The 144,179-nt window shown below is 43.1% G+C and overlaps 4 protein-coding genes across 5 annotated transcripts; 1 reads left to right on the top strand and 3 right to left on the bottom strand.

The window, feature by feature from the left end:
* Positions 1–27,602: 27,602 nt before the first annotated feature.
* LOC311147836 (methylenetetrahydrofolate reductase (NADPH)-like) lies at positions 27,603–50,302 on the bottom strand. Of its 2 annotated transcripts, none has more exons than XM_084184641.1 (12): positions 50,186–50,302; positions 49,684–49,938; positions 49,339–49,577; positions 37,991–38,101; positions 31,277–31,470; positions 30,593–30,843; positions 30,133–30,267; positions 29,720–29,900; positions 29,359–29,541; positions 28,839–28,940; positions 28,624–28,743; positions 27,603–28,135 (listed from the first exon to the last, which is right to left on the bottom strand). In XM_084184641.1, exons 2-12 carry the CDS (start codon positions 49,932–49,934, stop codon positions 27,872–27,874), a joined length of 2,031 nt encoding a protein of 676 aa, XP_084040767.1. In that variant the 5' UTR covers positions 49,935–49,938; positions 50,186–50,302; the 3' UTR covers positions 27,603–27,871. The 2 variants fall into 2 exon arrangements, with proteins under 2 accessions (XP_084040767.1, XP_084040768.1); XM_084184642.1 differs by having other exon boundaries at positions 27,787–28,135; positions 49,684–49,935; positions 50,186–50,242.
* Positions 50,303–53,130: 2,828 nt separating this feature from the next.
* Positions 53,131–114,771, top strand: LOC311147506 (H(+)/Cl(-) exchange transporter 6-like). The gene is made up of 22 exons (XM_084184257.1): positions 53,131–53,210; positions 54,104–54,163; positions 54,516–54,581; positions 54,796–54,861; positions 55,075–55,141; positions 55,433–55,539; positions 55,957–56,083; positions 56,326–56,452; positions 56,543–56,675; positions 60,679–60,792; positions 70,667–70,833; positions 71,121–71,241; positions 72,213–72,345; positions 74,137–74,290; positions 76,786–76,942; positions 77,043–77,149; positions 77,539–77,725; positions 80,384–80,547; positions 104,961–105,117; positions 105,655–105,762; positions 112,928–113,053; positions 113,589–114,771. The coding sequence occupies exons 1-22, from the start codon at positions 53,136–53,138 to the stop codon at positions 113,667–113,669; spliced, it is 2,604 nt and encodes an 867-aa protein (XP_084040383.1). The 5' UTR covers positions 53,131–53,135; the 3' UTR covers positions 113,670–114,771.
* A 9,899-nt stretch (positions 114,772–124,670) lies between these two features.
* On the bottom strand, positions 124,671–128,320 carry LOC311147636 (brain natriuretic peptide-like; the record flags this gene model as incomplete). The annotated part of the gene is made up of 4 exons (XM_084184367.1): positions 124,671–124,856; positions 127,564–127,603; positions 127,777–128,075; positions 128,204–128,320. The coding sequence occupies 4 exons, from the start codon at positions 128,318–128,320 to the stop codon at positions 124,671–124,673; spliced, it is 642 nt and encodes a 213-aa protein (XP_084040493.1).
* A 7,283-nt stretch (positions 128,321–135,603) lies between these two features.
* On the bottom strand, positions 135,604–136,188 carry LOC311147420 (C-type natriuretic peptide 3-like; the record flags this gene model as incomplete). The annotated part of the gene is made up of 2 exons (XM_084184122.1): positions 135,604–135,900; positions 136,099–136,188. 2 exons carry the CDS (start codon positions 136,186–136,188, stop codon positions 135,604–135,606), a joined length of 387 nt encoding a protein of 128 aa, XP_084040248.1.
* Positions 136,189–144,179: the final 7,991 nt, after the last annotated feature.

Here is a 144,179-nt window from a genome sequence, read left to right as displayed (position 1 = left end):
TTAATGGAGGTTTTGTAGCAGTGGCTTCTTCCTTGCTGAGTGGCCTTTCAGGTTATGTCAATATCGGACTCGTTTTACTGTGGATACAGATACTTTTGTACTTGTTTCCTCCAGCATCTTCACAAGGTCCTTTGCTGTTGTTCTGGGATTGATTTGCACTTTTCGCACCAAAGTACGTTCATCTCTAGGAGACAGAACGTGTCTCCTTCCTGAGCAGTATGACGGCTGCGTGGTCCCATGGTGTTTAAACTTGCGTAATATTGTTTGTACAGATGAACGTGGTACCTTCAGGCGTTTGGAAATTGCTCCCAAGGATGAACCAGACTTGTGGAGGTTTACAATTATTTTCTGAGGTCTTGGCTGATTTCTTTTGATTTTCCCATGATGTCAAGCAAAGAAGCACTGAGTTTGAAGGTCGGCCTTGAAATACATCCACAGGTACACTTCCAATTGACTCAAATTATGTCAATTAGCCTATCAGAAGCTTCTAAAGCCATGACATCATTTTCTGGAATTTTCCAAGCTGTTTTTAAGGCACAGTCAACTTAGTGTATGTAAACTTCTGACCAACTGGAATTGTGATACAGTGAATTATAAGTGAAATAATCTGTCTGTAAACAATTGTTGGAAAAATTACTTGTGTCATGCACAAAGTAGATGTCCTAACCGACTTGTAAAAATGATAGTTTGTTAACAAGACATTTGTGGAGTGGTTGAAAAACGAGTTTTAATGACTCCAACCTAAGTGTATGTAAACTTCCGACTTCAACTGTATGTCTAAATTATTTTCGGAAGCTACCCGGAACATATCCCAGTCTGCGTGATCAAAACAATCTTGAAGCGTGGATTCCGATTGGTCAGACCAGCGTTGAATAGTCCTTAGCACGGGTACTTCCTGTTTGAGTTTCTGCCTATAGGAAGGGAGAAGCAAAATGGAGTCGTGTTTAGATTTGCCGAAAGGAGGGCGGGGGAGGGCCCATTTGAAGGGCTCATTTGAATAGCAATGGTCGAGGATTTTAGCAGCGCGAGTACAACAGTCCATAGGGCGGCGCACAATTGGCCCAGCGTCGACCGGGTTTGGCCGGTGTAGGCCGTCATTGTAAATAAGAACCGACTTGCCTAGTTAAATAAAGGTAAAATAAAATTAAAATAAAATAAATAGAACTTCGGCAGCTTAGTCCTCAAATTTGCTTTGTTAAAATCCCCGGCTACAATAAATGCAACCTCAGGATATGTGGTTTCCAGTTTGCATAAGGTCCAGTGAAGTTCTTTGAGGGCCGTCGTGGTATCGGCTTGAGTGGGGATATACAAGGCCGTGACTATAACCTAAGAAAATTCTCTTGGGAGATAATACGGTCGGCATTTGATTATGAGATATTCTAGGTCGGGTGAACAGAAGGACTCGAGTTCCTCTATGTTACTACAATTACACCACAAGTCGTTAATAAAGCCTAAACATTTCTGACACTATCAGAACTTTGTCAGAGCTTACGACCGCACGTAGCGGTACTTAATCGGCAGACCTAGACCCTGTCACATTGAACGAGCCTGTCACGGTTTCGGCCGAGGCTGCCTCTCTCCCTTGTTCGGGCAGGCTTCGGCGTTCGTCGTCTCCGGAATTCTAGCTGCCACCGATTTATGTTTTCATGTTCGTTTGCTTTTGTCTGTTTGTGTCACACCTGTTTCTGTTTTACGTGATTAGTATCCTATAAGTTTCTCGTTGTGTTTGTCTTGTGTTGTGTGTGATTGTTTTCGTCAGTGTTGTGTTTGCTCGGTTGAGCATATTTCTCTCCACTGCGCTGGAGCTCGTTTGCACTTGTTTCGTGCACTACATATTTTGTCGCACCTGTTTGTGCGCATTTTGCCTACACGCCTTGGGCGTAGTTTAGCTGTTGGGCTTTGTTGCCCTGTTGCCTGTGTTTGGGTCGGAATACAGCTTTTGGAACCTACCGTCTGCGTCCTGCATCTGATTTCCTACACCACACCTACACACGCCCTGACAGAATCACACACCACCCATGGAATCAGCAGGAGCAGAAGCAGCCCAGACAAGACTGGAAGCCCAGGTTCGGGATCAGCAGGAGCAACTCCTGCAGATGGGGAACGCCCTGCAGGAGGTTATTTCCACACTCCGAGGCTGGGGTTCGCCTCCACCACCGCCCGCCCAGCCAGCACCATCGGCCAGCCCGCCCGTTCCAGCACCGGAACATCGAGGAGTCCGTCTATCTCTCCCGAGGGCTTACGACGGGACAGCGGCTGGGTGTCAGGGGTTCTTGCTCCAGGTCGAGCTGTACCTGGCCACAGTCCATCCGGCACCTTCAGGGCATGAGAGCGTGTCCGCCCTAATCTCCTGCCTGGCCGGTAAAGCGTTGGAGTGGGCCAACGCGGAGTGGAGGAAGATCGACGCCACGACCATTACCTACACCGAGTTCTCCCGCCGCTTTAGGGCGGTGTTCGACCATCCCCCGGAGGGGAAAGCGGCGGGGGAGCGTCTGGTCTTCCTTAGGCAGGGGAGGAGGAGTGCCCAGGAATTCGCACTCGAATTCCGTACTCTAGCGGCAGATGCAGGGTGGAATGATCGGGCCCTCATCGATCTCTACCGATGTAGCCTCAGAGAGGACGTCCGTCGGGAGCTGGCCTGTCGGGACGCCAGTCTCACTTTCGACCAGCTGGTCGACATGTCAATTAGGTTGGATAACCTATTGGCTACCCGCGGACGTCCTGAGGGGGGTCCGTCCATTCCATCCTCCAGCGCACCCGAGCCGTGTCCTATGGAGCTCGGGGGCGCTGGCGCTAGAGGTAGGAGGAGTCGGCAGAGTAGGGGGTCCATCCACTGCACCAACTGTGGTCGGGGAGGACACACCGCGGCTAGGTGCTGGGGATGGCCTCCTCGGGGAGATGACGACAGGTCCCGCACTGGGGATTCCCTCCAGGTGAGTAGGCGCCCCACTCACCCAGAGCTCACTGTTGCCCATTTTTGTATGCCTGTGTGTTTTCCGCAGGTGGCACCTCATTCCCAGTGTAAGGCGCTGGTAGATTCAGGCGCGGCTGGGAATTTCATTGATAAGAAGTTTTGTTTAGAGTTAGGGTTTCCCCTTCTCCCTGTGGAAGTTCCTTTTCCCGTTCACGCCCTAGATAGTCGTCCGTTGGGTACGGGCTTAATCAGGGAGGTCACGGCGCCACTTAGGATGTGTGCGCAGGGGAGTCATCAGGAGATAATACAACTGTTTCTGATTGACTCTCCTGCGTATCCGGTGGTGCTGGGCATGCCCTGGTTAAGTACCCATAACCCCGTTATTTCGTGGCAGGAGAGGGCTCTGAAGGAGTGGTCTGCTCAGTGTGTGGGTAGATGTTTGGGCGTTTCCTTAGGGGCTACCTCGGTGGAAAGTCCAAACCAGGTGCCCGCATTGCACATTCCACCTGAGTATGGGGATCTGGCTATCGCGTTTAGTAAGGCGAGGGCGACGCGATTGCCACCCCATAGGCAGGGGGATTGTGCGATAGACCTTCAGGCAGGAGCTGCGCTCCCACGGAGTCATGTGTATCCTCTGTCTCAGGAGGAGAAGAAAGCTATGGAGGTTTACATAGACGAATCACTGAGACAAGGATACATACGGCCGTCCACTTCCCCCGCGTCCTCGAGTTTCTTTTTCGTGAAGAAGAAGGATGGGGGGTTGCGTCCGTGCATCGACTACCGTGGTCTCAATCAGATTACGGTGAAGTATAGTTATCCACTCCCGCTGATTGCGACCATGACTGAGTCGTTGCATGGGGCGCGTTTCTTCACGAAATTAGATCTCAGGAGCGCGTACAACTTGGTGCGCATCAGGAAGGATGATGAATGGAAAACAGCCTTTAGTACCACCTCGGGCCATTACGAGTATCTCGTCATGCCATACGGGTTGATGAATGCTCCGTCAGTTTTCCAATCATTCGTGGATGAGATCTTCAGGGACATGCAGGGACAGGGAGTGGTGGTGTACATAGATGACATCCTCGTGTACTCACCTACCCGTGTCGAGCATGTGGCCCTGGTGCGCAGAGTGTTGCGGAGGCTGGTGGAGCACGACCTGTATGTGAAGGCAGAGAAGTGTCTGTTTTTCCAGGAGTCGATTTCCTTCTTGGGGTATCAGTTGTCTGCGTCAGGGGTGAAGATGGAGGTAGACCGAGTGTCAGCCGTGAGTAATTGGCAAACACCAACCACTGTGAAAGAGGTGCAGCAGTTTTTGGGGTTTGCGAATTACTACCGGAGGTTTATCCGGGGTTTTGGGCAGGTGGCAGCTCCCATCACGTCTCTCTTAAAGGGGGGCCCGGTGCGTCTGCAGTGGTCAGTCGAGGCGGACAGGGCTTTTAAGAAGCTGAAGGACCTGTTCACCTCGGCTCCGGTGCTGGCGCATCCGGATCCCTCTTTACCATTTCAGGTAGAGGTGGACGCGTCTGAAGCCGGTATTGGCGCCGTGCTGTCCCAACGGTCAGGCGCGCCACCTAAACTCCGCCCCGTTGCCTTCTATTCCAAGAAGCTCAGCCCGGCGGAGCGAAATTATGACGTAGGGGACAGGGAGCTGTTAGCTGTGGTCCAAGCCCTTAAGGTGTGGAGGCACTGGCTTGAGGGGGCTCAACACCCTTTCCTCATTTTGACGGACCACCGTAACCTGGAGTACATCCGGGCAGCGAGGAGGCTGAACCCTCGACAGGCTAGATGGAGTATGTTTTTGACCCGTTTCTCTTTTAAGATCACCTACATCCCTGGGTCACAAAACGGTAAGGCAGATGCACTGTCTCGGCGGTATGACGGGGAGGAGAGGTCCGTGGAGCCCACTCCCATACTGCCGGAGTCGTGTCTAGTGGCACCGGTGGTGTGGGAGCTCGATTCTGAGCTCGAGCGGGCATTACGCACCGACCCTAGTCCACCACAATGCCCGGAGGGTCGGAAGTATGTTCCGCTCGAGTGTCGGGATCGATTGATCTATTGGGCTCACACGTCACCCTCCTCTGGACATCCGGGTATCGGCCGGACAGTGCACTGTCTTAGTGCCAAATATTGGTGGCCTACGTTGGCCAGGGATGTGAGGGTTTATGTTTCCTCCTGCTCGGTGTGCGCCCAGTGTAAGGCGCCTAGACATCTGCCTAGGGGTAAGTTACTACCCCTGCCCGTTCCACAACGACCATGGTCCCACCTCTCGGTGGATTTTATAACTGACCTTCCCCTCTCTCAAGGGAATACTACACTCCTGGTCGTTGTGGATCGGTTCTCTAAGGCCTGTCGTTTGCTCCCCATGCCGGGTCTTCCTACTGCCCTACAAACCGCCGAAGCACTATTCACTCATGTGTTCCGGCACTACGGGGTGCCCGAGGACATTGTGGCTGACCGGGGTCCCCAATTCACCTCCAGAGTCTGGAGAGCTTTTATGGAGCGGTTGGGGGTCTCGGTGAGTCTCACCTCGGGTTACCACCCGGAGAGTAATGGGCAGGTGGAACGCGTAAACCAGGATGTGGGCAGGTTTCTCAGAACATACTGCCGGGACCGGCCGGAGGAGTGGGCGAGATATGTGCCCTGGGCTGAGATGGCACAGAACTCTCTTCGCCACTCCTCCACCCAACTAACCCCTTTTCAGTGTGTTTTAGGGTACCAGCCGGTTCTGGCACCATGGCATGAGAGCCAGATCGAGGCCCCCGCTGTGGATGAGTGGGTGCGGCGCTCGGAGGAGACGTGGAACGCTGCACACGTCCATCTGCAGCGTGCCATACGTCGACAGAAGACGAGCGCCGACCTACACCGCAGTGAGGGGCCTGTGTACGCACCTGGAGATCGAGTCTGGCTCTCTGCCAGAAACCTGCCCCTCCGCCTGCCCTGTCGGAAACTGGGTCGGCGGTTTGTAGGGCCATTTAAAGTCCTGAGAAGGTTGAACGAGGTTTGTTATAGATTACAGTTGCCAGTGGAGTATAAATGTATTAACCCCTCGTTCCATGTGTCCCTTCTCAGGCCGGTGGTAGCAGGCCCGCTCCAAGAACATGAGATCTTGGAGACCCCCCCGCCCCCGTTGGACATCGAGGGGGCACCGGCGTACACCGTGAGATCCATCTTGGATTCTAGACGTCGGAGAGGGGGTCTTCAGTATCTAGTGGAGTGGGAGGGGTACGGTCCGGAGGAGCGGTGCTGGGTGCCGAGGAGAGACATCTTGGACCCGTCGCTCCTGACGGAATTCCATCGGGGGTATCCGACGCGCCCTGCGCCGCGGCCTCCGGGTCGTCCCCAAGGCCGGAGTCGGCGCGCGTCTGGAGCCGCGCGTCAAGGGGGGGGTACTGTCACGGTTTCGGCCGAGGCTGCCTCTCTCCCTTGTTCGGGCAGGCTTCGGCGTTCGTCGTCTCCGGAATTCTAGCTGCCACCGATTTATGTTTTCATGTTCGTTTGCTTTTGTCTGTTTGTGTCACACCTGTTTCTGTTTTACGTGATTAGTATCCTATAAGTTTCTCGTTGTGTTTGTCTTGTGTTGTGTGTGATTGTTTTCGTCAGTGTTGTGTTTGCTCGGTTGAGCATATTTCTCTCCACTGCGCTGGAGCTCGTTTGCACTTGTTTCGTGCACTACATATTTTGTCGCACCTGTTTGTGCGCATTTTGCCTACACGCCTTGGGCGTAGTTTAGCTGTTGGGCTTTGTTGCCCTGTTGCCTGTGTTTGGGTCGGAATACAGCTTTTGGAACCTACCGTCTGCGTCCTGCATCTGATTTCCTACACCACACCTACACACGCCCTGACAGAGCCAAGACGTCTGACAATCGTTTACGATCTAAGAATTTGCAGACGACGTGGACATGTTGTTTTTGGGACGGCAAAATTGTGGCATAAGACGGCTTAAATCATATTGTCTGTGCAGGCCTTTAGTCAAGGTCTGCGTCCTAACTGACACCCTAATCCGTATGTAGTGTACTACTTTTGACCAGGGTCCATAGGCCAAAGACCCTAGACTTCTGCTGCCCCAGAACAGTTGGTCAGTTGGTCATATCAGAGTTCTGCCAAGTGGGTTTCAATTATATGTTTTGTTTGTTTGCTCTGGTGTTCAACTAATGTTTGTGTTGTTGGTTGGAGGGGGTCAAAGTGACCACGCTGGTCAATATTTTTATGCTGTCCCACTCCCACCATGCCTAAGGGTTCTGTTGATATGTTCGCATCAACCAATGGCAACACTACAGCAGGTTAACTTGATGTGAATGAGGTTATGTTTGGACTACAGTCAAATGCAGTAGAGAGATAGGAAGTGCAAGAGATAAGAAGTCGTTCCAATGTATGCAGTGGGATATAGTCTGACTTCACACCGGCCACAGGGGCAATGATACCTCACCCAATCCCTTTCTGACAAATCACAGGCTTCTAGATTCCAAGGGGAAATCCCAAATATGTGTCAGTGGGTGGTGAGGTCCCATAGCCTTTGTACAGATTGTTGTTATACAAATTGTATAGCCGTGTACTTGGTTCAATGTCATCTGGCAACAGTCATTGCTCATTTTTCAAATGTATTGTTTTGAAAAAGTGATAACCATTCTCATAGATATTGTCTTTCACCTCCTTTGACATTGGGGAGCTCCTTCGAATGTTCTTGAATGTTTGAATGTCCTTTGAATGTTCTTAGAAGTTTGCCCCTGCCAGCTATTCTTACATACTTCATGAGAAGAAACTAGTGTATACAGCTTTGAGACATAGTAGATGCACTGTTCATATTTCACACTATTGAGCCTGGAAAGCAACACACTGTGCCTGAGTGCTAATCATATAACTCATTAAACTCCAAAAGGCCTATTTCAAATGATTTCACAATAAATACATTCCGTTACGACTTTTGTTTTTGTGTTCCCCTGTTGAACTGTGATTGCATATGCTACAAATAGAGTTGAGGAAGTACACACTGTTGTCAATTATTCCCTGTTCACAGCCATTTTTCCATCTGCACTTAAAATGTCCTTAGTGAAACCCCTTCTTAAGAAAAGCACACTAGATCCTTCAGAACTCAGCAATATAGACCAATTTCTAACCTCCCTTTTCTAAGCAAAATTCTTGAGAAACTGGTTTTTAAACATGATTTCCTCAGTAATAATTCGATTTTTGAAAAATTCCAATCTGGTTTCTGTTCCCACCACAGCACAGAGATGTCACTTGTCAAGGTGGTGAACGACCTTAGGATTAACTGATGCTAAAAAGCTCTCTGTCCTTGTACTCCTGGATTTAAGGGTAGCCTTTGATACTGTAGATCACGTGTCAAACTCATTCCATGGAGGGCCGAGAGCCTGCAGGTTTTCTCTCCTCCCTTGTACTTGATTGATGAATTAAGGTCTTAATTGAAAGGAAAAAAACTAAAACCACTAGACACTAGGCCAGCGTTTTCCAAACTCGTTCCTGAGGACCCCAAGGGGTGCACATTTTGTTTTTTGCCCTAGCACTACACAGCTAATTCAAATAATGAACTCTTCATCAAGCTTTGATTATTTGAATCAGCTTTGTAGTGCTAGGGCAAAAAAACTAAACGTGCACCACATGGGGTCCGTAGGACCGAGTTTGGGAAACGCTGCACTAGGCCCTCCATGGAATGAGTTGGACACCCCTGCTGTAGATCATGGTATCCTCCTGGACAGACTACATAATTGGGTTGGCCTCAGGCTCAGTACTGAACTGGTTTAGGGTATATCTGATTGACACTGAATATTTTGTTGCCTTGGGTGACCATGCCTACGGAAAAATAGAGATCTTATGTGGCGTCCTTCAAGGATCGACTTTGGACTGTTTAGTTTTACATGTTACCCCTTGGCAGTATTATTAGGAAGAATGGTGTCAATTTTCACAGCTACGCTGATGATACACAGCTGTATATCGCTGTATCCCCAGATGATGTAATCCCAATTAACACCCTGGTTGAATGTATCACTGACATAAATATATATGGATGGCAGAAAACTACTTACAATTAAACTATGTGGTGCCAAGGCCCAAATAGAGAAACTGACTGCACATTTACATTATCTGGCATTAGAGTCAACCTACCAGGCTAAAAACCTAGGTGTGATTTTAGACTCTGACCTAAATTATGAGGCCTACATACAAAATGTGACAAAATCAGCTTTTTATCACCTAAGAAATACTGCCTAAGGCCAACACTAAGAGACTAATGCAGGCTTTTATTACTAGCAGGTTTGATTATTGCAACACTCTCCTGTCTAATCTTACCCCCCAAAAAACATTGGCCAACTTCAACTGATTCAGAATGTAGCAGCATGTGTGCTAACCAAGAGTAGAAGGAGAGCACACATTACACCTACCAATAAGTCCTTGCATTGTTGCCTGTTAGTTTTACAGTTGATTTGAAAGACTGAATCGAAAAACCAACTTCTCTGTTTGAAAACAACCTATGTGGCATCGATATGAGTTAGAAACATTTATTCTAGTGTCAAAATTGACTACAAAGTGTAAATAGGATAAATTTGGTCATAAAGTGAGGCTCATCCAAAACGGAGATGTGCAAGATGATTAAGAAAAAATGGAATGTCACGTAATTACTGTAAGGGTACGCCACAGTTATCCTTGGGTTGGGTTTATTTCAATCATGCCCAAATGCCCATAGCTGGCAGCACCCAAATAATCATCAATTCAAAGCTAGGCTGCACGCGACCCTATCAGGACACCACGACAAGGCTGAATGTGTAGAAGTACAAGTGCATGTAATAATACTTTTAATGCATTTTACTTAGATATATAATAAAATAGCAAATATAAACATGACATTACTAAGAACTAAAGCACATTACAAAAACAGCAAGCACAATAATACAGGGGGGAAAACAACAAGGCAGTTAAAATTGAGAGGCTAACTTTAACAACCTCTGCATCCCCTACACAACAAGATAAAAGATGAGAGCAAGGCCAAATTTTAAATGATATAGGCTGAATGCTAGTTTGAAGAAGTGGGTTTTGAGACCCGACTCAAAGGTTTGAATGGAGTCAGAGTCATGGATATCAGGGGGGAGAGAGTTCTAGCCTACCTAGAACCTAATTTATCACCTGATTTACTTAACGAAAAGGCACATGTAAATAGGTGGTCCAGGTGTCCTCTGACAATATTTTAAAATGTCAATAGCTCCATATTTCAATGCTTCTACATCTGCATTACTTGCTGTTTGGGGTTTTAGGCTGGGTTTCTGTGTAGCACTTTGTGACATCTGCTAATGTAAAAATGTCACGATCGTCAGGGAGAGACCAAGGCGCAGCGTTGAATGCGAACATTATATTTATTAGAATGATCACACGATCAAAACAACAGACGAAAACGTGATGTCTACGGTTGAACACAAACCAAAATAGAACAAGAAACCACAAACACAAAGTGAAAGACAGACAGTTAAATATGGCTCCCAATCAGAGACAACCAGCTGACACTCGTTGCCTCTGATTGGGAGTCACTCAGGCCAACATAGAAATACAAACATAGAATTACACACCCTGGCTCAACATAACAGTGTCCCCAGAGCCAGGGCGTGACAGTACCCCCCCCTAAAGGCGCGGACTCCGACCGCGCCAACTAAATACCACAGGGGAGGGACCGGGTGGGCACTCCGCCTTGGCGGCGGATCCGGCTCCGGGCCTGATCCCCACTCCCTCTCCAACCCCCCAAAGTACCCCTGGTCCGGTCTGGCCCCGCTGGCCGGAGCTGGACTGCACACTGATGGAGCGGATTGCTCTAGCTCCGGCGTAACGCATCTGACCGGTGCCGGACCAGGCACCAGTGGAACAGGCACGGGCCGTGCCGGACCGACGACGCACACCACTGGCTTGGTGTGGGGAGCAGGAGCGGACCGAGCCGGGCTGACGAAACGCACCACTGACTTGGTGCGGGGAGCAGGAGCGGGCCGGACCGGGCTGACGAAGCGCACCACTGACTTGGTGCGGGGAGCTTGGATGGGCCGGACTGGGCTGGCGACGCGCACCACAGACTTGGTGCGGAGAGCAGGAACGGGCCGGACAGGGCTGACGAAACGCACCACAGACTTGGTGCGGGGAGCAGGAATGGGCCGGACTGGGCTGGCGACGCGCACCACAGACTTGGTGCGGAGAGCAGGAACGGGCCGGACGAAACGCACCACAGACTTGGTGCGGGGAGCAGGAATGGGCCGGACTGGGCTGGCGACGCGCACCACAGACTTGGTGCGGAGAGCAGGACCGGGCCGGACAGGGCTGACGAAACGCACCACTGACTTGGTGCGGGGAGCAGGAATGGACCGGACCGTACTGGGGACACACACCACTGGCCCTACACCGGGATCTGGAACGGGCCGGACCGGACTGGCAACACACGCCAGTACCTCTCGCCGTGCCTCTACATCCTCCATCCCCTCTTCGACCAGTGGCCCCCGTAACCTGGCGGCCTCCTCTGGCAACCCGCTGGACCGCTCTATCGCGGCCTCCTGCTGGTCCGACGTCGTGAGCCCCCCCCTAAACATTTTCTGGGAGTCTCTCTTCCCCGTGGGCCAGGCCTCGATAATTCTCGCCCAACTCTCGCTCTTCTGCTTCCAATCTCCGCCATTCAGCTCCTCATTCGGCTTGACCCAGTCGAAGCTCTGCCTCCACTGTTGCCAAGTCCACCCACTCTGCTCCTCACTAGGCTGCTTGGTCCAGTTCTGGTGGTTTCTTCTGTCACGATCGTCAGGGAGAGACCAAGGCGCAGCGTTGAATGCGAACATTATATTTATTAGAATGATCACACGATCAAAACAACAGACGAAAACGTGATGTCTACGGTTGAACACAAACCAAAATAGAACAAGAAACCACAAACACAAAGTGAAAGACAGACAGTTAAATATGGCTCCCAATCAGAGACAACCAGCTGACACTCGTTGCCTCTGATTGGGAGTCACTCAGGCCAACATAGAAATACAAACATAGAATTACACACCCTGGCTCAACATAACAGTGTCCCCAGAGCCAGGGCGTGACAAAAAAGGGCTTTATACATACATTTGATTGACTTAAAAACCTCAAATCAACTATAAATGGTAGAAATGCACAAACAAATATTGAAACCATTTAATGAGAAAACTAAAAGCTGTGCAACATAAAAATATTGTCCAATTTACATTGTGTAATTTATTGACAGTCCCTAAGTAGCCCCACAGATAAGCTATCCAAAGTCAAACCAATTTTGTCACGATCCAGCTGAAGCTAATTGGCGAAATTACAAGTTAGCTAGGCTACTTCCTGTTTGAAGTTATCTAGAAGGGTGAGTGACTGTAACTGTGTACTGTTTTGGCAGAGTGAATGTACAAACCCTTCCCATGTGCAAACACACACACAACCCAACTTGTACAAACCATATGTTTCTTAGAGCTTGGTGAGAGCGTGGTTGGCCTATGGTTCTTTTGCATACAACCTTCCCACAACATTCTGGGAATGGTGCAGGATACCCAGCTAGCACTTAAAGTAATGTTCTCAAGTTGTTCTGAGAACGTTAAGAAACAATGTTCTTCTGTGGGAATTTTCGTACTTCAGCATGACCTTTTCTCAAGGTTTCCTCATGGTTCTATTTAAAGTAATGTTCTCAGAACGTTCAGAGAACATTAAGAAACAACGTTCTTCTGTGGGAATTTCAGTAGTTCAGCATAACATTTTCTGCAGGGTTCTCAATGGTTCTATTTAAAGTCATGTTCTCAGAACATTAAGAAAACGTTTCATAAAAAACACAAGAAAACATCAGTAAAGTTCAAAGAAGGTTCTAAGAATGTTATTTAAAAACATATATATTCCGTTCTCAGCATCAACAAAACTCTCTCTATCCTCTTAAGTGTATTCAGGTATGTTGGCCGTGCCCATTAATTGGCCACACCTGATCACCTGATGTGATAAACTCCTCAATGTTATCGGATGAATTCCGGAACAAATTCCAGTCTGTGCTAGCGAAACAGTCCTGTAGCTTAGCATCTGCTTCATCGGACCACTTCCGTATTGAGCGCATCACTGGTACTTCCTGTTTGAGTTTTTGCTTGTAAGCAGGAATCAGGAGGATAGAGTTATTGTCAGACTTGCCAAATGGAGGGTGAGCTTTATATGCGTTTCTGTGTGTGGAGTAAAGGTGATCTAGAGTTTTTTCGCATCTAGTTGCACAGGTGACATTCTGGTAAAAATGAGGTAAGACAAATTTCAGTTTCCTGGAAGCTCTGCTCGCCCTGGTCCAGGTAGCTGTCATTGTCCATGAGTGCTTGGAACCTCGCCATGCCCAGCTCCAAGTCGCGTTCCACGGCATCCATGAGGTGGAGCTTCACCATCATGCTCTCCTCTTTGGCATCGAGGCAGCGTTCCTCTCGTTCCTCCCTGCTCATGATGGAGGGGGGTGGGGGGGGGGCTGTGGCCTTCCTCAGGGCGTGCACGAAGGGAGGCATGGGGGTGTCGTGGTAGAAGTCAGGCTCTTTGGCAGAAGGCTTGAGGACATTGAGATGTGAGGATGTGCAAAGGTTTCAGAAAGGCTGATTGAGCGATCGGATATGCACCTCCAATACAATATTAACAATCACTTTGGCATTGGAGCACATGAGACTTTGATCAAACATCCCACACACGCATACGATCATGGCAAGCTGCAATGCTTTGAGACATACCAATTGTTTGTCAGGAAGCACTATTACATCTTCCTCAGAGGTCATCAGAAAAGGTCATCATCACAGTCCTCACAAAGAGACCAGTCCTCATCAAGAGAGAGACAGTTAGTCAGCAGTCCATTCATATAAAAAGTTAGGTGTACACAGTTGGCCACAGTTACATAGTCCTGATTCTGATTCCGTGTGGGTGCAGAGTGAGATGTCATCATTCTTGGCCCTTTCTATCACCCTGGACTAATTGTATTTTGGAACTTGAATATGACATCAGCCTATGACATTATTATGACCTATGGCACATCCTGGGCTCCTGATTGATCGTATTCAAGTTCCACATTTTATTAGTCGTATGTACAGGATACACATGGTATACACCGTCCAAAGAAATGCTTACTTGCAGGTTCCTTCTCAACAATGTGTGGGTGTGCTAAGGTGAAGAGAGTCAGTGCAGGTGGTCAGTCCAGTTCAAGTGTTCAGTAGTCTGATGGCTTGTAGATAGAAACTGTCTCTGAGCCTGTTGGTAGCAGACCTCATGCTTTGATACCGTCTGCCCGACGGTAAGGGAGTGAATAGCTGAGGAACGCTCAACTCCGTTCTCTTATATTGAGGTGGAGTTTTGATAACTGGTCGCGCAATTTGCTAGCAACAAAATTAAGTCACCATCAGTCGATACTTGTAAAATTGTAAATTCTGAAAATGCTTACCTGTACCTATGTCTGTCCTGTACAACCGCGGTCCTTCCGCAGGGTGCTGAAATTCATACTTTTAATAAAAACTTTGATAGAATACAGCAATTGACTTTTTTCTCATTTGTGTTGCTCAACTCAGCATGAATGCGCATGCACCAATTTAATCTCAGCTTACATGGTACGTCAAGGCCACTACATCTCCAGGTGAGCAATACAAATGAGGAAAAAGTCGGTGGTTGCATTTGATAAAAGTTTTCATTAAAAGTATGGATTTCAACACCACGCTGAAGGACCTGTCATCTTGGTTTGCTTGGACACTGGGACGATGGTGGTTTCCTTGAAGCAGGTGGGGACTACAGCCTGGGACAGGGACAGGTTGAAGAACCCTGCAAGCTGGTCAGCGCACACTGAGGACGCGGCCAGGAATGCCATCTGGGCCGACGGCTTTGTGAGTATTTACTCTTTTGAGAATTTTCCTCACGTCAGCCTTGGAGAGCGAAAGCACCTGGTCGTGCGGAGCAGCAAGAGCCTTCCTGGATGGCTCGGTATTGTCTGCCTCAAAGCGAGCATAGAATGTGTTAAGCAATCTGTTAAGGGAGGGAGGCGTCGGTGGGCCCCACACAGCTAGATTTGCCTGTGTAGTCTGTGATAGCCTGTAGTCCTTCCATGATAGCCTGTAGTCCCTGTTCGATCATCAATTCAAGTTTTGCGTCCCTAATGGATTTGCAGAGCTCGTACCTGCTTGCCTTGTACGTGCCACCGAGTCGTCAGGGTTCGTTCTGATGACATTGAATGCTTCAGTATGAGCTCCCAGCATGGTACGTATTTCTCCATTCTTCCAGAGTTTTTGATTGGGGTATGTCCAGAATGTTATTGTGGGTACAACATCATCAACACATTTCCTAATGAAGCCTGTGACTGACGATGTACAAAACATTAAGAACACCTTCCTAATATTGAGTTGCCCTCCCACAGTTGTGTCAAGTTGGTTGGATGTCCTTTGGGTGGGGACCATTCTTGACACACACGGGAACTGTTGAGCAAGAAAAACCCAGCAGCGTTGCAGTTCTTGACACAAACCGGTGTTCCTGGCACCTACTACCATACCCCATTCAAAGGCACTTAAATATTATGTCTTGCCCATTTACCCTCTGAACGGCTCACATACACAATCCATGTCTCAATTGTCTCAAGGCTTAAAAATCTTTGTTTAACCTGTCTCCTCCCTTCATCTACACTGATTGAAGTGGATTTAACAAGTGACATCAATAAAAGATCATAGCTTTCACCTGGATTCACCTGGTCAGTCTATGTCACGTGTCAAACTCATTCCACGGATGGCAGAGTGTCTGAGGTTTTTTTTTCTCCTCCCTTGTACTTGATTGATGAATTAAGGTCACTCATTAGTAAATAACTGCCCTCACCTGGTTGTCTAGGTCTTAATTGAAAGGAAAAAACAAAAACCAGCAGACACTACGCCCTCCATGGAATGAGTTTGACACCCCTGGTCTATGTCATGAAAAGAGCAGGTGTTCTTAATGTTCTGGAAAAGGAAAAGTAGCCAACAAGTGCCCAGCATGTGTGGGAACTCCTTCAAGACTGTTGGAAAAGCATTCCAGGTGAAGCTGGTTGAGAGAATGCTAAGAGTGTGCAAAGCTGTCATCAAGGCAAAGGGTGGCTATTTGAAGAATCTCAAATATAAAATATATTTTGATTTGTTTAACACTTTTTTGGTTACTACATGATTCCATATGTGTTATTTCATTGTTTTGATGTCTTCACTATTATTCTACAATGTAGAAAATAGTAAAAATAAAGAAAAACCCTGGAATGTGTAGGTGTGTCCAAACTTTGACTGATAGTGTATATATACTGTATATAGAAACAGTTGAATGTTCATTTCTCTACCATAAGCCGTCTCCAACGTCGTTTTAGAGAATTTGGCAATACGTCCAACCAGCCTGACAACCGCAGACCACGTGGAACCACGCCAGCCCAGGCCCTCCACATCCGGGATCGTCTGAGACCAGCCACCCAGACAGCTGATGAAACTGAGGAGTATTTATGTCTGTAATAAAGCCCTTTTGTGGGGAAAAACTCATTCTGATTGGCTGGGCCTGGCTCCCCAGTGGGTGGGCCTATGCCCTCTCAGGCCCACTCATGGCTGCGCCCCTACCCAGTCATATGAAATCCATAGATTAGGGCCTAACTCATTTATTTCAATTGACTGATTTCCTTATATGAACTATAACTCAGTAGAATCGTTGAAATTGTTGCGTTTATATTTGTTTCAGTAAACATTTAAAAAAACAATGTTTTTATGAATATTGCCAGCAACAAGTAGAAACGGGGAGAATATCTTCTTTCTAATGATGTCAACTTTATTTCTCAACTCTTAATATTGAGAAACGTACACTCATTGGAGCCAATTACACTCACTGGAGTATATGACATAAGCTTTGAAAAAGCACCTGCGTAAAGGCTACCACTGCAGCAAGTGCCGCTGGTTGCTGGTGAGGTTTCTTGACTTGGACATTCATTTTTGCCAACACATGGCTAATCTTTGTTTAACCAGCTAAACAGCTGCTCTTAGCGAAAATGTGTTTGGAGTTACCTTTCTAGCTAACAGGTTATGTTAGTTTACACTTCCTCTTCCAATTATAATGTGGGGAGGTCAAAATAATGAAAAACTATCTACCAAAACAATTCATTTTAAATTGTTGACTACTTCTGCTAACGTATGATAGGGGGTCCCTGGGTCGCCGGTTTGCATGGGAGGGGGTACATGGGCAAGAAAAGGTTGAAGATCCCTGATATAGGCCTAGGGTTTCAAGCTTTGGTTGATTTCAAATGGAATCTACGTTAATAATAAATATGTTGGATCCATGTCTCTATCTCAACCAAAAATCTAAGTTAAAGAATAGGATTAAATCAAATCAAAGGGTATTTAAAGTGCATTTAAAGTTTGATTTTATTTAGTCCTATTCTTTAACTTAGATTTTTGGTTGTAAAGGAGACGTGAATCCAACATATCAATTATTAATTTATAGACAAACTGGAATTAAAGCTAGACTCAATGGCACAGATGGAACTATCCGAGCAGAAGAAACTTCTCCTTCAAATGTTGATATTTGGTAGTGTTGATAACCAAACACAATTCAATATCACTTTTGCAATACGGTAAATAGCTTTTTAACTTGTCGACAAGTTAACAAATGATATGTTGGATTCACGTCTCCATCTCAACCAAAAATCAAAGTTAAAGAAATAAAAGAATAGGATTAAGCCAGTGGCTCAGATCTAACTATCCAAGCAGTAGATATATCTCCTTTAAATGTTGATATTTGGTTGTGTTGTGAATCAAACACAATTCAGTATTACTATTGTTAGACAGTAAATAGCCTAATGGTAAGGCTATCTTAAAAACAAATGTAACAATATTTATTTAACCTTAAAATGAGTAACACATTCATGACCACTTTTTGAGGTTACCGTAACAATAAATGTTTTCTTAAGTACAGTGAGGGAAAAAAGTATTTGATCCCCTGCTGATTTTGTACGTTTGCCCACTGACAAAGAAATGATCAGTCTATAATTTTAATGGTAGGTTTATTTGAACAGTGAGAGACAGAATAACAACAAAAAAATCCAGAAAAATGTATTTGCATTTTAATGAGGGAAGTAAGTTTTTGACCCCTATGCAAAACATGACTTAGTACTTGGTGGCAAAACCCTTGTTGGCAATCACAGAGGTCAGACGTTTCTTGTAGTTGGCCACCAGGTTTGCGCACATCTCAGGAGGGATTTTGTCCCACTCCTCTTTGCAGATCTTCTCCAAGTCATTAAGGTTTCGAGGCTGACGTTTGGCAACTCGAACCTTCAGCTCCCTCGACAGATGGGCCACTCCAGGACCTTAATGTGCTTCTTCTTGAGCCACTCCTTTGTTGCCTTGGCCGTGTGTTTTGGGTCATTGTCATGCTGGAATACCCATTCACGACCCATTTTCAATGCCCTGGCTGAGGGAAGGAGGTTCTCACACAAGATTTGACGGTACATGGCCCCGTCCATCGTCCCTTTGATGCGGTGAAGTTGTTCTGTCCCCTTAGCAGAAAAACACCCCCAAAGCATATAATGTTTCCACCTCCATGTTTGACGGTGGGGATGGTGTTCTTGGGGTCATAGGCAGCATTCCTCCTCCTCCAAACACGGCGAGTTGAGTTGATGCCAAAGAGCTCCATTTTGGTCTCATCTGACCACAACACTTTCACCCAGTTCTCCTCTGAATCATTCAGATGTTCATTGGCAAACTTCAGACGGGCATGTATATGTGCTTTCTTGAGCAGGGGGACCTTGCGGGCGCTGCAGGATTTCAGTCCTTCACGGCGTAGTGTGTTACCAATTGTTTTCTTGGTGACTATGGTCCCAGCTGCCTTGAGATCATTGACAAGATCCTCCCGTGTAGTTCTGGGCTGATTCCTCACCGTTCTCATGATCATTGCAACTACACGAGGTGAGATCTTGCTTGGAGCCCCAGGCCGAGGGAGATTGACAGTTATTTTGTGTTTCTTCCATTTGCGAATAATCGCACCAACTGTTGTCACCTTCTTACCAAGCTGCTTGGCGATGGTCTTGTAGCCCATTCCAGCCTTGTGTAGGTCTACAATCTTGTCCCTGACATCCTTGGAGAGCTCTTTGGTCTTGGCCATGGTGGAGAGTTTGGAATCTGATTGATTGATTGCTTCTGTGGACAGGTGTCTTTTATACAGGTAACAAACTGAGATAAGGAGCACTCCCTTTAAGAGTGTGCTCCTAATCTCAGCTCGTTACCTGCATAAAAGACACCTGGGAGCCAGAAATCTTTCTGATTGAGAGGGTGTCAAATACTTATTTCCCTCATTAAAATGCAAATCAATTTATAACATTTTTGACATGCATTTTTCTGGATTATTTTGTTGTTATTCTGTCTCTCACTGTTCAAATAAACCTACCATTAAAATTATAGACTGATCATTTCTTTGTCAGTGGGCAAACGTACAAAATCAGCAGGGGATCAAATACTTTTTTCCCTCACTGTAATCATAGAATGTGTGCATTATCTGGGTCGCAGGTCTGTGAAAATCTTCACAATTGCTATAATAATCTGCACAGAATCTCAAACGACACTGATCACTTGCACCATGTACAGTACTTTAATGTAACATCAACTGCAATCCAGGTTATTTGGTTGTGCTATTAGATAAAGCACAGTGATCATGGCTTATATTGTTGTATACATAAACAAAATATCTGATATTGTATTCCCATTTGAACTTTGTTGTGCTTTTAAATGGTTGAAAGCCCAGTGATAACACATTCAGGTGATAACTAAACCAAAAATGAGACTGATTTTCCATTGGAATTTGGTTGTGATTTTAGGTGGTTTAAAGCATAGGGAATTCAACATACCTCTGGCTGTCTTTTCGAATAGGTGAAAATAGGTTGGAATCTCATTGATCAACATACAGTTTCTACCAAATCAAATATTACCCAATTATCCACGTTGAAATTACGTGGTGTGCCCAAAGGGATAGCATTACCCATTGTGACTCCTCTGTGGCTATATTTTCTATTTAATCAATATTATGAAGATCATTCTGTGTTTATCCATTAGATTATGATTTTAATAGACCAACAGGCATAACATAAAAAACTTTGGAGTAAGTGGTGGTGAAATAAAAGTGTTTACTCCAGTCTTACCATGACCAAATAGCCCCAGAGATCTACAGCTAAACTTAATTTGACCTGGCGGCCTACATTTCTAAATGGTATAATTTATAGCACTGGACCAAAACAGACTAATGACATTCAGCATGCATAGTTTCTGTCTAGGAATGCAAGGACACATCTACTTCATGTATAGCCTATACTCACTTAATCTCAGAGATTTCCACCATATCAATTTGCAGAACGTTTGCAAAATCTATCAAAAATAAGGGGTCATGAATGATTACTGCTCACATTACAATTAGGGGCATATTTACTTAAAAACATGTATGATGGACATTTAACGTATAAGGAAATATACAAAATAATATTGTAGGAGCCAAATAGTTTAAATGTAATCTTTTTGTGTTTCAAATTCATAACGAATTCTCCTGACCTCCCGAGTGGCGCAATGGTCTAAGGCGCTGCATCGCAGTGCTAGCTGTGCCACTAGAGATCCTGGTTCAAATCCAGGCTCTGTCGTAGCTGGCCGCGACCAGCTACGCATAATTGGCACAGGGTAGGGGAGGGAATGGCCGGCAGGGATGTAGCTCAGTTGGTAGAGCATGGCGTTTGCAACGCCAGGGTTGTGGGTTCGATTCCCATGTATGACAAAAATAATAATGTATGCTCTCACTAACTGTAAATCGCTCTGGATAAGAGCGTCTGCTAAATGACGTAAATGTTGTACAGCATGTGTGATTGCTACTAATCCCCTAATGTATTCTACAGGGAATAGAGTTAAAAGGCCTACAGGCTGCAAGGCCTACTGGGAGTGGCTAGAATGGCAGCACACACTATTTTGACAATACCATCCCATGCAATGCTGACCATGCTGTTTTTTTTGTTTTGTTACACTTTTAATCAGAATGTATCTTTATTTATTATTTAAATGTTTGTACATTGATTATTATTTTTCAACTTAAATTAAACTCTGGACATTCATCAAGACTATAATTTCACCATTGTGGCTAAAGGATTAGGATGGAAATTGTATTGGGACAATTTAGCCACTACAACTACAGTAGTTTAAAGTCAGATGCACCTTAACTGCAGCCAGTTCAGATGCATAGTAACTCAAGTTAAATGGAGTAAGTGAGCAGTTTAAGGTTTCAGTGTTTAAATATAAACCTTCTTGCATTTTCAAGAATGTTGGATATCTGAGACATCCTTTCTTCCAGCCTTAGTCTAGGTGATCTTGTACAATACAGGGGTGTATGCACTAGGAACCAAATGGAAGCAAACGGGCCGAAATGAGGAGGGACTAACCTGAACTGCTCCAATATGAAATTATAATTTTTGTTGCAACTTGTTATCTGTGGCAAAATGTTTTACTATGGTGTGCACTAATGAATACACCCTAGTACTACTGAACTACATCTAAATTGAGAATAATGACCTCTCTGCAGTCCCGTCTGTCTAAAGTTCAAGTTCCCAAAGGTTTAGCTGATGTATGGGACCGGGAGGTATGACATAAGTATGAGGTGACATAGGAAGCCCATAAGAAAAGTGTGGGGCTATACCCCAATTGCAGCAGAGGGTGCTTCCTCTCAAAAGGAGGGGAGTTTTCTACACACATACAATGTGAAAGAAGAGCCACGCAAAACTTGCTGACAGTTTTAGGGCTAGTACCTATAGGCTAGTATAGATCACATTTAGCAAACTCAGCATTGAACAACTGACACTCATAATTCATCCTTTACCAACTGACACTCATAATTCATGCTTTACCAACTGACAACTCCAGGCTAGTATTGGAATGTTTAATGGGTTTCACTGAGTAATGAAAACAGGTGGAACTGACATTTCATGTGTAATCTTGCAGGAGACACATCTGTCAGTGGGTTCACAGTGAGTTCATGCTTATGTGACATGGTTCCCGGGTTCCCCTCTCAACTATCATGTTCATCTGGTTTCCTACTACACTAGGACTAGGGGGCTTTCCATATAGGAGTTGGTGCAGGTTTCAACATAGTTCAAGCATGTGGCCTGCCCCATGCTTTTACTCAGAGTGCGAATTATATCGTGACATTCAGGGGCCTCCATTTTTTCCATTGGACCTCCTATGTGTGCATGTGAAAAAAATTTATGGGCCTAATAGTAAAGATGTAATTTAACAGTAAAATGTTTTATTACCTTTTAATTTGTCATGAACACAACCAGTCATGATGTTTTCATCTTATTGTCAAACAAATCACTTCAAAAAGTAGGCTACCTGCACATGTTCTTCCACTCCAAAATAATTCCAACATCCAGAAAGTGTACTCTGCACTAAGACCATTTGATGAATGGAAAGAGACATCTGTTACCAACCACCAAAAAGTTGAATGACATTTGGCGATTGTCATTGGGTCTTCACTCTTGTAGCCTGAATTAAATTATGTGTTTTGCTGACAATAGGACCTTTTCTGTAGAAAGACAATTTGGAACACCTGATGGAAGAGGAAGCAAGAAACCCCACTCGCTGTTTTCTTCTGGTTCAATGAAAGTCAATTAACTAAGTAGACCAGACCCAGCTGGTATTGCATTGGTGTCTATGGGAGACACACCCAGTTAAGTAGACCAGAACTATCTTTATTTTTTCAATGGTATAAAGCCTGAGTGAACTATCTTTATTTTTCCACCATCTTTGACGGGACGACAAATGCAGCCACATGGAGAAAATACATTTTCAACCGTGGCACATAGGTGGGGGTGTTTGTTTAATTTGGAACAAGCTTTTTTTAAAGATTTACCACTAGCAGTACAAATTGCATTTGAAACAAATCGGAGAATAGTTCAATTATCATTATTTGGAGCCCCTCCACCCCCAAGTTAGACTGTTGCATTTAGGGGGACGCATGTCTCATTCAGGCGGTCTGAGACCCCCCTTGGCCCTCCATAATCCGCACTCTGCTTTTACATGAAGACACACCCTCTTCCTTGCATGAAGGCATCTTCGGTTAGACCGGATGACTGAGGAGATTCAGAGCAACCCTTGAGAGATAACCATTGCCAGACATAACTGACCTGAGACCGGCTTTCTCTATCTAAAACCCCCAGGGGAAGACTTCTACTGCCCCAGAACAGTTGGTCACGTCTGTCTCTTTTGATAAGAGTTCTGCCAAGTAGGCTTCAATTCTGTTATTTTTAGTTTGTTGACTCTGGTGTTGACGACAGGAGGGGGTAGAATATTTTGATTCCATGCCAAAATGCTTAACAGGGTTCTATTGAAATCATGTTGGCATCTACCAATGGCAGCAATACAGTAGGCTTACATTTTAGTCATTTAGCAGATGCTCTTTTCCAGAGCGACTTAAAAGGAGCAATTAGGGTTAAGTGCTCAAGGGCACATTGGCAAATGTTTCACCAAGTCGGCTCTGGGATTCGAACCAGCGACCTTTCGGTTACTGGCCCAACGCTCTTAACCGCTAAGCTACCAGCCACCCCTCAGATGAGGTACACATTTGAACAGAAGGTAATGCTTGGAATCCAGCCAAGTGTGGTAAGTTTTATGTAGGTTATAGGCCAGCAGGCTCAAGAGATAAGAAGTTGTTCCAATGTATGCAGTGGTATATGGTCTGACTTCACATCAGCCACAGGGGCAGTGATACATCTGTCTATAAGGATCATCCAATCCCTTTCTGACAAGTCACAGGCTTCTATGTTCCAAGGGGAAATCCGTCATTTGTGCCATCAGGTGGTGAGATCCCATGGACTTTGTACTGACTGTCATCATGCAAATGGTATAGCAATGTAAACCAGTGGTTCCCAAACTGTTTTAAAAATGAACTCAGTCCAACTTTAAACTTACTCTCGAAATTGCGTAGTGCATCAGTTCCTCTTGTCATGTTAGTCATTGCATACCTTCGAGAGCTATTTATAACTTGTCAGAAATGTTCAGATCAACTAGCCAATGTCAGCTAATGTTTTTTTTTTAGCCCATAGATAGTTCACATTTTTTAGTCACTCAAATATCACATGAATACACATTAGACATTGCAAAATGTATAGCATTGCAAGAAAATTTGCTTTAAAACTGCAAAATGTTATTTGTACCCCAAGACAAATTTTGTAGAATTGCAGGAAATAAGCTTTAAAACATGCAACATTTTCTTCACCAACAAGACTGGTGTGAACAGTCAAGTCTCATGAACTGTGCTTGTGCCCATAGAAATAGACATGGGGCGTGCACGCAGAGGGGGCACAGGATGTTCCCCAATACTAGAAGGGAGGACCCCCCACGAGTGAAAAAGTTTGGGAACCCCTGGTGTAAACAACCTTGTACACATCAGGAAAAAAATCACATTGTGCTGGTCGCAATTGAGCATTGCAACATGGAGAGTGTTTGTTTTTTATTGACGTTGCACAACGGAAATAAATATCAACACAAAAAAAAACGGACAAATTAAGCAGTGAGGTCACTGCTTAATGCTTGTTAGTTAAGGCCTCGGGTGACACCACCAAACTTTCCATCTTAGCAGCAACTCGTAGTGTGTATTATTTTCAATTATTGTCTATGGCAGAATACAATGGTAATCACAAATCAAGTCTGTCGTTGCTTGTGTGTTCTGGTAACACTGACATGTCAGGAGAAAAGTTCTGCTATTGCTCAATTTAAACTTTGGTTTAAAAGACAGAGTTTAGTCTTACGAAATGCTCTAGTCCACACATCTCTTCTCTAATTTCACACAATGTAAAACAGTTTCCAATACTGTACCACTGTTCTCTCACCCTCAAGTACATACACACACTACATTTACATTTTAGTCATTTAGCAGACGCGCTTATCCAGAGCGACTTAAAGTTTTAGTGAGTGCATACATTTTTCATACCACATGACCAAAAGTATGTGGACACCTGCTCGTCGAACATCTAATTCCATGCATTAATATGAAGTTGGTGCCCCCTTTGCTGCTATAATTGCCTCCACTCTTCTGGGAAGTCTTTCCACTAGATGTTGGAACATTGCTGCAGGGACTTGATCAATTCAGTCAGCCACAAGAGCATTAGTGAGGTCGGGCACGGATGTTGGGCGATTAGGCCTGGCTCACAGTCGGCGTTCCAATTCATCCCGAAGGTGTTCGATGGGGTTGAGGTCAGGGCTCTGTGCAGGCCAGTTAAGTTCTTCCACACAGATCTCGACAAACCATTTCTGTACGGACCTCGCTTTGTGCACGGGGGCATTGTCATGTTGAAACAGGAAAGGGCCTTCCCCAAACTGTTACCACAAAGATGGAAACAGAATTGTCTAGAATGTCATTGTATGCTGTAGCGTTAGAATTTCCCATTACTGGAACTAAAGGGGCCTAGCCCGAACCATGAAAAACAGCCCCAGACTATTATTCCTCCTCCACCAAACTTTACATTTGGCACTATGCATTGGGGCAGGTAGCATTCTCCTGGCATCCGCCAAACCCAAATTCGTCCGTCGGACTGCCAGATGGCGAAGCGTGATTCATTCCTCCAGAGAACGCGTTTCCACTGCTCCAGTCCAATGGCGGCGAGCTTTACACCACTCCAGCCACGCTTGGCATTGCGCATGGTGATTTTAGGCTTGTGTGCGACTGCTCGGACATGGAAACCCATTTCATGAAGCTCCCAACGAACAGTAATTGTGCTGACATTGCTTCCAGAGGCAGTTTGGAAAATCGGTAGTGAGTGTTGCAACCGAGTACAGGTGATTTTTACGTTCTACGCGCTGCAGCACTCGTCAGTCCCATTCTGTGAGCTTGTGTGGCCTACCACTTCGCGGCTGAGATGTTGTTACTCCTAGACGTTTCCACTTCACAATAACTGCACTTGACCGGGCAGAAACAGCTCTAGCAGGGCAGAAATTTGACGAACTGACTTGTTGGAAAGGAGGCATCCTATGACAGTGCCACATTGAAAGTCACTGAGCTAATCAGTAAGGCCATTGTCCTGCCAATGTTTGTCAATGGAGAATGCATGGCTGTTAACTCAATTTTATACACCTGTCAGCAACGGGTGTGGCTGAAATAGCCGAATCAACTAATTTGAAGGGGTGTCCACATACTTGTAGATAAGTACACAAAACACACAATTAATATGGTTTAAAAGTACAAAACGTTTCCCTGCGTTAGCGCATTCGGAAAGTATTCAGACCCCTCGACTTTTTCCACATTTTGTTACAGCCTTATTCTAAAATTGATTAAATTGTTGTTTTTTCATTAAAGTAAAAACATTAATTTTTTTGCAAATATATAAATTAGAAACTGAAATATTTACATTTACATAATCACATTTACATAAGTATTCAGACCATTTACTGAGTACTTTGTTGAAGCACCTTTGGCAGCGATTACAGCCTTCTGTCTTCTTAGGTATGACGCTACATGCTTGGCACACCTGTATTTGGGGAGTTTCTCACATTCTTCTCTGCAGATCCTCTCAAGCTCTGTCAGGCTGGATTGGGTGCTTCGCTGCACAACTATTTTCAGGTCTCTCCAGAGATGTTCGATCGGGTTCAAGTCCGGACTTGGCTGGGCCACTCAAGGACATTGAGACATGTCCCGAAGCCACTCCTGCGTTGTCTTGGCTGTGTGCTTAGGGTCGTTGTCCTGTTGGAAGGTGAACCTTCGCCCCAGTCTGAGCTCCTGAGCGCTCTGGACCAAGTTGTCATCAAGGATCTCTCTGTACTTTACTCCGTTCCATCTTTCCCTCTATCATGACTAGTCTCCCAGTCCCTGCCGCTGAAAAACATCCCCACAGCATGATGCTGACACCACCATGCTTCACCGTAGGGATGGTGCCAGGTTTCCTCCAGACGTGACACTTGGCATTCAGGCCAAATAATTCAATCTTGTTTCTCATGGTCAGAGTCCTTTAGGTGCCTTTTGGCAACCTCCAAGCAGACTGTCATGTGCCTTTTACTGAAGAGTGGCTTCCGTCTGGCCACTATACCATAAAGGCCTGATTGGTGGAGTGCTGCAGAGATGGTTGTCCTTCTGGAAGGTTCTCCCATCTCCACAGAGGAACTCTGGAGCTCTGTCAAGAGTGACCATCGGGTTCTTGGTCACATCCCTGACCAAGGCCCTTCTCCCCCGATTGCTCAGTTTGGCCAGGCAACCAGCTCTAGGAAGAGTCTTGGTGGTTCCAAACTTCTTCCATTTAAGAATGATGAAGGCCTCAGTGTTCTTGGGAACCTTAAATGCTGCAGAATTGTTTTGGTACCCTTCCCCAGATCTGTGCCTCGACACAATCCTGTCTCGGAGCTCTACGGACAATTCCTTCGTCCTCAGGGCTTGGTTTTTGCTCTGACATGTGCTGTCAACTGTGGGACCTCCTATAGACAGGTGTGCCTTTCCAATTAATTGAATTTACCACAGGTGGACTCCAATCAAGTTGTTGAAACATCTCAAGGATGATAAATGGAAACAGGATGCACCCGAGATCAATTTCGAGTCTCATAGCAAAGGGTCTGAATACTTATGTAAGTAAGGTATTTTATTTTTAATAAATGTGGAAATATTTATAAAAACCTGTTTCCGCTTTGTCATTATGGGGTATTGTATGTAGATTGATGAGGATTATTTTTTTTATTGAATCCATTTAAGAATAAGGCTGTAACGTAACAAAATGTGGAAAAAGGTAAGGGGTCTGAATACTTTCCGAATGCACTGTATTTATCATTCTATTCATTCACTCAAGTACCTCTCGATTAAGAATTCAGATAATGTAGTTTTTGGAGTATATACTGTATGGTATAATACTGTACTTAAGTACTTTCTGGTGTTTCTTTTGAGTGAAAAGTTATCAATAACAGCACCAGGGAAGAAAAGTCAAAAACTCAGTCGGTGGCTGTCGCCACGGTTACTTTGCGCGTTGTTCCTTGTCGGATTGCTCCTCGGTGGGTTGCTCTGCAGGTTGCTCCGTGGGTTGCTCCTCCGGAGGGTTGTCAAGCAGCTCAAACATGTCGTCGATGACCTGCCACAAGCAGTTGTCCAAAGGGAAGTCGTTGTCCACCAGGTTGACCAGGAAGTAGTTGTCGTGGATGTACTTGATGATCATACGTGATGGGGACTCGTCCTCGTACAGCTTGGCCCACTGCTCGATCCACAGGGCAAAGGCCTCGTCCTATTAAAAGAAGGCGTGAACAAAAACTCAACACATTTTAGAAGGGGGGGGGGGGGGGGGTATTTCAGGCGCGTCACCACAGATTTATCTTTACAGCTCTGATAAAACTTCATTAGCAAGCTTAAATCAGTTACACACAAAATACTGGTTTTGAAAATGATTATTTGAAAGGGCTTCACGGGAGGTTGTGTCAAATGCTCAAGCTCAAAGAGACGATGTGGAGGATTCAAAACTATACTTCAAATACCATACTCCACTAAAATCTCTGAAAATGTTAATAGAGAACTAATGACAACCATTCCACGAACTCATCTGAGTCATGGGCACTGTCCACAACCAGAAACAACCCCTAGCACACTCCATCTTGCTGATAGGTGTTTTCACAGAATTGCTTACACCTATCCAGTTGTTTCATACCTACACAAGTGCATAATGGGTAATGTTCCTGGAAGGGGCCAGTAGGTTAATGAGATGACCTTTGACCTTACCTTCCAGTACAAGAAGCTGACTGGATCCACCACGGTGGGCTGGACAATCTCCCTGCCGGGGAAGATGCCCCATGTCACAGCGTTGGGTTGCATATCATGGGCGTTCGTAGTATTCTGACCCTGTAGATGGATACAATCAGCCAGTAGATCAATCTAACAAACAGTTTCAATTCACAAAATAGGTGTAGATGTAATACGTGTAGTTGAGAACTTACGTGAACGTTGACGATGTGGTAGTTGACGCGAGGCTCGTACTTCTTTAACACTTTGAGGAGAGCAGTGACGTTTTCGCTCGAGGTGAAAAATTCCAGATAGGCCTGTTAGATTTGCAAACGTGGCACAGTAGAAGGTTCATGTCATTACATGATGAGTATGCATGTGATACAAGAACTGTAACTAAGTTTGAAAAACAAGATTACCACAAAAGACTGATTTATTCATGCGGATTCATTTCAAGGAAAGATTGTGAATCAAAGTACTCTCAACAACATAAGAAAAACAGGGACAGCCTTAAATTTAGCTAAACCAGTAGTAATCCTTGGTAATTCTAATGGCTTTATGGGTATTTCTAAATAGTGTTCAAAGTGTACATCCCCCTGCCCACTCCCTTTACTAGGCCTACCTTATTATTTTTGTAAAAATTTACTTTAAGCATGCAGGTACAGTAATATAAGCATTATGAGCCTTTATAATGTCTTACAATAAGACAACCAAACCACAGATGCCTAACTTCACCTTCTGGAAGACGTAGCCACCAGGGGGGCCCCAGCCCACGATGGGGTCTGAGGAGGGCTTGCCGTTGATGCTGGGCTGGGAGTTGATGGTAAGGACTCCCCTGCGGTTCACCTTGTCCAGCTCGTCCTTCAGCAGGTTGGTCTCCGGGGCCAGCGGGTCGTCATTCCACGGCAGACACATCACCTAGGAGACGCGAGGTCAGGAGGCGTCAGCCAAGCAAAGTGCAAGTCAAGGGTTTAGGTTCTTGTTTTAAGTGCTTGTCATAATGCACATGGGTTGTATTTATGAGGCGCCTAACGAAAGAAAGCTGACAAACGTTTCGGTCTGTTTTCACTCGAAAGTGTAGAGGGCCGGGTGTCACCTTGTGTCCAGCGACATTGGGCTGGGCCGTGATGTAGCTGGTGAAGACCTCGTAGACGCTCTGCTCGCTTGTCAGCTCCTCGCCCCACATCTTCAGCAGGGTGTCCTTGGATGACTTACTCTTAAGGTAGAACAGGTAGTAATCGTTGAGTTCACCAAAGGCCGGAGAGGACGAGTTGCCCCTGAAATAACCGAGCCAAGCTGATAAGTCCTGGGAACATTGCCTGTTCACTGATTATACAGTTTTGTTCACGTTATACAGCACTTATTCACATCACAGTATAGCTTGGCCCAGTCCAGTAGTGTGAAAAGGCCTTGAATTAACAATATAATTTACGGCCACAAACTAGCCAAGGTGAGAAATTCTGGCCACTCAAGGTGATTTCTCTGAAGTTTCTCTCCAGTGTTGCTCACCATCGTCCATTGGGGAAGTCATCCCAGTCCTGTGTTCTGTAGATATAGCTCTTGGGTCTGGAGGCCCAGAAGATGGGCCGCACGTCCTCCACTTTGCGTTTGGGGTGAGCGCTCACCGCCCAGGGGAGTGTCCGCCTGGCAACACAAGTAGACACAAAACCGTTCATCAGTACTAGGAACGGGCAAGACAGCACCTATTCCATTCTAATACTTAGCCAGTTAGATTTCACCATGTGGAAGTTATTTCTTTGTTAAGTGTTCAAGGACTAATGAAAGTGCTGTCACACACACACACAAACACACGATTACAAATGGTACCCACACTTTGTGTGAAAACGTGACATCTCAGAAGTCTAACATGCCATTAGTGATTGGGTTTCCCCCTAAATACTGGGTAAGCTAAATCAAGCGCAACCTAAAGTATTTGAAAGAAAACCGATCTAGGGCGATTTTGACAAACCTGGGGTCCTCAATCCACAGACCCAGCTGCCGCAATACCTCCATGGTGGCCACCTCACGGTTCAGCGTGTAGAAGTGGAGGCCCGGCACCTCGCCGCTCTCCAGCAGCACGCGGCACATGCCCACAGCCTGCTCGATGCCGTAGTTGCGGATGGCCGCGTCGTTGTCCTTGATGGGCTCGATGACCCGCATGATCTCCTCGGGCACTTCCAGCTTGGACAGTTTGACCAGCTGCCTCAGAGACTGGTATCCCTGGAGACATGGAAAACCACAAATCCTACTGGTTCAGGTACTGACAGAAAAACAAATAAAGAAATAAAGGATGTCTCCATGCAATTGATGTACACATTGCAAAGACATTTAAAGACAATGAAAAAGGACAAATACACATCACGGTGGGAGTGTTATATTTCTGTATTGCCTGGCATCAATGTGGAATTGATTCAAATTCCAAGGGACAAATGGTGCGACTATAAGAAAAGGTTGTTTTGAGTCGCACTGAATGTACTTGGTAATTTGTTACACCGTTGCTGGCTATCACATTAGAAAGAATGTTCTGTTCAAAGAGCCTGTTACAAAGTACACCCACGCTACCCCTCCCTTTTAACCTTAGACAAATGTAGCCTTTGATCACACCACACACGCACACATCCACGTCCCAGTTTAGGCCCATGTCCCACAGTACCTGGATAGGGAAGATGCCTGGTAGGATGGGGCAGGTGATCCCTATGGCCCTGCAGTCCCTGACAAACTTGAGGAAGGTGTCGGCCCGGAAAAAGAGCTGGCTGATGATGAAGTCGGCCCCAGCGTCCACTTTCTCCTTCAGATGTCTCAGGTCCTCGTCGTAGCTCTCCGCCTCCGGGTGGCCAGTGGGGTAGCCTGCCACAATGAAAGGGTTTTAAACGCTCAGTGTGTGTGTGTGTGTGTGTGTTTATTCAGGTCACATTTGTGACCAGTTTCAAGAATATAGGCATATGTCACAGGAGAGGCATTTTACCCCAAAAACATAATAAAAAAATAGTTTTGGGGCAGAAATGCCTTCTGGAACATGTGAACTTTCATGTGCCTTAATAACAAACTTGTATGCCATGTGTAAATACAAGTAAAAAAATAATTACGAGCGTAGTTGGTTTAGCCACGGAAAAATACTGGAACCTTCCCTCTAGCCATGATTGGCTGAGATAATGGATGGGCTGGACATGCCCGAGAGATGAGTTTGGATTGTCTGCCATGTAGCATGCTTCTGTCTATATCATGAGCTGCTCAGTATATGTGGATAATCGTTTCTACCGTGGCTTTTTTTTTAAATATATTTGATTGAATTTATTTGACAATTTGTAAAATACATACATAAGGGCGCTCCAGCCGGTGATGCTTCCACATACAATCTAAGACAATCATCAAGGATAACACAATAAAGCTTAACAGCTTATTTCCATAGTGGTCCTTTTGAAGAGGGAAGGGGGAACAGGGAATGCAACGAGGTTAGGCGGCAATTGTAATGGCAACAGACAATGACAGACAAATTGTTGTTTGTACTAATTCTCTCATGTTATGAAACAATTTCCTTTCCTAATAAAACAACTATGGACAGGTACATCTCCCTTGTCTCACATACCGTTAATACTTAATATATACAAGACAATCACAATATAATAAAAACAACAGGCACCAAAAGGCAGACCATATGCTATCCCGGGTATTTCCTTCTCAGCCACGTACGATAATCTTATGACTCACTTTTGAGACATGCTACTATTTAGCCCTTCTTTCATTGAAAACTTGAAACTACCTATGGCAGTTCTAAGTTTAAAATGTTTCTGAAGACTATTCCAAAGAATGGCAGCTGAGTATATAAAAAAAGTGTATTTCCCCATACCACTTTTAAATCTAAAAAGGAACAACGTCAGTTTCACTCCTTCTAGTGGAATAGTTATCCCGTACTAAGTTAAAGTAGTTACATAGGTACCTGGGGACCATACTGTGGACAAGCTTATGTACAAGACTATTTAATCTGAGCGACTCTCTCCTCCACTTTGAGACATCTAAGGCTTTCAAAGTGGGAATAGTCAAGATGTGTAAGTGCTGGAAGGATAAGAATAATCCTGACTTATTTGTTCTGAGATGTCTGCAATTTATTTTTTATTATCTTGGGGGCACGGTTGTACCAGGAAGAGCATGTATAGTCAAATGTCCCCATTGCATTAAAATCAAATTGTATTTGTCACATACACGTGTTTAGCAGATGTTATTGCGAGTGTTGCAAAATGCTTGTGCTTCTAGCTCCGACAGTGCAGTAATATCTAACAATTTCACAACATATACCCAATACACACAAATCTAAGTAAGGAATGGAATTAAGAATATATACACACCTATATGGACGAGCAATGACAGAGCGGCATGGACTAAGGTCCAATAGAATATTATAGAATACAGTATATACACATATGAGATGAGTAATGCAAGATATGTAAACATTATTAAAGTGACTACTGTTCCATTTATTAAAGTGGCCAGTGATTTCAATAGGCAGCAGCAGCCTCTAATGTGCTAGTTATGGCTATTTAACAGTATGATGGCCTTGAGATAGAAGCGGTTTTTCAGTCTCTCGGTCCCAGCTTTGATGCACCTGTACTGACCTCGCCTTCTGGATGATAGCGGGGTGAACAGGCAGTGGCTCGGGTTGTTGATGTCCCTGATGATCTTTTTGGCCTTCCTGTGACATCGGGTGCTGTAGGTGTCCTGGAGGGCGGGTAGTTTGCCACCGGTAATGCAGTCGGCAGAACGCACCATCCTCTGGAGAGCCCTGCGGTTGCGGGCTGTGCAGTTGCCGTACCAGGCGGTGATACAGCCCGACAGGATGCTCTCAATTGTGCATCTGTAAAAGTTTTAGGGTTTTAGGTGCCAAGCCAAATTTCTTCAGCCTCCTGATGCGCCTTCTTCACCACACTGTCTGCGTGGGTGGACCATTTCAGTTTGTCAGTGATGTGTACGCCAAGGAACTTGAAGCTTTCCACCTTCTCCACTGTGGTCCCATCGATGTGGATAGAGGGTGCACCCTCTGCTGTTCACTGAAGTCCACGATCACCTCCTTTGTTTCGTTGACGTTGAGTGAGAGGTTATTTTCCTGGCACCACACTCCCAGAGCCCTCACCTCCTCCCTGTAGGGTGTCTCGTCATTGTTGGTAATCAAGCCTACTACTGTTGTGTCATCTGAAAACTTGATGATTGAGTTGGAGGCGTGCTTGGCCACACAGTCATGGGTGAACAGGGAGTACAGGAGGGGGCTGAGCACGCACCCTTGAGGGGCCCCAGTGTTGAGGATCAGCGAAGTTTCCTACCTTCACCACTTGGGGGCGGCCCATCAGGAAGTCCAGGACCCAGCTGCACAGGCCGGGGTTCAGACCCAGGGCCTCGAGCCTAATGATGAACTTGGAGGGTACTATGGTTTCGAATGCTGAGCTATAGTCAATGAACAGCGTTCTTACATAGGTATTCCTCTTGTCCAGATGGGATAGGGCAGTGTGATGGCAATTGCATCATCTGTGGATCTATTTGGGCGGTAAGCAAATTGAAGTGGGTCTAAGGTGGCAGGTAAGGTAGAAGTGATATGATCCTTGACTAGTCTCTCAAGGCACTTCATGTTGACAGAGGTGAGTGCTACGGGGCGAGTCATTTAGTTCAGTTACCTTTGCTTTCTTGGGTACAGGAACAATGGTGGCCATCTTGAAGCATGTGGGAACAGCAGACTGGGATAGGAAGAGATTGAATATGTCCGTAAACACACCAGCCAGCTGGTCTGCGCATGCTCTGAGGACGTGGCTAGGGATGCCGTCTGGGCCGGCAGCCTTGCGGGGGTTAACATGCTTAAATGTCTTACTCACGTCGGCCACGGAGAAGGAGAGTCCACAGTCCTTGGTAGTGGGCCTCGTCGGTGGCACGGTGTTATCCTCAAAGCGGGCGAAGAAGGTGTTTAGCTTGTCCGGAAGCAAGACGTCGGTGTCGGCGACCTGGCTGGTTTTCCTTTTGTAGTCCGTGATTGTTTGTAGACCCTGCCACATACGTCTCGTGTCTGAGACGTTGGAGGTTCTTGCCAGAAACTTAATTTTATGGTTCACTTTGGAGATAAAGTTTTGTGCCATGCTCTCCCCAGTCAGATGTTTATCTACCACACATCCAAGATACTTAACAGAGTATTTTGCTGCGACTACTATGTCACCTACTACACCACCTTAAAATAAATCTGGGAATTTCCTCAGTTTCACCTTGGACCCGAACAAGATGGATTCTGTTTTTCCAAGGTGAAGTGACAGCTTACTGTCATGTTGCCATTTACTGACATTCAGAAGTTCAGCACTGAGGGCTTTCTCAACCACATTTTTGTCTTTGTGGGACACCAGCAGCGCAGAATCATCTGCATATAGGAAAAGGTCACATGTACAGGCAGATTTCAGATCAGATATAGACACACACACACACACACACACTAGAAAGAAAAGTGGACCCAGCACACTCCCTTGGGGTACCCCACAGTTCAAGATTTTGGGTTTAGACAGGGTCCCATCCACAATCACCTTGCAGGTAAGCGCTAACCAATTCTCTCTTAGTTTGATTAACAGAATATCATGATCCACTGTATCGAACACCTTTTGGAGATCAAACATAACCATACCATAAAAAAATGTCCTTCCTTATGTAGTCAGTTAGATATAGTAGGCAAGTGTCGGTGGAATGTGATTTCTTACAGCCAGATTGGAGCTCATAGAATAGGTTACGTAAGGAAATATAACGGTCAATCTGCTTGAACACAATCTTTTCCATGACCTTCGATAAAACACACAGGATTGAGACAGGCCGATAGTTATGATATAAGTATTCCCTTTTTTTATATAGAGGAATTACCGTTGCAAATTTTAGTACACTGGGAAAACACCCTAGTTCAATAGACCGATATCATGAAGAACTGAAAGTGTTGTTAATAGCACCATCAACAAAGATCAGCAGGAAAAAGTTGTGATGGACTACTTTCTGGAGGACTCTGAAAATTAAATAGATGAGGAAATCCCTGATTTCGTTAATTTTTTTATATCATTGAACCAAACATTGTATAGTCTTCCCCAATCACCGTCATCAGAAGAAACGTCAATTAACAGTGTTGTCACTGATGAAGTTGACCGAGTTTTGAAATCAGTGGGATGCCTGGTGGAAGCAGAGAGATGATTCCCAAACTCTGAGTCTCGAAAAGAGAACATAGGAGGCTGTTGTACAAAACACCTGTCTCCGGATTACGTATTCAAACTAAGGGGAACCATTGCATCCATGACAGAGGGAGAAGCGTTCATCCATGTATACGGGTAGCTACATTTTCAGATATTAGTTACCAACTTTGTCAGAAAGTTGTCTTCCTTGCAAGTTAAAGCCTACAACCCCACACATGAATGGTCTCAGGATGCTTTCCTGTTGGCATGACACAGGACTGATGGTAGCGCTCACCCAGTCTTCTCCGGACAAGCTTTTTTCCGGATGCCCCAAACAATCGGAAAGGGGATTCAGAGAAAATGACTTTACCCCAGTCCAATCCCTGTACCTTTTTGCAGAATATCAGTCTGTCCTCGCTGCCCTTCTTGACACCAGGCCATCCTCCAAAAGTCTTCGCCTCACTGTGCATGCAGATGCACTCACACCTGCCTGCTGCCATTCCTGAGCAAGCTCTGCACTGGTTGTGCCCCGATCCCGCAGCTGAATCAACTTTAGGAGACGGTCCTGGCTCTTGCTGGACTTTCTTGGGCGCCCTGAAGCCTTCTTCACAACAATTGAACCTCTCTCCTTGAAGTTCTTGATGATCCGATAAACGTTTGATTTAGGTGCAATCTTACTAGCAGCAATATCCTTGCCTGTGAAGCCCTTTTTGTGTAAAGCAATGATGACGGCACGTTTTTCCTTGCAGGTAACCATGGTTAACAGAGGAAGAACAATGATTTCAAGCACCACCCTCCTTTAAAGCTTCCAGTCTGTTATTCTAACTCAATCAGCATGACAGAGTGATCTCCAGCCTTGTCCTCATCAACACTCTCACCTGTGTTAACGAGAGAATCACTGACATGATGTCAGCTGGTCATTTTGTGGCAGGGCTGAAATGCAGTGGAAATGTTTTTGGGGGAATTAATCATGGCAAAGAGGGACTAATCTGATCACTCTTCATAACATTCTGGATTATATGCAAATTCCCACCATAAAAACTGAGGCAGCAGACTTTGTGAAAATTAATATTTGTGTCATTCACTCCAGCATCTCACTGGTCATCCCCAAAACCAACACCTCCTTTGGCCGCCACTCCTTCCAGTTCTCTGCTGCTAATGACTGGAACAAACTGCAAAAATCTCTGAAGCTGGAGACTCTTCTCTCCCTCACTTACTTTAAGCATCAGCTGTCAGAGCAGCTTACCGATCACTGCACCTGTACACAGCCCATCTGTAATTAGCCCACCCAACTACCTCATCCCCATATTGTTATTTATTTTGCTCATTTGCACCCCAGTATCTCTATTTGCACATCATCTATCACTCCAGTGTTAATACTAAATTGTAATTATTTAGCTCTATGGCATTTTATTGCCTTACCTCCATAACTTACTACATTTGCACACACTGTATATAGATTTTCTATTGTGTTATTGACTGTATGTTTTTGTTTATCCCATGTGTAACTCTGTGTTGTTTTTAAAATCGCACTGCTTTGCTTTATCTTGGCCAGGTCGCAGTTGTAAATGAGAACTTGTTCTCAACTGGCCTACCTGGTTATCTAAAGGTGAAATAAAAAAAAATCTCAACTTTTGACCACGACTGTACTTTCCCACTTTTAGTCTTGAAATCTTTGGTTGTTTACTACACTACCGTATTCACGCTGTTTAGCACATGGCCTCACAAGTGAATCCTTAAAGAGATGGGTGGGGCTAACGCTTAAGAGGGTGTGTGAACGATGCTGAATGGGTGTAGACAAAGAAGAGCTCTCCAGTAGGTGTACCAAAACATTAAATGGGCCAGTTTCTCAAAAGTGGGGTTACAAGTTTATCAACTTTCAAAGCAGAATTACTTTCCCCATTGTTTCTCAACTGCAGTGTATGATACACAATTTTCTAACTCTGAGTCTCTACTTTTATCCAATGTAAAAAACACCATCTCAAATGATGCTACATAGGACCGAATCCAGGTGGTGAGTCACATTTTACCAACAACTTGTAGCATTAAATGGCTTTTGGGGTGATAAAATGCTCACATCGTATTAGTAGGTACAACAGCCTACTTTAATGTCCTTCACAAATTACCTGATATAAGGATATATTACAACATGATGAAGCTTTGTAAAAAACAAAAAAGTAATTTAGCTTCAAACGTACCGGCAACACAGATGTCAAAGTAGTCGTCAAACTCGGAGCGTATATGTTTGACTAGGTCTGTGGCGTAGTTGAAGCCTGCTTCTTCCTCTTCCCAGTCAGCCCCCATGGGATCTATAAAGAGATTAGGAAAACATAGTGTTTAACAGGAATTTGTCACAATGAGACCTAGCTAGTTAGCCAGGACTCTTGAAAAAGACATCTCAATGAGAAAAACCTGGATAAATAAGGTTTAAATTGAGACTCAGCGATGTGACCACGAGCATAAATGTGAACCAAAAAATATTGCAGAGTGAGAGCGATGCAAGAGGCAGCAAGGTAAAGTTCTGAACCAAGATATTGAAGAGTGAGTGTGATGCAAGAGACTGCAATGCAAGCGATATGACGTGACCTTGAGCAACAATGTGAACCAAAGATATTGCTGAGTGAGAGTGATGCAAGAGGCTGCAATCATGCAAGTGAACAGGAATTCACTTCACTCTCCGAAATATCAGGCTGACCCTCAGGCTATTTTAATACAACACCTAAACATTCATACAAATGGACCAACCCTGCTCTGTGTAGACGTTGTCCCAAGGATCAGCTCACCCTCCCCAAATCCTAACCTTAACCATTAAGGTGGAACTGACAGCATTTTAGCAACATGAAATAAAAAAAATGTTGGTTGATGTTACACCTTTTTTTTCCACTGTTTTTTTCTGAGAAGCAAGCACTTAGACATGGTAATTTTCACAGAATGTTTGAGATTGACAGAGCAAGGCATTTGTGAAAATTCTATAGCAATATATAGTGGGAAAGCGGCCGTGCGTTTGACAATTGATAAGACACTTCGGTAAAAAAAAACATGTCTTGTCCAGGAGCCAATCAGATAGGCCATGTGGCAAAATACTTATTTGCATATAGGCCTGCCATCATTCACTTTGAACTGGACTGTTTGTCTACAGGCAGTAGCAACAGCGTGACTTTAGATCATTAGAAAGCATTTACTTAAAGCCACAAAACACATCTGGTCGCTTTAGATTATTTTTTGGTCGAGCAGTAGCATGCAAACACATCCATCATATACAGTGAGGGAAAAAAGTATTTGATCCCCTGCTGATTTTGTACATTTGCCCACTGACAAAGAAATGATCAGTCTAATTTTAATGGTAGGTTTATTTGAACAGAGAGACAGAATAACAACACAAAAATCCAGAAAAACGCATGTCAAAAATGTTAAATTGATTTGCATTTTAAATGAGGGAAATAAGTATTAGACCCCCTCTCAATCAGAAATATTTCTGGCTCCCAGGTGTCTTTTATACAGGTAACGAGCTGAGATTAGGAGCACACTCTTAAAGGGAGTGCTCCTAATCTCAGCTTGTTACCTGTATAAAAGACACCTGTCCACAGAAGCAATCAATCAATCCGATTCCAAACTCTCCACCATGGCCAAGACCAAAGAGCTCTCCAAGGATGTCAGGGACAAGATTGTAGACCTACACAAGGCTGGAATGGGCTACAAGACCATCGCCAAGCAGCATGGTGAGAAGGTGACAACAGTTGGTGTGATTATTCGCAAATGGAAGAAACACAAAATAACTGTCAATCTCCTTCGGCCTGGGGCTCCATGCAAGATCACCTTGTGGAGTTGCAATGATCATGAGAACGGTGAGGAATCAGCCCAGAACTACACGGGAGGATCTTGTCAATGATCTCAAGGCAGCTGGGACCATAGTCACCAAGAAAACAATTGGTAACACACTACGCCATGAAGGACTGAAATCCTGCAGCGCCCGCAAGGTCCCCCTGCTCAAGAAAGTACATATACAGGTCCGTCTGTGGCATCAACTCGCCGTGTTTGTAGGAGGAGGAATGCTGCCTATGACCCCAAGAACACCATCAAACATGGAGGTGGAAACATTATGCTTTGGGGGTGTTTTTCTGCTAAGGGGACAGGACAACTTCACCGCATCAAAGGGACGATGGACGGGGCCATGTACCGTCAAATCTTGTGTGAGAACCTCCTTCCCTCAGCCAGGGCATTGAAAATGGGTCGTGAATGGGTATTCCAGCATGACAATGACCCAAAACACACGGCCAAGGCAACAAAGGAGTGGCTCAAGAAGAAGCACATTAAGGTCCTGGAGTGGCCTAGCCAGTCTCCAGACCTTAATCCCAAAGAAAATCTGTGGAGGGAGCTGAAGGTTCGAGTTGCCAAACGTCAGCCTCGAAAACCTTAATGACTTGGAGAAGATCTGCAAAGAGGAGTGGGACAAAATCCCTCCTGAGATGTGTGAAAACCTGGTGGCCAACTACAAAAAACATCTGACCTCTGATTGCCAACAAGGGTTTTGCCACCAAGTACTAAGTCATGTTTTGCAGAGGGGTCAAATACTTATTTCCCTCATTAAAATGAAAATCAATTTATAATATTTTTGACTTGCGTTTTTCTGGATTTTTTTTTTGTTATTCTGTCTCTCACTGTTCACATAAACCTACCATTAAAATTATAGACTGACCATGTCTTTGTCAGTGGGCAAACGTACAAAATCAGCAGGGGATCAAATACTCCCCCCCCCCACTGTGTGTGTGTGTGTGTGTGTGTGTGTGTGTGTGTGTGTGTGTGTGTATATATATATATATATATATATATATATATATATATATATATCTCTCCTTTGGAAAGTATTCAGACCCCTTGACTTCACACTTTTTTTTTTTTTTTTACGTTACAGCCTTATTCTAAAATGGATTTAAAATAATAATAATTCTCAGCAATCTACACACAATACCCCATAATGACAAAGCAAAAACGGTTTTTTAGAAATGCAGGTGCATCCTGTTCCCATTGATCATCCTTGAGATGTTTCTACAACTTTGTTGTTTACCTGTGGTAAATTTAATTGATTGGACATGATTTGGAAAGGCACACAACTGTCTATATAAAGTCCCACAGTTGACAGTGCATGTCAGGGCAAAAACCAAGCCGTGAAGTCCAAGGAATTGTCCATAGAGCTCCAAAACAGGATTGTGTCGAGGCACAGATCTGGGGAAGGGTACCAAAAAAATTCTGCAGCAATGAAGGTCCCCAAGAACACAGTGGCCTCCATCATTCTTAAATGGAAGAAGTTTGGAACCACCAAGACTCTTCCTAGAGCTGGCCACCCGGCCAAACTGAGCAATTGAGGGAGAAGGGCCTTGGTCATGGAGGTGACCAAGAACCCGATGGTGACTGACAGGATCTGTACTTTGCTCTGTTCATCTTTCCCTCGATCCTGACTACTCTCCCAGTCCCTGCCGCTGAAAAACATCCCCACAGCCTGATGCTGCCACCACGCTTCACTGTAGGGATGGTGCCAGGATTCCTCCAGACGTGACGCTTGGCATTCAGGCCAAATAGTTCAATCTTGGTTTCAACCAGAGAATCTTGTTTCTCATGGTCTGAGAGTCTTTAGTCAAACTCCAAGCGGGCTGTCATGTACCTTTTACTGAGGAGTGGCTTCTGTCTGGCCACTCAACCATAAAGGCTGGATTGGTGGAGTGCTGCAGAGATGGTTGTCCTTCTGGAACGTTCTCCCATCTCCACAGAGGAACTCTGGAGCTCTGTCAGAGTGACCATCGGGTTCTTGGTCACCTCCCTGACAAAGGCCCTACTCCCCAGATTGCTCAGTTTGGCTGGGCGGCCAGCTCTAGGAAGAGTCTTGGTGGTTCCAAACTTCTTCCATTTAAGAATGATGGAGGCCACTGTGTTCTTGGTGACCTTCAATCCTGCAGAATTTTTTTGGTACCCTTCCCCAGATCTGTGCCTCGACACAATCCTGTCTTGGAGCTCTACGGACAATTCCTTGAACCTCATGGCTTTGTTTTTGCTCTGACATACACTGTCAACTGTGGGACCTTACATAAACAGTTGTGTGCCTTTCCAAATAATGTCCAATCAATTTAATTTACCAAAGGTGGACTCCAATCAAGTTGTAGAAACATCAAGGATGATCAATGGAAAGAGGATGCACCTCAGCTCAATTTCGAATCTCATTGGAAAGGGTCTGGATACTTATGTAAATAATATATATATATATATATTTTTTTTAATACATTTGCAAAAAGTTCTAAAAACCTGTTTTTGCTTTGTCATTATGGGGTATTGTGTGTAGATTTTAGAATAAGGCTGTAACAAAATGTGGAAAAAGTCGAGGGGTCTGAATACTTTCCGAATGCACTGTATGTATGTACAGCTGAAGTCGGAAGTTTACATACACCTTAGCCAAATACATTTAATCTCAGTTTTTCACAATTCCTGACATTTAATCCTAGTAAAAATGCCCTGTGTTACGTTAGTTAGGATCACCACTTTATTTTAAGAATGTAAAATGTCAGAATAATAGTAGAGAGAATGATTTATTTCAGCTTTATTTCTTTCATCACATTCCCAGTGGGTCAGAAGTTCACATACACTCAATTAGTATTTGGTAGCATTGCCTTTAAAATTGTTTAACTTGGGTCAAACGTTTTGGGTAGCCTTCCACAAGCTTCCCACAATAAGTTGGGTGAATTTTGGCCCATTCCTCCTGACAGAGCTGGTGTAACTGAGTCAGGTTTATAGGCCTCCTTGCTCGCACACGCTTTTTCAGTTCTGCCCACAAATGTTCTATAGGATTGAGGTCAGGGCTTTGTGATGGCCACTCCAATACCTTGACTTTGTTGTCCTTAAGCCATTTTGCCACAACTTTGGAAGTATGCTTGGGGTCATTGTCCATTTGGAAGACCCATTTGCGACCAAGCTTTAACTTCCTGACTGATGTCTTGAGATGTTGCTTCAATATATCCACATAATTTTCCTTCCTCATGATGCCATTTATTTTGTGAAGTGCACCAGTCCCTGCTGCAGCAAAGCACCCCCACAGCATGATGCTGCCACCCCCATGCTTCACGGTTGGGATGGTGTTCTTCGGCTTGCAAGCTACCCCCTTTTTCCTTCAAACATAACGATGGTCATTATGGCCAAACAGTTCTATTTTTGTTTCATCAGACCAGAGGACATTTCTCCAAAAAGTATGATCTTTGTCCCCATGTGCAGTTGCAAACCGTAGTCTGGCTTTTTTTAATGGCGGTTTTGGAGCAGTTGCTTCTTCCTTGCTGAGCAGCCTTTCAGGTTATGTCGATATAGGACTAGTTTTACTGTGGATATAGATACTTTTGTACCTGTTTCCTCCAGCATCTTCACAAGGTCCTTTGCTGCTGTTCTGGGATTGATTTGCACTTTTCGCACCAAAGTACGTTAATCTCTAGGAGACAGAACGTGACTCCTTCCTGAGCGGTATGACGGCTGCGTGGTCCCATGGTGTTTATACTTGTGTACTATTGTTTGTACAGATGAATGTGGTACCTTCAGGCGTTTGGAAATTGCTCCCAAGGATGAACCACCACTTGTGGAGGTCAAAAATAATAATATTCTGAGGTCTTGGCTGATTTCTTTTGATTTTCCCATGAGGTCAAGCAAAGAGGCACTGAGTTTGAAGGTAGGCCTTGAAATACATCCACAGGTACACCTCCAATTGACTCAAATGATGTCAATTAGCCTATCAGAAGCTTCTAAAGCCATGATATCATTTTCTGGAATTCTCCAAGCTGTTTAAAGGCACAGTCAACTTAGTGAATGTAAACTTCTGACCCACTGGAATTGTGATACAGTCAGGGACGGCCTGTTCAATAGGGCGATATGGGCGACGCACTGCCAAACGGGAAAAGGAAGGGATTTTTTTTCTAATCAATTATATCACGGCAACAGTAGTTATCAGTGTTGTAATCTATACGTCTGATCTGCCACAGTGCCACACTGCCACTAAATGTCGAATCAGGCTAAAGTCGTGCTTCAAATGGCTCCACCCCCTTTTGGGGCGATTTCAGTCAGATTGAAAATCGCCCAAAACTTCTGTCATAGACTCCCATGTAAAATCTATTTTTTTCAAATTTCAGAGCCTTCAATACAATCTCAATGGGTGTCTGTGGGCTTGCACTTACGCGCTTTCGTCACATGAACGTAACTAAGAAAAGAGAGGGTAGCAGCGTCAATCAATTCACTACTACTATCAACATGGCTAGGCTTCAGTGCAACTCGGTTGTGTCTTTGAAAGAATTTCCTTTTTGTCGGCGAACAAATGAAGATAAATTGGCAACGAAACAATTAGGACCTCCCAGACCAAATTTAATAATTCAACAGGTTTCTACTAAAGGCGGAAAGTCCTACACCCGAGGATTTTCCAAAAATTGGTACGAACGAAAAAAGACATTGCCACTCACTCAACTGGATGACGAGGGATACAGGCTAGCTGTCCGCCGCCACAACGATGAGGTTAGTGTTGATAATCACAAGTTTACTGGATGTGGATATGGTGTAATAAAGGCAGTTTATTCAGAGGTAAATATATCTGGAATCGCGTTCACGGACCCGTTCGTCAAACTCTTAAAAATGAACTTGGGCTGGGAATTGCCAGGAACCTCACGATAAGATATATGCATCAGCATTGCGAGTCTCATGATTCTATACGTATTGCGATTCGATACTGTGATTTTATTGCGCACCATATGTCTGTTGCAGAGGGATCAGAAAGCCATGAGAACGAGTTTTGATCAGTCATGGAAATAAAAGTGCTGAAAACAAATTGGCTCCCAATGTGAAAAGATTGAGAACAAGCTATGAAGGAACAATAATGGTGTTTTGGTGCAGGTACAGCCAACTAGCGCTAAAATATTGCGATATTGTCAATACAGTATATCGTAAAGTATCACTATGTAACTCGATTTCTTTCACCCCAATCCCTCAAATTAACGGTAAATAACTGAATTGTTTGCCCCACATTTAGCTAAGATGATTAGCTAGCCAGCTAAAATGTTTTAGTTAGTTAGCAGTCGCATCTACAATAGTTTACTGTCAATAACATGTCTCCAAAAATGACGTGGTGTCTCCAATTGTGTTGACATTTTACAATTGCAATGCGCATCCATGAGTATCCACTTTCTGTAGCTCAGCTGGTAGAGCATGGTGCTTGTAACGCCAAGGTAGTGGGTTCGATCCCCGGGACCACCCATACACAAAAATGTATGCACGCATGACTGTAAGTCGCTTTGGATAAAAGCGTCTGCTAAATGGCATATTATTATTATTATTATTATTATTATTATTATTATTATTATTATCTGAAGAGAGCCCCGAAACATTGTGTGCAGACATTTTATGCAATAAATGAAGTAGGTTCAATCTAGTAGTTCTGATCTTCTGATTGGTCCTGATGAGTTGGGCGAGGTCCCCTGCAGGCTACTGTCACTGTTGCATTGGCTCTGAGTCGGGTTCTCTGTCTTCAAATGTTCAGCCTAAGAGAGGGGATTTTTGTGTGTGTGTGTGTGTGTGTGTTTAACAGTGATGATGTGTGTGTGTGTGTTTAACAGTGATGATGTGTGTGTGTGTGTGTGTTTGTGTGTGTGTGTGTCCTCAGAGCAAGAACTCGTGAGTTGGAAGAACTGAGAGGCCTATGGCGTGGGTGTTGTCCTTGGCCACCTGCTGACAAGGCTGACAAGATAGGACCCTTTTGTCCATTGTTATTGGATAGGAACAGAACTTATAACCAGCTCCTGACCTAAATAGATCTTAGCACAACATTTTACTCAACATATCATATTCCATATTCACTATAACAAATATATTTACTACGACATTAGCAAGAACCGCCACATCCTCAGCCGGCTAATCCAGTGTGTGAAGTTTTGCGGAGTGTTTGAGTTAGCTTTGCGAGGCAAAGATGAAACTGAGGGCTCCACCAACCCTGGTAAGCCAACACTTTTGAGATCAGTCAATAAATGCTTCTGGTATTGACTTATATGCTGCCCCTGTCTTCATGTTGTTGCTGGACATATCTTTTTTTAAATGTGTGTAGGTCACCTAAATCATCAGAAAAATTGCCCCTCCTGAGAATTTTGTCAGGAGCCGCCACTGGATACAGTGAATTAATGTCTGTAAACAATTGTTGGAAAAATTACTTGTGTCATACAAAGTAGATGTCCTGACCGACTTGCCAAAACTATAGTTTAACAAGAAATTTGTGGAGTGGTTGAAAAACAAGTTTTAATGACTCCAAACTAAGTGTATGTAAGCTTCCGACTTCAACGGTATGTATGTATGTATGTATGTATGTATTGCAGACGACACCTGTCTGATTCGCGCCCATCTCAGTGGACTAATACATTAGAGGCCGCAGGGATGGCACAGCCCAAGAAGGGGAGTGTGGCTAAAATGCACATCTCTCTTCAGAATGCGCTCTCTCCCGCCAATTTGTGCATATTCATGGTTTCTTTCATAACTTCATTGTGTGAATTGTTTGCGTTTGATTGTTATGGTAATTTCTGTTAATGCATCGAATATATTATTATTCCAGTATTTTATTGTTCTCATTGTCAGAGTAGACACGTTGTTTGCAGAGCGCACAACCTATGCTTGTGTGAAACAAGTTTGGGTTTATTTCATTCCATTTATGAGTTGTCAATTTAGTAATCGTCTTTTGTTGGGAGCGCTCCTGTCAATGTTGAGTAAGTACAATATTTGATTACGCAAAGAAGTAGGCCTATAGGCTGCCTGGTCTGCACGCAACTGTAGGCATATAAAATGTGCCCATTTGAGGATCTGATAGCATTTCTGATTGGCTTAACGCACCACCAGTTATGAGCTGTGGAGCATCTCAAAGTAATGTTTTCACTTCAAACAGGAAGCAAACAAAATCAGTTTTTACATCCATTGAGAATGACAATAGTTAAATGTATTTGAAAAACCTTTCAGTCTCTCCCCCTTTCAATAACCACTCAGCATGAAAGGGAAAAATGTCATGCTCTGATCCAGTGGAAACGTCATAAAATAGGCCTACCTGATTCCTTGCGCAAATAGCCTACAGCTGTGTCTGTCCCGAGCTCACTGGCAGGATTAACTGAGGGCCCAGAATATTTTATACAATGTTGCAAGTTTGCTAGAGCAAGCTTTGGGCCTGACCCGAGTTAATAGTTGATACAATGTTTCAAGTGTGTTGCAGACAGGCCATGTGTAGCCAATGTGATTTATAGGATATTTATTTTTAAATCGGGATATTTTCCACCTGCAGGCTGCAATGTTTTTATTTGTTGGATTTATGAAGGCTAGTTGGCAATAGAAGTTCAACCTAAAAAGTATCATTTTAATTTAGATAGAATTTAGATTAACCACACGACAATGACTGAGATACGAAGACATTATTATAAATTAAATGAAAGTTCCACGAAAATGTGCATATAAAAACCATAACTGGAACGCAGATCGGTAGGAATTGTAAGATAAATTGGCATTCCACATGAAAAAGGTTGCCGACTCCTTGTGTAGCCTATTACTGGCAACTTCAGGAGAGTAACAGCAGAATCTGCGAAAGCCAGCAGGAGTGAGATGATGGTCGGATCAGGTTAAGATTTTTCATTTTCTGGTTATCTTGATCTCTGGCTCCCTCGAGTCATTTGTGTCATATTTCATCAAACAGTGAGCTTAAAGCATCAGACAAGCCCAATACATATAGTTGATTTTATTAAAACACATAGGATGTGACTATATGTAAAAATACACGTTTTAAAATGTCGACCAATCGATTGGTCTAAATAAGTTGTTTTTTGTCGGAGACAGCCCTAAAATATGTAAATACCACGGAAATCTTCTTACATTTGGTAACTTTACAGTCCTCTGCCTCAGTTGCCTATGTACACCAACAACTCATGTTAGCCAGAGCAAGATGAGCTAAAATCTAACGAGGGAACAGTAGATAAACCCTCAAACCGTTTTAGCTTGTAGTTGGCCGTCAAAATTGCACTGATAAACAAATGGGGAATAGTAGCCTGCTCGCCCTTCTACAGCTTGCCTGGCAATGCATGCTTGTCCCAACCCATGTTTTGACAACTGAATGGGAACTTGCCTGCCTGCCCTCCCATTTGATCGATGCCAAATACATTTGACTGACAACTTAGAGATATGCTAACTGTGGATAACAGTCATTCAAGTTCAGCATAGCTAGCTCGTGTTTTTAGCTTGCTAAATAAATAACTATATAAATATAATGAACAAAAATATAAAAACGCAACAATTGTAATGATTTTACTGAGTTTCAGTTCATATACAGGAAAAGTCAATTGAAATAAAGTCATTAGGCCCTAATCTATGGATTTCACATGACTGAGCAGGGGCGCAGCCATGGTTGGGCATAGGCCCACCCACTTGGGAGCCAGGCACACCCCACAAAAGGGCTTTATCACAGACTGAAATACTCCTCAGTTTCATTAGCTGTCCGAGTGGCTGGTCTCAGACAATCCCACAGATGAAGAAGCCAGATGTAGAGGTCCTGGGCTGGTGTGGTTACACATGGTCTGCAGTTGGACATACTGCCAAATTCTCTTAAACAACATTGGAGGCGGCTTATGGTAGAGAAATAAACGTTTGATTCTCTGGCAACAGCTCTGGTGGACTTTCCTGCAGTCAGCATGCCAATTGCACCCTCCCTCAAAACTTGAAGACATCTGTGTGACAACACTGAACATTTTAGAGTGGCCTTTTATTGTCCCCAGCACAAGGTGCACTTGTGTAATGATCATGCCGTTTAAATCAGATTCTTGATATGCCACACATGTCGGGTGAATGGATTATCTTGGCAAAGGAGAAATGCTCACTAACAAGGATGTAAACAAATTTGTGCACAAAATGTGACAGAAATATGGACATTTTCTGGGATCTTTAATTTCTGCTCCTTAAACATGGGACCAACACTTTACATGTTGCATTTTTGCACAGTATAGATAATTTAGCCTATTAGCCACTTTATGACTGACTTGTGGTCATGCCTCTTGCTAGTTTGATTGTATTGACATTCCCAGCCTTAGATACATTCGTCAGTTTTTGTCCAAAACATAGTCATTGCAACTGAAACAGTGTATCCCGAAGGGCTGGAGGCAGTAAACAGTGTACCAGGCCAGCTGTGATTCACAACCTGATAGCAATATTTGTTGGACTACCAAGAAAAGTATTGGTGAATTAACTATATTAATCATGCATTGAATATCCATCTATTCTGCCAACAATGCTTTACTCTACATCATGGAATTTTGAGTAAAATATAACCTATTTTTAAAACTTTATATAAAGTCGGTTTTGTAGCATAAACTATGAATTTGATATTTTTGACTGATATAATTGTCTGTTTCATAGCTGCAAAGTAATTAAAATGCTGTCAGTTCCACTTTAAGAGGAAAAAGTGAAAACTGACCTTAGAACTGGGTCTAGGTTTAATGTCACCCTAGTCCACGCCAAAAGGCCCTACCTCCTCTTAGAGCCATGATGTTCTTCAGGCCAAGGTGTTTGGCTTTGCTCAGGTACCCAGTGATCTTCTCTTTGGTCTGGTTGCAGCAGGTCAGGTGCAGGATGCTCTCCAGGCCACAGTAGTTGACCGCTGTGCTGGCGATCATCATAGAGGAGGTCTCCTTGTCCGAACCCGGGTCCCCCGCTGGATGCCAGGTTACGTCTATGAACAGGGGGCCCCCAGAGCCCATGCGATCAAATCTGAATGGGGATAAATGGGAGATAAATTTGCAGTGATACATTTCAAACTCAAAACTAAAGTGTTGAGTTACTAGAACAAGCCAACGCCAAAGTTTTAGCTACAGACCTAGAGATTAGGTTGACAGCTCCACTGGCAGTGCGAGGGGGGAAGAACTCGAGGGAAAACCAGTGGTCGCCCAACTCCGTCCGGCGGCGCATCTTGTCCCGTAGCCTGTCCGTGCGGTCGGTGTCCAACACGGGCGTTGAGGAGCGAGAGCTTTCCTTGGAACTCTCGCCACCGCTGTTGCTCGCGCCACTTGAGTCGCTTTTGCTGCATGTTCGCCAGGTGTCTTCGACTCGCTGCACTTGATTCACCATGCTGCTGCAGCCAAAAACAGTGTTTGAAGTTTGACTCCAAAACTATCACGAGTGGGCTTACACTGAAGTTCTCTCTTTCACACGGGCGAAAACATGTGAAACTGAAAGACCAGCATGTATCACTGTTAGCTAGCTAGCTACGTTACCCACTAAACAGAATAGCGTTACAAAGAGAAGGTTAGCTAGCTAGGTAGCTAACGTGAGCAATCATGCACAACATTCGGCAACAAATGCATAGCTAGCTAACTTACTTGTTTCTCTCAATTCTTCCACAAATTCTTCTGCAGGCGTATCTAGATATTCGCCCAGGCTCGCCTCCGTTATGTGAGCAACTACAACGTGTGACTGGTTTTATATCCCTGTCCTGAACCAGTATCTGGGCAGGGGGGGAGATAGCCGATTAAACGAAACTCCATGATTCACGATGGAGTTGAGCACCGACTAGTGCATGCGTACTGGACCTCCGAATGAAGTGTTTTATTTCAGCGCTCAAAGAATAGCCCAATTACACACGACATGGTTCTGTGTGCTATTCTTTGGGTGATGAAATCAGTAGTAAAAAAAAAAAAGAAACATTTCATTTTATGTGAGGTCAGAGCTCCAGTCCGCTCACACTAGTTGTCGCCCAACTCCATCGTAAATCGTGGTGTTGAGTTTAGTCGGCTAAAAGGGGGAGACGATGAAAATGAAGAGATACACTTCCATCACACCGACAGTTCTTTGAAGTTGTGTTACACCAGAAGTCCATATATGTCCAATGGAATGCTGCGTTTGCCTTGCACTATTGCGTTGCAGTGCGTTATGTGTGGTGCTTTTGTTGGACACTATCCAGATGATGCTGCATATAATTTTGTGCAAAGACATTGTAGGTGTGATCGAGCCATTAGACAGCTCGAGCATTCATTTTCCATTAGACAACTCTGCAAGTGTTAATAATGTCAAAATATGTTCATTACTAACCAAATATAGAGTTTGGCTGAGCAAGTGTTTTTGTCCAAGTGCGCATGCGCCAAATCCACCTAATTACTGACACGCACAGGTTTTATTGTAATTATTTTATTTAACCTTTATTTAACTGGTAGGCTGATCCAGCAGCAGTATAGTCAAAAACAGCATGAAGATAGACAGAAACTGCTTCTGAAAACGTGACCGTTTCACTTTCACGAGGTTGGAGTAATGTTCAACTACTTAAGACAGTGGACAGTACACGACCCCGTCCATAGTTGCTTAGCTAAACTCCATATTTGGTGAGTAACGAACATATTTTGAAATTATAACCCTTGCCGAGCTGTTAATGTGAAAATGAAGGGTAGCTTATTGGGATAGAGAGGAGCCTCGTCATATTCATCGTCTCCTATGCCCAGATACTGAACTTTTCAAACATGCAAAGTATGAGAACCTTGATAATAGCCCAAATTTGTTTTTATTAGGAAGACCTGCAAGCAGGAAGAAATGGGCCAATGGCTCATGCTGAAATTCTGCCGTATTTGCCTGACTTACTGCTGCACATTTGTAATGTTTAATATTTAATTTGAGCTGTCTAATGTAGTATCAGAACTAATATGTTAGACAACTAAATGACCTGCTGTTTTGATACTTTTTGCGTACATTTATGAGGTAGAGCGGTGGGCATTCATGTTAGGATTCAGGTTCTCAGACAGTGTTCTTTACCAGGAGGAAGGTGGGATATGAGGTATGCTTGAGGTTATATGGGAGAAACTTGGAGAGGGTGGGGGTCTTCATGTTCCTTGGGGTATACTTTGACACTAGACTGACCTGGGCAGAACACATTGAGAGAGTGGTGGGAAAGTGTAAAAAGGTGCTAAATGTGTCTGACGGGGAAGGAGTGGGGGGCTGGGCGTTCCTCATTGAGGACCATGATCAGATCTGTAATAGACTATGGTAGTATAGTGTATGGTTCGGCAGCCTGGACCTTATTGGAAAGGCTAGATGACATACAGGGGCAAGGACTCAGAATATGTAGTGGGGTGTTTCGGACCTCCCCAGTGGCTGCATTACAGGTGGAGATAGGGGATATGCCATTGCAGATTAGAAGACAGCAGCTGGCAATTAATTATTGGGTTAACCTACAGGGACATCAGGGACAGGTGTCTCATCCTGTGAAAGGGATTTTACAGGCATGCTAGGAACATGAGCGAAGACAGAACACAAGCTTTGGGTGGCTGGGTAATACCCAGGCGAAGGAGCTGGGACTGTATGGAAGGGAGTTTAGTCCAACAGTAGTTATTCCTGTAAATACACCATGGCTACTCCTGCCTCCAGTAGTTGATCTAGAAGTGTTGGCGAGACTACAGAAAGATAGGGAGGGTGTTGATCCATCTGATTTTTTAAAGAGAAGTCTAGATACTGTGTATCAGGATTTTGTGGCCATTTACACAGATGGTTCAAACGATCCAAGGACAGGATTTACTGGGTCAGCATTTGTAGTGCAGGAATGTGGGGTGGCAGACAGGAAAATATATTACAGATCATCTGGCTGTATATATGGCGGAGATGATGGCCATACTGTTGGCCTTGCAGTGGGTGGAGGAAATCAAGCCAGACAGAGTAGTGGGGATGTTGAAGTTGTAGTTTCAATGAGCAAGACAGAGGCAAAAAGACTGATATATACAGTGATGGTGCAGAGATGACAGGAGCAGTGGAATAGAGATACTAAGAGCAGGCATTTATTTCAAGTACAGAGGAAAGTCGGGGAGGACGGCAGGAAGGGACAAAAGAGAGGAGGCTATTTTTACAAGATTAAGGGTGGGACACAGCTGGTTGAATAAGATCTTAAATGTGATAGGAAAGCATCCAACAGGAAAGTGTGATTATTGCAAGGAAACGGTGACTGTGGAGCATGTATTGCTGTAGCTTGGGAATTATCAGAGGGAAAGAGAGAGTCTGAGATCTAGTGTGAGGGAGAAGGGGATACAGGAAATTAGGTTAAAGAGTATATTGAGTAGAACGTCATTAGATATAGTCTCAAGTATTTTGTTATCTTTATTAAGAGCAACGGGGCTGGCAGGTAGAATTTAGTTTCTCCCTGTCTCTGGCTTACACTCCAGTACAGTAGGTGGCGGTAATGCTCTGTAACATTGGATGCCAACCGCCAATAAACCCCACCGAAGAACAAACCTCCCGTATTTGTTCGTCACATGACATTGTGGGACGTGTGGTGCTGAAGAGGCAACAACGAAGATGGCATGCTGTGGGAATTGCCTATGTTGTCACTGCTGCTGCAGGGATGAAGAGACCCTCACACCCGAGGAACTGGTATGAGATAATTTGCATAATGTGTACAAATGCCTCAATTAGCAAAACATTTTGTGCGAGATTTCCAAAGAAAACTAAGCTTGTGTCCTGACTTCTTCATCCTGGCTAGAGAAAGCTCAACCCTCTTATGTTGTGATGTTCTCATACCCTAAAAATGTATGCACGCATGACTAAGTCGCTTTGGATAAACGCATCTGCTCAGTGGCATATATTATTATATAATAGACATTTCTCAATGCTAGTTTAACTAGCTAGCTAGCTTGCTAGCTATATTGTATGATAGCTAGATAAATAAAGACATATTGAGTTCGACTATGTTTGCTATATAGCTGTCGGAATAGCAATATGCTGAATAAATGTTTTGGGGAAATTTGAAATGAGTCAAACTAAACAACATGACAGCTAGCTAGCTGACAGTGGTTAGCAACTATGCTGACTAGTAGCCATTGGCACTACACTAGCTTGATGCTTAGCAAGCACGACCCATTCCATTTATCAAGAAACATTGCATGATCATGATGTTCATTGTTTAATAGAGGCCCTTGTCAAACACCCAATTGGACAGTTTGACAATGGAGCACTAGTTGTCTGAAGAAGTGTATGTTGAAAGAGAGCTAAAACATCTAGCTATTAATTCCCCTCAAACTATTCACAGCCTTGCATGATGATTCAGGAAGAAACCTCGGCAACAGCTTGCTCTTTTGTTGGGGGTATTAATTGTGTGGCATGTAGTACTATGTGTAGTAAGTGCCAGCTATCTTCTAATGATGACTGGAAAGCAGTATTGCAATAACTTTATTTGTCAGGCTGAGAGTCGTTTTGTGTTTTTTTTTTTATTCTTCATGCATAGGGCCGAATGTCAATGTCACATTCTTCAATCTTCTAATTTCCAGACTATTCTTGGGGAAACTCAAGATGAGGAGGATGAGATCCTTCCAAGGAAAGATTATGAGGTGAGAAAATCCCTTAGAAGCAGATGAACATCAAGATGTTGGCATAACTCATGTGAATGAAGAGCAAATGGACACACCCAAATAAGCATCAGTGTAGCTCTTGACTAGCTCGGTTGCCAGTCTGTTTCTGCTCTCTTGCCAACTCTTAATGGAATTGTCATGTCAATGTTTGGCTTGACAATGACAATGGAGTAGCCAAGAGCACAAACGGATCTGGAACCAGGCTAGCTCTTGACCACGTCTGTTGCCTGAATACCATTGAAGTCTGTCTCGTTAGAAAAATATACTAGAGAATCTATACAATAAACACACTCTGACTCATCTCCAAATGGTTCTCTCTATCTTTTGGCAGAGCCTGGATTATGACAGGTGCATCAATGAACCATATGTTGAGGTTCTGGAGGGAATGAACAATAAGGTATACTAAGAAATGAACCGTTGCACTGTGGTATTGTTTAAGTGATAAATACATGTTTTAAGTTAGTTACAAAGCCGTTACTTAGTGATTAAAAAGCCTTTTTTTTTTTTTTTGATATACTTTTTTTAAATTTCCACAACCAGCATGTTACAATTGTGCTGAGTTTGTCTATATTTCCATTTATTCTAACATGGGTTCTCCTATCACATATTAGAAAGCCAAAAAGTATGAAGCTGTGAGGTGGATGCTGGTGTTTGCAATTGGAGTTTCAGTAGGCCTGGTAAGTGCCATCATTTTCTATCTTGCATGTAGAATCAGACATGCTGATTTTTGGTTAGCTTACATACCAGTAAGCAAAAAACAATGACGCTCTGTACATTCTATGGAAATAATATATGACGAAGGTATGGACGATGCCAAGTTCTACTGCCAAATGGCTGCATTCATCAGAAAATGCACATTAAACTCTTGACACCATTTTATTTTCTTTCAGGTGGGCCTTTTCGTGGACTTTTTCGTACGCCTCTTCACTCAGCTCAAATTCAACTTGGTGGGAAAATGTATCTTTTTTTTGAAGATGGAATATTTCACTCCAAAACTCAGATTGAACACAATATCTCAAATTGATAAAAAAAAAAAAAACACTATCTCAAATTGATCATGTCTTTCTGATATTGAACACTGCAGGACACTTTTCTTATGGTGGTGATTATTTAGCATTCCTAAAGCCTTCATAAAGCCTTTATATGTATGATATAATAGTCATAATTCCCTAATCAACATATTAGTTAGTTTAGAGCAGTGAGGTGTTGTGTGGCAGACAGTGCTTTTCCTTAGTCAGTGTGTGCTAGCTGTGGAGGAGTGCAGTGAGAAAGGCTGCCTGGCTCTGTCGCTTTTCGAGCTGCTGGCCTTCAACATGACCTTCATCTTCATCGCCAGTGTGTTGGTCCTCATTGAGGCAAGGCCGCTCTACACAAATACCTAACATGTCCTAACATTATGTCCTTTCATGCTATTGTTATGCTATTACAGTCGACTCCTGATAAATGCAGTGACTTGGGACTGTTGTGATGGCGTGCACTAAACCAATGCATGCAGTTATCAGGAGCAATTTAAAAGGGACACCGCAAACTATATTGCACTTCAAAAGAGCTGGCACTTATCTGAAGTGCACTTGTCAGTAGTCTGGCTGTACTGCCTGCCCGTACTGACCATACCCTCATTTTCAGAAGTAATGTGCACGCTCATAATCCCTCTGACAATACGCTTTGACAGTTTATTTTCAAAACTGCTTTACATTTTATTTGCTTGTCTGGTGGTATCATATCAGAATTGTCCCAACTTCTACTGAACGTCCCTGTCCTGTGTCATTTAGCCTGTAGCTGCAGGCTCGGGAATCCCCGAGATCAAGAGCTACCTGAACGGAGTGAAGATACCCGGAATAGTCCGGCTACGGACTTTCCTCTGCAAGGCCATCGGAGTCCTCTTCACCGTAGCCGGAGGTACTACAACATAGATGGAACTGGGTCGTATTCACTAGGCACCGAACGGACTGAAACAGACTACCTGAACTTGTCCAATAGAATGGTTATTTTTCTTTTCCGTTGCAAAACATTTTGCTACGGTGTGCACTAATGAATACGACCCTGACTTTCCAACAGATGCAAACATTATAGGATTAAACTAAAAGGAATCCGGTACCAAAGTGTCTGTTCCGCCTCTGACTAGGTGTTTGATCCCTCAGGTCTGTTTGTGGGGAAGGAGGGTCCAATGATCCACAGCGGAGCCATTGTGGGAGCCGGCCTACCTCAGTTTCAGAGCATCACTTTCAAGAAGATCAACTTTGACTTCCCTTACTTCCGTACTGACAGGTACAGTAGAACGCTCTACTAGTGTAAAGTGCTAATAGCGCAGTAGTTCATCATTATAAGTTAAATGTCTGTGCTTAATCTTCATTACAGGGACAAGCGGGACTTTGTGTCGGCGGGGGCGGCAGCTGGGGTGGCCGCTGCGTTTGGGGCGCCTATAGGGGGCACCCTCTTCAGCCTGGAGGAAGGCTCCTCTTTCTGGAACCAGGCACTCACCTGGAAAGTGGTAGGTCGACGGACACGCATACATACAGTACCAGTCGAAAGTTTGGACACACCTACTCATTCAAGGGTTTTTCTTTATTTTTACTATTTTCTACATTGTAGAATAACAGTGAAGACATCAAAACTATGAAATAACACACATGTAATCATGTAGTAACCAAAAAAAGATTAGATTCTTCAAAGTAGCCACCCTTTGCCTTGATGACAGCTTTGCACACTCTTGGCATTCTCTCAACCAGCTTCACCTGGAATGCTTTTCCAACAGTCTTGAAGGAGTTCCCACATATGCTGAGTACTTGTTGGCTGCTTTTCCTTCACTCTGCGGTCAAACTCATCCCAAACCATCTCAATTGGGTTGAGGTCAGGTGATTGTGGAGGCCAGGTCATCTGATGCAGCACTCCATCACTCTCCTTCTTGGTCAAAAGCCCTTACACAGCCTGGAGGTGTGTTGGGTCATTGTCCTGTTGAAAAACAAATGATAGTCCCACTAAGCACAAACCAGATGGGATGGCGTATCGCTGCAGAATGCTGTGGTAGCCATGCTGGTTAAGTGTGCCTTGAATTCTAAATAAATCACATACAGTGTCACCAGCAAAGCACCCCCACACCATCACACCTCCTCCTTCATGCTTCACGGTGGGAACCACACGTGGAGATCATCCGTTCACCTACTCTGCGTCTCACAAAGACACGGCGGTTGGAACCAAAAATCTCAAATTTGGACTCATCACACCAAAGGACAGATTTCCACCGGTCTAATGTCCATTGCTCGTGTTTCTTGGCCCAAGCATGTCTCTTCTTCTTATTGGTGTCCTTTAGTAGTGGTTTCTTTGCAGCAATTCGACCATGAAGTCCTGATTCACGCAGTCTCCTCTGAACAGTTGATGTTGAGATGTCTGTTACTTGAACTCTGTGAAGCATTTATTTGGGCTGCAATTTCTGAGACTGGTAACTCTAATGAACTTATCCTCTGCAGCAGAGGTAACTCTGGGTCTTCCTTTCCTGTGGCGGTCCTCATGAGCTTCAGTTTCATCATAGCGCTTGATGGTTTTTGCGACTGCACTTGAAGAAACTTTCAAAGTTCTATAAATGTTCCGGCTTGACTGACCTTCATGTCTTAAAGTAATGATGGACTGTCGTTTCTCTTTGCTTATTTGAGCTGTTCTCGCCATAATATGGACTTGATCTTTTACCAAATAGGGCTATATTCTGTATACCCCCCCTACCTTGTCCCAACACAACTAATTGGCCCAAACACATTAAAAAGGAAAGAAATTCCACAAATTAACTTTTAACAAGGCACACCTGTTAATTTAAATGCACTCCAGGTATAATAAATATCAGAAACTTTGAACATCCCACGGAGCACCATTAAATCCATTATTAAAATATGGAAAGAATATGGCACCACAACAAACCTGCCAAGAGAGGGCCACCCACCAAAACTCACAGACCAGGCAAGGGGGGCATTAATCAGAGAGGCAACAAAGAGACCAAAGATAACCCTGAAGGAGCTGCAAAGCTCCGCAGCGGAGATTTAAGTATCTGGCCATAGGACCACTTTAAGCCGTACACTCCACAGAGCTGGGCTTTATGGAAGAGTGGCCAGAAAAAAGCATTTGCTTAAAGAATAAAATAAGCAAACACGTTTGGTGTTCGTCAAAAGGCATGTGGGAGACTCCCCAAACATATGGAAGAAGTTACTCTGGTCAGATGAGACTAAAATTGAGCTTTTTGGCCATCAAGGAAAACGCTATGTCTGGCGCAAACCCAACACCTCTCATCACCCCGAGAACACCATCCCCACAGTGAAGCCTGGTGGTGGCAGCATCATGCTGTGGGGCTGTTTTTCATCGGCAGGGACTGGGAAACTAATCAGAATTGAAGAAATTATGGATGGCACTAAATACAGGGAAATTCTTGAGTCTTCCAGAGATTTGAGACTGGGACGGCGTTCACCTTCCAGCAGGACAATGACCCTAAGCATACTGCTAAATTAACACTTGAGTGGTTAAAGGGGAAACAGTTAAATGTCTTGGAATGTTCTTGTCAAAGCCCAGACCTCAATCCAATTGAGAATCTGTGGTATGACTTAAAGATTGTTGTACACCAGCGGAACCCATCCAACTTGAAGGAGCTGGAGCAGGTTTCCCTTGAAGAATGTGCAAAAATCCCAGTGGCTAGATGTGCCAAGCTTATAGAGACATACACCAAGAGACTTGCAGCTGTAATTGCTGCAAAAGGTAGCTCTACAAAGTATTGACTTTGTGGGGGTGAATACTTATGCACGCTCAAGTTCTGTTTTTCTGTCTTATTTCTTGTTTGTTTCACCCCAAAAAATATTTAGCATCTTCAAAGTGTTAGGCATTTTGTGTAAATCAAATGATACAACTACCCCCCCCCCCAAAAAAAATTATATTTTAATTCCAGGTTGTAAGGCAACAAAATAGGAAAAAGGCCAAGGGGGGTGATACTTTCGCAAGCCACTGAGATCATGTGACAGATCATGTGACACTTAGATTGCACACATGTGGACTTTATTTAACTAATTATGTGACTTCTGAAGGTAATTGGTCATACCAGATCTTATTTAGGGGCTTCATAGCAAAGGGGGTGAAAACATATGCACTCAACACTTTTCTGTTATTTATTTTTTAGAATTTTTGAAACAAGTTATTTTTTTGATTTCACTAAAACAATTTTGACTCTTTTGTGTATGTCCATTACCTGAAATCCAAATAAAAATCAATTTAAATTTCAGGTTGTAATGCAACAAAATAGGAAAATCGCCAAGTGGGATGAATACTTTTGCAAGGCACTGTATGTGTTATTTCATTGTTTTTATGTCTTCACTATTATTCTACAATGTAGAAAATAGTAAAAATAAAGAAAAACCCTTGAATGAGTAGGTGTGTCCAAACTTTTGACTGGTACTGTACATACAGTACCGTTCAAAAGTATACATTAGAATGTCTAGTTTGAGAAACGGGCGCCTCACAGGTCCTCAATTGGCAGCTTCATTAAATAGTACCTGCAAAACACCAGTCTCAACGTCAACAGTGAAGAGGCGACTCCGGGATGCTGACCTTCTAGGCAGAGTTGCAAAGAAAAAGCAATTTCTCAGACTGGCCAATAAAAATAAAAGATTAAGATGGGCAGTCTGAGAAATTGCTTTTTCTTTGCAACTCTGCCTAGAAGGTCAGCATCCCGGAGTCGCCTCTTCACTGTTGACGTTCAGACTGGTGTTTTGCGGGTACTATTTAATGAAGCTGCCAGTTGAGGACCTGTGAGGCGCCTGTTTCTCAAACTAGACACGCTATTGTATTTGACCTCTTGCTTAGTGGTTGCACCGGGGTCTCCCACTCCTCTTTCTATTCTGGTTAGAGCCAGTTTGCGCTGTTCTGTGAAGGGAGTAGTACACAGCGTTGTACGAGATCTTCAGTTTCCTGGCAATTTCTCGCATGGAATAGCCTTCATTTCTCAGAACAAGAAGAGCCTGTAATCGAACCCACAATTGCTGATGCTGCAGATACTCAAGTAGTCTCAAGAAGGCCCGTTTTATTGCTTCTTTAATCAGCACAACAGTTTTCAGCTGTGCTAACATAATTGCAAAAGGGTTTTCTAATGATCAATTAGCCTTTTTAAAATGATAAACTTGGATTAGCAAAAACAATGTGCCATTTGAACACAGGACTGATGGTTGCTGATAATGGGCCTCTGTACGCCTATGTAGATATTCCATTACAAATCAGCCGTTTCCAGCTACAATAGCCATTTACAACATTAACAATGTCTACACTGTATTTCTGATCAATAAAGATGTTATTTTAATAGACCAAAAAATTAATTTTCTATCGAAAACAAGGGCATTTCTAAGTGACCCCAAACTTTTGAACGGTAGTGTATGTGTACACACACAGGCTATTCTTCTGTCAGTTTAAGTCATTGTAAGTCAGTTGCTGCTCTGAGGTACCCCTCTCTTCCTCGGTCTCCCTCCCCTCAGCTCTTCTGCTCCATGTCGGCTACGTTCACCCTTAACTTCTTTCGCTCTGGGATCAACTACAACAAATGGGGTTCGTTCCAGCTACCCGGCCTGCTCAACTTTGGAGAGTTCAAGGTACAAGCACTCATTCACATGCACAGACATTGCTTGTTCATGTTTTGGAGGTGTGAGTATATTATGTGGGTCATGTGAAATCCATAGATTAGGGCCTAGTGAATTTATTTCCTTATATGAACTGTAAATCTTAGAAATTGTTGCATGTTGCGTTTTATATATTTATATATATACAGTGGATTCGTAAAGTATTCAGACCCCTTCACTTTTTCCACATTTTGTTACGTTACAGCCTTATTCAAAAATCAATCTACACCCATAATGACAAAGCAAAAACAGGTTTTTAGAAATGTCTGCAAATGTATAAAAATAAAAAAACTGAAATATCACATTTACATAATTATTCAGACACTTTACTCAGTACTTTGTTGAAGCACCTTTGGCAGCGATTACAGCAGGGGTGTCAAACTCATTTTAGCTCAGGGGCCACATGGAGGAAAATCTATTCCCAAGTGGGCCGGACCGGAAAAATCATGGTATATATAACTTAAAAACAACAACTTCAGATTGTTTTCTTTGTTTTAATACGATCAACATACAACATAAAGCTGGAGCCTGAGGACAGTGTATCCAAAATAGTACAAGCACAACATCACTATTAATCATAAAACACGTCAAGTTTATTTGAAAATTCTAAAGAAAAAGAACACACAAACACACAATGCCTCAGTGATTTAACAGAACTGTTTCACAGATCACAGAACTATATCAGGGTGTCATTTCTCAGGCAGAAATGTAGATACAAATAATGAAATCCTGTTCCCCAAACAAGTGCAAGAACCACAGAGTCAAGAATAGGTTAAATATACAAATAAAATAAAAACAATTAAAAACAATAGCACATCAACATAAAAACATATAAACATAAATCTGAAAGTGTTGCTCAAACTCCCGTAACAGTCCTGTTATTTTATCTTTGAACCGCTTCATGTCTGCCACATGTTGGGTCGCGCACACATTTTTCAGACAGGGGAAGTGAGCTGCATCACCACCGGCAAGTTGCGTCTCCCACAATGACAGCTTCAACTTGAAAGAACGTATGCTGTCATAATACTGCGTGACAACTTTGTTGCGCCCTTGCAGCTGTTTGTTCAAGTTATTCAGGTGCTCTGTAACCATCAATTTCAATCAATTTTATTTTATATAGCCCTTCGTACATCAGCTAATATCTCGAAGTGCTGTACAGAAACCCAGCCTAAAACCCCAAACAGCTAGTAATGCAGGTGTAGAAGCACGGTGGCTAGGAAAAACTCCCTAGAAAGGCCAAAACCTGTAACATCCACCATAAATGCAAGGTCCTGCATCTATTCTGCGGAATGAAATTCTAACACTGGTTTGCCCTTTTCTTCCATGAACTGTTCAATTTCTTCTCATAAATCAAAGAAACGCCTCAGCACAGCACCTCGGCTTAACCATCTTACCTCAGTGTGGTATGGCAGGCCATAGATGTGGTCTTTCTCTCTGAGAAGGCTGTCAAACTGACGGTGATTCAGGCTTCTGGATCGGATGAAATTAACAGTTTGGATGACCACCTTCATGACGTTATCCATCTTTAATGACTTGCAACACAAAGCCTCCTGGTGCAAAATACAGTGAAAAGTCAAAAAATCACGTCCTCCATTTGCAGATTGCACTTTCTCTCTGAACTTTGTCACAACGCCTGCTTTTTTCCCGATCATTGAGGGCGCACCATCTGTAGCCAGGCTGACAGCGCGGGACCAGTCCACTCCGACCCTGTCCAGCGCGCCGACGAGTGCGGTAAAAATATCAGCTGCTGTCGTTGTATCTGTCATCGGCACCAACTCCACGAACTCCTCGGTGACGGTCAATGTGTCATCAACTCCGCGGATGAAAATGGCCAGTTGTGCAACATCTGTAATATCCGTGCTTTCATCAATTGCAACCGAAAACGCAATAAATGACTTTACTTTTTGCTTCAACTGGCTGTCCAAATCCACTGAAAGATCGGAAATCCTGTCTGCAACTGTGTTTCTTGTCAGGCTGGTATTTGCAAAAGCCTGCCGCTTTTCAGGGCACACAATCTCCGCTGCCTTCATCATGCATGTTTTTACAAATTCACCCTCACTAAATGGTTTTGAAGCCACTGCGATTTCATTAGCAATGAGGTAGCTAGCTTTCACTGCAGCGTCACTGATGTCTCGGCTGTGAGTAAACACAGACTGCTGTTTCTTCAGACCCGCCAACAGTTCATTCACCTTCTCTCATCTCCGCTGTCCTTGAAAGTTGTCATATTTGTCGGCATGAAGACTCACATAGTGGCGACGAAGGTTATATTCTTTCAGCACTGCAACATGCTCTGAACACACCAAACATACAGCTTTCCCATTCAATTCCGTGAATAAATAGGATGACCATTTTTCTTGGAACACTCTGCACTCTGCGTCCACTTTTCTCTTTTTTGACAGAGACATATTGGGGCAATGAGGGTGCCAAAGCACATAATGTTAAAAGTAGAAGCCGTAATAAATATCGCGGGCAAAACAAAGTAGCTCATTGGCTGCACGTGCTTGACCTACTTGCTCTGCCCCGGTATAAACAGTTTGCTTGCTTAACACAATTGCTATTGCGCCATCCAGTGGACGCAATTGGAACAGCAGTTTATTTTATTGAAAAATTGCAGCGCATTTTTATACTCTACAAAAAGAATTTTTATTTATTTTTATTTTTATTTATTTTTTCAAAATCATCTCGCGGGCCGGATTAAACCCGTTTGCGGGCCTGATCCGGCCCGCAGGCCGGACGTTTGACACCCCTGGATTACAGCCTTGAGTCTTCTTTGGTATGACGCTACAAGCTTGGCACCTGTATTTGGGGAGTTTCTCCCATTCTTCTCGGCAGATCCCCTCAATCTGTCAGGTTGGATGGGGAGGGTCGCTGCACAACTATTTTCAGGTCTCTCCAGAGATGTTCGATTGGGTTCAAGTCCGGGCTCTGGCTAGGCCACTCAAGGACAATCAGAGACTTGTCCCGAAGCCACTCCAGCATTGTCTTGGCTGTGTGTTTAGGGTCGTTGTCCTGTTAGAAGGATAACTTTTCGACCCCCAGTCTGAGGTCCTGAGAGCTCTGAAGCAGGTTTTCATCAAGGATCTCTGTGTACTTTGCTCCGTTCATCTTTCCCTCGATCCTGAGTAGTCTCCCAGTCCCTGCCACTGAAAAACATCCCCACAGCATGATGCTGCCACCACCATTCTTCACCGTAGGGATGGTGCCAGGTTTCCTCCAGACGTGACACTTGGCATTCAGGCCAAAGAGCTCAATCATGGTTTCATCAGACCAGAGAATCTTGTTTCTCATGGTCTGAGAGTCCTTTAGGTGCCTTTTGGCAAACTCCAAGCGGGCTGTCATCTGCCTTTTACTGAGGAGTGGCTTCCGTCTGGCCACTCTACCATAAAGGCCTGATTTGTGGAGTGCTGTAGAGATGGGTGTCCTCCTGGAAGGTTCTCCCATCTCCACAGAGGAACTCTGGAGCTCTCTCAGAGTGATCATCGGGTTCTTGGTCACCTCCCTGACCAAGGGCCTTCTCCCTCGATTGCTCAGTTTGGCCGGGCGGCCAGCTCTAGGAAGAGTCTTGGTGGTTCCAAACGTTTTCCATTTAAGAATGATGGAGGCCACTTGGTGACCTTTAATGCTGAATAATTTTTTTGGTACCCTTCCCCAGATCTGTGCCTGGACACAATTCTGTCTCGGAACTCTACGGACAATTCCTTGGACCTCATGGCTTGGTTTTTGCTCTGACATGCACTGTCAACTGTGGGACCTTATATAGACAGGTGTGTGCCTTTCCAGATCATGTCCAATCAATTGCATTTACCACAGGTGGACTACAGTGAAGTTGTAGAAACATCTCAAGGATGATAAATGGAAACAGGATGCACCTGAGCTCAATTTTGAGTCTCATAGGAAATGGTCTGAATAATTACGTAAATAAGGTATTTCTGTTTTTGCATTGTCATTATGGTTATTGTGTGTAGATTGATGAAGAAAAAATTTAATTGAATCCATTTTAGAATAAGGCTGTAACCTAACAAGATGTGGAATAAGGGAAGGACCCTGAATACTTTCCGAAATTCAATTGATTGGACATGATTTGGAAAGGCACACATCTGTCTATATAAGGTCCCACAGTTGACAGTGCCAGTCAAACGTTTGGACACACCTACTCATTCCAGGGTTTTTCTTTCTTTCTTTTTTACTATTTTCTACATTGTAGAATAATAGTGAAGACATCAAAACTATGAAATAACACATATGGAATCATGTAGTAACCAAAAAAGTGTTAAACAAATCCAAATATCTTTTTATATTTGAGATTCTTCAAAATAGCCACTGTTTGCCTTGATGACAGCTTTGCACACTCTTGGCATTCTCTCAACCAGCTTCACCAGGAATGCTTTTCCAACAGTTTTGAAGGAGTTCCCACATATGCTGAGCACTTGTTGGCTGCTTTTCCTTCACTCTGCGGTCCAACTCATCCCAAACCATCTCAATTGGGTTGAGGTCGGGTGATTGTGGAGGCCAGGTCATCTGATGCAGCACTCATCACTCTCCTTCTTGGTCAAATAGCCCTTACACAGCCTGGAGGTTTGTTGGGTCATTGTCCTGTTGAAAAACAAATGATGGTCCCATTAAGCGCATGTATGGGTGGTCCCGGGGATCGAACCCACTACCCTGGCGTTACAAGCGCCAATTGAGCTACAGAGGCACTCTGTGAAGCATTTATTTGGCCTGCAATTCCTGAGGCTGGTAACTCTAATGAACTTATCCTCTGCAGCAGAGGTAACTCTGGGTCTTCCTTTCCTGTGGCGGTCCTCATGAGAGCCAGTTTCATCATAGCGCTTGATGGTTTTTGCGACTGCACTTGAAGAAACGTTCAAAGTTCTTGACATTTTACGGATTGACTGACCTTCATGTCTTAAAGTAATGATGGACTGTTGTTTCTCTTTGCTTATTTGAGCTGTTCTTGCCATAATATGGACTTGGTCTTTTACCCAATAGGGCTATCTTCTGTATACCACCCCTACCTTGTCACAACACAACTGATTGAGAGTATGCCAAGAGTGTGCTTAGCTGTCATCAAGGCAAAGGGTGGCTACTTTGAAGAGTCTCAAATATAAAATATATTTGGATTTGTTTAACACTGTTTTGGTTACTACATGATTCCATATGTGTTATTTCATAGTTTTGATGTCTTCTATTATTCTACAATGTAGAAAATAGTCAAAATAAAGAAAAACCCTGGAATTAATAGGTGTGTCCAAACTTTTGACTGGTACTGTGTGTATGTATATGTATATGTGTATATGTATATAATATATATACAGTGGGGAGAACAAGTATTTGATACACTGCCGATTTTGCAGGTTTTCCTACTTACAAAGCATGTAGAGGTCTGTCATTTTTATCATAGGTACACTTCAACTGTGAGAGACGGAATCTAAAACAAAAATCCAGAAAATCACATTGTATGATTTTTAAATAATTAATTTGCATTTTATTGCATGACATAAGTATTTGATCACCTACCAACCAGTAAGAATTCCGGCTCTCACAGACCTGTTAGTTTTTCTTTAAGAAGCACTCCTGTTCTCCACTCATTACCTGTATTAACTGCACCTGTTTGAACTCGTTACCTGTATAAAAGACACATGTCCACACACTCAATCAAACTGACTCCAACCTCTCCACAATGGCCAAGACCAAAGAGCTGTGTAAGGACATCAGGGATAAAATTGTAGACCTGCACAAGGCTGGGATGGGCTACAGGACAATAGGCAAGCAGCTTGGTGAGAAGGCAACAACAGTTGGCGCAATTATTAGAAAATGGAAGAAGTTCAAGATGACGGTCAATCACCCTCGGTCTGGGGCTCCATGCAAGATCTCACCTCGTGGGGCATCAATGATCATGAGGAAGGTGAGGGATCAGCCCAGAACTACACGGCAGGACCTGGTCAATGACCTGAAGAGAGCTTGGGACCACAGTCTCAAAGAAAACCATTAGTAACACACTACGCCGTCATGGATTAAAATCCTGCAGCGCACGCAAGGTCCCCCTGCTCAAGCCAGCGCATGTCCAGGCCCGACTGAAGTTTGCCAATGACCATCTGGATGATCCAGAGGAGGAATGGGAGAAGGTCATGTGGTCTGATGAGACAAAAATAGAGCTTTTTGGTCTAAACTCCACTCGCCGTGTTTGGAGGAAGAAGAAGGATGAGTACAACCCCAAGAACACCATCCCAACCATGAAGCATGGAGGTGGAAACATCATTCTTTGGGGATGCTTTTCTGCTAAGGGGACAGGACAACTGCACCGTATTGAGGGGAGGATGGATGGGGCCATGTATCGCGAGATCTTGGCCAACAACCCCCTTCCCTCAGTAAGAGCATTGCAGATGGGTCGTGGCTGGGTCTTCCAGCATGACAACGACCCGAATCACACAGCCAGGACAACTAAGGAGTGGCTCCGTAAGAAGCATCTCAAGGTCATGGAGTGGCCTAGCCAGTCTCCAGACCTGAACCCAATAGAAAATCTTTGGAGGGAGCTGAAAGTCTGTATTGCCCAGCGACAGCCCCGAAACCTGAAAGATCTGGAGAAGGTCTGTATGGAGGAGTGGGCCAAAATCTCTGCTGCAGTGTGTGCAAACCTGGTCAAGACCTACAGGAAACGCATGATCTCTGTAATTGCAAACAAAGGTTTCTGTACCAAATATTAAGTTCTGCTTTTCTGATGTATCAAATACTTATGTCATGCAATAAAATGTAAATTAATTACTTAAAAATCCTACAATGTGATTTTCTGGATTTTTGTTTTAGACCTCTACATGCTTTGTAAGTAGGAAAACCTGCAAAATCGGCAGTGTATCAAATACTTGTTCTCCCCACTGTGTGTATATATATATACACACACAGTGGGGAAAAAAATTATTTAGTCAGCCACCAATTGTGCAAGTTCTCCCACTTAAAAATATGAGAGAGGCCTGTAATTTTCATCATAGGTACACGTCAACTATGACAGACAAAATGAGAAAAAAAAATCCTGAAAATCACATTGTAGGATTTTTAATGAATTTATTTGCAAATTATGGTGGAAAATAAGTATTTGGTCAATAACAAAAGTTTCTCAATACTTTGTTATATACCCTTTGTTGGCAATGACACAGGTCAAACGTTTTCTGTAAGTCTTCACAAGGTTTTCACACACTGTTGCTGGTATTTTGGCCCATTCCTCCATGCAGATCTCCTCTAGAGCAGTGATGTTTTGGGGCTGTCGCTGGGCAACACGGACTTTCAACTCCCTCCAAAGATTTTCTATGGGGTTGAGACTGGAGACTGGCTAGGCCACTCCAGGACCTTGAAATGCTTCTTACGAAGCCACTCCTTTGTTGCCTGGGCGGTGTGTTTGGGATCATTGTCATGCTGAAAGACCCAGCCACGTTTCATCTTCAATGCCCTTGCTGATGGAAGGAGGTTTTCACTCAAAATCTCACGATACATGGCCCCATTCATTCTTTCCTTTACACGGATCAGTCGTCCTGGTCCCTTTGCAGAAAAACAGCCCCAAAGCATGATGTTTCCACCCCCATGCTTCACAGTAGGTATGGTGTTCTTTGGATGCAACTCAGCATTCTTTGTCCTCCAAACACGACGAGTTGAGTTTTTACCAAAAAGTTCTATTTTGGTTTCATCTGACCATATGACATTCTCCCAATCCTCTTCTGGATCATCCAAATGCACTCTAGCAAACTTCAGACGGGCCTGGACATGTACTGGCTTAAGCAGGGGGACACGTCTGCCACTGCAGGATTTGAGTCCCTGGCGGCGTAGTGTGTTACTGATGGTAGGCTTTGTGACTTTGGTCCCAGCTCTCTGCAGGTCATTCACTAGGTCCCCCCGTGTGGTTCTGGGATTTTTGCTCACCGTTCTTGTGATCATTTTGACCCCACGGGGTGAGATCTTGCGTGGAGCCCCAGATCGAGGGAGATTATCAGTGGTCTTGTATGTCTTCCATTTCCTAATAATTGCTCCCACAGTTGATTTCTTCAAACCAAGCTGCTTACCTATTGCAGATTCAGTCTTCCCAGCCTGGTGCAGGTCTACCATTTTGTTTCTGGTGTCCTTTGACAGCTCTTTGGTCTTGGCCATAGTGGAGTTTGGAGTGTGACTGTTTGAGGTTGTGGACAGGTGTCTTTTATACTGATAACAAGCTCAAACAGGTGCCATTAATACAGGTAACGAGTGGAGGACAGAGGAGCCTCTTAAAGAAGAAGTTACAGGTCTGTGAGAGCCAGAAATCTTGCTTGTTTGTAGGTGACCAAATACTTATTTTCCACCATAATTTGCAAATAAATTCATTAAAAATCCTACAATGTGATTTTCCGCATTTTTTTTCCTCAATTTGTCTGTCATAGTTGACGTGTACCTATGATGAAAATTACAGGCCTCTCTCATCTTTTTTAAGTGGGAGAACTTGCACAATTGGTGGCTGACTAAATGCTTTTTTCCCCCACTGTATACTACCAGTCAAAAGTTTGACACACATACTCATTCAAGGGATGTAGGCCTAGTGGTAAAAATAATTGGTGGTCGCAGTGAAAAAAGTAATTCTCCCTAAACCTTCTTTGTGTTTTCTCCAGAAGGTGCGTAAACTGTCATGCAAAAAATAAAATATTTGCATTTACCTTCCACTACAACACTGTCAAATTGATTGGATACGGGAGCTTAATGTTTATGACAGTTTGCGATGGAACGCATGAAAAAAAAGCATGTAGCGTACTTTCAGAATTGCTTGCCAAGCTACTCATAGGTAGGCTGTGAGCTACTGGTAGCTCATGATCTACCTTTTGGATACCCCTTGTGTAGGTGAAGCGGAGGAAACAGGTTAAAGAAGGATTTTAAAGCCTTGAGACAATTGAGACATGGATTGTGTATGTGTGCAATGCAGAGGGTGAATGGGCAAGACAAAATATTGAAGTGCCTTTGAACAGGGTATTGTAGTGGGTGCCAGGCGAACCGGAGTGTGTCAAGAACTGCAACACTGCTGGGCTTTTCACATTTAACAGTTTCCTGTGTGTATCAACAATGGTCCACCACCCAAAGGACATCTAGCCAACTTGACACAACTGTGGGAAGCATTGGAGTCAACATGGGCCACCATCCCTGGTGAATGCTTTCGACACCTTGTAGAGTCCATTCCCCAATGAATTAAGGCTTTTCTGAGGGCAAAAGGGGGTGCATCTCAATATTAGGAAGGTGTTCCTTATGTTTTATATTTAACTGTGATGTCTTACGAGGGTCTTGAACCTCTGTATTTGTACCAGTTCTACCAAGATTGCCCTAAAAATAAATACTTTACCTAAGTGTATAGTCATTTTTCCCATTGATTGATTGTGCTTTTTCAGTACTGTTTGTAGGTCCATCTGAACACAGACATTATAACTTAACAACCACTACTGGACCTGGCACCAAAAGCGAACCAGCAAAGGACAGTACCAAAAAATATGATCTATTGAGAACGGATTGATGTGTCAATTGTTGTTTTGTATGTCCTTGCATAAACCCGATGCCATGGTATTGGGACACAAAAAATCTGTTCCCAACTATCTTGAATTTTATACGGCATAGTTGTCAAACCTCTCAACCTTTTTTACGATTTATAGTAGTCATTTTAAGCCAGGCATGGTTTTTCATTGGAGTCAGACAAACCAATTCATTCCTTTCTCTTTTGAGTAATTGCCTCTTCCATTTTTGTGGCAGAGCTATGATGTGGGTATAGTGTTTTGTATGTGGTTCTGTGTGTACATATGATGATATAGTGACTTGAGTTCTACACCTCTGTGTGTCCATCCCTCTCCCACAGTGTTCAGATGGGGAGAAGAAGTGCCACCTGTGGACGGTGGTGGACCTGGCCTTCTTTGTCCTGATGGGGGTGGTGGGAGGGCTGTTGGGGGCCTTCTTCAACTACATCAACACGAGGCTGGCCAAGTACCGCATGAGACACGTCCACCCCAAGGCCAAGTTTGTCAGGTAACTGCTGGGAAACACACCGTAACATACAAAGGCATGAGCATGAACACACACCTTTATGCTTCTATGTCGTTGTAGTGTTAGTTGCTGCAGTTTTTGAAAATGTTTGTTCCAAATTATTAATATATGAAACGTGTATATATGTAATGTAATGCAGTCTTCTACTTTTAGCCTAATTATCAAATAAATTAAATCAATCAACCTTCCCATCTGAGTGGAAAGGCATTTTTCTCAAAAAGGTTGTCATTTGTTTTTCATCTCTTATTCCTCCTCTACTCCCTCTCTAGGGTCCTGGAGAGTCTGCTGGTCGCCATGGTAACGACGGTGGTGATATTCGTGGCGTCCATGACAATGGGCGAATGTCGTGACTTGGCCTCCCCCACAACCAACAACAACAGTACAGCGCTGGTACGTTTGGTAGAGCTCAATTTCATAAAAAAAGTGAAGCATATAAAAAACAAGTGAAGAACAGCCATAAAACGATGTCATAATTATCCTAAAACAAGCACTGAAAGCATATTGAAACATAGCAAGATCATAAAACAATCTATAATCATACAAAAATAATCTTTAAAAAGTTTGTCTTGTGTGTTTTCTATTGTGTCTCTGACATCTTTCGGCAGACTAGTCGCCTGAGTTGAATGACTTGAAATGGCATTGATCCCAACCCTGCTAACAAGGGGGGTGATTCAGGAGGATGCAACAGTTAAGAATTTTCAGAAAGTAGTGCGTTGTATAAAACCAATATGATTGTCTGTCATGTAGAATAGAGAATCCAGTCAGCTCGGTTCATTACATTTCTTTATGCAACGTCACTGAACATACCCCAGTTTCAACATTTCACGTAATTGAACATACCCCAGTTCCACTGCTCAGTTTGTTGAGCTGTGTAGCAACTTGCTCAGTGTAAATGAACCAATTCATCTGGCAGAACACACTCCCACTCCAGTATTACACATTCACTGTGTTAATATTTCATGTTTCAATGCTTTGGCTGTGATCTTTGGTATAGAAAACACCTCTATTCCAAACCAGTCTCTTCAGGCCTCTATTCTAGTGTACACTCAAGTATTTTGCATTTTTAATGAGCCCACACTGGACAGACATCATTTTACAGTGCTTACATGTAAGAATAGATAGAAACATACTCACATTCAATGGCTTTTAGCCATAAAGACCTAAGGATGGAAATGTGTCTTAATAACTCACACTTATGAGCTTAGGGGTAAATACTAACTTAAGTTGAAGTTAGGAATCAACTTCTGTCAGACTAGAGTCGTACTTTTTTTTTTTGCACGTCTCCTGCACGTGCAGCTTGATCTGTAATGATAATGGCCATGTTAGGTCATTGTTGTAATATGGATATGGTGTTTTTTTAGGTGTCACTCAACGAAAACGTCATCAACTCCACCATCCGCCAGTTCTTCTGTCCCAACAAGACGTACAACGACATGGCCACTCTGTTCTTCAACTCTCAAGAGGTGGCCATCCACCAACTTTTCCACCAGGACGGTGAGACAGGACCTGACCTAGGATCAGTTTGACATTTTAGATCAGGGTTTCCCAATAGGCGGCCCGCGGGCCAAATTCGTCCCACCGCTGAATGTAATTGGGGACCCCTGTTTTAGATCATAATGAATGAGATTATGGACAGGCTCCCACCTGATCTGAAGGGCAAAACCTATCCATCTCTTGTACTAAACAGCATGCATCTTTCAGAAACTGCGTTTACTTGCATTTACCCTCCATTAGGCCTACAGTGCCGGTAGCCTACCCTCTCAGCCGAGGCAATTTTACACACATGAACATGCAGAACAGGTAACCTACATTCAATATAATAGGCCTACATGAGTTGAATCAAAACATGTTTATGCCCTAGTTAATGAGTTGTCCATAATTAATGAGTCGAATGCTTGGAATCTTCACATATATTGACGTAAAACTCTACCTTTCTTTCCTTACATTAATTACATTTATGACCGTGTTATTATTATTATTACCGTGTCATTATTAAGCATTTAACAATTGAATTAGAACATTGAACTTAAACCCTGTGTGAATCCTGGATCTTGGAGATCTCGGAAGGTGCACTGTAAGTTTAACCATGCCTACGTAACAGTTCATTATGTTTCGCCATCAAAACATTTCGCATGGGCACACAAATCAAAAATAATGTAGGCCTATGACATTGCAAAATCGAATGCTTCTAACCGAAGGTAAACTATAGGCCTACTGTCATTAACATATACTTGTTGGATGGATTGGATGTGCATTGGTGTCTAGCTGTAGGCTAGTTGTCTTGTGATATTGTCGACCATCAGCAGCTGATCCAGGAAAGAAAGCAAATATTGATAGAAAATAATAAAGATAAATGGTCTACTTCTTCTTGCCCCTGATGGCACGGAGAACACCAATACCTGAAAAACAAAGCAATGAGCGCTCTAAACAGCTGACTGACAAAAGCAAACAATAATACATCAACGGATAAATAGAATGCATTGGAATAAAGGCTATTTTTATGAAGGATTCATAGCAAACAAATGGCAAAAATGAGGAAGTACCAAGGAAAATCTAGGCGTTTTAAAGGAGCTCAGCTGAGGCTGAAATTCAGCAATACTGAGTGGACAGGTCCACTGTCTAGCCAGCTATAGAATTCAACAGTACCAGTCGGGGACAGGGAGACAGTTTGTGCAGCCATGTAGAAATAAATGGTTTAAACCATGACAGAGAAGTGGGGGTGTTCGTTTCATTTGAAAGCTTTTATTTTCATATTTACCACTGGATTTTAAACAAATAGGAGAATGGTTAAATTAGCATTATTTAGAGACCACCCGAAAGTTGGACTTTTGTTGCATTTAGGGCAGCTAATGTCTCATTCAGGGGAGCTGAGTCCCCCCTGGCTCCCCCGTAATTCGCACCCTGGCCCCTAGTCTCACTCCCTATACACATACACACTGAAATAGATAAATGTGCTTGTGTTTCAGTGTACTGGTGATGGCTATACTTTAGTTAATCATTATACTGAACATAATTAACACCTCTGTGGCCTGCTATATAGTTATCCTCCTATGTAAGTTGCCATATATCAGGAGTGAACAACTCAATCAGGCCCTTGAGCTCTGCAGTCCTGCTTTCTTTTCTCCCTGGCACTTGCTGTTACTGCTGTGGTGGTTTTACGAGGTAGAAAATCAGCAGGACTGAGGCCCTTGAGGACTCGGCTGGAGTTGTGCAGCCCATGCTATATTGACCATCCTTGTCATGTGATGTGTATATTTACTGTGTGTTTCCTGTCTGTCTCTGTAGGTACGTTCAGCCCCGTGACGCTGACAGTGTTCTTTGTGCTGTACTTCCTGTTGTCGTGCTGGACATACGGCGTGTCGGTGCCCAGTGGCCTCTTTGTGCCCTCGCTGCTCTGTGGCGCTGCTTTTGGACGCCTGGTGGCCAACCTCCTCAAAATGTAAGGCCAACGTTCTGATAATGTTCTAGAAATGTTTGGGCAATGTTCTCACAATAAAATGTTCTCGTAATGTAAACCCAACATTTGGATAATCTGTACTCAAATACGTAAGCCCAACCATCTCATAGCAAAATGTCCATGAATGGTAATGTTGTATATCAGAGTCATTGTATAGACACACACATATAGCTACAGTTGAAGTCAGAAGTTTACATACACCTTAGCCAAATACATTTAAACGCAGTTTTTTCACAATTCCTGACATTTAATCCTAGTAAAAATCACTACTTTATTTTAAGAATGTGAAATAATAGTACAGCTTTTCTTTCTTTCATCACATTCCCAGTGGGTCAGAAGTTTACATACACTCAATTAGTATTTGGTAGCATTGCCTTTAAATTGTTTAACTTGGGTCAAACGTTTTGGGTAGCCTTCCACAAGCTTCCCAGAATAAGTTGGGTGAATTTTGGCCCATTCCTCCTGACAGAGCTGGTGTTACTGAGTCAGGTTTGTAGGCCTCCTTGCTCGCACACGTGTTTTCAGTTCTGCCCACACATTTTCTATAGGATTGAGGTCAGGGCCTTGTGATGGCCACTCCAATACCTTGACTTTGTTGTCCTTAAGCCATTTTGCCACAACTTTGGAAGTATGCTTGGGGTCATTGTCCATTTGGAAGACCCATTTGCGACCAAGCTTTAACTTCCTGACTGATGTCTTGAGATGTTGCTTCAATATATCCACCACATTTTCCTTCCTCATGATGCCATTTATTTTGTGAAGGGCACCAGTCCCTCCTGTAGCAAATAAAAACCCACAGCATGATGCTGCCACCCCGTGCTTCACGGTTGGGATGGTGTTCTTTGGATTGCAAGCTCCCCCTTTTTCCTCCAAACATAACGATGGTCATTATGGCCAAACAGTTCTATTTTTGTTTCATCAGACCATAGGACATTTCTCCAAAAAGTACTATCTTTGTCCCCATGTGCAGTTGCAAACCGTAGCCTGGCTTTTTTATGGCGGTTTTGGAGCAGTGGCTTCTTCCTTGCTGAGCGGCCTTTCAGGTTATGTCGATATAGGACTCGTTTTACTGTGGATATAGATACTTTTGTACCTGTTTCCTCCAGCATCTACACAAGGTCCTTTGCTGTTGTTCTGGGATTGATTTGCACTTTTCGCACCAATGTACGTTCATCTCTAGGAGACAGAACGCGTCTCCTTCCTGAGCGGTATGACGGCTGCATTGTCCCATGGTGTTTATACTTGCGTACTATTGTTTGTACAGATGAACGTGGTACCTTCAGGCGTTTGGAAATTGCTCCAAAGGATGAACCAGACTTGTGGAGGTCTAAAAACAATTCTGAGGTCTTGGCTGATTGCTTTTGATTTTCCCATGATGTCAAGCAAAGAGGCACTGAGTTTGAAGGTAGGCCTTGAAATACATCCACAGGTACACCTCCAATTGACTCAAATGATGTAAATTAGCCTATCAGAAGCTTCTAAAGCCATGACATCATTTTCTGGAATTTTCCAATCTGTTTAAAGGCACAGTCAACTTAGTGTATGTAAACTTCTGACCCACTTGAATTGTGATACAGTGAATTATAAGTGAAATAATATGTCTGTAAACAATTGTTGGAAAAATTACTTGTGTCATGCACAAAGTAGATGTCCTAACCGACTTGCCAAAACTTTAGTTTGTTAACAAGAAATTTGTGGGGTGGTTGAAAAACGAGTTTTAATGACTCCAACCTAAGTGTATGTAAACTTCTGACTTCAACTGTATATATATGCTCTGGTTTATATGATTTGAAATGTGTTGGTTTGGAAATCTCCCACCTACTTTCAAAGCCCGAGTTTTTTTGAAGTGTAGCTGGGGCTCTTCTCATGGAGTTTCTATCTCTTGAAAACTGAAAAATGCTTACAAAGCTACTTTTTAGCATTGACGTACTCGGAGAGGGAATCTGCTAACTGGGCATGTTCTCTCAGCGCTTCTCTCTCCCGCTCTCTGAGTTTTTTTCTCTCTTCAAACCACTTCTACTTCTTCCTCTGCTTTGTCAGACTCAGGCCTTTTCAGTTCTGCTCAACTGCAAGTAATGACTGCTGTGTGTCACACTAGGATGTCTGTGGGAGAGAGTTATGTTAGCAGGCAGCTTATTCCGTTTGGACTGTATGTGCCAGGACAAAACTTTGTAACATAGTTGAGGGAAGATCCCACACACTGCATTTATTGCTTCATATCACATGTTAACTGTCCTTGAGCAGTCTGTCTCACGTCAGATAGCACGACTTGAGTGTGGGTGTAATGCCACCTGTTGGAAGACAATGCAAGCAGTCTTATCAAAACATGATTATTATGCTGATTTATAGTTATTGGTTCATGGATTAGTTTTGTGTTTCTAGGAACAAGAAAATAATGAAATTTGAGTTGACACTGCTAGCAGTAAGCCTTAGTCTTCTGCATGCTTTTATGCTCACTTCCTGTTTTGTTGCCACAGCAACCTGGGGATGGACATCTACTCCGGGACCTTCGCTCTGATTGGAGCAGCCGCCTTCCTGGGAGGCGTGGTCCGGATGACCATCAGCTTGACTGTCATTCTCATCGAATCAACCAATGAGATCACCTACGGCTTGCCCATTATGATAACCCTCATGGTAAAGTACACGTCATTGATTTGAACTTACATTCACAATTTAGTGCACTTGCGTCAGTGTTGGTGCTTACAGGATGGTGTGCGTGTGTGTGTGCGCTCAGGTGGCCAAGTGGACGGGGGATTTCTTCAATAAGGGCATCTATGACATCCACATTCATCTGAGAGGAGTGCCAATGCTGGAGTGGGAAACAGAGGTGGAGATGGACAAGTAAGAAAATAATACTACATTTATGATAGTAAAGATCAGTGGTCATTAAACAGACACTTGTATCCAAATGAACTTACAGCTAACACATTTATCTTCAGTATACTCATACAGTATGCTGAATATACAGTATGTGGCCCTTTTAGAACTTTAGCCAACCGTGTAATCTGCTGCTGTGTTCAATTCCAATTCAAGTCACTCAATTCAGGAAGGGATAACATAAAAAAAAAAAAAAAATCTAAATAAACCCTAAATAGCTTCTTCTTTTCAGTTTCTTGAGAAGACCTTGAAAATAGATTACCTTTTTTCAATTAATGAATTTGAATTTCAGTTTTACTTCCTGAATTGAAGGACCCTAACCCTGGCACGTATGTGTCTCGTTTGTCCCCCAGACTGACAGCCAGTGACATCATGGAGCCCAACCTGACGTACGTGTACCCCCACACGCGCATCCAGTCCCTGGTGAGCATCCTGCGCACCACCGTCTACCACGCCTTCCCTGTGGTCACCGAGAACAGGGACAACGAGCACGAGTTCATGAAGGGCAACATCCTCATCAGCAACAACATTCGCTTCAAGGTAGGAGCCAGGGCCACGTGCAGATAGAAATGTCATGAATAGAGCCGACATGATTTCTTATTCTAGATGTTAGAGAGGTATGTTTGTTCTACATAACCTATTTCTATCTCAACCTTTCACAATGTTTTGTCCTGGTGTGTATTCATTTGTCGCAGACCGTAGCAAAACGTTTGGCCTGTTGCAAAACACATTGCAATGGAAACCGTTTACTGAACCAAACGGAAGCAAACAGTGGGGGGACCTACCTGAATTTGTCCAAAAGAAACTAGCTTTCATTGCAAAACGTTTTCCGTTGTTCCCATTGCAAAACGTTTTGCAACAGACCAAACGTATTCACTAATGAAAACACCCCTGCTGAAGGTTCCCTAGCCATAACATCAGCTGCCACCAGGGGGAGTCAGAACTCTGTTATACTGTATAATGCATGGGTTGGTGCCATCTACAGTACCTTAAAGTATTCATACATCTTGACTTATTCCACATTTTGCTGTGTTACAGCCTGAATTCAAAATGGATTAAATCACAATACCCCATTATGACAAAGTTATATGTTTTTTTTTAATGTTTGCAAATGTATTGAAAATGAAATACAGAAATGTAATTTACATAAGTATTCACACCCCTGAGTCAATACTTTGTAGAAGCACCGTTGGCAGCGATTACAGCTTTGAGTCGTCGTGGGTATGTCTGTATCAGCTTTGCACATCTGGAATTGGGGATTGTCTCCCATTCTTCCTTGCAGATTTTCTCAAGCTCTGTTAAGTTACATGGGGAGTGGCAGTGAGCAGCAATATTTAAGTCTTTCCACAGATTTTAAATGGGATTCAAGTCTGGGCTTTGTCTGGGCCACTCATGGACTTTCACATTCTTGTTTTAAAGCTTTCCAGCGTTGCTTTGGCTATATGCTTGGGGTCATTGTCCTGTTGGAAAGTAAATCTTTGCCCCAGTCTAAGGTCGTTTGCTCTCTGAAGCAGGTTCTCATCAGGGATTTACCTGTATTTGTCTCCATTGTTCCCTCTATCATTTTACATTTACATTTTAGTCATTTAGCAGACGCTCTTATCCAGAGCGACTTACAGTTAGTGCATTCTATCCTTACCAGTCTCACAGTCCCTGCCGCTGAAAAGCATCCCTATAGCACGATGCTGCCACCACCATGCTTCACGGTAGGGATGGTGTTAGACGGGTGATGAGCTGTGCCTGGTTTTCTACAGACATAATGCTTTTCATTCAGGCCAAATAGTAAACTGTTTGTCTCATCAGACCACAAAATATTTTGTCTTATGATCTCAAGAGTCTTTCACATGCCTTTTTGCAAACTCCAGGTGTGCTGTCATGTGCCTTTTTCTCAGGAGTGGCTTCTGTCTGGCCACTCTCCCATAAAGCCCAGATTGGTGAAGTGCTGTAGAGACTGTTGTCCTTCTGGCAGGTTCTCCCATCTCAGCCAAGGAACTCTGTAGTTCTGTCAGTGGTGTGGTTATTTGGTTTCTTGGTCACCTCCCTGACCAAAGTCCTTCTTGCCCGGTTGCTCAGTTTGGTCGGACGGCCAGGTCTAGGCAGGGTCTGGGTAGTTCCATATTTTTTCAATTTCCCAATGATGAAGACCATTATGCTCTTGGAAACCTTCAACACTCTAGAAATTGGTTTATACCCTTCCCCAGATATATGCCTCATCACAATTCTATCTGGGAGATCTACAGACTGTTCCTTGAACCTAATGGTATAGTTTCTGCTCTGACATGCACTGTCAACTGTGGGACCTTATATAGAAAGGTGTGTTTCTTTCTAACTCATGTCCAAGCAATAGAATTGGCCACAGGTGGACTCCAATCAAGGATGATCTATTGGTTGCGCCTGAGCTAAATTTGGAGTGGCATACCAAAGGAGTGTGAATACTTATGTAAATTAGATATCTGTATTTCATTCTCAATACATTTGCAAACATTTCTAAAAACATGTTTTTACTTTGTTATTATGGGGTATTGTGTGTAGATGGGTGAGAATTTTTTTTATTTTATCCATTTTGAATTCAGACTGTAACACAACAAAATGTGGAATAAGTCAAAGGATATGAATACTTTCTGAAGGCACTGTATAGGCTTCTCTTTGGCCCTGTTTCCAATAGTTAGACAATGTAGGTTATCCTTCCTTTCCTCCTTGTAGTGCTGTTACTGTAAAGCACTTTGTGACATGTGACACTGATTTGACACGATTGGATAGACAACAACAAACTTTCTATTTCTATGTTAGGGCAGTGATTACATCAAGGGAATGTAGGAAACTGGGATGCACAGACAGTGAGTTGTTTATGGTCTCTTACTGTAAGAAGCATTACATTATATGAACAGGAAGGTGTGTGTATGGAGCATGTGTGTACACGGTAGCTTAGTGGTTAGAGCATTGGGCCAGTAACCAAAAGGTAGCTAGTTTGAATCCCCGAGCCGACAAGGTGAAAAATATGTCTGTGTCCACGAGCAAGGCACTTAACCCTAACTGTTGATAAAACTGACCCTGGCCATGACCCCACTGCCCGAGGGTGTATACATAATACACATTTCCATTTCACAAACGTGTATAATACACACTATAAGCACCACCAAATTATTTTTTATTATTTTCTGTGCGCACGTGTGTAACCCTGCCCTCTCCCCCCCTCAGAAAGCGAGCGTGCTGACGCGGGCAGGGGAACAGCGGCGGCGCTGCCAGTCCATGAAGTCGTACCCGTCCAGCGAGCTGCGCAACGTGTGTGACGACCAAGCGGTGGCCGTGGTGCCCGCCTTGGAGGAGGGCCAGGACATGCTACAGCAGATGCTGGAGAGAAGGTGAGCCCCCACGTACGCACACGCACCTTCATTCTCACCCCTGAGTTGACCCCATCCCATTTTTTACAATACCAACCATGTGACCAACCCTGTAACTTTGACTTGGATCAAATGTGTGTTTTGAGTCCCTCATTCTTCTGAAATGTATTAGTTTAAACATTGCACACATTGTAATCAATATATTCACTGTGTAGGAGTCATGATGGTAATGTAGATATTGAGGACAAACGCTTGAATCCAATTCAAGACTTTAATTAACGGCATACACGTAGCATACAAAGTCATCATACATGAGTCTCAACCGGCCTTTTATACTTTCAACTTACATAACATTTACATTCTTATTGGTCAGTACAAAAACATCAGGTCAGTTATATGATCAGCATGGCTGCGTTTACCCAGGCAGCCCAATTTTTATATTTCTTCCACCAATTGGTCTTTTGACCAATCACATCATATCTTTTCACATCAGATCTTTTTCAGAGCTGATTTGATTTGAACAAAATACCAATTAGTGAAAAAAAAATCAGAATTGGTCTGCCTGTGTAAACGCAGCATTTGGAAACATATGGGGCCAATATGGAAACATATTGCAACCATCGATGGTGACCAGATTATCGCCAGCTGATCTCTCATGATCTCTCGCGATAAATTCACTGGCACAGCTAATCTCAATTGCAACCATTATTGGTCACCTCATTACCGCTCCGTTTCCAATTCATGCAGTCCATTAAAGTCTCAGGAGGCAGCTTTTGGGGCGACCTGACCAAATTCACGTAGAAATGGGAGTTATAGATTGAAAGCAAGTCTGAGAAGCGTATATCTGTTTTATGTGCGCTATTTCTATTCATACTTTTTAATTATATTATGTGAGATAAACATTTGTAAATAAATGATTTGTAATTATTTTTACCCCCCTTAAAACATTTTTTTTTTTTGTTCTAACATTACTGTCCGCAATACAACAACAAAAATACTTAAATACATGTAATTTTGTTATTGAAACATTTAATTTAAATACTGTAGAATTCCGTTAATTCCTATGGAGGACTGCTTCTTCTGAGGAGTGCCAATATGTCTGACCGGTGACTTCACAGCCTCTCATTGGCCAATACATAGTATCAGCAATCCAGGGTTTATAAACATAATTGGTTAACACAGTGGTATATGCGAAGTTCAGCTTGTTCGTTGCAATGAACCCATGGCTTCTAGGTCTTAATATGGATCAGGGTTCCCCAACTGGCAGCGAGTGGTTTTATTTGGCCCTCAAAGTTTTCTGAGCAAAAAACTAATCAAACATGTTTTATGTTTTATCGTTGGACATAAAAGTTTATAAAAACACCAGGAAATCAGCTCCAGGTGATTTTTTTATTTTGTAAATCTGCTCCCAAGTATTCCCACACGTAATAGAGACGTGATCATATACAAATGGGGCATGTACTCTACAAGGTGTCAAAATTGTCCAAATAGATACGCAAGGTAGATGGATTATTTTAAATATGTTATTGGACCATAAACAGATATGGCTCATTAACCTTTATGGACCAAATAATGATGATCCACACTTCTTTGACAATATATATAATAAATGATCAACCCTGCAAGCAATTCAAGACAATATTAGTATGGTGGGGGATTATGATACTGTTTTAAATAGCTCAATGGACCGTAAAGGAAATCACACCACGAACAATTTGATGTTGATGGGGGACAAAATGCGGTCGGACCATCATATTATTGGCATATACATTACTCTTACTGAATTTCCATGTGGGCGAGGATATTGGAAATGTAATCAAAGCCTATTGGATGATAATTTATTTTTAACTAGGACAAAGGAATTTATAACAGATTTATTCCGACATAACATAGGTACAGCAAATCCCCTTATTGTATGGGACACCTTTAAATGTGCCTTTAGAGGCCATGCAATTCAGTACTCATCTCGAAAACAAAAGCAATTTAAGTCAAAAGAGTTTATACTAACAAAGGAAATAGAAGGTCTAACAGAATAGATAGATGGCAATAAAAACTGTAACATAGAGGCTCAGAATAAATTAGAGGAAAAAGAAATTGAGAAACTTATTCAAGAAAGATCAAGTGTAATATATTATAAAAATAAAGCAAACTGGATGGAATATGGGGAAAAATGCACCAAATTCTTTTTTAATCTTCAACATAGGAATGCTACCAAAAATAATTTAATGAAACTTGTTACAATTGACGGAGTCACCCATGATTCACGAAATGATATTTTGAAGGAGGAAACAAAGTACTTTAAGCATATGTTTTTGTTTCAGTCGCCTCCATCTCCTCTAACTGAAGCTAATTGTAGAGATGTTTTTCTATTGATAATGTCAAATGAACAGCCATACAGAAAGACTCATGTGAAGGTGAAATTACAGAGGAGGAACATCTGGATGCAATTAAAGACTTAAGTCCGGGAAAACTCCAGGGTTGGATGGCATACCAGTCGAGGTATACCAAACCTTTTTTTTATATACTAAGAGGACCGTTATTAGCATGTTTTAACCACTCCTATGTAAGTGGTAGATTATCAGACACTCAAGAAGAAGGTCTGATTTCATTATTACTGAAACAGGATACAAGTGGAAAATATAAAGATCCAGTCCATACATTTTTTTTGAGACCCCTTACACTTCAGTGTTGTGATGCTAAAATTCTAGCAAAATGTATAGCGCATAGAATCAAAAAGGTATTGGCGGACATTATTCATTCTAATCAGACAGGTTTTTTTTACATGGAAGATACATTGGAGATAATATAAGGCAAGTACTGGAAACAATAGAACACTATGGAAAATCTGGGAAACCAGGCCTGCTATTCATAGCAGACATCGAAAAGGCATTTGATAAAGTACGACTGGGGTTTATATATAAATGCCTGGAGCATTTCAATTTTGGAGAATCTCTTATAAAATGGGTCAAAATCATGTATAGTAACCCTAGGTGTAAAATAGTAAATAATGGCTATTTCTCAGAAAGTTTTAAACTGTCAAGAGGAGTGAAATAAGGTTGTCCACTATCGGCATATCTATTTATTATGGCCATCGAGATGTTAGCTTTTTTTTTTTTTTTTTTTTTTTGTCATTTAGCAGATGCTCTTCTCCAGAGCGACTTACATGAGCTATTAAAATCAGATCCAACAATAATATCAAGGGATTAGAAATCCAGGGCTTAAAAACAAAGGTGTCATTGTATGCTGATGATTCATGTTTTCTTTTAAATCCACAACTAGAATCCCTCCACAGCCTCATAGAGGATCTAGATACATTTTCTAACCTCTCTGGATTACAACCAAATTATGACAAATGTACTATATTACGTATTGGATCACTAAAAACTAAACATTTTACATTACCATGTAGTTTACCAATAAAATGGTCTGATGGTGATGTGGATATACTCAGAATACATATCCCAAAGGAAATAAATGATCTCACTCCAATAAATTGTAATAGAAAGTTAGCAAAAATAGATAAGATCTTGCTACCATGAAAAGGTAAATACCTGTCAATTTGTGGAAAAATCACCCTGATTAACTCTTTAGTATTATCCCAGTTTACCTATTTGCTTATGGTCTTGCCTACGCCTAGTGAACAGTTTTTTAAATTATATGAGAAAAAAATATTCCATTTTATTTGGAACGGCAAGCCAGACAAAATTAAACGGGCCTATTTATATAATGAATATGAATTCAGAGGACAGAAATTATTAAATATTAAAGCATTAGACCTATCACTAAAAGTTTCAGTCATACAAAAGTTATACTTAAATCCGAACTGGTTCTCTAGCAAATTAATAAGATTGTCTCACCCAATGTTCAAGAAAGGCCTTTTTCCCTTTATTCAGATTACAACCTCTCACTTTCAGTTATTTGAAAAGGAAATCATCTCCCAAATATCACTATTTCTAAAACAAGCCATAGAAAGTTGGTTGCAATTTCAATTTAATCCTCCAGAAACGACAGAACAAATACTGCAACAAATATTGTGGTTAAACTCAAATAGACTAATTGACAAAAAAACTTTTTTTTTTTTTTTTTACAGAATGTTGAAAAAAGGTATAATCTTCGTAAATGATATCATCGGTAGGACTGGTGGAGTTATGTTGCACATGCAGCTAACAAAAACATATGGAAATGTCTGTTCTACCCAAAATTACAACCAAATAATTGCAGCCTTACAGCAAAAATGGAAGAGGAAAGTGGAAGGGGGAGAAAGTAAGGAACTTGTCTGTCGGCCTTGCATTAAAGAACATAATTGGTTAAACTGTGATAAATAAAAAAGTATACCAGTTTCATTTAAGGACCAAAGTATTGACAGCCTTCCCATATAGATTGCAAAATAGTGGGGAAGAGATTTTTGACGTACCGATCCCATGGCATAGTGTTTATGAACTGATACGCAAAACGACACCGGATTCAAAACTTAGTCTTTCAATTTAAATTATTATATAACATTTTTGCTACCAATATAATGTTATTTATATGGGGGATACAATCTTCCAGCTCTGCAGATTTTGCTGCGAAGAGATAGAATCATTAGATCATTTGTTTTGGTACTGTCCATTTGTAGTACTGTCCATTTGTAGCTTGGAGAGCTCTTTGGTCTTGGCCATGGTGGAGAGTTTGGAATCTGATTGATTGATCGCTTCTGTGGACAGGTGTCTTTTATACAGGTAACAAGCTGAGATTAGGAGCACTCCCTTTAAGAGTGTGCTCCTAATCTCAGCTCGTTACCTGTATAAAAGACACCTGGGAGCCAGAAATCTTTCTGATTGAGAGGGGGTCAAATACTTACTTTCCTCATTAAAATGTAAATCAATTTATAACATTTTTGACATGCGTTTTTCTGGATTTTTTTGTTGTTATTCTGTCCCTCACTGTTCAAATAAACATACCATTAAAATTATAGACTGATCATGTCTTTGTCAGTGGGCAAACGTACAAAATCAGCAGGGGATACTTTTTTCCATATATATATATATATATATATATATATATATATATATATATATATATATATATATATATATATATATATATATATATAACATGGGGGATTGGAAGTGATGCAGACAATTACATTGATGGAAGTTACAATCTATCTGCAATATTAAGCTGATCTACCCCCTAAAAATGGGGCATGTACTCTACAAGGTGTCGAAAGCGTTCCACAGGGATGCTGGCCCATGTTGACCCCAATGCTTCCCAAAGTTGTGTCAAGTTGGCTGGATGTCCTTTGAGTGGTGGACCATTCTTGATTCACACGGAAACTATTGAGCATGAAAAACCCAGCAGCGTTGCAGTTCTTTACACAAACTGGTGCGCCTGATACCTACTACCATACCCCATTCAAAGGCACTTTTGTCTTGGCCATTCACCCTCTGAATGGCACACATACAAAATACATGTCTCAATTGTCTCAAGGCTTAAAAATCATTCTTTAACCTGTCTCCTCCCTTCATCTACACTGATTGAAGTGGATTTAACAAGTGACATCAATAAGGGATCATAGCTTTACCTGGTTTCACCTGGTCAGTCTATGTAATTGAAAGAGCAGGTGTTCTTCATGTTTTTTATACTCCGTGAATATCTGTTTAGTCTTCTTGCGATCAATTTGCAGTCTACAAATTATTTGTGATTATGTTCCGGCCCCGACCATCCGCTCAAGAACAAATCGACCTGTGGCTGAATCTAGTTGATGATACCTGATGTAGGTCTTCAAATCAAATTTTATTGGTCACATACACATATTTAGCAGATGTTATTGCGGTGTAGCGAAATGCTTGTGTTCCTAGCTCCAACAGTGCAGTAGTATCTAACAATTCCCAACAATACACACAAATCTAAAAATAAAATAATGTTATCAAGATATATATATATAAATATTAGGACAAGCAATGTCAGAGTGGCATTGACTAAAATACAGTAGAATACAGTATATACATATGAAATGAGTAAAGCAGTATGTAAACATTATTAAAGTGACTATTGTTCCATTATTAAAGTGACCAGTGATTCCATGTCTATGTACATAGGGCAGCAGCCTATAAGGTGCAGGGTTGAGTTACCGGTGGTAGCTGGCTAGTGATGGCTATTTAACAGTCTGATGGCCTTGAGATATAAGCTGTTTTTCAGTCTCTCGGTCCCAGCTTTGATGCACCTGTACTGACCTCGCCTTCTGGATGATAGTGGGGTGAACAGGCCGTGGCTCGGGTGGTTGATGTCCTTGATGGTCTTTTTGGCCTTCCTGTGACATCGGGTGCTGTAGGTGTCCTGGAGGGCAGACAGTGTGCCCCCGGTGATACGTTGGGCAGACCGCACCACCCTCTGGAGAGCCCTGCGGTTGCAGGCGGTGCAGTTGCTGTACCAGGTGGTGATACAGCCCGACAGGATGCTCTCAATTGTGCATCTGTGAAAGTTTGTCAGGGTCTTAATGTATACAGTTGAAGTCGGAAGTTTACATACACCTTAGCCAAATACATTTAAACTCAGTTTTTCACAATTCCTGACATTTAATCCTAGTAAAAATTACCTTTCTTAGGTCAGTTAGGATCACCACTTTATTTTAAGAATGTGAAATGTCAGAATAATAGTATAGAGTGATTTATTTCAGCTTTTATTTATTTCATCACATTCCCAGTGGGTCAGAAGTTTACATACACTCAATTAGTATTTGGTAGCATTGCCTTTCAATTGTTTAACTTGGGTCAAACGTTTCGGGTAGCCTTACACAAGCTTCCCACAATAAGTTGGGTGAATTTTGGCCCATTCCTCCTGACAGAGCTGGTGTAACTGAGTCAGGTTTGCAGGCCTCCTTGCTTGCACACGCTTTTTCAGTTCTGCCCACAAATGTTCTATAGGATTGAGGTCAGGGCTTTGTTATGGCCACTCCAATACCTTGATTTTGTTTTCCTTAAGCCATTTTGCCACAACTTTGAAAGTATGCTTGGGGTCATTGTCCATTTGGAAGACCCATTTGCGACCAAGCTTTAACTTCCTGACTGATGTTTTGAGATGTTGCTTCAATATATCCACATAAATGTCCTTCCTCATGATGCCATCTATTTTCTGAAGTGCACCAGTCCCTCCTGCAGCAAAGCACCCCCACAGCATGATGCTGCCACCCCGTGCTTCACGGTTGGGATGGTGTTCTTCGGCTTGCAAGCCTTCCCCTTTTTCCTCCAAACATAACGATGGTCATTATGGCCAAACAGTTCTATTTTTGTTTCATCAGACCAGAGGACATTTCTCTAAAAAGTACGATCTTTGTCCCCGTGTGCAGTTGCAAACCGTAGTCTGGCTTTTTTATGGCGGTTTTGGAGCAGTGGCTTCTTCCTTGCTGAGCGGCCTTTCAGGTTATGTCGATATAGGACTCGTTTTACTGTGGATATAGATACTTTTGTACCTGTTTCCTCTAGCATCTTCACAAGGTCCTTTGCTGTTGTTCTGGGATTGATTTGCACTTTTCGCACCAAAGTACGTTCATCTGTAGGAGACAGAATGTGTTTTATTGAATTAAGAATTTCAAATGCCATGGTATATCCTTGTAGGTCAAAATGTCACAAGGATTATTTTATTTTAGACAGCTTTTTCAGTGATAAAATAGGCCTACATAAAAATAAAATTATGAACACTCAATTAATCAAATCGGATATTCGATTAACCGTGCCCATCCCTAGTAAGCACAACTGAATGCAACATGATGTCAAGCAAAGAGGCAATGAGTTTGAAGGTAGGCCTTGAAATACATCCACAGGTACACCTCCAATTGACTCAAATTATGTCAATTAGCCTATCAGAAGCTTCTAAAGCCATGACATCATTTTCTGGAATTTTCCAAGCTATTTAAAGGCACAGTCAACTTAGTGTATGTAAACTTCTGACCCACTGGAATTGTGATACAGTGAATTATAAGTGAAATAATCTGTCTGTAAACAATTGTTGGAAAAATGACTTGTGTCATGCACAAAGTAGATGTCCTAACCGACTTGCCAAAATAATATTTTGTCAACAAGACATTTGTGGAGTGGTTGAAAAACGAGTTTTAATGACTCCAACCTAAGTGTATGTAGACTTCTGACTTCAACTGTACATCGGTACATCTTATCTTCCTTGTTTCCTGTGAGAAGTGGAGGGATGCCCATACCTTCCCAAGAAGAGTTACCTAGCACACACACAATGCTTGACTACTAGGTGATGTGCCCAAACAGATGTTATGGTATGTTCTAACCACTGAAGTCATAACCATATCTTAGCACTGATGTCTTTATACCATTACTGCAGTCATAAACCAGAGAATGAACCATCCTCTTATTTAATTAGCAAGGCTGTTTTAGAGGGAGAAGCATGTGTAAGGGAGTGTGTACAATTATTACTATGAATTGTGAATCGGGGCACCAGTCCGTTATTGGACAACATTTGTATTTTAAGGAGAACTGACTTATTAGTTATTTTAACAATAAATCTGTAAGACAAAAATGAAAATACTAGGAATCATAAAGATTTATCTGAAGGTATGAATTCTTTTGAGAATCAATTGGAGGTCACTTTTACCAAAATAAGAAGACCACACAATTCCTTTATACAATCAACATTTGAAGACACTAATCAAAATATTTACAAAACATGAATATTATCATGGAAGAAGGTAGAATAGGGAATAGAATGATTTATGAAAAGCTAAAGTGTACTGTTCAGGCTACACTAACTCTTTAAATCTTGTTAGGCGAGCGCCTGTAATTGCTATTTGAAGTGGGGAAAACAGCATACCGATGAACCTCCCGAGTGGCGCAGTGGTCTAAGGCACTGCATCGCAGTGCTAGCTGTGCCACTAGAGCGTCTGCTAAATGACAAAAAAAATTAATATAAATAAAAGGGCAACTGTCACACCCTGGTTCTGGGACTCATTATGTTGAGCCAGGGTGTGTGCAGTCTATGTGTTCATGTTCTATGTTGGGTGTCTAGGTTGTCGATTTCTATGTTTGGTCAATGACTCCCAATCGGAGGTAACGAGTGTCAGCTGTCGGCTCGTTATCTCTGATTGGGAGCCATATTTATACTGTGTGTTTTCACCTTGGGGTTGTGGGTTATTGTTCCGTGTTCGGTATTATTTAACCGTTGGACTTCACGAGTCGTGTTTTGTTTTGCATGCTTTAATATAATAAAGTCATGTTTGTTTCATACGCTGCGCCTTGGTCTACTCACTCCTACGACGATCGTGACAGAAAAACCCACCATACAACGACCAAGCAGCGTGTCCAGGAACAGACACAGGAGGTGACTCTGGTGGATGTCCTCCTCGGTTGGGGGCAGATTACCGAGGAGGAGGCCGTCCGGTACCGGAGGGCTATGAAGGGGGAGACCCAGGCAGAAGAGGAGCAGCGGCGTCAGCAGTGGCATCGTCGGACGGACGAGAGGCACCTCCAATAATTTTTTAGGGGGGGGCACAGGGCATGGACGACGGGGCTAACGGAGGCAGAGAAGGGGCGGATTCAAAAGGCCACCAGGTTACGGGGGCTACTGGTCAAAGTAGGGAAAGGAGGTGTAGAGGCACGGCGAGAGGTACTGGGGTGTGTTACCAGTCCGGTCCGGCCCGTTCCAGTTCCCGGAGTAGAGCCAGTGGTGTGTGTCCCCAGTACGGTCCGGCCTGTTACGGCCCCTCGCACCAAATGGACGGTGCGCGTCTCCAGCCCAGCCCGACCTGTTCCTGCTCTACGCACCAAGGCTACGGTGTGCGTCGACAGCCCTGCCCGGCCTGTTCCTGCTCTCCGCACCAAAGCTACGGTGTGCGTCGACAGCCCTGCCCGGCCTGTTCCTGCTCTACGCACCAAGGCTACGGTGTGCGTCGACAGTCCTGCCCGGCCTGTTCCTGCTCTACGCACCAAGGCTACGGTGTGCGTCGACAGCCCTGCTCGGCCTGTTCCTGCTCTACGCACCAAAGCTACGGTGTGCGTCGACAGCCCTGCCCGGCCTGTTCCTGCTCTCCGCACCAAAGCTACGGTGTGCGTCGACAGCCCTGCTCGGCCTGTTCCTGCTCTACGCACCAAAGCTACGGTGTGCGTCGACAGCCCTGCCCGGCCTGTTCCTGCTCTACGCACCAAGGCTACGGTGTGCGTCGACAGTCCTGCCCGGCCTGTTCCTGCTCTACGCACCAAGGCTACGGTGTGCGTCGACAGCCCTGCCCGGCCTGTTCCTGCTCTACGCACCAAAGCTACGGTGTGCGTCGACAGCCCTGCCCGGCCTGTTCCTGCTCTACGCACCAAGGCTACGGTGTGCGTCGACAGTCCTGCCCGGCCTGTTCCTGCCACCCGCACCAAGTCTACGGTGTGCGTCGCCAGCCCGACCCGGCCTGTTCCTGCCACTCGCACCAGACCTACGGTGCGCGTCGCCAGCCCGACCCGGCCTGTTCCTGCCACTCGCACCAAGCCTACGGTGCGCGTCGCCAGCCCGGTCCGGCCTGTTCCTGCCACTCGCACTAAGCCAGGGGTGCGAGAAGTCAGCCTGGTAAGGCCCGTTCCTCCTCCACGCACCAGGCCTACGGGGTGCGTCGTCAGCCCTGTCCGGCTCGTTCCTGCTCTCCGCACCAGGTCTGTGGTGCGCGTCGCCAGCCCATTCCGGTCCATTCCTGTTCCACGCACCAAGCCAGGGGCGCGTGTCGTCAGTCCGGCTCCGGCCAGCGGGGCTAGACAGGACCAGGGGTACTGTGGGGGGTGTATCGGAGGGTGGTGGTCTAGGCCGGAGCCAGAACCGCCACCGAGGAGGTATGCCCGCCCAGCCCTCCCCTGTTTGGGGTTTTTGAGGCGCGGTCGCAGTCCGCGCCTTTAGGGGGGGGTACTGTCACACCCTGGTTCTGGGACTCATTATGTTGAGCCAGGGTGTGTGCAGTCTATGTGTTCATGTTCTATGTTGGGTGTCTAGGTTGTCGATTTCTATGTTTGGTCAATGACTCCCAATCGGAGGTAACGAGTGTCAGCTGTCGGCTCGTTATCTCTGATTGGGAGCCATATTTATACTGTGTGTTTTCACCTTGGGGTTGTGGGTTTTTGTTCCGTGTTCGGTATTATTTAACCGTTGGACTTCACGAGTCGTGTTTTGTTTTGCATGCTTTAATATAATAAAGTCATGTTTGTTTCATACGCTGCGCCTTGGTCTACTCACTCCTACGACGATCGTGACAGCAACCTGGAGGGCTAAATGCGCAGCAGTAGCTCAAGGCACTATAATAAAACTACATTCAAAAGTTTGTTGTTTTATTAAATTAAGAATTTCAAATGTCATGGTATATACTTGTAGGTCAACATGTCACAAGGATTATTTTATTTTAGACAGCTTTTTCAGTGATAAAATAGGCCTACATAAAAATTAAATTATGAACACTCACTCAAGTAATTGAATCGGATATTCGATTAACCGTGCCCATCCCTAGTAAGCACAACTGAATGCAACATCAGGATTCACATTTTATTTAACCCTTGCATTATGTTCAATAAGACTATACACAGATTACATTTTGACCCGCAACATAAAAGCAGGGTTAAACGCATATACTTTTGATTTAGTTGAGTCATTTCAACTACAATGTAATATATATATATATATATATATATATATATATATATATATACAGTGAGGAGGAAAAAAGTATTTGATCCGCTGCTGATTTTGAACAGTGAGAGACAGAATAACAACAAAAAAATCCAGAAAAATGCATGTAAAAAATGTTATAAATTTGATTAGCATTTTAATGAGGGAAATAAGTATTTGACCCCTCTGCAAAACATGACTTAGTACTTGGTGGCATAACCCTTGTTGGCAATCAGAGGTCAGACGTTTCTTGTAGTTGGCCACCAGATTTGCACACATCTCAGGAGGGATTTTGTCCCACTCCTCTTTGCAGATCTTCTCCAAGTCATTAAGGTTTTGAGTCTGACGTTTGGCAACTCGAACCTTCAGCTCCCTCCACAGATTTTCTATGGGATTAAGGTCTGGAGACTGGCTAGGCCACTCCAGGACCTTAATGTGCTTCTTCTTGAGCCACTCCTTTGTTGCCTTGGCCGTGTGTTTTGGGTCATTGTCATGCTGGAATACCCACCCATGACCCTGGCTGAGGGAAGGAGGTTCTCACCCAAGATTTGACGGTACATGGCCCCGTCCATCGTCCCTTTGATGCAGTGAAGTTGTCCTGTCCCCTTAGCAGAAAAACACCCCCAAAGCATAATGTTTCCACCTCCATGTTTGACGGTGGGGAATGTGTTCTTGGGGTCATAGGCAGCATTCCTCCTCCTCCAAACACGGCGAGTTGAATTGATGCCAAAGAGCTCGATTTTGGTCTCATCTGACCACAACACTTTCACCCAGTTCTCCTCTGAATCATTCAGATGTTCATTGGCAAACTTCAGACAGGCCTGTATATGTGCTTTCTTGAGCAGGGGGACCTTGCGGGCGCTGCAGGATTTCAGTCCATCACAGCGTAGTGTGTTACCAATTGTTTTCTTGGTGACTATGGTCCCAGCTGCCTTGATCATTGACAAAATCCTCCCGTGTAGTTCTGGGCTGATTCCTCACCGTTCTCATGATCATTGCAACTCCACGAGGTGAGATCTTGCATGGAGCCCCAGGCCGAGGGAGATTGACAGTCTTTTGTGTTTCTTCCATTTGCGAATAATCGCACCAACTGTTGTCACCTACTCACCAAGCTGCTTGGCGCTGGTCTTGTAGCCCATTCTAGCTTTGTGTAGGTCTACAATCTTGTCCCTGACATCCTTGGAGAGCTCTTTGGTCTTGGCCATGGTGGAGAGTTTGGAATCTGATTGATTGATTGCTTCTGTGGACAGGTGTCTTTTATACAGGTAACAAACTGAGATTAGGAGCACTTTAAAGAGTGTGCTCCTAATCTCAGCTCGTTACCTGTATAAAAGACACCTGGGAACCAGAAATCTTTCTGATTGAGAGGGGGTCAAATACTTATTTCCCTCATTATAAAGCAAATCAATTCATAACATTTTTGTTGTTGTTATTCTGTCTCTCACTATTCAAATAAACCTACCATTAAAATTATAGACTGATCATTTCTTTGTCAGTGGGCAAACGTAAAAAATCAACAGGGGATCAAACTTTTTTCCCTGACTGTATATATATGTATGTATGTATATATATATATATATTAATTCCAAATTAAAATATTGTCATTTAGAGCATTTATTTGCAGAAAATGACAACTGGTCAAAATAACAAAGAAAATGCAGTGTTGTCAGACCTCGAATAATGCAAAGAAAATAAGTTCATGTTCATTTTTAAACAACACAATACTAATGTTTTAACTAAGGAAGAGTTCAGAAATCAATATTTGGTGGAATAACCCTGATTTTCAATCACAGCTTTCATGTGTCTTGGCATGCTCTCCACAAGTCTTTCACATTGATGTTGGGTGACTTTATGCCACTCCTGGCGCAAAAATTCAAGCAGCTCGGCTTTTGATCACATTCCAGAAGTTTTCAATGGGGTTCAGGTCTGGAGATTGGGCTGGCCATGACAGGGTCTTGATCTGGTGGTCCTCCATCCACACCTTGATTGACCTGGCTGTGTGGCATGGTGCATTGTCCTGCTGGAAAACCAATCCTCAGTTGGTGAACAATGTCAGAGCAAAAGGAAGCAAGTTTTCTTCCAGGACAACCTTGTACGTGGCTTGATTCATGCGTCCTTCACAAAGACACATCTGCCCGATTCCAGCCTTGCTGAGGCAACAAGACATTTCACAGTGGGTGCGAGACACTGTGGCTTGTAGGCCTCTCCAGGTCTCTGTCTAACCATTAGACGACCAGGTGTTGGGCAAAGCTGAAAATTGGACTCATCAGAGAAGATTACCTTACTCCAGTCCTCTATGGCCCAATCCTAATGGTCTTTTGCAAACCTCAGCCTGGCTCTTCTTTGCTTCTCATTGATGAAGGGCTTTTTTCTAGCTTTGCACGATTTCAGCCCTGCCCCTAGGAGCCTGTTTCGAACCGTCCTCGCCATGCACTTCACCCCAGCTACCGTTTGCCATTCTTTATGTAGGTCACTTGATGTCATCCTACGGTTGTTGAGTGACATTCGAATGAGTTGGCGGTCATCCCAGTCAGTAGAGAGTCGTTATCGCCCTCTGCCGGTCTGTAGCTTTGTTGTCCTCAATGTCTGCTGCTTGACCTTGTTCTTATGAACCGCCGTCTTTGAAATTTTAAGGATGGAAGCAACCTGACGTTCTCTGTATGCCTCTGCCAGAATTGAACCCTTCTTTTCCTCACTCAAAACTTTCCTTTTCAACTCTTTTGGCATGGTCAATAGTTATTTTTTGATTAATATTACTTTTGAGGTACTATTAGCACTGTTTTTGCCATCCAGCTGGTCCTATTGCAAGAGGATAGTGATGACCACAGCAGTGGATTTCATACTTTTCCTCGTTAAATATGATGTGGTTCATGTGATCACCTAATCAGTACCTAATTCAGTAGAATGAGGTGTACCTGTGTTGGAATTCAACAGACACTGGAATAGAATGGTTGTCATACATGTAGAGATGCTGATTTAAGAAACATTTGCAGTGGTCTCATCATTTTTTCCAGAGCTGTGTATATACAGTGGGGAGAACAAGTATTTGATACACTGCCGATTTTGCAGGTTTTCCTACTTACGAAGCATGTAGATGTCTGTAATTTTTATCATAGGTACACTCCAACTGTGAGAGACGGAATCTAAAACAAAAATCCAGAAAATCACATTGTATGTTTTTTAAGTAATTAATTTGCATTTTATTGCATGACATAAGTATTTGATCACCTACCAACCAGTAAGAATTCCGGCTCTCACAGACCTGTTAGTTTTTCTTTAAGAAGCCCTCCTGTTCTCCACTCATTACCTGTATTAACTGCACCTGTTTGAACTCGTAAAAATTACTGCTAATACATGCTTCGTAAGTAGGAAAACCTGCAAAATCGGCATTGTATCAAATACTTGTTCTCCCCACTGTATACACACACACAGTACCAGTCAAAAGTTTGGACACACCTACTATGATATACAATTTTCTAGCTCTGAGTCTCTACTTTTATCCCACGTAAAAAACAGCATTTTAAATTTTGCGACAAAAGACCGAATCGAGCTGGTTGGTCACACACCTACACATTCCAGGGTTTTTCTTTATTTTTACTATTTTTCACATTGTAGAATAATAGTGAAGACAACAAAACTATGAAATAACACATATGGCACTGCATTTGCCTTGATGACAAAGCTGTCATCAAGGCAAAGGGTGGTTATTTGAATAATCTCAAATATGAAATATATTTTGATTTGTTTAACACGTTTTTGGTTACTACATGATTCCATATTTGTTATTTCATAGTTTTGATGTCTTCACTATTATTCTACAATGTAGAAAATCGTAAAAATAAAGAAAAACCCTGGAATGTGTAGGTATGTGACCAACCAGCTCGATTCTGTCTTCTGTCGCTAAATTTAAAATGCAGTTTTTTACGTTGGATAAAAATAGAGACTCAGAGCTAGAAAATGGTATATCATACACTACAGTTGAGGAACAATGGGAAAGTAATTCTGCTTTGAAAGTTTCCAAATTTGTAACCCCACTTTTGAGAAAATGGCCCTTCAATGTTTTGGTACACCTACTGGAGAGCTATTCTTTGTCTACGTCCATTCAGCATCGTTCACACCCTCTTAAGCCTTAGCTCCACCCATCTCTTTAACGATTCACATGTGAGGCCATGTGTTAAACAGTGAGTATTATCGTGTACTAAACAACCAAAGATTTCAAGACCAAAGGCTGGTTTATACTATGTCTATCGACATGTCTGTATTCAGTTGTCATTCATTATTACAGGAAAATAAACCCACAACAATATCATTATTTACAAGTTAATGGCGAGCTAACAGTTGTGAGTGTGATGAAATTAAAGCAAGGCATTCTACCGGACAATTTTTGAACTTGGACACTGTCTCGTTGGCCTAACGTTATATCCTAATTTGACTTTGGTGCAGGTCATGTTGTTCTTCACATTACCGTCTCTGGTAAAAACCACAGGAGATGGTGTTACCTTAATTGGGGAGAACGGGCTCGTGTTAATGACTAGAGCGGAATCAGTGGAATGGTATCAAACATATGGTTTCCAGGTGTTTGATGCCATTCCATTCGCTTCATACATTATTATGAGCCGTTCTCCCCTCGGCAGCCTCCTGTGGTAAACACACACTATATCAAATAAAATCTATGTTTATTTGTCACATGCACAGGATATAGAAAGTGTAAATGTTACAGTAAAATGGTTACTTGCATAGTGGAGTCTTTTGTTTATACACGTAACATTAGTTAGCGAGCCAGTCAGCCAGCTAATGTTAGCTAGTTAGCGAACAGTACGCTTTAACTTGCAATGAAAACGACTTTCTAACTAAATTAGAAACGTACAATACCTGAAAATATAGTTAGCTAGACTCTCATACCCGTATACATGGATGAACGCTTATCCCTCTCTGTCATGTATTCCATGGTTGCCCTTAGTTTGAAGATGTAATCCGGAGACAGGTGTTTTATACAACAGACTTCTGTGTTCTCTTTTCGACTCCCTCCGCATTTGCAATCAAACGCCTGAATTTCTCCATATTCTTAGCTATCATACTCTGCTTCCATCGGACATTCCATTGATTTCAAAACTCGATCCTCTAGAAAGTGGAGAGCTATCTTTCAAAAAAATCATCTTTAGAAAGGATTACCTACACATACTGAGCAGCTCATTATAGACAGAACCTTGCTACATGGCAGACCAATCTGATCTCATCTCTCGGAATGTCCAGCCCATCCATAATCTCAGCCAATCATGGCTAGCGGGAAGGTTCCTGTCTTTTTCCGTGGCTAAACCAACTACGCTCGTAATTTAACTATTGTATTCTTATTTACAGATGGCATACAAGTTTGTTATTAAGGCACATGAACGTTCACGTTCCAGAAGGCATTTCTGCCAAAAAACGCATTTTCAAATCAAATCATTTTATTGGTCACATACACGTGTTTAGCAGATGTTATTGCGGGTGTAGCGAAATGCTTGTAACACCCATTTTGATCCCATAAAAATGTTTAAGTTCAAATGCCTCTCCTGTGAAGTAGTGACGAGCGACATACGCCTAGTTTCCTGAAACTAGTCACATATTTCCACACTGAGGATGGAATAATACTGTGACATTTTGAAAATTATGATAATGCCCTTTTAGTGTAAGAGCTGTTTGAAAAGACCACCTGAAATTTCAGCCTGTTTTGGTAGGATGGAGTTTTTGCCTGCCTGTGTCATCACTAGGCGGTAAATTAGTTAATAGACCAATAAAGGGGTTGCAGTTGTGTCACAAATCACCTAGCAACCACACCAGACGCCGTTTTGGAAGACCAGAGTCAGTCTGGTGGAAGTCCTCCAATCGTCCATATGGCTGGCTGCGTTTTGCTACCACCAGAAACATTGGGAAGATTGCCCATTATTTCGTTTTTTTCTAAGGACCCAGAAAACGGAGGCAGTTGGAGAAGCTATTCAAGTATGTAAATATATTTTGAAAATGATAAACAATGTATTATTAGCTAACTAGCTAGCTAGCTTGCTACAGAAACTTAGTGTGCAGGCTAACTCAAATGAGCTGCTAATGTAATGTTACTCAAACAGCCATGGAAGAGGGTGAAAGGATTAGCAACTCAAGCTGTCAGAGAAGGGAGAGAGTAGGCTACTCTGGATAGGGCAGGTACCTTTGTGGGAGGACATTATGAAAATATTCTTCAGTTCCAGTCCCTAGCAAAAAAATAGGACAGATATAGCAACGTATTATTCTGTGCTCTCTAATTTGTGTATAATGAACCCTATTTCTTTGTCATGTTTTCTGTCTGCAGATGACGAGGTCCCAATGAATGTCCCAAGAGAATAAGGGTACATCATTGTATTCCATGAGTTATATGTATACCTATGTTAGCAAATGTTTTAAACAAAAATACAATTTAAAAGACACACACAATGTATAAACCTATTACAACTGGAGTAGGCCAACCATGCTTAGTGTGCATGCTTCTGTTCCAGCCCAGCACTAACACACCTGATTTAAATGTATCAAACCTAATTAGTTGATAATCAAGTGTGCTATTGCTAGGCTGGAATAGATGTCTGCTCACCAGGTAGATCAGGGATCAGTGGAGCGAGGTTGGCCACCTCTGGTATTGACTTTGTTTTGTTCACCTTATGCTTTCGTAATAATAGCCTACTTGTTACTAAGATGTCTAACCTTTACATATGAGTTAGCTTACTTGTACACTTTGAAATTATATGAAATGAAGTGCTGATTCTTTGAAGTGAAGTGTTTAAACCTGTTTCTATTGTTAACTATTATTCAAGATGAACTAGTGTCGATGTTGATTAATCACAGATCACAATCCTGCAATAAAGAGGGGAAGGGAATCTGTCTCAAATGTTCTGTGTTTTTGTGTTGTATTCTCAAATGAACATGACCTTTTTGTTCAGTTGTAAGCTCTCCAAATAGTTTTATTTGATTGTCACTCTTTCTCAGGATATCAGTCATGAGAACCTATTTTGCGGCTGATGATAATGGCATACAACGCCAATGCGGCAGTGGTTCCCAACCTTGAGTACCCACAGCAGCACACATTTTTGTTCTAGCCCCGGTCAAACATACCTGATTCAACTCATTGAGGGCCTGATGATTAGTTGATGAGTTGAATCAGGTGTGCTTGTCCGTGGCTACAATAAAAATGTGTACTGTTGTGGGTACTTGAGGACCAGAGTCAGGAACCACTGGCCTACAGTATGACAGCATTAGCATTATGGGCATTTGCAATGCACCCCTTGACATTGTGCATCTGAAGCAGAAAATAGCTTAACTCACACATTGTTTACATATTGTTGAGCTATATGTTTTCAATTATAAAATGATACCAGTAGACAATGTATATTAGGCTAATCATTATACTCGATTTTGTACATGCCTTGCGCTGATATGAAATTGTTTAGTGCAAATCCAACCCTAGTGAAATGTCTGGAAGCAGGAGATGATGGGATCCTTATCTTAAAACATACAACTACTACTAAGTTCAATGCCAGTTGGAGGTGCCACTGTGATAATGAAGATGGTTTGCCTAAGACTACCACAACAATTAACATTGTCTACGCTACTTGTGTTTAAATTGTAAAAGAAAGAAAGAATAGTTAGGCTATAAGAAATACATTTTTATTCAATGAGGCAAGGCAAAGCAGAGATGACACACAATACAACAATATAGCCTATTATTAAAGTATATTTACAATATCATAAACAATAGTATTTTACATGTTCCAAATTACAATGTATTTATTCATACATGTGTACATAAGTTACTGTGAAACTGTGTTTCTGTTTAATCAGCAGTTATTGCTACACCCTTCATTCGGTTTAAGGGGGCACTTTTGTCATGACGACAAGGGGAAGGTGCTCTCTACTCAAATGGCACAACAGAATCATTCAGATTGACCAAGGCACAGCATATGACAACCATTTTGTCTAACTGAGGGATGTCTCCTTTCATATCTGGAAATGGGCGAAGTAGTAGAAGTAGAAACTGATGCTGCTGCAGCATTGCTGATCTTCACAGTGGGAATCCAGTCGACATGGGTGTCCTGATAGAGGTTAGCTGGTGAACCTACAGCATCAGGGCTCTTGATTGGTTGTGTTTAATTCAGGTGTTTTAGTGTCATATAAAGATTAAATCTATTGTTGGGCTGGATGAACCAATAGTCAACACATCAGGTTGTCCTATCCCATTAAGGCCTTTGTTCTATGCTGTAATGGCCATACATTGTCACTCTTTATGAATAAAGTTCTCAACAAATTATCATTGGGTCAGTGCCACTGGAGTTTTTTTGGACAATAATATCCTCCTCCAGGCTAGATAGACGTCATATTGTACAATTTGTGTCTCCCCTTTTCGTAGGCCTAGATTAGATGCTTGCATTCAAGACAAGGTCGTTTTTATTGATCTGTTTGTCAGTGTCAGCAGAGAAGGCCTAGGCTACCCCATGATTTGTCGTATAAAAAAATATTCTGCTAATGTCTCCAGTGTAGTAGAATTGCATTGCCCTCTGTAGCTCAATTGGTAGAGCATGGCGCTTGTAACGCCAGGGTAGTGGGTTCGATCCCCGGGACCACCCATACGTAAAAATGTATGCACACATGACTGTAAGTCGCTTTGGATAAAAGCATCTGCTAAATGGCATATTATTATTATTATTATTATTATTATTATTATTATTAAATGTGTTTATCAAAGGCCACATTTTTCCTGTGCAAAGGAAAGAAAACAAACGTCTCTGATATAGCCTGTAGGCCTATGCCACTATGCGTTGAGCCATGCACAGTGATTAGACTGAGTTATATTAAGAGCCTAAATTATGACTGTCCAATCTACTCATCACATTAGGAATAGTAGGTTTACATTAGTCTGCAAATGTGATGATAGATGCATGCAATGCTTTATTATAAATGTTAATTTTTATGGTGGAAAAAATAGCTTCCCTAAAACTTGAAACTCATGCGCAGCCTATGAGAGAAACTAATGCTAATAGCTAGACTACACGCTATTTAGCTAGCTAATGTTGGGTAACTTAGTCCTGTTGTCAACACCTGGTTAGCATAACAGCTAAACTCTAAATCGATCAGACTAACCAGTGATGAAATGATCGGAACAGACCCTGTACTGACAGCTGACTGGGTTCAGGTCTTGACTGGCAAAAATATTTATTAGCTTTTTTGACAGTTCTTGAGTCTTATCTCCTTGGTGTTTCATGATTGTGGGTAATCTGTTGTCTTTCCTGCCTTGTTAGAGCAGCCAAATACTGAACAGAAATGTACCATGGTGATGAATCAACTCGTTTTAGGCTCTGTTATCATGCAGCTTGGGGTAGCCACTCAGCTGGTGTTGTCGGAGGAATTGAATCTTCCAATATGGTCTCCAGGAGGCGTCATACGCATTGACGGGTCCACAGTGGAGAGGGTCAAGAGGTCCAAGTTTCTCGGTGTCCTCATCCCTGAGGATTTAGCACCAGCACAGTCGTGAAGAAGGCATGGCAGCGCCTCTACACCCTCAGGAGGCTGAAACGATTTGGCATGGCCCCTCAGATCCTTAGGAACTTTTACAGCTGCACCATCGAGTGCATCCTGACTGGTTGTATAACCGTCTGCACCGCTTTCGACCGAAAGGCCCTACAGAGAGTGGTACGGATGGCCCAGCGCATCACTGGGGGTGAGCTCCCAGCCATTCAGGATGCACATGCAATGCGGTGTCTGAGAAAGGGCCGAAAAATTGCCTATGGCTCCAGCCACCCCAGACACGGACTGTTCTTCATGCTCACTTCCGGCAGGTGGTACCAGTGCATTAAGGCTCAGACCAACAGACTCCTAAAAACTTCTATCTCCTGGCCATAAGACTGTCACGGTAATCTCCTTTTATGCATTCTGGGCATGCTTTTGTAGTACCTAACTTGCTAATGACCATCAGGTCCTAATGGCCTGGTACTCAGGGCTCTATTGCCCCTCTAACTACTCTGACATCAATGCAAATGCCATCAAAAATCACATCAAACAGTTATCATCAAAACAGAATCCTGCTTTTAAAACTCAACTTACTGTGATCAATTTGAAGAAAGAAGTTCATCAGCAGGTTGAAACTGAGTGCAAAACATGGTCGTTGTGATGTTGTTTCAAAGCCTAACACAACTAAATGGACAGCGCTTTCTAAGGTGATGATTAATTCAATACACCCATACGCATATTAGAGCTTATACATACGCATAGGCTTATGAGCCCAAGCCAGAAAAAAAACCTGAATTATGATTGCGCCTTATACAATACATAGCCTACCGCATATTACACATGGCAGGGACACATAAAACAAAACTGATTTAAGATGTCTTTGGTACATAATTGGTCTAGCCTATACTCCCCCCAAAAATATTTTGGGATTTTTTAAAATATTTTCATAATTAATTGGGTGGAACATTACCTTCAGCTATACAGAATATCTCACCACCATGCGTTTCCATCTCCTCCTCGCTCTCCTTTATTCCTTTCTTGAGCGTGCAAAGGGGCTGTCAACAGTTTAGTGAAATATGTTTTGTTTGCGAAAACATGTTACTGCAATGTTCCCAAACAGATTTCACTTAGTTTCCCAAATTAAGGACTGGGTAGCTGCAGGAACAGGTTAGAGAGCCCATGGCATAAAGAGTTTGGGCGGAATATCACCTGTCAGGCAGCGAGAGCATGTTCCTCAAACAGTGGTTGATGCGTGGCGTGAAATAAGTGTTCTTATATTTATTTCTCAGCTGCTCATATTAAGCATAGCTCCGCTATAAAACTGAAGTAGCCTACCAGGCATCATCGAAAAACTGACTGACGAGAAAGCTCGCGGCCTCCATTCGCTATTTGAGTACATGCCCCTGTTCCTGCCCATTTGATAATGGGCCATTCTAAATCGAAACTCATTTAGCATATTAGTAAAGACGAGATTAAATTGAGAATAGTCTGATGGGTGAAAATATGATCACTTGATGAGAGAACAGTTGTGCAGGCTGAGGCAAGGAACAGAGCGCAAGCTTTTTTTGCGACTTTCTCAAATCATCAATAGCCTATAGTCGCATCATGCAGCCCTTATATGTTTTGATTTTTAAGACACTCTAAGGTTTGTATCATTCACAACTAAAGTTGCCAAATAACTCTAAATCTAGCATATAGGACCTGTTTCAAATGATCCGTTTTAGCTCAACATAGTCCCTTCATATGCGCACTCGCTCCGGAATGGGAAAAATATCCTTTCTATTTTATTCAGCTAAGTGCAATTATATTCTTTTAAAATAATATAATATAAAATAATGGCACTGGACTTATAAGCATATCTTGTCAGCTGAATGAACAAGCCTACAGCCTATGGCATGGGGCATAGCCAGTTGACATACAGTAGGCCAACTCGTATTCTGTTCTTCGGAAATACATTTTCTTCATATCATAATGTTTCTTTAGATCTGACTAAAATAAACAATGGATTTTTTTTTATGGTGTATATTAAATTGATTTATTATACTTTTTTAAATGTAGATGTTACGAAGGCGCACATCAGCGGCTTGTATGCAGCGTGTACGCCTTGAGGCCTGGAGATGCTAAACGTGTGTTTATATTATTTAACGGTCAACTACCATGAGACTGGCATCTTTTACATGACAATAACCGGCTGACAAAATATCATGACCGCCACAGCCCTAACACACCTTCACTGTCACTCTTATTCACATGTACACACACATACTCACATACGCACACTCACATACACCCTCACCCACACACTAATTACTGACGCCACACACTTACCCTTCTGCTAAAACGATTTTCTGTTAATCAACACCCACTTACATACACACCCACCCACCACTTATGCTGCTGCCATACTGTTTACTATTATTATTATTTATCCTGCTACCAGTCACTTTCTCCTAATCCCTGCCTACATGTACATAACTATCTCAAACACTCCATTATCCCTACACATTGTAAATGTGGTACTAGCACTGACCCTGTATATAGCTCACATCGTTTTTTATTTCTTTCTTCCTCTCTTATTTCTTCTGTTTTATTTTTGTTATACTATTTTGATATTCAATACTGCACTGTTGGGAAGGGCTTGCAAGTTAAGCATTTCACTGTACTTGTGCATGTGATAAATGAAACTTGAAACTACTATATTACTTTTTTTATTGAACCTCTTGAGATGGGGAAATGTGTTTTTTATGAAGTTGAACATGTGCTCTTTATGACAGAATGTTAAAATTAGGTGAAATCAAGTATTATAATTTCTTTCAAGTTACACTTCTTAAAAGGCACAGAATTGGTGGAATGACCCTTATATGATTACTTTATGGCTTGGTCAATATGGAAACATATGGCTTCTAGGTCTTAATGTAGGTCTTAATGTATACATCGGTACATCTTCCTCGTTTCCCGTGAGAAATGCGAAGATGGCCATACCTTCCCATTCCCGAGAAGAGTGCAGAGTTACCTAGCACACACACAATGCTTGACTACTAGGTGATGTGTCCAAACAGATACTATGGTATGTTCTAACCACTGAAGTCATAACCATATCTTAGCACTGACGTCTTTATCCCATTACTGCAGTCATAAACCAGGTAATGACCCATCCTCTATTTAATTAGAAAGCATGTTTAGAAGGAGAAGCAGGTAAAACATAGTTACTTCCCATTAACTGTGATGAGTCAGTCTGGTGTTTTTATTTGGAGAAAATGTTGTGCTGACGTTTGTGTCTGTGTGTATCTTTCCAGACACGTGCCCTACCCTAACCTGTATCCAGACCAGTCCCCTAGCGAGGAGTGGACCATGGAAGAGCGCTTCCGACCTCTGACTTTCCACGGCATCATCCTGCGGTCCCAGCTGGTCAACCTGCTCATCCGTGGCGTCTGCTACGCAGAGAACCAGTTGGTTAGTGTCCCAACCCAACCCACTCCTCAAAAGGGTCATATTCGTTAGTGATGGGTGAAAACATTTATACAATAGATTATTACGAGATTATCTTAATCTTATCTTGATTTTAATCTTTTTATATGGTGAGCCAACATGTTTTCAGCACTTTTATTTCAATGACTGCTCAAAACTTGTTTTCTCATGGCTCTCTTGTTCCTCTTGAACATCGAATCACAATAAAATCAGAGTATCGATTCGCAATATATAAAATAGTGTTACATATAGTATCGGCACCTAAGTATCGTGATAAATCATATTGGGAGGTCCCTGGCAATTCCCAGCCCTAGTATTCATTAGGCACCAAATGGAAGAAACTTGTTTTTGTTCTCCGTTGCAAAGCGTTTTGCTACGTTTTGCTACTGTGTGCTATGCACTAATGAATATGACCCAGGAGTTAGTCAGTGTGTCTAGGGGAGAGAGGAAGTGTGGGAGTGTCTGTGTGTGTCTGTATTTGTGCATTTTTCTCTTTGACTGTATGTCTGTGCATCCACATAGAGTGCCACGCAGCCCAGACTGTCATACGCTGAGATGACGGAGGACTACCCCCGTTTCCCAGACATCCACGACTTGGACCTGGCCCTCCTCAACCCCCGCATGATAGTGGTACGACCCAGTCCATCACACATCTATAGCTACTACTGCACCCACACCCCCACATGATAGTGGTGCAACCCCGTCCATCACACAGGAGCTGTATTGTTAGACTTCAGTGGAGTTTCTGATATTATCAATCATAATCTGTTGCTGAAAAACCATGTGTTATCTGCCATATCGTGGATTGAGAGCTACCTATCTAATAGAACACAGAGGGTTTTCTTTAATGGAAGCCTCTCTAACGTAAACCAGGTAGAGTGTGGTGTTCCTCAAGGCAGCTGTCTTAGCCCTCTACTGTTCTCCTTTTTTACTAATGACCTACTACTAGCATTGAATAAAGCCTATGTGTCTATGTACTCCGATGACTCAACATTATACACGTCAGCTACCACGGCAAGTAAATCACTGCAACCCTTAACAAAGAGCTGCAGTCATTTTTAGAATGGGTGGCTAGTAATAAGCTAGTCCTAAATATATCGAAAACTAACAGCATTGTATTTGGGACAAATCATTTGTTAAACCCTGAACCTCATCTAAATCTAGTAGTGAATAATGTGGCGATTGAGAAAATTGAGGAGACTAAACTGCTTGGTGTAACCCTAAATTGTAAACGGACATGGTCAAAACATATTGATTCAACGGTTGCTAAAATGGGGAGAGGTCTGTCTGTGATAAAGCGCTGCTTTCTTAACATCACAATCAACCAAACAAGTCCTACAGGCCCTAGTTTTATCATACCTGGACTACTGCCCAGTTATATGGTCAAGGCAAAGAGTGACATAGGCTAATTACAGTTGGCCCAGAAGATAGCAGCACATCTGGCCCTTAAATGTACACATAAGGCTAATATCAACAACATGCATATTTACATTTACATTTACGTCATTTAGCAGACGCTCTTATCCAGAGCGACTTACAAATTGGTGCATTCACCTTATAGCCAGTGGGATAACCACTTTACAATATGTTTTTTTTGGGGGGGGGGTAGACGGATTACTTTATCCTATCCCAGGTATTCCTTAAAGAGGTGGAATTTCAAGTGTCTCCAGAAGGTGGTGAGTGACTCCGCCGTCCTGGCGTCGTGAGGGAGCTTGTTCCACCATTGGGGTGCCAGAGCAGCGAACCGTTTTGACTGGGCTGAGCGGGAACTGTGCTTCCGCAGAGGTAGGGGGCCAGCAGGCCAGAGGTGGATGAACACAATGCCCTCGTTTGGGTGTAGGGACTGATCAGAGCCTGAAGGTACGGAGGTGCCGTTCCCCTTACAGCTCCGTAGGCAAGCACCATGGTCTTGTAGCAGATGCGAGCTTCAACTGGAAGCCAGTGGAGTGTGCGGAGGAGCGGGGTGACGTGAGAGAACTTGGGAAGGTTGAACACCAGACGGGGTGCGGCATTCTGGTTGTAGGGGTTTAATGGCACAGGCAGGGAGCCCAGCCAACGGCGAGTTGCAGTAATCCAGACGGGAGATGACATGTGCCTGGATTAGGACCTGTGCCGCTTCCTGTGTAAGGCAGGGTCGTACTCTCCGAATGTTGTAGAGCAGGAACCTACAGGATCGGGTCACCGCCTTGATGTTAGCGGAGAACGACAGGGTGTTGTCCAGGGTCACGCCAAGGCTTTTTGCACTCTGGGAGGAGGACACAACGGAGTTGTCAATCGTGATGGCGAGATCATGGAACGGGCAGTCCTTCCCTGGGAGGAAGAGCAGCTCTGTCTTGCCGAGGTTCAGCTTGAGGTGGTGATCCGTCATCCAAACTGATATGTCTGCCAGACATGCAGAGATGCGATTCGCCACCTGGTTATCAGAAGGGGAAAGGAGAAGATTAGTTGTTTGTCGTCTGCGTAGCAATGATAGGAGAGGCCATGTGAGGATATGACAGAGCCAAGTGACTTGGTGTATAGCGAGAATAGGAGAGGGCCTAGAACTGAGCCCTGGGGGACACCAGTGGTGAGAGCATGTGGTGCGGAGACAGATTCTCGCCACGCCACTTGGTAGGAGCGACCTGTCAGGTAGGACGCAATCCGAGAGTGAGCCGCGCCGGAGATGCCCAACTCGGAGAGGGTGGAGAGGAGGATCTGAAGGTTCACAGTATCAAAGGCAGCAGACAGGTCTAGAAGGACAAGAGCAGAGGAGAGAGAGTTAGCTTTAGCAGTGCGGAGAGCCTCCGTGACACAGAGAAGAGCAGTCTCAGTTGAATGACCAGTCTTGAAACCTGACTGGTTTGGATCAAGAAGGTCATTCTGAGAGAGATAGCAAGAGAGTTGGCTAAAGATGGCACGCTCAAGAGTTTTGGAGAGAAAAGAAAGAAGGGATACTGGTCTGCAGTTGTTGACATCGGAGGGATCGAGTGTAGGTTTTTTGAGAAGGGGTGCAACTCTCGCTCTCTTAAAGACGGAAGGGACATAGCCAGCGGTCAAGGATGAGTTGATGAGCGAGGTGAGGTAAGGGAGAAGGTCTCCGGAAATGGTCTGGAGAAGAGAGGAGGGGATAGGGTCAAGCGGGCAGGTTGTTGGGCGGCCGGCCGTCACAAGTCGCAAGATTTCATCTGGAGAGAGAGGGGAGAAAGAAGTCAAAGCATAGGGTAGGGCAGTGTGAGCAGGATCAGCAGTGTCATTTGACTTAACAAATGAGGATCGGATATCGTCTTTTCAAAATGGTTGACGAAGTCATCCACAGAGAGCAGGGAGGAGAAGTTGGCAAAGAGCTTCCTAGGGTTAGAGGCAGATGCTTGGAATTTTGAGTGGTAGAAAGTGGCATTAGCAGCAGAAACAGAGGAAGAAAATGTAGAGAGGAGGGAGTGAAAAGATGCCTTGTCCGCAGGGAGTCTAGTTTTCCTCCATTTCCGCTCGGCTGCCCGGAGCCCTGTTCTGTGAGCTCACAATGAGTCGTCAAGCCACGGAGCAGGAGGGGAGGACTGAGCCGGCCGGGAGGATAGGGGACATAGAGAGTCAAAGGATGCAGAAAGGGAGGAGAGGAGGGTTGAGGAGGCAGAATCAGGAGATTGGAGGGAGAAGGATTGAGCAGAGGGAAGAGATGATAGGATGGAAGAGGAGAGAGTAGCGGGAGAGAGAGAGCGAAGGTTGCGACGGCGCATTACCATCTGAGTAGGGGCAGAGTGAGTAGTGTTGGAGGAGAGTGAGAGAGAAAATGATACAAAGTAGTGGTCGGAGACATGGAGGGGAGTTGCAGTGAGATTAGTAGAAGAACAGCATCTAGTAAAGATGAGGTCAAGCATATTGCCTGCCTTGTGAGTAGGGGGGGACGGTGAGAGGGTGAGGTCAAAAGAGGAGAGGAGTGGAAAGAAGGAGGCAGAGAGAAATGCGTCAAAGGTAGACATAGGGAGGTTAAAGTCACCCAGAACTGTGAGGGGTGAGCCATCCTCAGGAAAGGAACTTGTCAAGCTCATTGATGAACTCTCCAAGGGAACCTGGAGGGCGATAAATGATAAGGATGTTAAGGGGTATGCGAGAACACATTGTCAGACGAGGAGAGAGCAGTAGGAGTAGCAGTGTTTTCAGTGGTAATCCATGTATCCGTCAGCGCCAAGAAGTCGAGGGACTGGAGGGTAGCTTAGGCTGAGATAAACTCTGCCTTGTTGGCCGCAGAACGGCAGTTCCAGAGGCTGCCGGATACCTGGAACTCCAAGTGGGTCGTGTGCGCAGGGACCACCAGGTTAGAGTGGCAGCAGCCACGCGGTGTGAGGCGTTTGTATGGCCTGTGCAGAGAGGAGAGAACAGGGATAGACAGACGCATAGTTGACAGGCTACAGAAAATGGCTACAATAATGCAAAGGAGATCGGAATGAAATGAACTAAACATCTGGGAAAGCGAGAGAGCGGGGCCTCCCTCACTTACGTTTCACTGAAACACCCAAATATACAGTAGGGGAAAAAAAGTATTTAGTCAGCCACCAATTGTGCAAGTTCTCCTACTTAAAAAGATGAGAGAGGCCTGTAATTTTCATCATAGGTACACGTCAACTATGACAGACAAAATGAGAAAAAAATATCCAGAAAATCACATTGTAGGATTTTTAATGAATTTATTTGCAAATTATGGTGAAATAAGTATTTGGTCACCTACAAAATAAGTATTTGGTCAATAACAAAAGTTTCTCAATACTTTGTTATATACCCTTTGTTGGCAATGACACAGGTCAAACGTTTTCTGTAAGTCTTCACAAGGTTTTCACACACTGTTGCTGGTATTTTGGCCCATTCCTCCATGCAGATCTCCTCTAGAGCAGTGATGTTTTGGGGCTATCGCTGGGCAACACGGACTTTCAACTCCCTCCATTGATATTCTATGGGGTTGAGATCTGGAGACTGGCTAGGCCACTCCAGGACCTTGAAATGCTTCTTACGAAGCCACTCCTTCATTGCCCGGGCGGTGTGTTTGGGATCATTGTCATGCTGAAAGACCCAGCCATGTTTCATCTTCAATGCCCTTGCTGATGGAAGGAGGTTTTCACTCAAAATCTCACAATACATGGCCCCATTCATTCTTTCCTTTACACGGATCAGTCGTCCTGGTCCCTTTGCAGAAAAACAGCCCCAAAGCATGATGTTTCCACCCCCATGCTTCACAGTAGGTATGGTGTTCTTTGGATGCAACTCAGCATTCTTTGTCCTCCAAACACGACGAGTTGAGTTTTTACCCAAAAGTTATATTTTGGTTTCATCTGACCATATGACATTCTCCCAATCCTCTTCTGGATCGTCCAAATGCACTCTAGCAAACTTCAGACGGGCCTGGACATGTACTGGCTTAAGCAGGGGGACACGTCTGGCACTGCAGGATTTGAGTCCCTGGCGGTGTAGTGTGCTACTGATGGTAGGCTTTGTTACTTTGGTCCCAGCTCTCTGCAGGTCATTCACTAGGTCCCCCCGTGTGGTTCTGGGATTTTTGCTCACCATTCTTGTGATCATTTTGACCCCACGGGGTGAGATCTTGCATGGAGCCCCAGATCGAGGGAGATTATCAGTGGTCTTGTATGTCTTCCATTTCCTAATAATTGCTCCCACAGTTGATTTCTTCAAACCAAGCTGCTTACCTATTGCAGATTCAGTCTTCCCAGCCTGGTGCAGGTCTACAATTTTGTTTCTGGTGTCCTTTGACAGCTCTTTGGTCTTGGCCATAGTGGAGTTTGGAGTGTGACTGTTTGAGGTTGTGGACAGGTGTCTTTTATACTGATAACAAGTTCAAACAGGTGCCATTAATACAGGTAACGAGTGGAGGACAGATGAGCCTCTTAAAGAAGAAGTTGCAGGTCTGTGAGAGCCAGAAATCTTGCTTGTTTGTAGGTGACCAAATACTTATTTTCCACCATAATTTGCAAATAAATTCATAAAAAATCCTACAATGTGATTTTCTGGATTTATTTTTCTCATTCTGTCTGTCATAGTTGACGTGTACCTATGATGAAAATTACAGGCCTCTCTTATCTTTTTAAGTGGGAGAACTTGCACAATTGGTGGCTGACTAAATACTTTTTCCCCCTACTGTATAAGGTCCCACAGTTGACAGTGCATGTCAGAGCAAAAACCAAGCCATGAGGACGAAGGAATTGTCCGTAGACCTCCGAGACAGGATTGTGTCGAGACACAGATCTGGGGAAGGGTACCAAAACATTTCTGCAACATTGAAGGTCCCCAAGAACACAGTGGCCTCCATCATTCTTAAATTGAATAAGTTTGGAACCACCTAGACTCTTCCTAGAGCTGTCTGCCTGGCAAAACTGAGCAATCAGGGGAGAAGGGCCTTGGTCAGGGAGGTGACCAAGAACCTGGTGGTCACTCTGACAAAGCTCTAGAGTTCCTCTGTGGAGATGGGAGAACCTTCCAGAAGGACAACCATCTCTGCAAACTACACCAATTAGGCATTTATGGTAGAGTGGCCAGACGGAAGCCACTCCTCAGTAAAAGGCACATGACTGCCCGCTTGGAGTTTGCCAAAAAAGCACCTAATGATTCTCAGACCATTTGAAACAATATTCTCTGGTCTGATGAAACCAAGATAGAACTCTTTGGCCTGAATGCCAATCGTCACATCTGGAGGAAACCTGGCACCTTCCCTACAGTGAAGCTTGGTGGTGGCAGCATTATGCTGTGAGGATGTTTTTCAGCGGCAGGGACAGGGAGATTAGTCAGGATCAAGGCAAAGATGAAGGGAGCTAAGTACAGAGAGATCCTTGATGAAAACCTGCTCCAGAGCACTCAGGACCTCAGAATGGGGCGAAGGTTCACCTTCCAACAGGACAACGACCCTAAGCACACAGCCAAGACAACGCAGGAGTGGCTTCGGGACAATTCTCTGAATGTCCTTGAGTGGCCCAGCCAGAGCCCAGACTTTAACCCAATCAAACATCTCTGGAGAGACCTGAAAATAGTTGTGCAGCAACGCTCCCCATCCAACCTGACAGAGCTTGAGAGGATCTGCAGAGAAGAATGGGAGAAACTCCCCAAATACAGGTGTGCCAAGTTTGTAGCGTCATACCCAAGAAGACTTGAGGCTGTAATCGCTGCCAAAGGTGGTTCAACAAAGTACTGAGTAAAGGGTCAATATGTAAATATTATATTTCAGTTAGCAAAAAATTCTAAAAATCAATTTTAGCTTTGTCATTATGGGGTATTGTGTGTAGATTGATGAGGGGGAAAAACGATTTAATCAATTTTAGTATAAGGCTGTAAGGGGTCTGAATACTTTCCGAAGGCACTGTAACTCAAGCTAGCAGTAAAATCTGATTTAAAAAACAGATGAAACACCTCCCGGCACAACACGGACTGTGAAGAGACAGAAATTCACACACACCCACACACTATTCTTTGTAATGTAATGTAGTATTGTAATATTGTAATGTAATAATGGAGCATTGTAAATTTATATTATGCATAATGTTTTGAATGATGTTATGTTTTATCTCTTTTTGGACCCCAGGAAGAGTAGCTGCTGCCTTGGCAACATCTAACAGGGATCCTAATAAAATACTAAATATTACATCTACAGCTAACACTGCACTTACACCCCCACATTATAGTGGTATGACCTAGTCAATCATTATGGATTTGTGACAACTCTTTATGGAGTCAATACAATGGAAAATGCGTAAAAGGGACAATTTACTTCAAACATAAAATTGACATTTATTTTTAACAAGTGATCATCTTTCCCTTTCAGGACGTCACCCCATACATGAACCCGTGCCCCTACACAGTGTCCCCAAACACGCATGTGTCCCAAGTTTTTAACCTGTTCAGGACCATGGGCCTCCGACACCTGCCTGTGGTCAACGCTGTAGGAGAGGTGAGTGTTACTGCAAATGGTAATTAAGACCCATTCCTCTAAGACCCATTCCTCAACTTGCTGTTTCCTCTCTGTGGACAGGGTTGTATTCATCAGTGAACACTGTAGCCAAACGTTTTGCAATGGAAAAGAGAAAGGAGTGTTTCTTGTTGGACAAGTTCAATTAGTCCCTCCTTGTTTAAGTCTGTTTCCTTCTGTTTGGTGCCTAATGAATACAACCCATCATAAAGACAAGACACACCATAAACTAATTTCAAGTATGTGACGCAGTATGTATTAAATGTCTATATTGTTCAAATCTAAACCGGTATGAATTATCAACATTCTCTCAGACATAAATGCAGCTTCAAGTGACTAAAGCCACTTATTTGGTCTGTGAAAATGTGCTCTAGAATTTGCTTTTGCATAGACGCACTAAGCAGAGAAATTGCTTTCTTAATGAACTACTGTAGCTAATTAATTATTTTTGAGAGTCTGTCTAGAGTAGAGGAAGCAATTTGCTCCATGATGTCGCTTTCTGAACCTTCTCTTTCAGATTGTGGGAATAATCACACGACACAATTTAACCCACAAGTTCCTTTTGGTGAAACTCAGACAGCACTACATCACCATTTGAGCTCCAGAATCCAGTCTTTAAAGCCGACAAGAGCCGCCCACGTCTTGCTGTCCTTGAGACACAATCCTCCCTTCAACTGGACCTGTACCATGCTTTTCCATGTCTTATCCATTACACACACACAACCGCATGGCATCCATTCTCTGTATGAGACAATAGGCACACACCCCTTGTAATGAAAGCTGGTGACTTTCGTCTGCTGAGGAGCCTTCCTTCACCCCAAGACGTACCCCGTGTCCCAACAAGTTTCCATGCTTTATCAACCGACCGACGATTTATCATCTTTATCACTGTAGCACTTTTGTTTAGATTTCTGACTGTATGTTTTAATTTTGTTATGTTTACTGTATATTTAAATGTACTATTCTATATATTTGCACTAAAACCATTTCACTGTCCCGCCAGGGCTTCGATCAAAGTAGGCTTATCAAGAGATCAAGATGTCACATTAGGGACCATTTCTAATCAAGGGATATGTTTGGAGCTACATTAACACAAAAATACATAATTGCACTTGTGTATATAAAGCTTAACAGCAGACAGTTATTCTCACAAATAATCAGGCAACAAGGTTATGAGAGTGTTTGAGAGGACTGAGGAAGATGGTGTATGTCAAGACTGGATGGAATTGACCAAGGTTTATTCATTTAATTTGTGTTATTTTGACTAAATATGCTGGGCCAAGGAAGGCTCAGCATATTTTCTAGACAGAAGGGTGGATGTTTGTTTGTCAGTATTAATCCTTAAGAGTCTATTGGCACACCCGTGCGCTAATCTAAGTAACATAACAAAATAATCCCCATCAAAATCTGTCAGGTTAAGCTAGAGATATCAGGTTTTTTGCATGGGCTGCGTAACAATCCACCACATCAGCCTATGTCGGGCGTTCCGCATCTGCGGTCGAAGGTGGCCGAGCTACAGCTGTGTTTGTCAGACCATGAGACATCCTGAAAATTGGTATTCTCATGAAAACGTCTATAGCGTCGGAATGGTTTGGCCAACAAACTCTCACGAACACAATGGTGTTCTCCGTTTTGCTCTACGACCCAACCACAAGTGTCACAGGAATCGTCTGAAGGTAACTCATACAAATGAATGGAAGTATGGATAAGAGCGTCTGCTAAATGACTAAAATGTAAAAATGTAAATGTAGTTTTGTGCCAACAAAAATATTTTCGGAGCTTTCTTATATCCTAGATATAGGACAGACACTTCAAAACCGTATTTATTTTTTACTGTATTTTTTGCCATTTATGAACGTGTTATTCAATGAGTTTCTATGGGCTATAGTAGTAAAGGCCAAATTCAATATTATATGAAAATAAATAAAAAATATTTAAAAACAATTATACCTAAAGGGGTCCTAAAATTCCAAATGAAATAGCTAAATGATCCATGGTATGACCATCTTAATACAATTCCATATGTTAGCTTTGCTTTTCTAAATAGTGTGGATAGATATAAAGATAATAAATTATGACAAACCATGATGGCACATATTTATACACTAAGTATTCCTTGTTTTATTTATGTTATATTTTTTGCTAAATGTTTTATTTAAGGAATGAACATTGTACTATGAATGGATCAAATGAAATGGCATTACATTTGGTCTATAACAAGATGGATCGATTTTACTTTGGGAATAAACGTTATTATTCTTTGTATCATCGCCATAGCTTGGGTTTCAAAATGTAAGGGTCATTTTTCCAAAATTCCCTGGTTTTCCAGAAATCATAGTTGGAGGATTCCCGGATTTCCTGTTTATTCCCGCGTAATTCCAAGAATCTTCCAACCAGGATTTCTGAAAAACAGAGAATTTTGGGTAAGTTACTGGAATTTTGCAACCCTAGCCATAGCCCACTTGTTATTTTAAATCAATGTTTTTATCAGAGGAGGCTGGTGGGAGGAGCTATAGGAGGATGGGCTCATTGTAATGGCTGGAATGGAATTAATGGAACAGAGTCAACGTGGTTTCCATATATTTAATGTGTTGGATACCATTCTTATTTATTCCATTCCAGTCTTTACAATGAGCCCGTCCTTCTATCGCTCCTCCCACCAGCCTCCTCTGGTTTTTATATATCATGCTACTTTATATCCACACTAAATGTTGTCTCTGCAGATGACATGCCATCAGATGAGATTGTATGACTGTCACGATCGTCAAGCATAGAGGAGGACCAAGGCGCAGCGTGTGCAAAATACATCTCTTTAATTTTGGAAGAGAGAAAACACGAAACCGAACACTATCCAAAACTTACAAAACAACAAACGACCGTGAAGCTAAATAACGTAAGTGCACAGACAAGCAACAAACGTACAACATAGACAATTACCCACAAACACATGATGCCCATGGCTGCCTTAAATATGGCTCCCAATTAGAGACAATAAACCACAGCTGTCTCCAATTGAGAACCAATCCAGGCAGCCATCAACATACAATCACCTAGACAAGACATTACCCCATAAACCTACAAACCCCTAGACAAACCAAAACACATACTTCACCATGTCACACCCTGACCTAACTAAAATATAAATGAAAACAAAGATAACTAAGGCCAGGGTGTGACATAACCCCCCCCCTTAAGGTGCGAACTCCGGGCGCACCAGCATAAAGTCTAGGGGAGGGTCTGGGTGGGCGTCTGTCCACGGTGGCGGCTCTGGCACTGGTCGTGGTCCCCACCCCACCATAGTCACTACCCGCTTTCGTAGCCTCCTCCAAATGACCACCCTCCAACTTAACCCCACTGGATTAAGGGGCAGCACCGGACTAAGGGGCAGCACCAGGATAAGGAGCAGCACCAGGATAAGGAGCAGCACCAGGATAAGGGGCAGCACCGGACTAAGGGGCAGCACCGGGCTAAGGGGCAGCACCGGACTCAATGGCGGATCCTGGCTGGCTGGCTCTGGCGGATCCTGGCTGGCTGGCGGATCCTGGCTGGACGGCTCTGGCGGATCCCGGCTGGACGGCTCTGGCGGATCCCGGCTGGACGGCTCTGGCGGATCCTGGCTGGACGGCTCTGGCGGATCCTGGCTGGACGGCTCTGGCGGATCCTGGCTGGACGGCTCATGGCTGGCTGACGGATCTGGCTGCTCATGGCTGGCTGACGGATCTGGCTGCTCATGGCTGGCTGACGGATCTGGCTGCTCATGGCTGGCTGACGGATCTGGCTGCTCATGGCTGGCTGAAGGATCTGGCTGCTCATGGCTGGCTGACGGATCTGGCTGCTCATGGCTGGCTGACGGATCTGGCTGCTCATGGCTGGCGGAAGGCTCTGGCTGATCCTGTCTGGCGGAAGGCTCTGGCTGATCCTGTCTGGCGGAAGGCTCTAGCGGCTCCTGTCTGGCGGAAGGCTTTAGCGGCTCCGGTCTGGCGGACGGCTCTGAAGGCTCATGGCAGACGGGCGGCTTAGCAGGCTCAGTACAGACGGGCAGTTCATGCAGCGCTTGGCAGACGGACAGTTCAGACGGCGTTGGGCAGACGGGCAGTTCAGGCGCCATTAGGCAGACGGCAGACTCTGGCCGGCCGAGACGCCCTATAGGCCTGGTGCGTGGTGCCGGAAACTGGAGGTACCGGGCTGAGGACACGCATCTCAGGTCTAGTGCGGGGAGAAGGAACAGGGCATGCTGGACCCTGGGGACGCACATAAGGCCTAGTGCGTGGTGCCGGAACTGGTGGTCCCGGGCTGAGGACACGCATCTCAGGGCTAGTGCGGGGAGCAGCAACAGGACGCACATGACTCCGGGGACACACAGGAGGCTTGGTGCGTGGTGTAGGCACTGGTGGTACTGGGCTGGAGCGGGAAGGTGGCGCCGGAAATACCGGACCGTGCAGGCTTACTGGCTCCCTTGAGCACTGAGCCTGCCCAACCTTACCTGGTTGTATGCTCCCCGTCGCCCGACCAGTACGGGAAGGTGGAATAACCCGCACCGGGCTATGTAGGCGAACCAGGGACACCATGCGTAAGGCTGGTGCCATGTAAGCCGGCCCGAGGAGACGCACTGGTGGCCAGATGCGTTGGGCCGGCTTCATGACATCCGGCTCAACGCTCAATCTAGCCCGGCCGATACGTGGAGCTGGAATGTACCGAACCGGGCTATGCACGCGTACAGGAGACACCATGCGCTCTACTGCGTAACACGGTGTCTGCCCGTACTCTCGCACTCCACGGTAAGTACAGGGAGTAGGCGCAGGTCTCCTACCTGACTTCGCCACACTCCCTTTAAGGCCCCCCCCAATAAATTTTTGGCTAGTGCTCACGGGCTTCCAGCCTTGCCTCCGTGCTGCCTCCTCATATCGCCTCCTCTCGGCTTTAGCTGCCTCCAGCTCTTCACGAGGGCGGCGAACCTCTCCCGGTTGTGCCCAAGGACCCTTTCCATCCAGTATCTCCTCCCATGTCCATGAATCCTGTGTAGGTGGGTCCTGTTGCCGCTTGACACGCCGCTTGGTCCTAGATTGGTGGGTAATTCTGTCACGATCGTCAAGCATAGAGGAGGACCAAGGCGCAGCGTGTGCAAAATACATCTCTTTAATTTTGGAAGAGAGAAAACACGAAACCGAACACTATCCAAAACTTACAAAACAACAAACGACCGTGAAGCTAAATAACGTAAGTGCACAGACAAGCAACAAACGTACAACATAGACAATTACCCACAAACACATGATGCCCATGGCTGCCTTAAATATGGCTCCCAATTAGAGACAATAAACCACAGCTGTCTCCAATTGAGAACCAATCCAGGCAGCCATCAACATACAATCACCTAGACAAGACATTACCCCATAAACCTACAAACCCCTAGACAAACCAAAACACATACTTCACCATGTCACACCCTGACCTAACTAAAATATAAATGAAAACAAAGATAACTAAGGCCAGGGTGTGACAATGACAAATGGTAAATGCACTACGCTTAGCTAGTGTCGGGACCAGAGGGACTGTTTATTTGCCAAATAACATTATGGACACACCTGTTTTTAGTACATCTGCTGTGGAGGTTTAGGCATTGCTCTGAGCTTGTTGAGAAGTTTGTGAAAGCTTGACAAATGTAGGAAAGCAAGCCCAAGGCAAACACCATAGGTCCCTTGGAAAGATAAAGCAGAGACCTCTGTTTTGTGCCTTGACATTACTCTTCAAAATAAAGGTCCCTTTGTTTTGTAAATCATTCAAATGTATCCATCTTATTTTTGTATAATTATCACTGTTGAAAATGTTTTAGAAGATATAATACAAAAGTGTTGTGTTATGTTCAATGATAGCATATTATATATACAATGCTCAAAAAAATAAAGGGAACACTAAAATAACACATCCTAGATCTGAATGAATGATATAATCTTATTAAATACTTTTTTCTTTACATAGTTGAATGTGCTGACAACAAAATCACACAAAAATTAACAATGGAAATCAAATTTATCAACCCATGGAGGTCTGGATTTGGAGTCACACTCAAAATTAAAGTGGAAAACCACACTACAGGCTGATCCAACTTTGATGTAATGTCCTTACAACAAGTCAAAATGAGGCTCAGTAGTGTGTGTGGCCTCCACGTGCCTGTATGACCTCCCTACAACGCCTGGGCATGCTCCTGATGAGGTGGCGGATGGTCTCCTGAGGGATCTCCTCCCAGACCTGGACTAAAGCATCCGCCAACTCCTGGACAGTCTGTGGTGCAACGTGGCGTTGGTGGATGGAGCGAGACATGATGTCCCAGATGTGCTCAATTGGATTCAGGTCTGGGGAACGGGCGGGCCAGTCCATAGCATCAATGCCTTCCTCTTGCAGGAACTGCTGACACACTCCAGCCACATGAGGTCTAGCATTGTCTTGCATTAGGAGGAACCCAGGGCCAACCGCACCAGCATAGGGGGTCTGAAGATCTCATCTCAGTACCTAATGGCAGTCAGGCTACCTCTGGCGAGCACATGGAGGGCTGTGCGGCCCCCCAAAGAAATGCCACCCCACACCATGACTGACCCACCACCAAACCAGTCATGCTGGAGGATGTTGCAGGCAGCAGAACGTTCTCCACGGCGTCTCCAGACTCTGTCACGTCTGTCACATGTGCTCAGTGTGAACCTGCTTTCATCTGTGAAGAGCACAGGGCGCCAGTGGCGAATTTGCCAATCTTGGTGTTCTCTGGCAAATGCCAAACGTCCTGCACGGTGTTGGGCTGTAAGCACAACCCCCACCTGTGGACGTCGGGCACTCATACCACCCTCATGGAGTCTGTTTCTGACCATTTGAGCAGACACATGCACATTTGTGGCCTGCTGGAGGTCATTTTGCAGGGCTCTGGCAGTGCTCCTCCTGCTCCTCCTTGCACAAAGGCGGAGGTAGCGGTCCTGCTGCTGGGTTGTTGCCCTCCTATGGCCTCCTCCACGTCTCCTGATGTACTGGCCTGTCTCCTGGTAGCGCCTCCATGCTCTGGACACTACGCTGACAGACACAGCAAACCTTCTTGCCACAGCTCGCATTGATGTGCCATCCTGGATGAGCTGCACTACCTGAGCCACTTGTGTGGGTTGTAGACTCCGTCTCATGCTACCACTAGAGTGAAAGTACCGCCAGCATTCTAAAGTGACCAAAACATCAGCCAGGAAGCATAGGAACTGAGAAGTGGTCTGTGGTCACCACCTGCAGAACCACTCCTTTATTGGGGGTGTCTTGCTAATTGCCTATAATATCCACCTGTTGTCTATTCCATTTGCACAACAGAATGTGAAATGTATTGTCAATCAGTGTTGCTTCCTAAGTGGACAGTTTGATTTCACAGAAGTGTGATTGACTTGGAGTTACATTGTGTTGTTTAAGTGTTCCCTTTATTTTTTTGAGCAGTGTATATATAGATATATTGTCATAGTGCACAACTTCACCTTTCCAATGCTTGAGTTGTCCAGACTTACTCAAGACTCCCTGTTGCCTGGTACTAAAATGAGGACATGCATGGTCAGGCTGGCTGTGTAAGGTGTTCTGATGTGCCGGATACAGAGGGATTGCACGAGGTCCTGGTCCCAGTTTTCCACATTTGACTGGCTCTGGGAACCTAGCCCACACTTATAAACTACCAATTACCAATCAGACAAATCTTCCGCCACAGTGGAAAAATCTTCCCAGGGTTGTTATTCCATGGGCTGTCGCACCTGTTCTTATCACTGGGATAACAGTCACTGACAAGCCCAGGAGTCTAACCAGAGTTCCACAAGGGTCAGTTGCAGTGCCACTTAAGGTTTACAAGTGATCCTGACACTGTTAAGGAGAAAAGTCGCCAGGCACATCATTTGTGTTTGATTAGTTCCTGCACGGAACAGCTGCTCCTCCTGAAAATGTAGCACCTTCTCTCAATGGGTCGTTGCCATCTGTGGTGATCCTTCACTGAAGCAGACTACCGGAGTCTAATTCATAAAGAGTAACCCAACTTGACATGAGTGTGAGACTGGAGTGACAGGGCTTCGCTTTAGCGTAACCAACACTGGCGTCCCATTCACGCTGCCTGTCAGAATACATTCCCACCAGACACACTCCACATTGTGTGTAGAATTGTTGAATTAGTTATGAATGAATCACATATTTTATCTCAGGTTGAGGTTATTTTTGACTTCATGTATCAAAGTGGCTGTTATACAGATTTTTAATATTTTCTGGTGTTGTCCAATGCCGTAGCCCCCTCAGTTCATTATCTAACGATCGTTCTAGGCTATAGGAAGACCCCTATGTCACCAAAGGTAGTTTTTTTAGGATATCAAAGAGTTATGTTTGCCTCTCTGAGGAGCTTATGGCTAGTTCCTGCCATTTTTGCTGCAGAGGTACTTCAAAAAATATTGAGTTATAATAACATTTCACATTCACAGTAAACATCATGGCAAGATTCAGCCCTTCAGACAACCAGCACCATGCTTATACACTAGACTAGAGTAGTCCTACAATGCCATGCCCTTGTTCCTTGTTGTGCTGATGTACAGGCAACATGAACAGCAGACATCCACTTTAGAGAGCAGAGAGAATTCCTGCTTTACAGAATGTGTTGTACATTGACAAGCCCTGAGTCCTCCCCCTTTCCCTTGGAAGATCCATTGCAGAACGAATCTAATAGTGGGTTGAGTCATTTTCTGTTTTTTCTTGGTAGTCTGAGCATTGTGTCCTCTTGCTGCTGTCATGTCGAAGTGGAGGGATAGAGTGAGCAGTACTGTTGTCACTAGGCACAAGACACCCTACACACAACCACATCTCCACTTCATCGAACACTGATGTGAAAGCAACTGGACTTGTGAACACAAATTATAAAAATCATGCCGACCCCAACCAAACTGAGCTGGACCAGGCCGTCTCAGTAGAGCTTTGTTTGGTGTAGCTCAGTTTGGCTCAGTGTTTCAAAACCCTTGTTGTGGTAGGCATTCACCATATTGCTTTCCTTTAATCTGTGGCTTAAGGCCAGCAAAGATATGAGAGCAGCCATGGGCTCATTGAGATGCACCTCATCTCTGAAGGCACTGCAGACTCCTTGGAGGAGTGTTAGGATGTTATTAGCTCACTTCAGCACTGCCCAGAAAGGTGTTTTTAGGATGTGTAATGATGGCCATTTGCAGTCTATGGGGAAGAAGAGCTAGGTGATATACTCTGGAAGTGTGGAGGCAGCCACACTACCGGGCTACTAGTTTTAAGGGTTTCGAAGTCTGGAGACTTGAGAGATTTTGGAGCAAAGTTAATTAAGTACAGATGGTGGCCTTCAATAGTTCATATACAGAACAAAAATCTAAACGCAAAAATTTAAACGATTTTACTGAGTTACAGTTCATATCAGGAAATCAGTCAATTAAAATCAATTCCTTAGGCCCTAATCTGTGGATTTCACATGACTGAACAGGGGCGAAAACAAGCACACATCTAAATCGCTGTGAAATATATTTTAAATAAGATAAAATATCATCATCTGCTGGTGGACCAAAACTGTTGTTTGAAGCTAGTGGACTACCAGCTTAAAACGGCTGTAAAAACGATATTTGTTGTTTTTGAAAATATATTTCACAGCGATTTAGATGGTACAATGATTCCCTACACTATTCAGTGCTTGTTTTCTCACATAAACTGAAATTGAGCGAACAGTGTAGAAGTTTAGCAACCAGGAAATGATAGAGCGATTTCCACAAGATAACCCAGCCACAAAGTCAGAACAGCTTTCCCATTTTGACAACAGATGCCGGTCTGACGGGAGAAATCAATAGGTATTATCACAGCCAATCACAACACTGCCAGGTAAATAATACTGTGAAACACTATCATTCCACTATTAGCACTCAATATATTATGGACATTTTCTGAAATTGCAATGCAAAAATTCAAAAGAATCCTATGTGTAGCACCTTTAATACAATTTAAGAACATAGACAAATGTTGTCAATATACTTCCTGTAAATTATTCTCCGGACATATATGATATAGATCAGAGGTCTTCAATAGGCGGCCTGCGGGCGATTTGATTTGGCCCTCCAAGTTTTTAAAAAGTTTATTTTAATTTTCATTGTTGGACAAAAAAGACCATAATCACCAGGAAATCAGCACAAAGTGATTTAAGTATTCCCACGCATAAATACAGAGACATATGTTATCGTATCTGAATGTAATCAAGGTTTGAAATTATGTTTTTGTCAAATACTATATCTGTTTGAGCTTCTTGCTGTAAATGTTCAGTGTACAAATTATTTATAATTATGTCCTGGCCCCCAACCATCTGCCCAAGAAAAAATCAGCCCATGGCTGAATGTAAACGCAACATGCAACAATTTTAAAGATTTTACTGAGTTACAGTTCATATAAGGAAATCAGTCAATTGAAATACATTCCTTAGGCCCTAATCTATGGATTTCACATGACTGGGCAGGGGCGCTGCCATTGGTGGGCATGGGAGAGCATAGGCCCACCCACTTGGCAGCCAGGCCCACCCACTGGGGAGCCAGGCCCAGCCAATCAGAATTAGTTTTTCCCCTCAAAAGGGCTTTATTACAGACATAAATACTCCTCAATTTCATCAGCTGTCTGGGTGGCTGGTCTCAGACGATCCTGCAGGTGAAGAAGCCGGATGTGGATGTCCTGTGCTGGCGTGGTTACACGTGGTCTGCGGTTATTAGGCCGGTTGTACGTACTGCCAAATTCTCTAAAACGAAGTTGGAGGCGGCTTATGGTAGAGAAATTAACATTCAATTCTCTGACAACAGCTCTGGTGGACATTCCTGCAGTCAGCATGCCAGTTGCACGCTCCCTCAACTTGAGACATCTGTGGCATTGTGTTGTGTGACAAAACTGCCCATTTTAGAGTGGCCTTTTATTGTCCCCAGAGCAAGGTGCACCTGTGTAATGATCATGCTGTTTAATCTACTTATTGATATGCCACACCTGTCAGGTGGATGGATTCTTGTGGCAAAGTAGAAATGCTCGCTAACAGGGATGTAAACAAATTTGTACACAAAATTGGAGCGAAATAAGCTTTTTGTGCGTATGGAACATTTCTGGGATATTTTATTTCAGCTCATGAAACATGGGACCAACACTTTACATGTTGCGTTTATATTTTTGTTCAGTATAGTTTGGGACCACTGATATAGATGATAGTTGATGCTAAAATCTTGAGTCCACAAATGTTTTCTATTCTACTTGCTATAACAATAGCATGTGTCATAATAGTATCACAAGAGTGGTTCACGACTTAAAAAGAGTTACATTGACTTCAACTGTTAAGTTGTATCAACATTTATCTTATAATGCAACTAAGTTGACATAACTTAAGGGGGTAACTCTTCTTTTGAAGTTAAAACAAGTACATATGTTTTTCTGTGTACTGAATATACATCAACTGACTGTACTAGCTACCTCTTTTAGGACTGCAGCCTAGGCAGCTCGGTGTCCCGATGCAGTCCATCCTGACTCCAAAGCACCCGGACACAGCTTTACTCCTGGTGGCCATGAGCAGGTCCTGCAGTCGGCTTCTCTAACTCCAGGCCCTGCTGTAGCTCTCTTCTGCAGCTGGCTCCTGGACGTCTGAGAGCAGATGCCTCTCTGGGTCCTCTGGGGCCACATCCCACCATGGGCTAGCCTGACTGTGTTCGGGCTCTGGGTTGGGGCCCTCGTAGTCCACTGCAGGATCCTCTGCTATGGCCACCGCAGCCAAGGTCTCCTAAAATCGCTCCAGTAGATTCGGTAGAACAGGGAATTGACATGGACGTCACAATATTTCACGACTTTATTTAGTTGCAGTATCCTGGGCACTGTTATGGTCATCTATCACAGACAAACAAGTTCCTGAAGCCATTGACATGAAGGCGATTCAAAATGTATTTACCTTCAAATACAAGAAACCTTCATTCCAATAAAACTCTAGATAATGTACACAAAATATGGTTTTGAAGAGCGCATATTAGGTCAGACATTTTCTCTTTGACTAGCTGTTATTAGATCACAAACGTTGCCAGGCCAACAACCATCCATCAATCCAATTCAACACAACTTTATTATCAATTCTACCAGGGACAAATAATCAGTGAGCCCTACCTACAGCAACTGACTGGACTAGTAGCTACCTATCTTCAATTGGGCCAAATTACTAGCAGGGTATGTCACGATCGTTAGACGGAGTAGACCAATGCGCAGCGTTAGTTGCAAACATACTTGAACTTTATTATCTTTAGTGATAATATAACAACAAAGCAACAAACGAAACGTGCAGTCCTACGGTTTACACAACCAACACGGAAACAAGATCCCACCAACACTAAGGGAAAACAGACTGTTTAAATATGGTTCCCAATCAGAGACAACCAGCAACAGCTGACACTCGTTGCCTCTGATTGGGAACCAATCTGGCCAACATAGAATCTACACACCCTGGCTCAACATATAGAGTCCCCAGAGCCAGGGTGTGACAGGGTATTTACATTTTAGGCATTTAGCAGACGCTCTTATCCAGAGCAACTTACAGTTAGTGAGTGCATACATTATTTTATATTTTATTTTTCATACTGGCCCCCCGTGGGAATCGAACCCACAACCCTGGCGTTGCAAACGCCATGCTCTACCAACTGAGCTACATCCCTGGTAGGGTCTGTCCAACACATGGGCTGCCATCAACGTCTGCTGACAAAGCAATACCAGAAGTCCCCATGAGGCATGCCTGATTCCATTTAGGCTGTGGTTTGTTAGTGCTAAGGCAGGTTGTTAGCCAGGCACTCTCTTATATAGGCACTTAGAAATAAACATACACACCCACAGAGGAGACGATCTGGTGTCAGTGGCTCATCATTTTGTGGATTGTCTGAAGTGCATTCTGACACCTCTGTCTGATAAGGCTGCTGGTAAAATGTCCTTTTAAGTGGCGGCTGGCTGGTGACTGATGTGTGTGTGTGAGGATACTCATGGTAGGGCTCAGGATCAGTCTTAGGGGCCTGCGCTCAGACATAGCTGTGCTTTGCCGGGAATGGATCCGCTACACAAATACTTGGCATTGCTCTCGCTCCAAACCCTAAATATACCATAGTGGGTTAAAAGCATGCTCTGCTAGTCTATATATAGTGGGGGTTTATTCATGAAACTTTTCTCCAGGTTAGAATAGAATACTGTTTTAGGGAATGTTGATTGCATCATACTGGCTTACTTGGCAAACATAACATACATAGAGACATCACAAGACATAATGACAAGGCAAAAATACACAAATAAGTACGGTGTTAGGTATAGTCCTAGAAAGCCTGTAGGTACCTCATTGAACATTCAATAACCTTTAGCTCTGTCTATATGGTGTACAATCCAAACCTTTAACTGAACAAACACTGATGTTGGCCTAGTTTAGAATGGTTAAAGCATCCTTAAAAGAAGTAGAATATCTTCCTTTGAGTGTGTGGACCCCCTTTATAGTGTTTTCTCTTGGAGTTTCCTAATCATCTTGCATGGCCCAAAAGAGAGAGAGACCTATGAGAGGCCATGTTTGACTTGATTCATCTTGAGTGGTGGTATTTATGAGTCGTCAATAATAAATAGTCTACTTGTGAATAAGTCATGTTGTGGCAATAGTTACCAGGCCCTCCTATCAGTATTATGGTAAAGCATGTGAATTATCTGCTAATGGGACTGTTGTTGGGCATTCACTGATATATGGATGAGACTTGGGTGCTCCATATCAGACTCCATATCTCATGTCCTATCCATGTCTGGCCAGAGTCATGGGTTTGTCAACGTTGTGAAATCATGGAACCATTGAACCAAAGTATAAAGTTACACGTCCAAAATAGGTTTGGACGAGTCAGAGGGGTAGCCAAAGCCTATATCCCGAGCGTTCTCTTTCCATGGTGCTGAAATAACAATAGCAGTGCCGAAGACGGTGTTGAAGCAAACCTCGAATTTGAGGTTTATTCCTTGTGATTTTACTTTTATTTTACTTTTACTTTTATTTGCTTCTCTAGTAATTTATTGTTCTGTGGGGTTTGATTGTTCTGTGAGGGTCACCCTGCTAGGTCTCTTGTGAGTTAGTAGGGTATGGTCAGGTCATCCCAACTGATAAGCATCTGGCTCAATTTGGCTTATGATAGGCCTATGAATAGGATCCCAAGGTGGTTTAGGGAAACTTCACAACTCATTATTTTCCTCATTGATTATTCAGTCTGAGCCTATGACTTAGGCATTCTGTAATTTTGAATACATTTTTTTTCTAATGGATGGTATAGAAAGTAACCAGATAAAACATTTTATGCGCAATTGTAAACATTTATTGTACACCAATGACACCGGTTCAAATAAATATATTGCCAATAATCTAAATGTAATGAATATAAAATAAATAGGTAGCCTACAGACTATAAATAAGAATACACTTTGGTAAGTAATGACTTTGCTGTTCCAGGTAATGTGTAAGACTTCATCTTCTCTTTGGATCTGAAAATAGAGAAAACAAGAAATTAGCCAACACAATTTTGTCTCTTAACATAGCTCTCACAATGGATATTGTCAACTTAGCCACGCAGTTTTGGAGTGGACAACTTGGACTCTATTTGGTTAAGAGATTTTGTCTGATGCACAGTATCCTATGATCTTAACCTTAACTATACCCACTGTATTTGCCAACCATGTTGCATCCAAGAGAGCTCATTGAGCCGATTCGGTCTATCCTTCGCCCGAAGCAGCCTGAGGATCTCTTCGATGTTGAGTCGTTTCGGACAGTTTTCAGGTCACGAGCCGAGAGGAACTCTCTTATTGCGGATTTGTCGAGTCGTGTTTGTTGTTGCTCTCTCTCATCTGCTGCAACCATTGCGATGTCTTCGAGAGTCATGTTGTCCAACTTTTCTGTGGCGACCCGATCGACCTCGCTCCGCTCAGGAATGGACTCTTCAAGTCGATGGAGAAGTACCTACAATGCCAAAAGCAAGTTTGAACAAACGGTTTCAATTGTATCTATCCTTGGGCTTCAACGTATAAGAAATATATCCCTCAAAGGTGTATATGAGCCTGTAGGCCTATAGCCTAAAAAGGACTTACCTTTAAGACATCCATGTCATCATTGGTCAGTAACTCATTGTAGACAGGATATGCGCTGAGCAGCGGCAGATTTAAGAACAGGAGAAGGCCAAAAAGAGGAATGTTGGAGAGCTGCATTATTCTCTTTCTTCTTCAGTGAAGGTGAAGTGGTGTGTAAAGCTTATTTATTTTCCTCGCAGTTGTCGTTGTTTCTACACACCTACCGCATGGTCTTTTATATCTAGTCTGACACGCACAGTTATGCGAGGAATTGGAGTTGCATGCCAACACCTGATTGTGATAACAGTAGCTGTCGGAAATGACTCCTTTTAAAGCGTTGTCTTCCTAGATAATGGGGCATACCCATGACATAGGCATAGTCAGTGAAATCCTTTCTTTAGAAACACACGTTCATAAATTGGCTCACATATTGTAAGAGATTGTTGACTTGGAGTAGGCCTACTGGAAGTCATACGCTTAACACAGGCTTTGCCAACAGCTGGCCGCTGTCTAGCATTGAGGACAGGCCTTGTGCCTTGTTTAATGTTACTAAAGTTGGCGATATTCATGATTAAGTTCTCAGTAAACCACAATGATTCAATGACCAAATATATGTCACAGGCCTATATGGGTTTTAGGTAACCCATATGCATAAAAGTGAGTTTAATGAGATATACCCAGGGGTGTACTGGGACAAAAATTCAGCCCTGGCATTTCAGCCACACCAGCCCACAACACTGCATGCGTACACACATGCAGAAACGCTACTGACACATAACATCTGGATAAGAGCGTCTGCTAAATGACGAAAATGTAAATGAAAATGTAAATAACATATGCAACTATAGTACAGCGTTTCTCAACTTTTACTGTACCAGTGACCGGTGAAACATATTCCTCCTTTTTTAACCAGCTCTTTTTAACCAGCTCATGTTTAAGACAAATACAACATGTAAAAGCACCACTACAACTCACCACTATAACTGTGTCTCTGTTGCCTCCCTGTTGTGCAGTCTGTCTCTGCATCTTCTCTGCTGTCACTCTGTCTCTGTTTTTGCTTCTCCTTGTACTCCTCTGTTGTCTGTCTGTCTGTCACTCCTAAGTGTTCATTGCTATTACATACAGTATAGAGGCAACATATTAAGGAACTGGCAGAGCATCTGTGTCTCTTTGTTTTCTTCCTACCTCCACTGCACTCACCTCTTGAGCTGTCTCTGCTAACCCTAGCATCCTTTCCCACAGCACTGGTACCAGAAGACCAGGGGACCATACTACCTGTGCTAGGCCCAGAAACATCCTAGTTGTGAATGAATAAACACATGTATTAGATACAAAATAAAGGTTACTGAATAAATGCCAAATAGATGACCATTGGCTCATAATACCTTATGAAAGCCTAACTACTTATATTGAAAATATAAGTGCCTGGCTGTCATACATGTTCCCCCCTATCCTAAGGGTTAATTACTGTTACATATATAATATATCAATAAACTGGCAGTACATGTGTCAGTGTGTGTCTCTCTCTTTCTGTCTGTGCGGTAACACTTTATTTTAAGAGTCCATAATAAACTATTTATAAGGCATTTACAAACCGTTTGCTCAACATTTATTAATCATTACTCGCACATTTGTAAATGTTAGTAAGCTAGTTATTCACACATGTACACAGTGCCTTCGGAAAGTATTCAGACCCCTTGACTTTTTCCACATTTTGTTACGTTACAGCCTTATTCTAAAATTAATTTAATTGTTTTTTTCCCCTCATCAATCTACACACAATACCCCATAATGACAAAGCAAAAACAGGTTTTTTTAAATGTTTGCTAATTTATTCAAAATAAAAAACTGAAATATCCCATTTACAAAAGTATTCTGACACTTTACTCAGTACTTTGTTGAAGCACCTTTGGCAGCGATTACAGCCTCGAGTCTTCCTGGGTATGACGCTACAAGCTTGGCACACCTGTATTCGGGGAGTTTCTCCCATTCCTCTGCAGATCCTCTCAAGCTCTGTCAGGTTGGATGGGAACGTTGCTGCACAGCTATTTTCAGGTCTCTCCAGAGATGTTAGATTGGGTTCAAGTCCGGGCTCTGGCTGGGCCACTCAAGGACATTCAGAGACTTGTCCCAAAGCCACTCCTGTGTTGTCTTGGCTGTGTGCTTAGGGTCGTTGTCCTGTTGGAAGATGAACCTTCGCCCCAGTCTGAGGTCCTGTGGGCTCTGTAGCAGGTTTTCATCAAGGATCTCTCTGTACTTTGCTCCATTCATCTTTGCCTTGATCCTGACTAGTCTCCCAGTCCCTGCCACTGAAAAACATCCCCACAGCATGATGCTGACACCACCATGCTTCACCGCAGGGATGGTGCCAGGTTTCCTCCAGAAGTGATGCTTGGCATTCAGGCCAAAGAGTTCAATCTTGGTTTCATCAGACCAGAGAATCTTGTTTCTCATGGTCTGAGAGTCTTTAGGTGCCTTTTGGCAAACTCCAAGCGGGCTATCATGTGCCTTTTACTGAGGAGTGGCTTCCGTCTGGCCATAAAGGCCTGATTGGTGGAGTGCTGCAGAGATGGTTGTCCTTCTGGAAGGTTCTCCCATCTCCACAGAGGAACTCTAGAGCTCTGTCAGAGTGACCATCAGGTTCTTGGTCACTTCCCTGACCAAGGCCCTTCTCCCCGATTGCTCAGTTTGGCTGAGCGGCCAGCTCTAGGAAGAGTCTTGGTGGTTCCAAACTTCTTCCATTTAAGAATGATGGAGGCCACTGTGTTCTTGGTGACCTTCAATGCTGCAGAAATGTTTTGGTACCCTTCCCCAGATCTGTGCCTCGACACAATCCTGTCTCGGAGCTCTACGGACAATTCCTTCGAACTCATGGCTTGGTTTTTGCTCTGACATGCACTGTCAACTGTGGGACCTTATATAGACAGGTGTGTGCCTTTCCAAATCATGTCCAATCAATTGAATTTACCACAGGTGAACTCCAATGAAGTTGTAGAAACATCAAGGATGATCAATGGAAAACAGGATGCACCTGAGCTCAATTTCGAGTCTTATAGCAAAGGGTCTGAATACTTATGTAAATAAGGTATTTCTGTTTTTTGTTTTTACTAAATGTGCTACAATTTCTAAAAACCTGTTTTCACTTTGTCATTATGGGGTATTGTGTGTAGATTGCTGAGGATTTTATTTATTTAATCCATTTTAGAATAAGGCTGTAATGTAACAAAATTTGGAAAAAGTCAAGGGGTCTGAATACTTTCCGAAGGCACTGTATACTTCCTTAAACATCATGTGTTGTGTGCTTGTTCTTTTACCAGGTACTGCAGGAATGTCTACCAATGGCATGCCCATATTTTTGTGAGAAATGACACTGGTAAGTCAAAACATTTATAAAGTATTCATAAAGTATAAATAGCACTCACCTTAGATTAAGGACTGCAAAAATACTTTACTAATGCCTTATAAATTGTTTATTACGGACCTTAACATAAAGTGTTACCCATCCTAGTTGTGAATGAAAAAACACATATATTAGACAAAGAAGAAAATCACTGAATAAATGCCTTTTAGATTACCATTGGCTTATATAATATCTTATAACAGCCTACTACATATTTCAAATTAGTGCATGTCAAGTGTTCCCCCTGTCCACTTAGTTAATGTGTGCTGTGATGACGCTGACTCAGTAGCTCTTGTCAGAAACGCATTTTATTGAATTCCCCTTATAAATTCTTTAGTTCGTTCATGTTTCCCCATATATCTAGTAATTAATTTATCCTAAATGTATATGTTGTTCTTTTCCTCTTTTTGCCAGTGTCATTAGTATTTACTGTGAGCAAGGTTACTTATGTGTCGAGGAAATCTTTGGTCAAGTTGCATTGTGGCGCATTTAAGTTTCATATTTAAATGCAGTAATGTATCCTTTTGCAATCCTCCAAGTGGATGCGATGTTCAGGTGCACATGAACACTTGCTACACTGACGAGAAAAAAAATGTTTATTTCCTTATTGTAATGCATCCTGTGTTTGAAGTTCGCAAGTCTCGGAGCTCCATGCCTTGTCTGTCATGTACGTGCGTAATGGGAGCACGGGCGGGTGCACGGCTCCATAAGTAAACGTTTTGCTGCTGCTTGTTGGCCTGCAGAACTATTGTTATTAAATATGCCTTTGTAGATTATATAAATATTAATTGGATTTCTCCATTCACCTGGAACCACCTTTCACTGATAATAATCTGGACACTATTTTGCACCTGATCCTGCTGCCTCCTGCTAATTACTGCGCTTAAGGCTGCTCCAACATCTGGTCACATGTGCATTTTAATATATTTCAATAATTTAGACATAATTTAGCTCGTGTGTGTGTGTCTAAGGTGGGGTGTGTGCTGGGCCCTGGGCCTGGGCTGATGCTCTCTCTACAGACCTGCCATATAGATTTTGAAGTTGGACTATTGTTGTGTCGATGTGGAATAATAGACTGCTGCATCTGCCACGTTCTTGTTTCTGAATTTACATTGACTTTTGTAGTGTCAGTAACTTTTCTTTTAACAGTAACCAATGGGAGACTTTCCAGTTTACTGGTCCAACAGCAATAGTTGGGCTTATAATTAGAAGGAATTCGTTAACTGTGTCATACTACTTGTCTACAAGAATGCGAAATATTGTTGATAATTCGTTTTATCATAATAATCCTCAGATTATTTGGACTTCATGTGCTGTCTTTGCAGCGCTGGTTGAGTGCATAAACTATTCCTTGTATTGCAGTAAGTAGTTATCAGTATGACTTGAATTGATCTCATTATCTTTCTCTCTGTGACAACTAATGTGACTAACTATGGAAGGCTATAATGTATTTAATTCATAAAACGTATATGATTGGATAATTGATAGTTATGATAATAAAGCAAAGCGTTCCATATCTAATAATTTATTAAAAATAATACCATCTCACAACATGATCAAACATATACATCGATTTGATACACACAAGTGAACAATACTGTACAGGCGCAAACAAATAACAAATACTTTGTATTAGGTATTTCTGGAGAGTGCAATTAGCAATCATATATCCCTTTTTCGAAGTAGAAATACAATATGCATGTCTATAAATAAATATAAATAAATAAATAATTGTCACTGATAGTCTAGAAACAAACCAACCCAGAAATTAAGAGATTTAATTTCGTATGTTTTAATATCGAAATTATTTAGTATACATTCGTTTATGAAATGTTTGTCTTCTATTGTTTGAAGGGAAGAAATGCATTCTCCAGAATGGGAGGGAGAGTTCCACAGAGGTCAGAAATGGCGCAGTTTCGTGACGTCCATGAATGGGCGTTGTTCTTCAGTTCCAAGATATTCTCTTCTTGTTACCTGCAAATACAAATTAAAATCATATCATAATCAACTCATTATTTTCATTTTTAGTGGTTATATTGTTAGTCAAACATCACCATGCAGAAGTTCAACTCATAGCCCTAAATTGTATCAATTAATAAAGAATATACAGCCCTTTCTTGATTATAATAATGTAATGGAGTTAATATCGATGTGTGTGTGATCTTGCAACAACCTTTATGTTATATCTTACAATAGACAGAGCTATGCGTAAAATCAATTCGTGCGTAAAACCAATACATTCTACGCATACCTTTTAGCCTCAAAGTATGGACTTTTTTCCACACAAATTGACATCGTACTACATTCTTGAGCTTATTTATTTGTTTAAAGGCATTCCACTCAAATAATTGCCATCAGATATACCAGTCTTGACGTTATTGCACCCCAGTCCGCTCCACGAGCCGATTCTCTCAATCCGGTTACCGAAACAACTGTTGAACGATTTGGCCGTCCTCCTCAAACCGATTAGATCTTTCAGGTGTGACACCACAGGGCTTTCGGTGGCAATTCTTTTGGGTGCGTTCATTACCATTCTCTCCTCCTGCCCCCGGATCGCCGCGGGCGAGTTCTCAATGTCCTCCATATCGGCTGCGTCCACGTCCTCAGACTTAGACGGATAAAGGTCATTTTCCTCGTTAACGGTCAACTTGTCCTCGAGCCGCTGGATCAGGTCCTATAAGTGAACAAATGGCGCGTATTAATGTCACATAGTCATAACGTATTACTTTGAAAGGTGATTTTAATATAGAATGTAGGCCTGTGCGCATAGCATGTATGCTTATGTCTCCAGTTACTTTTTGTCTGCAGAAATTACACAATTCTAAGAACTTCAATTAACTTGATTGCCTTTTTTATGTTTTTGAACTGCTTCTAACTGTATGTCTTACCTTCAGATTTTTCAACTCTTGAACATTCCTACTGGCATACAGATTTCCCCAGCTCACACTGTGGGTCATTATTAATATGATATATCCAAAGAAAATATACAATTTTGCCATTCCGATATCAATCCCAGCGGTCTTTTTGAGGTGTTTCAGATATCCCGTTCAGTGTTTTAATGACGGGATGACTAGGGGGGCTTTTTATGTAGAGCCCGTGCCTCGGATAGTAGCCTACTTATCAAGGACTGCATGTTATGACATAATTCAGCTTGACATTCCGTCGCCTTGACAGTGATAAGGGAGCAGGGTTGTGTGCGGCGTCCGACTGCCTTTTAAGATAATATTTTGTTTGGACCATTATTTGGACTGGATAACTATTGGTAACTATTGAGGTGTCATGTTTTTATTTTGTCTTTGGGGATGAGAGGAGGAGGAGGGTGAGGATGGGAGATTAAGAATAGGTCAGGTGGAGGATGGAGAGGTGAGAAGGAAGTTGCGATAGGCTACTGATCGCTGTTGGGAGTTATGATGATGATTTTGGCTAGTCAGAAACAGATGCTTCACTTGCTTGAGTGAGGAGAGTGTAAGTCTCGGTATGCCAGACCAATATTGTAAAAAAAACCGGAAACAATAAACTCACAACAAAGTAATTTATTATGCAAAATATTTATTTCGCCGCATTAGGCTACAATCTATCGCAAGTCTGCACGTTCTTTTTCTTACAACAAAATAAATAGATAAATACATTCAACAATAGTATATTATAGCAAGAGCCAAAAATGAAAATTCGTCAGTTCTAAAATAATAACAATTTAAATATGCCAAATGCGAACCACAAATTTAAATACATCTCATCACAAACGCCATTGTAAACTCTCAGTCGATACTTTCTGAGGTGATGAGGTTCATCCTTCTCGAAGAGTTCAAGTAAGGGTCGTTTCTTGTGCTCTGGTCAACAGCCCAAACCCTGCAGAAACAACACAAAACATAGAGCCGGTCTTGAGAAACAATATTGCATTTATTTGATAGTTCAAATAAACACATTATAATATAAATTCAACTCCATCATACTGTGGCTACAGCTTGAGTGGAGAATTTCATTCGGTTGGATTGACGCAGAGGATAACCATACCTGTCCTTTAGCATCCAAGCCCACTGAATGACCCAATTCGCTCTAGCCTGACGCCGAAGCAGCTTCTCAGTCCACCCTTCTTGAACCGGCTCCACGAGCGCTTGGGGGTCGTCATAATGTCATTGAGAAGACGCGCAATTGCGTTCTCCTTTCCCGTCAGCGCGGGATCCCTTGCATCTTCGGAGTCCCAAGGAGGCACCTCTTCCGCGGTGTTCTCTGTAATGAAGTCTTTCCCATCCACCCCCATCTCCTCCGACGTGTAATATGGTACATGACTCTCCTCCTCCAGAAGCTGTTTCAAGCTCTAACAGAGAGAAACCATGGAATTATTAACCCCAATGTCACTTAAAGCCACATGAAACAGTCTTCCATCAATTACAATAATATATATATATATATATATATATATATATATATATATATATATATATATTTGGTGGAATAAGAAGAACAGCAAAATAGCAATGATCAAGAGACTTTGGCCCATGAAGCACTAGCTTACCTGTAGGTTTGACATGGGGTTGGCTCCTACCAAGTTCAGAAGTACAAGTGCAGTTAAACAGCAAAATGGGATATTTGAAATCATTTTCATGTAGTTTGTCTTCTCCCCTTCGCTCTGTAGGTAGACCAAATCTTTCCCCTTGCCTGTTCTCCTTTGGCAACTAAACGTCACCAGGTGCGCTTTTATATCTGTGCCGTTTCGTCACGGAGGCCCAAGAACACATGAACCGTGATTAATCTAGAGATTATGCTGTGGGAGTGTGTAGTTAATTCGACTGGATCTCCACCTCAATTGACATATGCCTTAAACTGTGACGCCAAGAGGGCTCTACCCAATTACCCCTATCTCCATAACCGTGTCAAGAGACGCATAAAGGGGGCTATGCCTCCAGCTAAACGTTTCATATGGGCATGTCTCTGTGGTTCATTTGAGATGATGCTGTTTTGTGATGCTTTCACAAGAAGAGACAGACAGACAGACAGACAGACCACTGGGCAAAAACTGGTTGAATCAACGTTGTCATTTCAACCCCCAAAATCTATGTGTTGAAGTTGAATCAATACGGGAAACAGAATTGGATTTGCAAAAAGTCATCAATTTCGTATTTTTTTCACCCAACTTTTAACCTAAATCAATTGACATCGCTACAAGATGCGGACCAAGGCGCAGCGTGATATGCGTACATCTTTAATTTAAGTACACCACAACACGAACAAAAACAACAAACCAAACGATACGTGAAGTCCTAGGTTAAATAACACCAACACAAACCTTCCGGAACAAAGATCCCACAATAAACAGTGCCAAACAAGCTGCCTAAGTATTGTCCCCAATCAGAGACAACGAGAATCAGCTGCCTCTGATTGGGAACCACCCTGGCCAACATAGAAATACACGAACTAGAACAAAACATAGAAAATAACACATAGAAAATCCACACCCTGGCTCAACATATAAGAGTCCCCAGAGCCAGGGCGTGACGGACTGCGACCGCGCCAACCAAACACAAGAGGGTAGGGGCCGGGTGGGCATTCCGCCTCGGAGGCAGATCCGGCTCCGGGCGTGACCACCACTCTCTCTCTAACCCCCGTAGCGCCCCTGGTCTGGTCCCGCTGGCCGGAGCTGGACTGGATATCGGTGGAGCGGATTGCTTTGGCTCCGGTGTGGAGCAGCTGACCGGTGCCGGACCAGGCACCGGTGGAACAGGCACGGACCGTGCCGGACTGACGACGCGCACCACTGGCTTGGTGCGGGGAGCAGGAACGGGCCAGACTGGGCTGACGACGCGCACCACTGGCTTGGTGCGGGGAGCAGGAACAGGCCGGACCGGGCTGGCGACGCGCACCACTGGCTTGGTGCGGGGAGCAGGAACGGGCCGGACCGGGCTGACGACGCGCACCACTGGCTTGGTGCGGGGAGCAGGAACGGGCCGGAAAGAAAGAAAGAAAGAAAGAAAGAAAGAAAGAAAGAAAGAAAGAAAGAAAGAAAGACAGACAGACAGACAGACAGACAGACAGACAGACAGACAGACAGACAGACAGACAGACAGAAAGGCAGACAATATGAAGTCCCAATGCAGTGAAGTGGAGCAAACAAAGAATAAAGAAAAAACTAAAGAGAAACTTGTTGATACAATAATATGACCTTGAACAACAAAGTCTATCTTGCACATATTATTCAATTCATTTCAAGTGTAGTGGTTGTAGGAGGAAACATTCATTGCATAGGCTATTTATAGGCTAAATACAGAAAAGTTGGTATTGGGAGTTATTTCACAACCTATCACAGTGTCTCTTTTCAGTCTCTTTTTACTTTTTATTGAACAAAAACTGATATCCAGGACCTGCTCAGGGACAATAGATGTGCGTATATAACATTTTCCTATTTGGCATTGTGAGTTACCTAAACTCTACATTCATTACATTCATTCTGATAAGTTTTGTCATCTCATCCACAGGAGTGAATGGTTTACGCATCACTTTTTAATCAATCAATCAATCAAATTTTATTTATAAAGCCCTTTTTACATCAGCAGATGTCACAAAGTGCTATACAGAAACCCAGCCTAAAACCCCAAACAGCAAGCAATGCAGATGTAGAAGCACGGTCCAAGCTCTTTTGATCCTAAAATTGCTTCCCTAACCTCCTCCACTCCTATTCAAGTCTTGCATTTGTTCTGACATACTTGTTATGAAGCATATCGATTTACAGTTGTTACTGCAGGCTTGTTGCATCTCTCGAACTCACTCTGGATCCCTGTCAATGAAGATGGTGTTATGATCTCCTTCTCTCCTCTCCTCTCCTCTCCTCTCCTCTCCTCTCCTCTCCTCTCCTCTCCTCTCCTCTTCTCTTCTCTTCTCTTCTCTTCTCTCCTTTTCTTTTCACACCTGGACATAAATAGTTACTCAGTAAGGCTGAGTTTTTCTTTTTGTTTCCCTCCCTCTCTTTGTCACACACTCTTCTATTTATAGAAGTGTAGGAAAGTCCAACCAGTGTCAATCAAGAAGTCATAAACACATGTTTTTTCCCCCTGTGGAGAAGCCTGCAGAAAATACCTTGAAACTAAGAAAATGTATTGAGATACGTCTTGGACAGAATGTTACAAAGATGTCTCTCTTGGCCTTCAGATACGAACCTTACATTTCACACTTGGCCAAAGAGTCAGACATTTGCTGGTCTATTGTTCAGTAGTCCTGTCTCATGCAAAAGGTACTGTTGAAAACAAATCAAATCACGATTGCCCTTGTATCCATGGATACAGAAATGGATCTAGCCTCTATAACAACAATGCCTTAAGGCTGCTTCTACTTTACGTTATTGAAACATGAAGCACCAAAACTGGAGCAAGCATCTATGCGATTATGCTATTCCATAATATAATACTTTTCAACACTTTTTGAACTGTCTTTTTTTGGCCCTTATTGCTGTAATGTCCAATATAGAGAAGAGTTGAGAGTTCACATATTGCCAGTGGTTTGTCATCTCAAAATGGGAAATCTGGTGTTGAATGTAACTGTATGGATCTGTGATGATGCTGAACGCTTGCAGTCCATGTTCATGAAAAGAACACAATAGAATAGAAGTTTGCATATATATTCATGCAACTTTATATATATATTAGATGTTACTATCTGTATATCCACCACATAATAGTACTGTACAACCCTTAAACATTAGCAAACACAAAATACAGTATTTTGGTGCTAAGGCTAATGTAGCTGTGTTTTTCAAGGCTGCTGCATACACCTATTGTTCATTGTTCACTGCCACACACACGCACGCACGCACGCGTGCACGCACACGCGCACGCACACACACACACACACACACACACACACACACACACACACACACACACACACACACACACACACACACACACACACACACACACACACACACACACACACACACATTACCAGGTTCAGATCAGTTAGTGCTGTGCATCATTTATATGATGAAGCACTGATGTGCTAATTAAAAACGTTAATGAGGGGGAACCCCGTTAGCTGGATCAGACACATTCTTCATCATAGTGACAGTGTATTGTTTTAAATGTCACACAACGTAACTAGCTCTGGGGTAGTTATGTAGCTCATTTTCACCTATAGGTTTATGTGGTTCAAAATCTGTAGTGATTTAGAAAGGCAAATGAAACACATGGTTCAATAAAACTGGATTGTATCCTCAATAATTGCCATGGTATTGCCATTTGACACATCTTTGTTTCCAACTTTGATAAAACGTTGACATCATTCATGTTGATTCATAATATACATTGAGTATACAAAACATTAAGAACACCTGACACCTTTCCATGACACAGACTGACCAGGTGAATCCAGGTGAAAGCTATGATCCCTTATTGATGTCACTTGTTAAATCCACTTCAATCAGTGTAGATGAAGGGGAGGAGACAAGTTAAAGAAGGATTTTTAAGTCTTGAGACATGGTTTGTGTATGTGTGCCATTCAGACGGTGAATGGGCAAGACAAAAGATTGAAGTGCCTTCGAAAGGGGTATGGTAGTAGGTTCCAGACGCACCGGTTTGTGCCGAGAACTGCAACGCTCCTGGGTTTTTCATGCTCAACAGTTTCCCGTGTGTATCAAGAATGGTCCACCACCCAAAGGACATCCAGCCAACTAGATACAACTGTGGGAAGCATTGGAATCAACATAGGCCAGCATCCCTGTGGAACGCTTTCGACACCTTGTAGAGTCCATGCCAGAACGAATTGAGGCTGTTCTGAGGGCAGAAGGGGGTGGTGCAACTCAATATAAGGAAGGTGTTCTTAATGTTTAGTATACTCAGTGCCTTCAGACTATTCACACCCCTTTACTTTTTCCACATTTTGTATTACAGTGGAATTAAAATGGATTTAATTGTCAATTTTTGTCAATGACCTACACAGAATACTATGTAATGTCAAAGTGGAAGAACAATTCTAACATTTCTAAAACATTTATGAAAAATAAAACACTAATAGAAGTTGATTAGTTAAAGGGGGTGGGTGCAACTCAATACTGAGAAAGGTGTTCTTAATGTTTTGTACACTCAGTGTATAATTGTATTATATTTTAGCTTAGAGAGAGAGAGAGAGGGCGGGAGCGAGAGAGATATAGAGAGAGAAACCTTTCAACCATACATTTTTTATTTGTTGAAATATATGATGAGGTGAATTTTTGGCCTGCCAGGTGTTACATTTGAAAAAGTTGAGTCTGATAAACAGTCTTGGTGAAGTTTCAAACCCCTGAAAAGTACATTATCGGCAGATGCCCTGAGACCTAAGTCAATTTGGCATGATAGCTCCTTGTGCCAAGAGCCTGGTGAATTGTCAATTAGTCCCCCTCTACCTCCACACGGTGTGCCCCACATCCGAGGCAGCTGGAGGTGGTGGAAATCAGGCTAATCGCTCATAATTTGCCCTTGGTCTCTCTTCTCACTAGGGGTGTGCGGGGTTGTTTGGAACAAGCTTATAGTCTATACACATGCATGGACATACTTACACACACAGGCATTCACATTCATACCACACCAACACACACACACATACACACGCAAACACGCATGCGCGCACACTATTTCCAATAGAAGTGAAACTTAAAAACAGGAATGTGATTTACAGTAGACAGATTAATTTGTCATTTTCCCCCATGTTCTATGACAATCCTGTAGCCTAAGCTTTCACACAAAAATGTCTGTAAATTATTTAGCACAAACTGGAAGTTTCAGTATCAGTAAGAAAGTTCAAAATGCTGATATGTGACAAAATGTTGGAGATTAGGGGCGGGATTCAATCTGACTGCATGCACGTTGTCAGCTATGCACCTATTAAAAGACAATGTTCCCGAGTTTGTGGAGACCGCATATGTCAGCTCAATTGGAAATTACCTTTAAATGCCAAGTGCGCTATAACATGAATCTACCACTGATCGGATTGAATCCCAGCCTAAATTGTATTTTACTGCAAAATGAGAGTCATATGTTGCTGTACAGCCATGTCAATATATAGCTAGCTACTAATAATATACAGTAGAAGATAGTATAGCTAATGAACATTGATACCAAATCAGTGATGATGATTACTATGACAACGATGCTAATGATCCACCCGCTCCGACACTTGAATGAATAATGTGACAGGACGAGAATGGGTAGAGAATTTGTCACCTGATTAGGGACAGGACGAGGCGGACGAGAGACAGCCACTGAACCACGGATGTTCTCAACTAACGCAGTCTGTCAGCACTGTCCTCTCACTCTTCCGACACACACTGATTATCATAGAGACATTGCTACAGCGCAGTGGGAAGAACACTCATTATCCCTGATTCATTGGATGCATACCAAATGGCACCCTATTCCCACTACTGTTGAACAGGGCCCATAGGGATTAGGAATATGGTGCCATTTAGGATGTAACTACTGTCTTTCTGAGAAAGGCTTTGGTTGGATCCCTATCCACCCCCACACAGCAAATTGGCCAGTTGATTTTTCATTGTAACACTTCTAGTGTTGATTCAGGAGTTACATTCACTCTGTAAGAGTGACATTAACACCCAGTGGTGTAAAATAACCCCCAGTGTTGGTGTCAATAACTAGAGTTATTATTTTACATGGTGGAGAGTAAAACAGCCCCATCAAAACCACACCCATCATTATCATATTTCCCAGCATGCTCTATTGCAGGTTTATTTTTTAGGATTGTTTTTTATATCTGTGTCTTTGCATGTACATTGACTGATTCATCTTATGCTACACAAAGATAAATTACATACATTTTTCTAAACTAATCCAATCCGTTAGTTAGATTTATTGCACCCGTTACTGAAATGGTTGTTCCAGTTTAAATGCTTTAGGTAGTCTTCTTATCAACTTTCTTAACCCTGGCAGTCACTCTGAATGCAGGTTGTAGGTGAATACAAATTCCAACTGTTGGACATCCTAACTCTGTATGGATTCCAATAGGAAATACACATCACTTTGCAAGCCAGCATAATGTAACCTGCAGGCCTGATTTGGGCTGAAAACCAGGAGTTTCCTAACACCACTGTGTTAGGGTAAAACTAGGCCATCAAAGTAAAGCCTTATGATATATGTATTGTATTGTCATAGATTGTAATGATAGTGTTTGCATAGGTACTCAGTTGGTGAAAGCAAAAGTCCTTTCAAATGAAAGAATTCAATAACCATGTCTCTGTCACTAACAAATACAATCATGGGTGTTAAATATGCAAATTAGGCTCTACACCATACAGTGTTAAAACAACACCCAAAAACTTTGCAGGTGTTAATTTCTTAAACTGAGAAAGTGTAACAGCACCAGCACTAAGCAAAGTGATTCCAGTTTACTCTAAAGCAAGTGTTATGTTTTACACTGTAGGTGTTACGTATTACTCTACAGTAGAGCTATGCAAACACCACAATAAAGTTCATTTGAACACTTTAAGAGTTGAATGGGGAGCACTGCAACAGAGTTAAATCTTTAACACTTTCAAAAGTGTTATTTTAACACCAGTTCAGTGGGACTCATATGATCACTGAAAATAGTGTACATTTAGCACTTTCAGAGTTAAATGTACACCATTGCTTTTGTTGTGCACTTCCATATCCCCTTTAACCAATTATTAATGAAAATGCTGAAAAAGATTACCTGTCGAAACCTGCCTTTCCAAAGACAATTAAGGTCATCTGAATGACTTTTTAACCGTGCGACATGGGTAGGATATTTTGAAGATAGTATCCGTGCTATTTTGGGCTATGAATTGAGGGTATTGCTCATGGCACCTGTGTAATGATTGATTCGCCACTGGGGGATCATTAGCTTGGCTGTTGAGGTGTTCTGGTGGAGTGTGTGTGTGCGTGTGTTGGTGTGGTTGCATGTGTGTGAGGGTTTGTGTATGTGTGCGTGTATGTGTGTGTGTGTGTGCATGTGTGTGGCTAGCCTCTGAAAGGCCAGGGAGAGAGAGGTGTGTGCACTGACATCATAATGGAATGGCATTTGCAGGGCAGGAGATATGACAGGACTCAAAAGACAGGCATTTGTTGGACATATCACCTCAATATCAAAGACAAGGAAATGCAAACATAGTCTTTAGAACATGAATATATGTGATTAATACTCCTAGGGCAAGGAGTTTTTCCTCAACATGTGACTTGACAAGCCATTTTAGATCTCATCTCATATCATGTTACCTCATGTCATCTCATCTTTTGCCACCTCATCTCATTGTTTCTCAGTTGGCCAGAATGTGTCAGCGGTTAGTGCCTCTGACCCCTCACATATGCTAGTTGGCATTGGATCGAATCCGGCCCACTGCCCTTTGCAAGTCTTAAGCCTATCTTTCCAGCCTTTATCCTAGCCTGTGCAGTTACATCACACCCCGTGGTTTTACATAGATAAGGCTATTTTAATGTCAGAGACCTCCTCGCATATATTTAGCATTAGTTCATGCTATTTTTTTATTGTGTGTCGCTTAAACAAGCCAAGTACAGCTTTCGAAATGGCAAAGACGTTGTTGTAAGGTTAAATATATGCACGATTTGGATGCGTAGATTAGAATTTCCTAGTCCTCAGATA

This window comes from Coregonus lavaretus (genome assembly GCF_964263955.1).
Source record: "Coregonus lavaretus genome assembly, chromosome: 20".
Taxonomy (NCBI): Eukaryota; Metazoa; Chordata; class Actinopteri; order Salmoniformes; family Salmonidae; genus Coregonus; species Coregonus lavaretus.
Note: the sequence above shows the minus strand (reverse complement) of the source record. Positions and strands in the feature narration are given on the sequence as shown.

Excerpts from the sequence above, each read along its gene's own strand:
- LOC311147836 (XM_084184641.1), bottom strand. The coding sequence starts at position 49,934 with ATGGTGAATCAAGTGCAGCGAGTCGAAGACACCTGGCGAACATGCAGC. Across the intron at positions 30,268-30,592 it reads CTGTGGATTGAGGACCCCAG|GCGGACACTCCCCTGGGCGG; the intron begins GTTTGTCAAAAT and ends TTGTGTTGCCAG. Across the intron at positions 29,901-30,132 it reads GACTTCCCCAATGGACGATG|GGGCAACTCGTCCTCTCCGG; the intron begins GTGAGCAACACT and ends CGGTTATTTCAG.
- LOC311147506 (XM_084184257.1), top strand. The coding sequence starts at position 53,136 with ATGGCATGCTGTGGGAATTGCCTATGTTGTCACTGCTGCTGCAGGGAT. Across the intron at positions 56,084-56,325 it reads CCTCTTCACCGTAGCCGGAG|GTCTGTTTGTGGGGAAGGAG; the intron begins GTACTACAACAT and ends TTGATCCCTCAG. Across the intron at positions 56,676-60,678 it reads AGGCACTCACCTGGAAAGTG|CTCTTCTGCTCCATGTCGGC; the intron begins GTAGGTCGACGG and ends CCCTCCCCTCAG.